At 43.0% G+C, this 144179-nt stretch overlaps 2 protein-coding genes across 2 annotated transcripts; both read right to left on the bottom strand.

The window, feature by feature from the left end:
• Nucleotides 1-845: 845 nt before the first annotated feature.
• On the bottom strand, nt 846-5410 carry SHISA2 (shisa family member 2). The gene is made up of 2 exons (XM_055542521.1): nt 5083-5410; nt 846-2138 (listed from the first exon to the last, which is right to left on the bottom strand). The coding sequence occupies exons 1-2, from the start codon at nt 5396-5398 to the stop codon at nt 1585-1587; spliced, it is 870 nt and encodes a 289-aa protein (XP_055398496.1). The 5' UTR covers nt 5399-5410; the 3' UTR covers nt 846-1584.
• A 28711-nt stretch (nt 5411-34121) lies between these two features.
• On the bottom strand, nt 34122-132955 carry LOC129624223 (phospholipid-transporting ATPase IB-like). The gene is made up of 36 exons (XM_055541894.1): nt 132735-132955; nt 120807-120950; nt 117659-117758; nt 115159-115257; nt 114035-114080; nt 111423-111463; nt 109748-109821; nt 106114-106183; nt 101595-101722; nt 101142-101253; nt 100667-100832; nt 98987-99114; nt 97783-97860; nt 94779-94867; nt 93722-93797; nt 90339-90444; nt 89668-89750; nt 89279-89328; nt 87185-87254; nt 84979-85063; nt 81195-81334; nt 79553-79691; nt 73290-73354; nt 69570-69742; nt 67614-67797; nt 62691-62801; nt 60327-60401; nt 57327-57449; nt 56051-56129; nt 52439-52500; nt 51460-51516; nt 48513-48620; nt 47945-48033; nt 42744-42836; nt 37488-37582; nt 34122-35378 (listed from the first exon to the last, which is right to left on the bottom strand). The coding sequence occupies exons 1-36, from the start codon at nt 132953-132955 to the stop codon at nt 35260-35262; spliced, it is 3678 nt and encodes a 1225-aa protein (XP_055397869.1). The 3' UTR covers nt 34122-35259.
• Nucleotides 132956-144179: the final 11224 nt, after the last annotated feature.

Raw genomic sequence — 144179 nt, 5'->3', positions numbered from 1 at the left:
CCTGCCTTTGGTTATTAAGAGGTTTGATGGAGTATCTTGTTGACACCAATTGCCAACAATGGTTTTACATTATTCAGTCATGAGATAACAGGGAGAGATGTATATAAGCAATCAAACAGGAAGACAGATGATTGATGACAGATAACCACAGATACAGATATAAATATGTAAAAGACCATACCTTATCACCATTTAATTACAAATCTTGGTTTTGCTAGCATTTGGAAATTTACTGGCACACATTTTGACTTATTTCTTATAAGTGAACAATACACAAATAAATTCACTTGAGACTCATAATTCACAATGCTGGTAATGAATACAGTGCTTGCTGAGGACTAAGAGAGAGGAAAACAAGAACCAACTTTGTGGGGAAGAAAGACAATATCTACTTTGAAAAGCTCTTCTCAACTTAACAGTCCCTCTTGCTTGAAAAATAAGACGTTTTGATAACGACAGTATAATAAGCCTATGATTTGCACAGTAAATCATATTTGTGGTTTAAATTTCATCCCAAGACTGGGATTATGGCTGAGAAACGATACTAAGTATCTTTATAAAGCATGTGAGTTTTTATAGGGAAAATAAGAAAATGCTTTATCAGATCTAGGCAGAAGGGCTGATGTTATAACATTTATAACAACAGTAATTACCTGCACTCAGCACCATATGGACATGGAGATCTCAACACCGAACAGAATGAAAGCCAAGCCATACCACACGACAAAATTAAAAAGTAACCTGGAGAAGTAGCAGGTGATACAGTTTATGATTTCAACACAAAAACAATTACTTCTTCTCAGATATCAAGGTAAAGCCAGAAATTTAAAAGATACAATCAAGAAGGGGATGAATGGTTTTATTACTACACCATCCACTACTTCAAGATTAAAATAATCCCAGAGTTCTGAAATGCCATCAGTTAAGAACTATACAATTTCTTTCAGTCTTTTTTTTTAATGTAGAAAATCACTTTGTAATAAGATCTCTACACAAGGTAAAAAAGCACAAAACAGCCCCCCGAAAAAGCACAAAAATAGATAATATATATATCTTTTTACAACAAATTAAGATGTGCCTGGGAAATACTGAGATCAAGGACTAACGTTTGAGTCCAGTTTGGCTTCCTTTTATAAAAACTGTTGTTCTTTGCATCTCCCCTAAAACCTTAGATGCTTATTAGAAACCAGCCCAGGTAATGGGGAGAGAACAGCAATTCTGATCTTGTACAAAAAAAAAAAAGAAGAAGTAATAATAACAAAATAATAAAAACACTTCATCTGTTTACAAAATTCTTTTGACAGCCATACCTTAAGGGCACTTAAAGGCTTACAGGTGTCAAGGAGCCATATCTCCAGAGACTGCTCTTTCCCATCGTAAATCAATCATAAACCAGGATAAACAAATCTAGACATGCTAATTCAGAGAAAGATGTTTTCATACAGCCTGGGGGCAAATGAAGCCATCCAACAGAACTGTGCCATAAGCAACACCGACAGGCACAGACTTCCAGGCTGGAATCCTTCCCAAGCCCACAGCGCCCGCTCACCCCTGTCAGGTCCAGGCCCCCAGCCACCCTCTGAGTTACACGGTCACCGCTGGGTACATCTTCTGTTCGCTGTTAGTGTGAGGGAAGGGGGCCTGGAGCTGCCTGTAGCCCGTCTGCAGTCCATCCAGGAACGGGGGCACCGGGGTCAGGGGCACTGAGTCTGGCTGCACGGTGTACCCCACGAAGGGGGGATGGAGGTACTGCCCCTGATGCGGCACAATCTGGGTGGCCTGCTGGCAGTTGAGCACAGAGAAGTTCGTGGGCATGTTCACGTACACATTGTTCATGGTGCCCTCGGGCAGGCAACAGTTGGTCTGGGACCTGGTCGGGGGTGCCCGGGCCCCCGAGTTGGCGCTGGAGCTGGAGCTGGCGGCTGTGCTGGACTGGCGGGAGGAGGAGCCCCGCGAGGTGCTGGCACTCGGGATCATGGGGATGGTCTCCACCAGGCGGGGCCCTCCCGGGGCCCGGCTCAGCTGCGGCTCCTGCTTGGGCCGGAGGCATCTGCAGCAGCAGGCAGCCACGAGGGACCCCAAGACGATGAAGGCGACAAACACTGACCCGACGATAAGGAAGGGCACGTAGATGGGGACTGAAGAAAAGAAGAAAGATATACCATGATGACTTCCTGGAAGGAAGCAGTAAAAATCAGTGATGGGCAGCAGAGGTGAATAAATGCGCTGTACCAGTACCCAGAATCTCAGAACCGCGGCCGGGCTGGTGTGCGCGCTTGTCGGCAGCGCACAGCACAGGAAGCACCGTCCTTTATCAGGGGCTTAGGAAAAGGGGGTGAGGAATAGGACCTGCCTGTAGACTCGGTGGGGTCGGTTCCCAAAGCAAAGCTGTTAACGATGACAGCTAGACTCACCAATCGCAACACTCTTTAAGGCAGATATCCAATTTAGCAAAAATATGAGTTTTGCAGATTGAGTTTATTCTAAAATTCCTACTGTAACTGCACTGCCCACATTTCAGTCTGCCCTAAAGTTTGTGCAGTCTGCACAGAAATGAGTCGATAGTATTTCAAAGTTTTCTCTTTTCCCCAGAAAGTTATTCGCATTCCTTGCAAACTTCGACCATTTTTTTGCAGGTTCTTGTTTCACAGGCAAATAGATTAAAAATCTAGGTCACATTCTAGTCACAACCATTTCCAAAAAGAGTTTGTAAGGCACAAAGGTCAAAGAAGGGTTTTAAGGGAAAAAAGCCCTCCCATGCACACTTGCCAAGCTGAAGGCTGGTAACTGGGAGGTGGGCCTGCATGGGGGGCGGTGAGGAGGGAGCAGGGGAGCTGTCCAGACAATGCGTCAGCATGAAACAAGGTACCCAGGAGGACAAGTGTCTCCAGGGGCGCAGAGAAGGGCCTAGGCAGGACCAGGTGGTGGAGGAGGAGTCACAGGCCTGGCTTAGGACACTGAATTCTGTGTGGAGAACCACAGGGAAAGCCATAGAACATACAGCAGTGGGCATCGTACCTAGCCAATAAGACTTATTCCAGAAAATAAAACTGTCAAGATAAAAATAAACACTTTCCTAAAATCAGTAGTGAGCTCCATTTTTAGAATCATTTTACTTACAAAGATCTGGGGGGTGCCGTGGGCCTAGCACTATGGGGTTTCAGAAGCTGGACACACGGGCTTGATGGGGACCAAGAACCAGGAGGGAAGGGTCTATGGACCCCACCCTACATGACCAAGAGCCCATGTCTTTTGAGGTGTTCCTTCCCATCTCCCTGACTATCTGATAAGACACGAGGACAAGGACTGGTACCACTGGTCTCGGCCAGTACACGGTCCAGGAAGATGCGCAGCTCCCCAGCACCCGAGGGCAGAGACTCAAAACACCCTCTTATCCTAACTCCGCTAGGGCAGCGGCTGTTCTAACCACACTCCTCTGACAGCACTGATATTTCTGGAGTTGGTGTTTCTAGGACACAGAACCAGACAGCCACAGAGAAAAGATGACTTGTCAGTAAAACATACTTTATTAAGCATGTAACCAAAGGCTGATGATGGAAGATAACATTTTCTAAGATACCAGCCTTATATGTTATTGAGAAGTAAAGGAATTAACAGTTAAGAAAAAGTACCCCAAACGTTATAGTGTAACTAACTGAAAGCAGTCTAAGTCCACATAATGAGTTTTGGGGAGAAATAACTGTTCTCTTTCCAGGATTTTAATCAGAAGCCTAAATAACTATGCAGGGCAGAGAAGGCAGTGCTCCTAGAAGCCCTTGGAGACTGCTTGATTAGACATGCTGTCCTTCTGGACTGCAGAAGCACAGGGTTTTTAGGAAAACAGATCCAAAAGTGCAACTCAGAAGGCATCCGCTCACACGACAGGATCGTGAGAAGCTGGCTGCCCACAGACTAGTCCGCAGTCACCGCGGCGAATGGGAGGCCATCTACAGCCAACTCGGCAGGCCCCTGGAGCCGTGTGCCCTTGGCTCCTCCCTCCAGCTCCAGGTCTGCTCTGCGGCCACACACCCAGCTGCACTGGGCTCGCCTTCCAGGACAGCTCCTCGACTGGAGTCACCTTCCCTTCTTCTCTTCTGAGTCAAGGCAGAGGTCAGGAAGAGTGGCTAACAGAAATGTGCGACAGAAGGACACCGAGAGGAGCTGCCTCTCACAAGCCCAGCCAGTTCTGGGAAGAGGGACCAGCAGAGCGGGGCTCAGGCAGCTGGAACCCAGGGGGCCCGGGGTGCAAAGTCCTCTCCTTCTCAATACCTGCCAAAGAAACAGAGATGCCGCTCTAGGCTACGAGTGCCCTTCCACCTCCATCGGACCATTTCCTCCCTCCCCGGACACATCCTGGGTATGTCTTGAGGTAGGAAGGGGTCTTGGAGACTGGTGACAAGCAGAGGAAGTGGAACCTATCAAATGCTTTCAGGCGTATATTTTTCCAACTCTAACTTGGGCAATTTGAAAAACTATAATAAAAAAAAATCAAAGCCATAAAGAGCAAGCCTGGCAGCGCTCTGATGTCGCACTCACTAGGTAAGGAGACACGGCCGGGGGAGCCGTGTCTTAGGGAGAGCTAGACTCTCCCGGGCTCTGGGGGCGCCGCGTCACCATCACCCCGGGGAAGGCCCCGGAGCTGTCTTCCCTCTGGGGAGCCCTCGGGTGCCACCGCCAGGACAGGACCCTTTCCTGGGACTTGTATTCATGGAGACAGGAGACACCGGGAGGGGCACAGAGACCCCCGGGGAGGAGGAACGTGGGGCGTCTGTGGCCAACCCTTACTTGCATGTTATGATCTTGTTTGTTTCGGGAAAAATCCAAGCCAAGCCACTCTCTAGCTGACAGATGGGGCAACTGAGGCCCAGGGCACTGAACCGGTGTCCGGTTCCGCACACATTAAAGGCCGGGCCAGAGTGCAGACACCGTCCCCCGCCCACCAACCCCCGCCCCAGTCCAGACCCCAGGCCCGCAATCGTAGGCTCATAACTCCCTCCCCCTCTCCAGGCTCGTGGGGCACGCCGGCGAGCCAGCGCCCCTTCCGCCCCTTCCGGCTCGCCCTGCTCGGCCCAGCCCGCCTACCTGCCGAGCCGTCGGGGCCGTCTTTGTCCGCGCGGCCGGGCTCGCCGGGGCCCTGCTGGCGGTCGTTGTCGCAGCCGCCCTGGTCCAGGCGCGCGTCGGCGCTGGAGCAGCAGTAGCGCAGCGCGCAGCTGCCGCAGCAGATGGTGGCATCGCCGCCGTCGAAGCGCTCGGGGCACTGGAAGCCGAGGCGCCAGACGCCCTGCGCGTCCAGCCAGCCGTGGCAGTACTCGCCGCTGGCCAGCGCCCCGGCCGCCAGCAGCGCAGCCAGCAGCAGCCGCAGGAGCGAAGCGGCGTCCGGGTGGCGGCCGGCCCACATGGCACCACCCTGGGCGCGGGCGGCACGTCTTCCGAGGGCGCAGAACCGACTCCGGCGCCCTGGTCCCCGCGGTGCCGAGGCTGGGTCCTCTTCGCCGAGTGTCCGGTCCGCGGGTCACCGCCCCCGCCGCGACGTCCGGGACCTAAGCCATGCCCTCCCTCGGCCGGCGGCGCGGTCCGAGCAGAGGCAGCCTTGGACTCGTGGGCACTCGCCGACCGAGCTCTCCGGGTTACGAGTCAGAGGGTCCCCGGGGCTGCCGTCGCGTAGCCCCCGGAGGCTTCAACCGCGACGGGACCCTGCCCGTGCATCCCCGAGGGGGCGATCAATCTAGTCGGACCACCAGTGGGCGTCCCCGGAGCCAGGGCGCTCCGCAGAGTTTAAGCCCCGGGGTCCCGAGTGCGTCTCTTAGCTTTTATACCCCGCGCGGGCTGTGAGAAGAGCCCAGGAAGCCGGGCAGCGGGCGCAGGGCTCCGGGCAGCAAGTGCAGCGGTCTGCCGCGCCCAGCCTTCTGCGCTCCGAGCTCGGTCCGCATGGCTCCGGCCGCGCCGCCCGGGTAGCGCACCTCCCCACCACCCGGCCGCAGCCCCCACGATCCGCTCCGCTGCCGGACGGTCGGTCCTCCAGACGCTCGCGGGCGTCCGGGACGTAGATGAGGGTCCGGAGCGCCCCGCCGCGGTCCCGGGAGCCGGCCGGGCTGGCGGTGGCAGCGGCTGCTGCTGGGCGCGGATCCAGGCGGGCGGCTCGCCCCGCTCCCCTCCTCTGCTCTCCGGCCGCGGCCAGCTCTGTCCGGCGCTCCTTCTCCCCGGGCGGTGCGCCCTCGCGGGGGGCGGGGGGAGGTGGGTAGGGGGCGCGCACAGCCGGGCGCTTCCCACGGAAGTCTTGACCCCCCGGGGCTGCGGACGAAGCCGAGCGTAGGGACCCCGCGCGGGCGCGCGCGGCTCCGACTCTGGGGCCCGGCGGCAGCGCTGCGCTCTTAAGAGGGGCGGGCGCCGCGGACGCGCATGCGCGCTGGACCACCGCCCCCCTGCTCCGGCCTCCCCGGCCGCCGGCCCTTCACCTTCGGACTCCGGCAGTCGCCGGCGGTGGGCTGCCGGCTGGAAGGCGGGAGGGAGACCCGGGCCGGAGCTGACACAGTAACAGCAGTCTTGGCAATAAGGACAAACTAAACGTGTTTCTGCAGGTCTTAGGCATTCACAGTTCGGTTTGATGCTCAAAACTTCCCAAAGAAGGATGATAACTGCGCTCCACTTGGCAGACACTGAAGTTGTCGCTCAGAATCACTGCCCCACTTAGTTCCAGGCCCATGCTGTCCAGGCTTCGGCCAGCCACGCACGGACTGGGGGCCCCGCGGTGGGCTCGAGGCTCTCCTAGGTGGGACGGAGAATGCCCGAATGGGGCCTCCTTCCGGATGATTTGTGTCGCTTCTTATCTTTCTAAATTTGGGCTGAGCGATTTATTGGATCCAGGCAGAAAGGACCCCCCATTTGGCCCCGGCGGTGTAGACAGCTGTGGGAGGAAGCAAACAAGGCTCCCGACAGACCCGCAGCGCGGCTTTGAGGAGGAGAAATTGATAGTTGCTGACCTGCGGAAGCCGCAGCAACAGGTGCTGATGCTATTAAAGACGCCACGATTATTTTTAAAGGATCTGGTGACCCAGCCAACAAGGTCTGCTAGTCTGCAACCTGAAATCTAGGCCTCATCTGACCAGAAGAAGAACCCTGCACTGTGCTGGGCTCCTGATCTGTAAAGTGGAGCACAGGACCTGCAGGGGTTTCCCAGGAAGCACTAGGGGTAAGGAACCTGCCTGCCAATGCAGGAGACATAAAAAACACGGGTTCAATCCCTGGATTGGGATGAACCCTTGGAGGAGGGCATGGCAAGTCACTCCAGTATTCTTGCCTGGAGAATCCCAGGACAGAGGAACCTGATGGGCTACAGTCCGTGGAGTCACAAAGAGTCAAAGACAACTGAGCAACTTAGCATACACACACGACCTGCAGAGGTCCCTTTCAAGTCCATGACCGTGGAACACAAGGCAGTTTTATTCACAGCAAAGACACTGCTGTTCAGCACCGCCCAGCACTTGTGTCGGCTGGGTCACCTGTCCAACTCAAGTAGGGTGGCTACGCTGCCACCCACCACACAGAATCAAAGGGAAAAACCTACCCTACGCCGTGGAAACAAACATCTTACTCTTCAGTAAACCTCTCTCCAAACACTGCACTTTACTTCATTGCAGTGTGGGGAGGGGTGTATTTTTAGCTTCAGAAAATTGTGCATTTAAATGCACCAGCCAGGAAGTTTTCTAAACCAAGCAAATTAACAAAATTTTAATATCAAATTACTTGTTTCACAACTACATGCTAAGCAGTCACGGTGTACTGTGCTCTGGGTTGGGTACTGGGGGTTCTCCAAAAAGCCAGACATCCTGGCCATCTCCTCCAAACAGAGCTGAAAGTCAATGGAAATTGGACAAAGACACAAAGAACTGACTAAGCAAAGACGGTATTATAAAGCTGAGTGGTGATGTCCAGAGTCAGTTTAAGCACATAACCTGGGGGCGGCGAGGTGGGTGGGAGGGTCAGAAGAATCATCAGAGCAATGGCATTAGTCCAGATGAAGCGGAGGGAAGACTGAGGTGTTAAGGTTGGGTCTTTTTCTTAGAAGATACTATGAGCAAACGTTTATTGAGTGCTTCCTCTATGCTGGACACAGGGCTGAGTTTTACCTGAGTAATCCTCACAGCAACCCCACAAAGAAGACATGATGACTTGCCCCACTTAACTGGTGAGGATAGCCTGCGCAGTCCTTATAAACAGGAAGTGACAGTTTCCTGGACTCCAAAGCCTGCCCATCATGCTGCTGGTCACCAGGCTCCACTGCAGAAAGCCTGGAATGAACTTCAGAGTCTACACCAATCACCAGATGGTTAGGCGGCATTGTTCTCCTATGGCACCGTAAAATAACTAGGGTGGTGTTTAAAGGCTTAATACTTTACCTTGCTTTTTGTCTTGGGGGGAAAAAATGCAAGGGAACTGTCCATTTCTTCAGACAGCACCTGTGTCATAGCTTCCTTCCACTATACATTTATCCACTTCTCCAAAATACCCACCATTTGTCAGTTTACTAATGAAGAAAGCAGTGTTGCTCATTTTCATATGGAAATTGATTTATGACCTGGTAATACCTGAGCCTAAACACAAGAAGTTTTTCCCAAACAGTTCACAATTTAGTCCACAACCAGCAGACTTGGAAGTGCAAAGCTTTGAGCAAATTCATCCTTTTTTTTCCCACCGCTATGTTTGTGTATTCCCTAAGAGTGAAGGAGTGGCCTCTCCTGTGGTTACTCAATGCGGTGGTTGACTGTGTTCAATGCTCACGGAGACTTTATATCACTCTGTTCCTCCCTCTGACTTGATTTTACTTTTTCTTTGTGTATCCAGTATGTTGTACTGAAGTTTTATAAAATAAGCTGTCAGGTACTTACTGGGCATCTCTGTGAGAGGTGCTACCTGAACATAGTAAGGCGGTCGGACTCCTTCCATAAAATATTCCCTGACCATCCTTAACAGACAGCCTTAAACTATTTTACTAGTCTCTTCTGAGCAGCTGTAATTAGTTATCAAAACATGTAGGTAGTGGTAATAATAATTTATTATAATCAAAACTAAATGTCAGGCAGTCTGCCAGTGTAGATTTAAACACCGATGAAGGTGTGCCCTTCCCCCTTTTAAAAAGTTGAGTTCTATAGACACTAACTACAGATTTTCAGTTTGTTTTATCTTTCAGTCTATGCCTATATACAGATATATATGAATAAAATGCAATTATTTAAAAACAAACTTCTGATATATCTTCAAGAGTACAAGTACAGTCATAGAACTACAGAAATGCTTACTTATAACTTTGCTAACTGGACTTGATGCAACTCATATGAGGGTAGTCATATTTCATTTGTCTGGCAGTTCTAAAAATTGCAAGATCTACAGTGATTTTCTATAAATTTCAGGAAGAGCAGAAGGTTGCTACCATCTGCACACCAGTCAGCAGTCTGTTTAGGAAGAATGTCTTTCCCTGGGTTCATTCACTTCTTTCCCTCCTCTTTTATAAATGGGAGTAGTATTGAAAACTCACATTTGGTTTACCAGAATTTCTTTCAAGTTAAAGTGTTTGTGTTAATGAATGAGACCACAAACCCAAACAAATATGCTAATTTACCTTTCTTTTAATTTTGTCTTGTGGTTACCTAACCTCATCTGAAAATAAAAATGGTCATAAAACTCTGAAAAAAAATTCCTGTTGTTTTAAAAGTTTTCATCTTTCATCCTCCTGTTTTTTTCCCTGTAATTAATACACTGACTTTCAGGAAAGTAATTTCCTTATTTAAAATTCTTTTCCTTCTCATCTACTATTCACTTTAAACATTTAGCATACTTCTCTTCCTGCCCCATCCTCACCCCTAACTCCACAGTTTAATGAACCATTTTTATGTTGATTTTTATGTTTACTAGTGGTATATTTTCTTTTTGAAGATATGAAGTTAAACACCAGCCAGGACTTCCAGTAATGCCAGAGTATCTAAAAAGGTGGCATAAATAAAATCAACACAACATCAAAAAGCCTGCGGCAAGTTTTTACAAAGTATATGAGAAGAGTCTAGTATCCAGAGTGTATATACAACTCAAAAACAATCCAATCAGAAAACAAGCAGAGAATTTGAATAGACATTTCTCCAAAGAAGACAGACTGACAAACGCATGAAAAGATGTTCAACATCTTCCCAACCCAGGGATCGAAACAGCCGCCCTCATTGCAGGCAGATTCTATACCGTCAAGAGGAAGACCAGGCACTATCACAATAATACTTCGCACCTACTAGGATGGCAATAGTAGCAATGCTAAAGATAATAATAAACAGAAAATAACAAGTGTTGGAGAGAAACTGGAAACCTTGCACTTTGCTAACTGGGAATACGAACCGCCGTGCGGAGCAACTTGACGGTTCCTCAAGTTACAGAATTGCTCTATGACCCCGCAATTCCACTCCTAGGTGCCCAGACCCAAAAGAGCTGGAAACTTGTGTCCATACAAAAAATTGTACACATAACAGCACTATTTATCATTGTCAAAAAGTAGAAAACAACTCAGTGTCCAGCCACTGATGATCAGATAAACAAAAGGTGGTCAGTCCATACAACTGGGATATTATTTGGCCATAAAAAGGAATGAAGTATTGACATCTGCTACAGAACGGATGAACTTTGAAAAGACGATGGTAAACCAAGGGAGCTAGACACGGTCAGACACTTCTGAGTATAATTCCTACCCTCTACAATGAATGCTGCAAGTTCTCCATTACGGAATTCAGTTATGACCCTCCCCGCCTCCACACCACCACCAAATGCACAGGCTGAAGCCCTAACCCCTCAGTGTGACTCTAAGAGGGCAGAGGACGCTGGGGATGAAAGCCCTGGAAGGCAGGCTCAGAGGGAGGGAACTCCTGCTTGGAGCCTCCCAGGGCCCCGCCTAACAGAATCCTTTTGAGGCTGAAGGTGAGAGTGGCTTTGCAATGAAGGAAGCTGAGAAGAGAAACAAGCTGTTTCCTGGCTGTCACTAGGTGAAACGGGAAAGTTTGCCATCCATAGAACCAGTGCCAGAAGCTTCCATCGTTGGCAGTGTTGTGTGGGGTGGGACATCACCAGGCCTTCCCCAAGCAGAAGCATGGCCACTGGAGCTCTGGGTACCACTGAGACCCAGGGCTGTCCCAGCAGGCTGCCAGCTTCAGTGGGTACCACAAAGGTGAGTCTGAGAAGTTCAGTCACCCAAGGATTCCCCCAATGGAGAGGACTTTCCAGGTGGGGCAGGGCTGGCCCCTGCAGAGCAAGACAACCTGGAGTTATGTCTAATGCTGTGTTGTATGAAAGGATGTCATTTTACACAGAATTCAAATTTCATATTTTTAACTTAATAATTCAGAGGTCACGTTGAGACCATTGGTTCCTTGGGATTTCTTACTCTTAAGATCATTGTTTTTATATGCCCGGGTCATAGGGGAAAAAAATCTCATTCATCCTGGGTGTTTAGATTTGACATAAATGGGAATTTCCTTCATCAAAGCTGCCTTACTAGTCTCCTGGTAAAAACATAAAAAGATAAAAGAACCATTGTGCTGCTTATTTGAGCAGAAACGGGATGATGGAATTTACAATGCAGCCTCACAGCCCTCGTAATTACCCCTGTCCAAACACTTTAACTTTTCCAAACTGAGCCCTCCCCTGTGTTACGGTGTCGACATTTTTTTGGGTACCTTTTGGATTAGTATGAGATTTTCCTTGGCTTTTGCAAGAAGTCAGCCTCTCAGGAAGCAACTGAATTAAACTTCACATTTCTTTAAAAGACCTTGGATAACACCCCACATTTGTGTTTCCTCAAAATGTCTTCACTAAAAGAATATAGGAAGAATGTTCTGTACTGTGTGGTATTCAGATGAGCGGAGAAAGGTTTGATGAGTCTGTGTCCCATGAATCTAAGTTAGCAGCCCAATTATACTTCAGACTCAAGTATTTCAGACCATTCTGCAGCTTTGCAGCATTCAGGGCGCTGCTTGCTTGATATTGTAAGTTCTCAGATAATGTAACTGTTCTCTGGACAGTTTCCAACTGGCTAGCCTTCATTACCTAATTAGAAGAAAGAGTTGTTTTTTTTTTTTTTTAATGTTTTTACATTAGAACATATGCTTGAATAGCTCAAAGACTGAAGCTCCGTCAGCTAATAAGGACCACTGACTATTGAACATCTGGTATGTGCTGGGCATTGTGCTGAATTCTTTGATTATCATTAGAGTGTCTCTCCTAATAAGTTTACTAAGAACGCATTTTAAAAATGTTTCTTCGTCCACTTCTCTAAAATTTCCAAAGAAGTTAAAAAGGAATTTCCAGCCTACACAGAATGTCATCCAATTAATTTTAACACAAGTATCATTCGCATTCCTTTCGCAGTCTTTATGGTCAATGAACCAGTTACTAAGGTAACACAAATGAGATGCCTTAGAAGACGACAGACCACTGGCATTCTCAATCTCGATCACCTTTTGGTGCACAGCAGTTTGATTTTATAAGGTGTACATATTTTTAGTTCTATTTTTAATTCTATTTCTGGAAGTAGGTTGATTGACTTTAGAGATAAGTCCAGAAGAAAATATTTAAAAAGTGGAAAGCTGGAACGTATAGAAAGGCTACAGGTGATGAGCTACTGTGACTGAGGGAAAAAAGATTATGGATTTGCTTCAGAACACCCTTTAACGATGTGGGCTTTAGTCTCCAGGACAGAGAAAGCAGACTAGAGCAAGTGGAATCAAATCACGGAGAGTGATGCTTGCAGCAGTCTGTCTAGCCAGTGTAGATGCAGAAGCAGGAACACGGAGGATGAAAATGGGGGGTGAAACTGCCTAGCCCACACCTTCCTTAAGAGCTTGTGCTTCCCCGATGGCTCAGCGGAAAGAATCTGCCTACAGTGGGAGATGCAGTTTCCTTCCCTGGGTTGGGAAGATCCCCTGGAGGACGAAATGGCTGCCCGCTTCAGTATTCTTGCTGGGAAAACTCCATGGATGGAGGAGCCTGGCGGGCTACAGTCCATGGGCTTGCAAAGAGTCAGACATGACTGAAGTGACTGACGACACAAACTCCAGCCTCAGAAGAGGGAAGGATGTCTTAGAACAGCTGTGCCATAGAGAGGGCCAAGACTAGTTAAACTCTCCAGATTCCTCCAGTAATTCTTGACTCTTACTAAGCAATGTGTAGTGTCAGGCTCATAATAAAGAAAACAAGCACGGTTCATCTTTGTTCCTCTGACATCAGTCAAGCTTCCTGACATCCTTCATCAGAGAAAACATTTTAAAACAAAATGTTGCCTCCATACATGTACCTGGTATCCCATCCCTGTAATAGTTTAATTAAAGTTTTGGAATAATATGCATATTTAACACTTTTGAGGGTGGGGGGAAGAGACAGTAAGAAGGTGACCCCCTGCTTGAGGGCTGTCTTCAGACCTGGTCTCTGTCTGTCTGCAGAAGTAATGTGAGTCTAGTTCCTGTGCATTCAGAAGGCAACCAGAGTGGGTTTCAGATGTAGGCAATTTACATTTATAGACCAGGTCAAGCAAACTGGACAGTTTAAGTGAGCACTGAGTGAAGGGGAACATAAATGTGTTGGAGCCAATAAGTGGCGTATTTATAGAGTGCAGTAAAACCCGTATCTCTCACTCCACGTGGAGAAGCCCTGCCAACTGAACACAGTGGTCCTGATACTGAGCGCTGAAGCCACAGGAGAGGAGAACTCCCAACGTCCACAGCTCTATTTCAGACGTACTTGCATATCCGATATCCTCTTGGTAGAAAATGAACACTAAGTGCTCAGAAACAAAACAAAAAAACACAAGCAAACAAGCAAAAAAAGAAAAGCCCACTTCCCCCTGAACTCATTCATACATTTCCAGAATCTGCACGGGGCTGCCAAACTCAGTCTGATTTTTGAGAAAATATAATCCATATGTTGCCTGATAGGAAGAGAAAGATTAAGACAGACTCCAAGTAATAAAAATATGAGGCACTGCTCCCAGCACAGCCCTTGCTGCTGTTTTCTTCATCATGGTGGGTCCCGTTCTGGTCGTCCTGCAGGTAAAGCTGAAGATCGGGGCTGGTTTACTTTACTTTACTTGGATAGATCTCAACCCCCCGGCCTGGAGGCACAGCCACTTGTGGTTTAGGTGTGAGGAGGAGATGTTCTAGCACAGGCGGGGATTATCCTGGCTGAGTCATGGATGAAGAGTGAGCAAGCTCTCTAAGCTGGAAGATTCTTTTTAAAAGACAAATAAAGAAAGCCAAAACCTAGCTCCTCACCTTTCCCCGTGCCTCTCTGGAAGAATTCAGACACACTGCCACGTCTCTGGTCACTGGAGACTCTACGATTCCTCGGACTGTGAGCACTTGAGATTCAGATCACTGACACGTATCAAATCTTCAAACTCCCTTGATTAATGCTCATGACATATCATTTCACAGTTGGCTGTAGGTTTCCGCCAACTCCCGTATTTGAGTGTCCTTTTCCTACGAAGTAAGCTAAGGGCAGTGTCAGCGCTACTGTTATCCAAATGATAAAATCATGTCATGTCTGACTCTGTAAACTAAGAAACTTGCTTTTTGTTTTTACTTTTTACTTGCAAATAACTTCAAACTTGGAGAAAGAGTTGCATGAATAAGAATGGCATACAGCACGGCTCTGTACCGCTTTTACCGTGGTCAGCAATTGTTCACATTCAGGCAATCTGTCTTATGGCCAAAACAATGAGTCACAGAATAGACTCACCCCGCTCCTTCGAATCTGGGGTGATCTACCATACAGACACGTAGACCATAGCACCAACCTCACCAATTGTACACTGCTTGTTAGAGCAGACCCAAGTCTCATTTTCTCATGCTGGTGATTGATTTATCCGTTTCCTTATTGTCAACAAATTGTTAACTCCCAATCGTATGCTTGTTAAAACACATCATTGGAGGACCCATTCCCGAAGTGAGCTTGGCTAACTTCACATGTATCTGGCTGCTGAACTTTGGGCTCAAGGGCTAATATGAAGAGTATTGACTCCAGGCCTTTCAAAACAGAGGAAAAGAATGAAAGCCGTAACGTGCCAAGATTTCCTATCTTGGCTCTCGAGCACCATCTTCTGGTTAAAAGTTGTCCATAAGACAGTTATTCTTGAATGGGAAATTCCATGCATAGTCTGGCAGCCTGCAGTTCATGGGGTCTCAAAGAGTCCACACAACTGAGCAAGTAACACAATTTCAAGACAGTTAAATTGAACACACCAATTGTTATAATCAATAATGTCAGTTCAGTTCCGTTGCTCAGTCGTGTCCAACTCTTTGCAACCCCACAGACTGCCAAACGCCGGGCTTGGCTTCCCTGTACATCACCAACTCCCGGAGCCTACTCAAACCCATGTTCATCAAGTCAGTGATGCCACTCAACCATCTCATCCTCTGTCGTCCCCTTCTCCTCCCACCTTCAGTCTTTCCCAGCATCAGAGTCTTTTCCAATGAGTCAGTTCTTTGCATTGGGTGGCCAAAGTATTGGAATTTCAGCTTCAGCATCAGTCCTTCCAGTAAATATTCAGGAATGATTCCCTTTAGGATGGACTGGCTGGATCTCCTTGTTGTCCAAAGGACTCTCAAGAGTCTTCTCCAACACCACAGTTCAAAAGCATCAATTCTTCGGCATTCAGCTTTCTTTATTGTCCAACTCTCACATCCATATATGACTACTGGAAAAACCATAGCTTTGACCAGATGGACCTTTGTCGGCAAAGTAATCTGCTTTTTAATATGCTGTCTAGGTTGATCATAACTTTTCTTCCAAGGAGCAAACGTCTTTTAATTTCATGGCTGCAGTCACCAACTGCAGTGATTTTGGAGCCCCCCAGAATAAAGTCTCTCACTATTTCCATTGTTTCCCCATCTATCTGCCATGAAGTGAGGGGACCAGATGCCATGATCTTGGTTTTCTGAATGCTGAGTTTTAAGCCAATTTTTTCACTGTCCTCTTTGCTTTCATCAGGAGGCTCTTTAGTTCTTCTTTGCTTTCTGCCATAAGGGGTGGTGTCATTTACATATCTGAAGTTATTGATATTTCTCCCAGCTGTCAACTAAAAAGATGTACAACTTGAGAGTTGTGAGTTAAGTTTTATTTGGGGCAAAATGAGAACTGCAGCCCAGGAGAAAGCACCTCAGATAGCTCTGGAGACTGCTCCAAAGAGGTAGTAGGGGAAGGTCAATATATAGGATTTTGGTGAAGGGGGGAGTTCAATACCATTAAGCATTCTTTTTACAAAAAGTTTTCTGCTAGTCACAAGGATCTGATGTCACCATGAAGGGATTTATTGCTTTTCTAGATATGAGGAGATGCAAGGATTGAGATCATAAAATCTGTTCCTAAAACATCAATCTAAATACCTGTCTGAACTGTACAAAAAAGATCTTCATGACCAAGATAATCACGATGGTATGATCACTCACCTAGAGCCAGACATCCTGGAATGTGAAGTCAAGTGGGCCTTAGAAAGCATCACTACGAACAAAGCTAGTGGAGGTGATGGAATTCCAGTGGAGCTATTTTAAATCTTGAAAGATGATGCTGTGAAAGTGCTGCACTCAATATGCCAGCAAATTTGGAAAACTCAGCAGTGGCCACAGGACTGGAAAAGGTCAGTTTTCATTCCAATCCCAAAGAAAGGCAATGCCAAAGAATGCTCATACTGCCGCACGATTGCACTCATCTCACACGCTAGTAAAGTAAGGCTCAAAATTCTCCAAGCCAGGCTTCAGCAGTATGTGAACCATGAACTTCCAGATGTTCAAGCTGGTTTTAGAAAAGGCAGAGGAACTAGAGATCAAATTGCCAACATCTGCTGGATCATCAAAAAAGCAAGAGAGTTCCAGAAAAACATCTATTTCTGCTTTATTGACTATGCCAAATCCTTTGTGTGGATCACAATCAACTGTGGAAAATTCTGAAAGAGATGGGAATACCAGACCACCTGAACTGCCTCTTGAGAAACCTGTATGCAGGTCAGGAAGCAACAGTTAGAACTGGACATGGAACAACAGACTGGTTCCAAATAGGAAAAGGAGTACATCAAGGCTGTATATTGTCACCCTGCTTCTTTAACTTCTATGCAGAGTACATCATGAGAAACGCTGGGCTGGAAGAAGCACAAACTAGAATCAAGATTTCCGGGAGAAATATCAATAACCTCACATATGCAGATGACACCACCCTCATGGCAGAAAGTGAACAGGAACTAAAAAGCCTCTTGATGAAAGTGAAAGTGGAGAGTGAAAAAGGTGGCTTAAAGCTCAACATTCAGAAAACTAAGATCATGGCATCTGGTCCCATCACTTCATGGGAAATAGATGGGGAAACAATGGAAACAGTGTCAGACTTTATTTTTCTGGGCTCCAAAATCACTGCAGATGGTGACTGCAGCCATGAAATTAAAAGACGCTTACTCCTTGGAAGGAAAGTTATGACCAACCTAGATAGCATATTCAAAAGCAGAGACATTACTTTGCCAACAAAGTTTCGTCTAGTCAAGGCTATGGTTTTTCCTGTGGTCATGTATGGATGTGAGAGTTGAACTGTGAAGAAGGCTGAGCGCTGAAGAATTGGTGCTTTTGAACTGTGGTGTTGGAGAAGACTCTTGAGAGTCCCTTGGACTGCAAGGAGATCCAAGCAGTCCATTCTGAAGGAGATCAGCCCTGGGATTTCTTTGGAAGGAATGATGCTAAAGCTGAAACTCCAGTACTTTGGCTACCTCATGTGAAGAGTTGACTCATTGGAAAAGACTCTGATGCTGAGAGGGATTGTGGGCAGGAGGAGAAGGGGACGACAGAGGATGAGATGGCTGGATGGCATCACTGACTTGATGGACGTGAGTCTGAGTGAACTCCAGGAGTTGGTGATGGACAGGGAGGCCTGGCGTGCTGCGATTCATGGGGTTGCAAAGAGTCGGACATTACTGAGCGACTGAACTGAACTGAACTGACCAGATTGCCTGGAGCACAGAGTGCCTTACTCCACCCTGAACTCCCTCAGGAGGTGTTAAAGGTCAACAGCTGCAACAATGCAGGGTTTGGTTTCCGCAGAGGCAGATTGCGAATGCCCTTGTTGTACAGTCATTGGCAACAATCTTGGCAAGTGCCAATTTGTAGTTGACACGGCCCCCTTGTGGTCATAAATCCAACCATACTTTGAGGGGCATTTCATGGCCATTTTGTCCTGTGTTGCTGGGGAGGCTCGTTTCCAGTCCTGAAGAAGGTTTTCACTGATAAGCCACTCAATGTGCTATTACTGGACTAGGTCTTCATAGTTAAAGTTCTCCGGACACCTGTCTTCTAGTTATGGTCCAGAAAAGTATTCCCTATCATTGCATCTTCCCATATCTAGGAATGCTTAATGGTAATGAACTCTTCCCCCCACCTCCCCTTCACCAAAATCCTATATATTGACCTTCCCCTACTACCTCTTTGGAGTGGTCTCCAGAGCTATCTGAGGTGCTGCCTCTTAGGCTACAATCATTGATCACAAACAGAGCTATACATTTGATCAACTGCTTCAAGTCTAGTCATCATTAATCTGATTGGAAGCTCGGTCATACACTTGGTAATACAAGAAATAATAATCTTGTAAAACAGGCAAAATACAATAGTATAGTTAATAACATTAGTGGAATTATAAGTAAATATTTTAGCCATGAGCATCCCACACCAAACCAGTATTTTAAAAGATCATCAAGACTAGGGAGTGGGTCACCTAAGGCATAAATCTTATTTTTCATATGGTTCATCAAATGTGTTATATTAGAGGATTCATCAGGTGTAAAAACACAACATTCAGTTTGAATTATGGCACAGGTGCCTCCCTGAGCTGCTGCAAGGATGTCAAGGGCCATGTGGTTTTGTAACACTTCTTTCTCATCGTAGAGACCTCAGAGGTCGACAGGCTAATAGCCTGGTTAGTATCATTTAAAACTTGTTGAGTGAAATCTGTTAAGGTTTCAATATGGGAAATTACATCTTCTAATCCTACTAGAGGCACAAGAATAGCTCCTAAATGATCATACCGGTGGAATACAGACCGTTTGACCCATCAGGCTCACATCAATGGTAGATTGGCTAGAGTTACCTCTAATTTGTTATGTATAAGACCTTGCATCCATGAGAATCCCAGGGTACACTTTCCTATCCATCCCAATGGAAGCCAAGGCCATAAATTAGTACCACAAATCCACTGAGTTCCATTAGGTGCAACCCAGCAAATCTCTGGTCATCTGACCCAGTCAGTTCCATACCAGTCACTCTCTCTAAGGGTAATAATATGTAGGCATTGTTCATAAGGCAACCAGCCTAGTTTCCTGATATTACTAGGTTGATCATCCTTAGTATGATTTAATTGTCCCCAACATAGGGGAGCTTTTAAACTTAAGTGACCACATCCTGGTGTTAACCACATGGATCCATCCCATAATTGTGGAAGTTTTCCTTTTAATAGATGAGAAGTTACAGTTTTTGATTGTGATTTAGCTTGCTGCTCTGAAGGAGCTTGAGTAATCCTAACAGAAAACTTAAATTTATGGCCAGGGTCAGAGCAGATATTATTAATTGGCCAATTGAGAGGATCCCATCTAGTAATATCAGGAGTAGACAAAACAGAGTTGAACTCTCTTTCTTTTAAAATAAATTTCCTAAGAGCTATCCGATCAGAGCCTTGAAGGGGAGACCAAGGCAACCCAGAAGTACTAGCTGCAGGTTAACTGGCCACAAACCGACAATTGGACAGATTTTTAAAATTAGCATAGGATTATGCCCATGCCATGAAAACATTTGATTCGTATGCAAAGGTCCAAGAAGTCAGGAAAGCATTATAAATGATCATGTGGGTCAGGTCCAGCATCTTGGGCAAGCTGTCTACCTCTGATGTCGTCATCTTCTCATCCTGGAGTGAGTGTAGCTCCTCCTCTATTCAAGCATTGTTTTAAAGTGAGTTTGAGATCAGTAGCCCTTTCTATAGTCCAGTCTGGAGCAGGGGCCCCTTTTAAGTGGGAAAAATGAAAGCAAGAGTCAATTCCCTTGAATTTTGCTGCACATGAGTTAGTTAAGAGAACCTGATGAGGGCCTTTCCATCTGGGTTTCAGTGAGTCCTTTATATGATGTCTTTTCCAATACACATGATCTCCTGGTTGCAGATCATGTGATACCTTATCGTCATCCAAAGGTAGATTACTATGATGAGCTTCAGAAACAAGTTTAGAATGTTCCTTTAGGAGTTTGATTAAGCCTTTATGATAATGTAACATATCCCCTTTTGATAATATAGGTTCATACAATCCTGCCTCTAGTCTCATTGGTCTCCCGGTGACAATTTCAAAGAGAGACAAATGATGCTTCCCAAAGGGAGTAGACCTTAGGTTGAGGAGAACAGAAGAGCCTTTGGCCAGGGTAGGGAATAAGCAACTACAATTCTAGCCAACCGAATTTTAATTGTTCCATTTGTACTTTCCACCAGCCCAGAGGACTGGGGATGGTAAGCACAATGGAAATGCTGCATAATTGGCCAGATTTTGCAAATTTCCCTAACAGTTTGTCCGGTGAAATGGGTTTTCTTATCACTATGTATTTCTGCAGGGACTCCCCAAATGGGAGTCACTCTTTCTAAGATTAATTTGCCTACCAACTGCACGGTGGCCCGTCTGCATGGGAATGCCTCAATCCAATGTGAAAACATGCAAACCATGACAAGTACGTATTGGTAATCTTGAGAGGGGGGCATCTGGATAAAATCGATCTGCCAAATTTCAAAAGGGCCAGCTGGTAACAGAAAGTTTCCCTGAGAACTATGTAATGGCTTTCCTGAGTTGTATTTCGGACATATGGAGCACCTAGAATAAACTTTCTGTGCTATAGTGATAGATGGCTTCCAATAATATTGTTTACCCCACAGTACCATCTTATCTGGGTTCCAGTGAGCCAACTCATGAATATATTGTAAAGTGGGGTATTGAGCTCCAAACGGAAGGATAGGCTTTCTGTTTGGGCCTATCCACAGGCCTTTAGTGTTAAGTGTTAGTCACTCAGTCGTGCCCGACTCTTTGCGACCCCATGGACTGCAGCTCACCAGGCTCCTCTGTCCATGAGATTTTCCAGGCAATGATACTGGAGTGGGTTGCTGTTTCCTTCTCCCGGGGATCTTCCCAACCCAGGGATCAAACCCAGGTCCCCTGCACTGCAAGCAGATTCTTTACCAAGTGAGCACAGCCCTTTATTGGAGTCAAACCTTCCTCCTTTTTGTTTCTAAGTATCTTTTTCTCCATTCAGAGCTGTTTCCTGAAAATTTAACAGAGTGTTAATTAGATTACTAGGAAGCTGAAAAGGGAAATAAGTTGTTAATTGATTATTATCATTTTGCAGAGCTGCTGTTTTGGTGGTGTGATCTGCTGAAGAGTTCCCTTTGGCTTCTGCAGTGTCAGCCTTTGAATGACCTGATACCTTAATGATAGCTAATGCACTTGGTAGCAGAATTGTATCCAATAATTCTGCAACTTGTCTCCCATTTTTAATAGGTTGCCCTGCAGATGTTAAAAATCCTCTGTTTCCAAAGCATGCTAAAATCATGTGCCACCACAAATGTGTAGCGGCTGTTGGAATAAATATTAGCAGATTTCTGTTTTGCCAGTTGGCAGGCTCTGGTTAATGCTATTAATTTGGCCTCTTGGGCAGAAGAGACATCAGGTAAGGGGCCATTCTCAAGGATTGATACTGGAGAAACAGCATAACCAGCTTGGTATTTCCCATGAAGTCCTTGCAAATATGACCCATCAGTGAATTATATAAAATCAGGATTATCCATAGGGCTTTCTCAGAGGTCAATCCTGGGGGATAAAAGATTTTCAGTTAAAAACAATACAATCATGTTTTTCATCTTCGATACCTGATTCCTCCAGCAGCAAGGTAGCTGGGTTAAGCTTCTGTGAACAGCTATATTTGGCGAGAGCAAGACAATCTCATGGGAAGTTAGTCTACTTGTTGAGTAATATTGTGTGTGATGAGAATTTAGTAAGGCTTGTGCAGAATGAGAAGCAAAGACAGTGAGGTGACTCATGACTGTCTCTTCTGTGATCTGACATAGCATACCCCAGAGGCAAGGGGGAGGCCTCTGGCTACTGAATCTAGCTGTTGGCTTTAATACCCTATGAGCCAGTAGTAACCACCACGTTGTTGAGTTAGTACTCCTAGTGCAGTTCCCTTATTTTCATGAACCAAGAGGAAGAAGGGTAGATCATAATTTGGATGCCCCAGGGCTGGGGCCTTAGCCAGAAGTTTTTTTAAGGTCTCTGTGGCCTTGGAATGTTCTGCATTCCAGCAAAGTGGTTCAGGTTGGTCCTGTTTGAGTAGGTTATATAATGGTTGAGCAATTAAGGAAAAATTTGGAATCCAGTTTCTACAGTAGCCTGCAAGTCCTAAAAATCCCCTCAGTTGTCTTTTTGGTCTTTGGGGCAGCGAATGCCAGAATGCCCTTCACTCTATCCAGATCAATCAGAAGCCCTTCCTTTAGACAGCCTATGTGTCACGGTCCAGGCGCAGGTTGGAAAAGAATTTCCAGACATGAGACAGAATGAGAGGGAAATAAAGTTTATTGGAGTGGGAGACGCTGTTAGAAGAGCAGGCCAGCCCAAGGGAGAACCAACGTTGAACAGGGATTCCTTAGTCCACTTTTATACCCAGGGTACAAGGAGTGGGATAGGGGTCTTGTGGGTCATTTGCTGATTAGTTGAGGCATGTATACTGGGTGGGGGAAGAGTAGGGCAAATACCTTCTCCCTATGGGGTAGGAGGGGAGACAGCTTATACTGTTCCATTAATAGTTACAACATGGGGGAGGGAAGGACGATAAGGGTCTGGTTTTTCTGTTCCTGCATTCCAAGACCCTCCTTGGTTTCATCTGCTCTTTTGTCCTTCGGTCACCACCCTATGTCCTAAATATTTTACACCAGTCTTACAGAACTGCAATTTTTCTTTCGACACTTTATGTCCCTTTAAGGTTAGTTTCTGGAGTAAATACAAGGTGTCTTGTGGGCTTTTTGTCAAACACTTTGAACACAGCAGCAAAACATCTACATATCATATCAACACGGACTTATGAGGGGAGTTCAGGTCATCTAGATCAGCTTTCAATATCTGGGAGAAGTGAGGCTTTCAGTATATCCTTGTGGCATTACAGCCCACGTATATTGCCATTCATTCCAAGTAAAGGCAAAAAGATACTAATATCAGGGTGTACAGGGATACTAAAAGCTGCACTGCAGAGATCTATCACAGAAAAGAAATTACTGCCTTTAGGAATGCAAGACACTGAAGTATGGGGGTCTGGCACTACAGAATGTCAAGGGATAATAATAGCATAGATAGATGTCAGATCCTGTACAAATCTCCAACCCTGGCCATTTGGTTTTCTAACTGGCAAAATGGGAGTGTTACAAAGACTTGTGCAAGGCACAATGAGCCCTTTCTTGGTGTAAGCTGATATTAAAGGTTTTACTCCTTCTATGGCCTCCTACCTTAATGGATACTGGCGAATATTGGGCAGAGGCTTATCTTTATCTATAGTAATTTTGATGGGGGATGCAGAATGTATTCATCCGTTGTCAGTAGAATCAAGTGCCCATAATTCTTGAGGTACTAAGGCTAGCAACCTATCTTGTTCAGCATCATCCTCATCATGAGTCACAAACATTATATGATGAAGGAAATCTGATTGTCCTTTAGATCTAGAAACATTTCTCCCTTAGGAATAAAGGAAATATGGGCTTTGTAAACTTCTAATAGGTCTCTACCTATCAAGTGAACAGGAGCACTTTCTACCAGAAGAAAGGAATGTCTTCCCTTAAGTTTCCCTAAGTAGAACTCTAAGGGTAATGATTTAGGAGCCTTAACAGGCTCATTAGAAACCCCCACCATCTGTACTGAGGTATCACTCTGAGGGAGAGCACCTTTAATTTTGGTAGGGTTTAAAACTGAAAAGGTGGCCCCTGTGTCTATTAGGGCTTTAACTGTTTCTCCTTTTATAATCATTTCTACTTCTCCCAGAGTATTAGAGAGGAGGAGGGAAAAAGCTCCCCATGTTCCCTAGGAGCAGCAGCCCTATTCCTGTTTAACTTGGAATTCTGGTCTAAAACCCAGTTCTCCCTCTAGCCTTTTTTTTTTTTTTTTTTTTAGCTTACAGTTCATTTTCTGATGTCCTGGTTTCCCACAGTAAAAACAAACTCTTTGTTTTCCTATCAGATGAGAACTAAATGGGGGTTGGTTGACCTTCAGCTGGCTTTGAGTACTTAACTGGCACAGCTGAAGGTTCATGATTTTCGTAGATAATCCTTCTTCTTTCTAATGGTTTTGAAAAGTTGGTCAGCCAGTGTAACGAGACCCTTGGTATACAACGCAGACCAACCTAGACTGTGTCTTTTGACCAAAGTAGCCAAATCCTCATCTAAACCTTCTAAAAAGGTGGAGTTAAGCATGAGATCATTTTGGGGGCTGGAGAATGATTCAGGCGTCAAACCCAAATACTGTTTAAAAGTTTTTTCGAATCTCTCACAATAATCTGGAATTGATTCATCTGGTCTCTGCTTGCACTGTTGAATTTTTGTCCAGTCCTCAGTCTTTGAAAAAAGCTCTGGGATAAGTTTGAGTAATTTCTGAGCCAATTCCTTGCATTCAGTATGAGCCTGTGGACTGTGGGATTCAAAATCCAGTAAGGGGTGTTTCCATCCAGCTTTCTCCATTCCCTTGCTTTACTTTCAGAAACTAATAGCTGTATTAGTTGATATAGATCTGAAAGCCCAGGTTTGTAGGCCTGGATGGCTAATTCAAATTCCTTAGAAAATCCCAATGGATCCTGACTGGGATCAGGAAATTCCTTAGCTAGGGCTCTAAGTTCTGTACTGGTCCAGAATGTGAAGGTAAATACTGAAGATGAGTCACCTCTCCCTGTGATAGGTTTCTCCTTAAAGGGAACGATAATCACTTCTGATTTTTCATCCTCCTTTGCTGGGGAAAGAGGAGCAGCAGGAGGCTGAAGGACAGATAAAGTGTCTGGCAGTTCAGATAGAAAAGGAGCAAAGGGAGAGACAGAGTTAGCAGTAGTGGCTTTTCCTAGTTCTGATATCATATCAAGCAATTTTTTGTTGGTTTCCTACAAAGAAGTTACTCTATTATTTCCTCTTTTAGAAGCTTCTAGATACCAAAGTAAGCATTCCATTCAGTCTGTTTGATCTTACGGCCAGCTTTTTCTAGTTGTGCAAGCAAAAATATCAATTTTGGAATACAGAAAGAACCCCAATTTGGCCATTTTAAGTTAGGGTCTGCTTTAGTATAAGTTCCCCAATTAACTAGGTGCTTGCAAGTATGCACTCTGTACATATTGTACATGAATTTGGCCAGGGTGTAAGTCGGAGGTTGGCTTTCTGACGCTCCTCCTTTTTGATTTTGCGAGATTCTATTTCCCATTTTAAGCTGAATTTGTCAGGGATAAAAAATCACTAGTGAACTTGTGTAGTGGGCCCGTGTGCTGCTTGTGAGCTTAACTCGTAGGAGTCACCCTAGAGTCGTTTCACCCTCTTATGTGTCTCGGGTTCTGCCTCCAGCAATCTAAGACCACCATGGCTGCTCAGGTTGCTAGATGGCCAGTTCTTATGTGCGACCCCTGGACGAGCAAGTATTTTAATTAATGAGTGGGTTTCCCTATGAGACCACTGCATGGTATGAGGACTAGGCCTCCGCCACTCCAGTAAATTTCTCAGTCACCTGAGAAAACCATAACTGGCCAGGAGGAGTCCTGTCCCTTCTCTTCGGAGCAAAGCTCTCATGTACTTTCCTCACTTTTATCCCAACAAATTCTATAAAGACAGCTGAATTGAGGAAGTGTCAGATCAGCCTCTTACCTATGCACTCAGCCAAGATCATCCAATCCCCTACAATGGAGTGACCTCAGTATCTTTTCAACTGAGCCCCGGGTATGCCTCGATTTCTTTCAGTCGAGGCCCCCGACCAGTACCTTTCCACTGGCTGGGTATTCTGCTGGGCTTTTTCGCCCAGCCTCCCACCCGGTATCTTTTGACTGGGTGGGAATTTCTCAGTATCTTCCAACTGAGCCCCACTCAGTGTCGAGACCATGAGTGGGTATGCCCCGGATATTTCATCCGAGTTCCACCCCACCCCCACCAGTATCTTTCCAACTGGGAGGTGGCACAACTTAGGTGGTGGACAACATGCTCCACCACCAAATAAAACTCAGAATCTCAACCAATACGGGAGATTCGAGAACCAGGAGAGATTTACCCAAATTCGTCTGGATTCCCCAAGAAGGCGAATGGGTGCAAGGGGCCACTGCAGGTACCAAATCTCTGGTTCTTCGTGGAGTTCAGGTGAAGGAAGGAAGTCCACTCTGGGTACCTTCATGGTCACCAAAACCGTCGACTAAAAAGATGTACAACTTGAGAGTTGTGAGTTAAGTTTTGCACCTGGATTCCCAGAACATCCTGGGTCTCTGTATACCCTACAACATGCTCACCACCAAAACATTTGTTTCTGTAGTCACCAGACAACTGACCCTCTGGTGTCAGTCACCACGTCTCCCAACAGGCGCTTCTGGTAACCACTGCTCCACTCTCTTCATCTGCTCTGTTCCCCGCAAGCACGTTGCTCTGGGGGAAACAAACTCTCCTGTGAGTAAATATTTGAGTGAAAGAAACTAAACTGATTGGATAGAAAAGAAGTTCTAACAGTGGTTTCCAGTCGCCTGGGAATGGGTCAGAAATGCAGATTCTTGGGCCCATGCAGACAGCAGTCTGGACTGAGGCCCAGCAATATGTACCAAGGAACCCTCCAAGGTTCTGATGCCCCTGGAGGCTGAGCAACATTGGTAGGAGGAGGTGTCTTTCAAGGAGGACTTTGCTCCTGCATACATTTTAAGTCTGGGGCTTGTGCTCAGTTCAGAGGGGGAACTGAGAGCTCTGATCTTCCCAGCACTTCCAGAGACTCTGGGAGGACTTTGGCAGGGGCGGTCCCCATGGCCCCAGCTCTATGCCCCCAGAGGCTCCTGGAGGACTTGGGATCCCCCTGGTGCCTGGCTCAGTTTCTGCACAGTGCAGAGGTCAGGGGAAGGAGCCGAGCCTCCGGTGGTCTCGTCACTTGGCCCTCGCTCCCCCTACTCCTTAAGTTTAACCCTCTGGCTGCCCCAACAAGGTCAAAGCACCTGATGTGTCATGCGAAAAATATTCCCCAGCATCGTGCTTTGCCTCCAGCTGTGAAACTGATTAGTGGCCTTAAAAATTCCCCCAAGAGTCTCTACTGGCAGCTGTAGTTGCTATTTTAAAACAGCAGAAGCACATGTGAGAGAGGAAGGGAATTGTGTGTTATGTACAGGAAAAAGGTAAAAAAACTTTCCTTCCAAGTTAAAGAATGGCACACCCAGTAGAAGAAACGTGCTTTTTGTTGGAACAGCCTAACTTTTAGTTAATTGTGATAAAGCTATTTCTGAAATCAGTATCGAGAAGTTCAGCTGGTTGGTTTTCAAGAGACTGTGGGATTAGAAGACGAGAAGCCGCCGCTACAGATGCGACGGAAGGTGGGCTCCTTGCTGAATGCTCGGCCAGGGCAAGCTGACTACATGCATTCAGGAACTCTGTCTGAAATACAGGATGGAAATCAAAAGTGCCTGATACAATAAAGATAATGGTTCAAGTGATTACTCAGACCTGGATTTTTTTTTTCCCCTCTGCCTTCTATAAGGATGAGTTTTAAAAGTCCAATTGATGGGCCACTCATGGCCAGAGAACCCAAACTAAACCTGCAGAAAAGTTCAGCCCTGGACCTGGCCAGAAGTCTATTTATCCAGCAAGGGTTTACTGAGCATCTACCAAATGGACAACACACGTGCAGCCCTGGAAATGTGAGTAAGGAGACTCTTAGTCCATAGGATGGAGACAAAGTATGTGATGTTAAAACAGGTCCAAGCAGAGCTCAGAGGAGACTGGAGGGAGACACCTCGGTTGGGTGAAGGAAAGAGATGGTGCATTTCAGGCGGGACTGGAGCCTCTGCAAAGACACACAGGTCTGAAAACGGATAGCAGGGCATCTTGACCGGAGGAGCCCGTGGAGAGGTGCTGGAGCCCCAGGCAGGGAGGAGGTCAGGCAGGTGGATTCTGCAGGGGGGTCGGCATGTGGGTAGGTTGGGGCAGGGGGATTCAACCATCTCTGGCAGAGTTGCCAAGGTTACGTCGTTGTGATAACTCTACTAGGATCTGAAGATGGCCTGGAGAGGTGAACTAAAGAGGGCAAGGGGCTTGATCAAAGACAAGAGACGCAAACTAACATTTGTCTCCTGTTAGTCACAGGATACGTCCTTGTTGCGCCCAACATGGAGCTGATTCCTTTCCAACCAAAGCAGGCAGACACCTCTGAATCTCTGAGGTGGGCAAGCATAAAATTCACTGTTTTCAGATCACTGACTACTTGGAAGAGGAAACTAACCATAAAGCAATTATACACCAATAAAAAAATTTTGATAGGAAAAAAACAGAAAAACCACTTCTTTTGAAGTTTCTTTTGATGTTTCTTTTGAAACATCATTCAAGAAGGTACAGGAAAATTATTTTAATCACTGGGTATACAGGGTTAAAAATGTTCAACACTACTGTTTCCAAAGCACTTTTTATAAATTCATTCAGGTAACTTGACAATGAGAAGGCAGTGACAGAGGATGAAAGGAATTTTGAGCAAACGCCAGGAGATGGTGAAGGACAGGGAAGCCTGGTGTGCTGCAGTTCATGGGGTTGCAGTCACACACAACTTAGTGAGTCAACAACTCCTTAACAATTATTGAACACAATATAATGCCTACCACTTGCAATTTGTTTGAATTACTGGCATTTGTTTTCCCAGTCAGTACTTTCTAGGAAATATTTCCTACTCTTACACAAAGGTACCATTTTTTTTCCCCTAAGTTCAGTTCAGTTCAGTTGCTCAGTCGTGTCCAACTCTTTCCCCTAAAACCCTCTTTAAAGTGAAAGTGAAGTCGCTCAGTCGTGTCCGACTCTTTGTGACCCCATGGACTGTAGCCTACCAGGCTCCTCCGTCCATGGGATTTTCCAGGCAAGAATACTGGAGTGGGTTGCCATTTCCTTTTCCGGAAGATCTTCCCGACTCAGGGATTGAACCCAGGTCTTCCGCATTGTAAGCAGATACTTTACCGTCTCAGCCACCAGGGAAGTGGAAAACCCTCTTTGAACACAACCTAATACCTTGAAGTAGAAGGAAGCTGCGTGACCAGGATGGAACGCTCTTCCAGGCCTCAGCTGCTGCTCTGGGAGCAAATCATGTGAAACAAATATTCACTGTCAGCCCAGATGTTTGATTTGCTGTTAATACACAGCCAATTTGATTTTCACCCAGTGCTCGGGGGGAGGGATGAATAGAAAAATATATAAACTGTGGACAAAACAAATGCAGATCTGGTAGGTGGAGAAGCTACAAACGTCAACACTGGACATGTCTTCTTCCTAAATCAGAGAAAGTGCTGCTGACCAGAGGGAAAAGGGTCTCTCCTGCCCCCTGCTGTCTTTCCATCTGACTTGCAGCATTCTAGAATTTTTGAATCACTATTTCAAGGGAAAAGATTTCTGTAGATTTTTCCCTGACTCAGAACAATTTCTAGAACAGTGAATGAATTTTAATTCCCCATCCTTACTTATGAGATATTTTATGAATTAACACACATGAATTTGAGTAAATACCAGGAGACAGAGGAGGACAGAAGAGCCTGGTGGGCTGCAGTCCATGGGGTCATTGACTGAGACACGACTTAGCAACCGAACAACAACAAACGACGGGAGGCTGAGTGTTTGCTGACGGCTGTGTGGAGTTGGGCGTTCTGAATGTTGCTTTAACCTAGTTTAGATCCAAGGCAGTCAAATAAGCAGCTATCAAAACAAACCAACAGAAAGGGGCCATGAAGAAAATAAAACCCCCTTCAGAGAAATAATCAAAATAATGTGATCAGAAGAGTGTAGAGAATGGTCTACATTTATTTGCTGTTACCACTTGCACTAGAAGCTTCAGGAATTTGATGTTTAAAAAGTTCGAATAGCTAAAGAACATGAACAAAACTAAAAGCCAGACAGCAGGCTCTGGGAAAGCATTTTTCATATATGTGATTTTTGGTGAGAGGAGGAAACAGAGCACAGGGCTCAAAGAATCAGTGTCCTTACTTGCCACCTCAAGAACTACATCTCCAGCTCTTCAAGCCTGAGGTCTGAGCACCACGGCAGGTGTGCACGTGACATCCCAGGAAGGGTTTGTTTTTGCACAATTTGGACTGACCCAGGCCAAATGACACAGCATCCAAGAGGTCCCACAGATACAAGACACTGGTCTCCCAGCGACGACACTAAATAATCAACACCACAATTGGCGGGAGGTCAGATCACTTTGAGAAGCTGGCTCCCCCGGTGCTGGGGTGGATTCTGCTGGGATTTACCCACCCAGCCCTCTGGGACACGCCTAGGGGAGCACCTCACTGCCAGTTTCCACCTGCTCCACCCCTCCAGCTTCTCTCTGCCCAAAGTCACAAGACACTGCTTTTCAAAGAAGGATTTGTGTGGCTGCCCAAAACTTTCCTATGGCTTCACAGCCAACAAAACTGTATCTTTCCACGATGAGGTCACCCAGCTGTTTTCGAACAGAATGTATTGAAAGGCAGAAGAAAACTAATAGCGTGCCTTTACTGAATAATACTCCCCCCTTTGACTTAGGTGAACCCAAAGAATCAGAAGGATTTGCTTCCATTGAAGCTAGAAGTTTTAAGTCCTCAACCTCGCGGTTGAGGTTTTCCTGGTCTAGGGAGGACACCCTCACGACCCCAACACTTCTGCCCACTCCATTAGGGGGCAGGTGTAAATAGTAGCCAATCCTTACTTTTCCCAAGTCAAAGGTGGAGGATATGGAGTAAAACAACCTTCAGCTGTGCACATTAACCGCACCACGGAGGAACTGCAAATTGTTTTTGTATCGCCTTGGGAGGATAGCACGCTTCCCACGGTCTAAATCCCCACTGTCTAAATCCAAAGACTTCTTTCCTTGAAGCCCTCGTCTGCTCTGAAAAGCTCAGGGGTTCAGGGTTCCCTTCTGCAAATGCAACCCAGCAGCTTCCAACAGCAGGGCCACCCCAGAGACCCAAGGCACGTACAATGCTCTTTTCGAACTGGGCACCAGGCACTCACCGCTGACACGGTTTTCTGGGTCCTGGCCACTCTCATGAAGCTCAGCCAGACCTGGGCGCCTAAGGGGCCAGGAAACTAAGATCTGCTAGCAGGTGCGTCCGAGGCCCCGCGCGCTCCTCGCGTGCAAAAACCCACAGCTGGGCGCCCGGGCTTTCTCCCCTGCGGGCCGGAGTGCATCGTGCATGTGGGGACTCCAGGTGAACTGGCTGGCTAACTTCCAGACACGTCGGAGAACGCTGAATTTCTAACTCCGCGAGTAGCGGAGTGGGCCGCAAATTTGAGTCTCAAACAAGCCCAGCTGCGCGTCCCCGCGCAGAACAGCCGCTAGCTTGGACCTCGGAAGAGACGGGCCCGGCTCCGGCTGACCCACCCCTGGGTCCGAGGACATGCGATGCCCAACGGGGTGTCGGGGCGCTTCTCCCCTCTAGCGAACTCACAAGCAAGTGCAGCGCACACACCTGTGCACACCCCTGCGCCCACCTCCGTCTCCACTCACCGTAGCCGCCCGCCGAGGACCTGTTCACCTGCGCTGCAAGGGGGTGCGCAGAGGGAGGGAAGGCCTGTCTCGCCCTTCCAGCGCCCAAGTCGCCCCCGCATGGGTTCGAGCCCCGACCCTTTCGAAGCCCGTCACCCCCTCCCGCTCCTAGGCCGGGCCGGCACGGCGTCCCGCACTCAACTGGTGGGGCTGGAGGGACCGAGGTTGGGAAAAAGAGTCCAGGGAGCCACGAACTTAGGTGGCTTTTCAGGAGCTGGGACAGGGTGTGGCTGCCCGGGGAAGCCCCTTGCTTGAAATTTGGGGGCGCCTCGGGAGGCCTGCTTCCTGCCCTCGGGTGTGGCGTTCGCCTCGCGAACTGGAAGGACACGCGGGCCCTGCGTGAACCACCTGGGACTCCACCCCGCGCGCCCTCCACGCTTTCCGAGCGCGCGCCGCTCCTCCCCGCTCGGCCCCGCCCCGCGCCGCACCAGGCGCACCTGCACACGCTCCTTGCGCCTGGATTCCCAGAGCATCCTGGGTCTCTAGCCACCTGCGCAGAAAAGAGGCGCCCTAGAGGTGAATGCGCAGGGAATCCGTGTTCTGCAGAAACAAAATTCTGGAGAAGCGACTTGTCCAAGGGTATCTTACTCAATTTTTGTTTGTTTTTGGTTTTCAGAGTATTGAATGTGGCTGCTGTCTCTGCGCACAGTTCATAAATGTAAAAACTTTAAGATAACTAGACAAAAACGCTAACTTGAGAGGTTGGCATTCAGAGCGTGGGTGTACAATGATTTCCCGGCGAATATTGTGTTTCATTCTATTAATACTAGGTTGTGGATCAGTAGTGGACCAAATGCAGACATCTCCAGAAAGGATCAAATCCCCGAGGCCGCTTGAAGCTGAGGCTGGCCTGTATTTCCAGGAAATGGACAGACCACCTGGTGTCCTAGTTCTTAAGAAACCAATCAAACAGCAACAGTGGATGGAAAGCTTGAGCAACCAGCCTTGGAAAACGCAGGCCGGCAAGAGACCGCACATGTCTTTAATATTAATAAGTTCCTTTCCACAAAGAAGCCTCCCAAAAAGGCTTCCTGCCCAGAAATGAGGCTTTAACAAGGAGCTTTGGAACGAGACATTTTCCCAAATAATTAACAGAGGATAGTCCATCATTGGATTGGTTTTGGGTCAGGAAATCTTTTCTCAGTAAGCCTCACTGGCTGGAGAAAGGATATTTTTCAGGGAACAGGTGAGATGCTGTCAAAGTAAAGTAGGCATGTAATACTTTTTCCTTAGAAAGTGAAGTGAAAGTAAAGTCACTCAGTCGTGTCTGACTCTTTGCGACCCCGTGGACTGTAGCCCACCAGGCTCCTCTGTCCATGGAATTCTCCAGGCAAGAATCCTGGAGTGGGTTGCCATTTCCTTCTCCAGGAGATCTTCCCGACCCAGGGATTGAACCCAGGTCTCCTGCATTGCAAGTAGAAGCTTTAACCTCAGCCACCAGGGAAGCCCTGGTGGCTTTTCTTTCTTTTTTTCTTTTTCCTTAAGCACACTCTAACTTGCATGGTGTCAGGCAACTTGTTTTTCTTGTTTCCTGCTGGTACCTCTAGCAAAGTGTGCAGCTGTACTATCTGCATAATAAACTTTTGCTACAAACACATAAAAGCATGGACCTGGTAGCTTTGAAATTTCTGAGTTTATCACTTTTGAAATAGGTGATTAAAAAACTTCATGGTTTTACTGAGATATAATTCGTATACCAGAAAATCCACCCTTAAGTGCATAGCTCAGTATTTTTAGACTATTGCAGAATTGTGCAACTACCACCACCATCCAAATGTACAACACTTTCATCACCCTCAGAAGACACATTGTGCCCCTGAGCAATCGCCCCACCTTCCATTCAACCCCTCCACCCCCAGCCCTAGGCAACCACTAGTCTACTTTACATCTATAGATTTGCTTATGACTTTCTTGTGAATGGAATCGTGTTGTATGTTGCCCCTTGATGTTGTTTAGTCGCTAAGTTGTGTCTGACTCTTTGCGATCCCACGGACCATAGCCCACCAGGCTCCTCTGTCCATGGGATTTCACAGGCAAGGATACTGGAGAAGGCTGCCAGGCCCTCTTCCAAGGGATCTTCCTGACCCAGGGATTGAATCCATGTTGCCTGCATTGGCAGGTAGATTCTTTACCACTGAGCCACCAGGCAAGTCCATGAGCCCCCTTAGGACTGGCTTTTTTTAACTTAGCATAATGTTTTTAAGGCTTATCCATTTTGTGTGTGTTTTATTCTTATTACAGCTGAATAACATTCCATATTATGGCTATACCACATTTTATATATTTGTGGATAACTTTTTGAGGTATTTATGGGCTTTTCTCCCAGTGTTTTCCTTGTTGTCTTATTTCCATTCAAACAGGTCTCGGGATTTTCTGTTTGTTTCCTCAGAAGAGTCTTTGGCAGCACAGAAAATCGACATAGTTTACAAGAATTCTTGGTCTTCACTTCTAAAAACTGAAGAGGTAGAACAGGGCTTGAGGAAGGGGGCTCTGTGCCTTGGACTGCGGGAGAGATCTGAGAGACATCTCTTTGCCCCCTCAGAGTGCACTGGGCAGACAGTGCACCCCAAGACAGGAATGGTAGACCATGGGCATGGGGGCCCAGCTCCCCAGAGGCTCTGGTGCCCTATCCCTGGCACAGAGGCCTCATAAAACGGCCAGGCCAAAAGAAAGCACGTGTCTTTAATGGTGACCTGTGTGGGCAGATGACAGAAGAATGGAGGAGCCCAGTGCTTTGCAGCGTCTGAAACCCTGGAGAGTTCATACACACCTGAGGCAGAAGCACAAGAATGACTGAGGGTGAAAAAAAACAATGAGGTTGAATTTTCTACTGGCCCTGATGTGTGGGGAAATCAGGGGAGAATGAGATACAGTCGTTCTCACACACCTGGTTTTGAGGTCCAAGATGAGTCTACACTATACTCGTTAGATAAGTTCATTGAAACCAAGAATATGGTGCACATCTCATACTCATCAGATATAACTCCAACACGACAGGACAGGACATTCTACTTAGAAAAATGTTTTATATGCTGCCTGTGCCCCTTAGTCTGTGACTTTTCTGCATGACCCCTTTCCAATGAAGCAAGACAAGCTTATTATGCAACATAACATCCTTGACCTTTTTTCCCCAAAACAACCCGTACCAAAGTTTAAATTTTGGTAAAACATAATACTTTGAATTTTATACTTCAGGCTCAACTGATAAATCATCTCACAGCTACAGGAAAAATAAAGTAAAACATTGAAGACAAATTAAGAAAAAGCATATAGGGCTCCCCATCATTTATACCCAAGGATAGTGATTTAATCAGTATAGAAATAACAAACTGGCCAGAGTCACAGGAGGGAGGAGGAGTCACAGGAGGAGTGTTGAGGAGCATTGGCTCATTGCAGCTGTCCCCAGAACGGACACAAAAGGGTAGGACTCGGGGACCCAGCTCTTATTCCAAGGTGGCAGAAGAAAAAGTCTTCTGGGGTTTGTTTTTGGTGGTGTCGTAAGATCGGACTAGTTCTTCCTGAGAAATCACAGCTCGTTCTACCTGAGAAAACGCATATCCATCTGAAAGAGCAAAGCATGGGGACGCTGTTAGAAGGCAAATATGTACAGTGAACATTCTGGTGACAGAAATCAAAACCCCTCCCCAACTGGGGCACATTGGCCACCTCAGGCAGGGATGGCTGAGGCAGGGAGAGTGGCAAGGTCTGGGGAGGGCTTGGCGATGGAGCAGTTTGCAAACCTAGCTGCATCAGAACCACTGACAAAGCCCTTTCTGCATCCTTCTTTCTGGGGCCGATGGATCTGCATGGCTGGACATCACTGGGTGCTTTTTAAAGTTCTCTCAAGGATTCTGATGTGGTGCCTGATGCTCCCTGAGAGCCATGTCCTGGAGGATGCAGCCTGGCCAAGGGGCCCAGGGGCTCATGCCTGTCTCTATGGGCCTGTGGCCCAGCCCAGTCTGAGCAGCTCAAGACGGGACCCACAGGTCCCTCACTACATTTTCCCACCACCATTCAAGAGAAGGGGCCCTGGAACAGTCTGAGTCTTGAAACTAAAACCTACAACTGGAACCCAGAAAGATAAGTTTTGAAGCTGAAAACATGCTGAGGGACAACATGCAATATTAATATTAAACTTGGTTAAAAAAAAAAGTCCACCATGCTGGAAATGTCTCTGTTTTAAAATTTTAGTGATTTGAACTAAGTATTCAAAGTGGTTTACTTGAGTTGACATGAATAACAGGGTCATGGGTAGAAGTTTCCAGAGGAAATAACTCATGACCAGCACTCTCTCTCTCTCTCTGGGAGAATCAATCCTAGAATCATTTCTGAAAGCGATACCAGCTCTTGTGGGGCAATGAGGAGAGCTGATGAGTATTTCCGCTCTTCTCTAACTTCTGACCTTGACAGATCAGACCTAGAGCAGTCTCACATTTGAACAATATTAATACATTTAGGTTAAAACACGAGCAGAGCGAGCACATGCTGCTTCCACACACTCCCAAGCTTTACTATGGCTCACGGGTGACAGTGGCTTTACTTGTGAGTGGCCATGCTCTTTAGCAGAAGAAAACGTAATTTGTGTCCATGTGTTGTGAACCGGCTTATGTGCTTGTCTGCCGAAGGAGAGAGGGATGTAGTGGTCCACAGCCTTCTCTGCATGGAGAGCCGCCCTGGAGCTGGTAAGAAGCCTGGTACCCCGCACAAAGGCAGGACCAGCGGTTCTCAAACTACAGTGGGCACCACCACCAGACGGCTGATTCAGTGAGTCTGCAGTGGGGCCCAAGAGCCAACAGTTCTAGCAACTTCCCGGGTGACACTTCTGCTCCAGGGTTAAGGACGGTGCATGGAGCACCACTGTTTTGGGCCATTTTCACCACGGTCTTGGACTGGATGCAGGTATCAGTGGCTTCCCATTCCTCGGGATGACCTTCCTCCCACTCGGGATGGATCCACCCAGAATCTCAAGGTGGAATCTGGGTTGGCACTTCTCAGGTGTCACGGATTCTCTGCGTGGCTGTGGGGACAGGAGGGAGTGCCCTGTGGCAGCAAGTCCCTGAGAAGATTTTCTGAGCACAGAGCCCCCCACTCCCCCAAGCACAAGTCCAGGTTTTGTCGGCAATGCAAACTGCCAAAGGTGGAAAAATGACTGTCCTTCACTTTATCTTAATGTTGAGGGCTGTGAAAAATAAAAATATGAAAACAGCCCCACCCTTATAAAATGAAGATGTCTTCGCATTTTAAATGGTCTCCTTGTTCTGCGTTAATGGTTTTAAAAAATTCAGGCAGTCACCTTTTTAAAAATGTGGTTAAATGCATGTAGCATAAAGTTTACCGTCTTAAGGACATGAAGTGTCCAGTTCAGTGGCACTAAGAACAGACACAAGGCTGTGCAGACACCCCCACCCTCCAGCCCTGGAACTCTCTGCCTCCCCAACCTGAGACTCCCCTCGCCCCTCCCCTGGAAACCCTGCTCTCCCTCTGGAAACCCTGCTCTCCCTCTGAGAATCTGACTGCTCCCGGGACCTCATGTCTGTGGGGTCACACAGTACTTGTCCTTTCGTGTCTGGCTTATTTCACTCAGCATGTGCCTTCAAGGAGGAGGACCTCACGTTTAAGCGCCCATCCTTCTGTGAGTCAGTGACATCTCCATGTTGTGCGCGTGACTTACGTGGGGCACCTAGGTCAACAGAGTTGTTCCGGAAGATCACCTGACAGGGCCTGGGACTCGCGGACCTTTGGAGATTCACTTCCTCCTCCTTGGACCTAAATCAAACACAGACTGGCTTTAGTTTGTTGCGTGCTAAGTTGTTTTAGTCGTGTCTGATCCTTTGTGACCCCGTGGACTGTAGCCCACCAGGCTCCTCTGTCCATGGGATTCTCCAGGCCAGGATACTAGAGTGGGTTGCCATTTCCTACTTCAGAGGATCTTCCCAACCCAAGGACTGAACCTGCATCTTTGTGTCTCCTGCATTGGCAGGCAAGTTATTGACCACTAGTGCCACCTGGGAAGCAGATTTAAAGGGATTTGTTGGAGGAAAAAAAGGTTTCAAGGTAAAAGTAAAAAAAAAACTTCCTTACCACTTGGAGAATGTTCTTACATTTAAAATAAAATGGATGTTATCCAGACACTCTCGGCAAGATGCTTCTAAAATAGTATTTTGCTGTGAGCATCTCTTATGTTGTTTAGTCATTAAGTCGTGTCCAACTTTTTGTGACCCCATGGACTGCAGCATGCCGAGCTCCTCAGTCCTTCACTACAGCCCAAATACACATATCCCACTATTACTCAAACTCATGTCCATTGAGTTGATGATGCTATCCAACCATCTCATCCTTTGTCACCTGCTTCTCCTCCTGCCCTCAGTCTTTCCCAGCATCAGGGTCTTTTCCAATGAGTCGGTGCTTCGCATCAGGTAGCCAAAGTATTGGAGCTTCAGCTTCAGCATCGGCCCTTCCAATGAATATTCAGGGTTGATTTCCTTTAGGATGGACTGGTTTGATCTCCTTGTTGTCCAAGGGACTCTCAAGAGTCTTCTCTAGCACCACAATTCGAAAGTATCAATTCTTTGGCACTCAGCCTTGTTTATGGTCGAACTCTCACATCTGTACATGACTGCTTCATGTACAGCCCTCCTGTTTTCTCCAAAGAGCTGAACTCGACAATGAATGTCCTGTTTTTCTCAGGCCTCTGAGAGTACCTTAGAGATCTTATGGCATGTATTTTCAGAATCTCTGCCCCAGTTTCCTTTTCTTACAGCAAAGCCATCATCTAGAGTGGTTCAAGATTCTTTTTCAAATTATTTATATAAGACAGCACTGGGTCTTCATTGCTTTGCACAGGCTTTCTCTGGTTTTGTGAGTGCGGGCTTCTCACTGTGGTGGCTCCTCTTTTTGTGGCGCACGGGCTTTAGAGTAGTTGTAGAGTGTGAGCTTAGTTGCCCTGCGACATGTGGAATCTCCCAGACCAGGGATCAGCATATGGGATCTTAGTTCCCGGACCAGAGATCAAACCTGTTTTTCCCTGCATTGGCAGGCGGATTCTTAACCATTGGACCACCAGGGAAGTCCCAGTCTGAGACTCTTGACACTGTATGTCAAGATAGGTCGGCTCTGGGCATGAAAGCTTCTCCAGATCCCAAGGCTGACTGGGGACCGCGCGGGAATGTCAACAGTGAGAGAACCAAGAATCTTGAACTCCTACAACTTTTTCATTTCTTGCTCTCTTCCTTGGTGAACTGATGATTTTCTATAGTGATAAGCTTGATTCCTCTTTCTTTACTTTTGTGTATTTACTACAAGTTTTTGCTTTGTGGCTACTATGACGCTTACATAAAACAATTTATATTGGTAACAGTCTGTTTTAAGTTGATAAAAACTCAAGTTAGAGTGCATTTTAAAACTTTACACTTTTACCAACATGGGTTTGAACCTGGCATTGGGAAGATCCCCCAGAGAAGGAAATGGCAACCACTCCAGTGTTCTTGCCTGGGAAATCCCATGGACAGAAGAGCCTGGCAGGCTACAGTCCATGGGCCACAAAGAGTTGGAGACAACCTAGCAACTAAAACAAACAACAACAACAGTGCTTTAGGTTACTGATGTTGCAATTTACATATTTTTATCTCGTGTATCCATCAACAAATGATTGTGGTTTTAGTTATTTTTACTACTTTTGTCTTTTAACTTTCACATTAGTGCAGGTTCATAAGTGATTAAACTCACCACCTTCACATCAGATTATTCTGAATCTTACTATTTATTTACCTTTATCATTTAGATTCATACTTTCACATCTTTTCCTTTTACTTCTTAGTGCCCTTTTGTTTTGGCTTAAAGAAGTCCCTTTAACGTTTCTTTCTCTTTCTTTTTTTTGGCTGCACTGGGTCTTCGCTGCTGCATCGGACTTTTCTCTAGTTGTGGCGAGCGGGCTCTGCTCTCTAGCCGCGGTGTGTGGGCCTCTCACTGCCGTGGCTTCTCTTGTGGAGCACGGGCTCTAGGGCACGCGGGCTTCAACAACTGTGCTGTGTGGGCTCAGTAGTTGTGGTGCAGACTTAGTTGCCCTGTAACATGTGGATTCTTCCCGGACCAGGGGTCAAACCCATGTCTCCTGCATTGGCCGATGGATACTTAACCACTGGACCACCAGGGGAGTCCCCCTTTGAAGACCAGTCTAGTGGTGATGAATGCCTTCAGCTTTTGCTTGTCTGGAAAACTCTTTATCTCTTCTCCACTTCTGAAGTATACCTCTGCTGAGTGAAGTATTCTTGGTTGGTACTTTTTTTCTCCTTCAGCATGACACCCTACTCTCTCTCAGCCTGGAAGGTTTCTGCTGAGAAATCCTCTCTTTGCCTCATGGGCATCCCCTTTTGTGTCATTCACTTCTTTTCTTTTGTGGCTTTGAGGAGTCTCTCTTCATCTTTGATTTTTCACAGTTTTACATATATATATCACAGAGTTTCTCTGGTGACTCAGATGGTAAAGAATCTGCCTGCAGTGCAGGAGATCTGCGTTTAATCCCTGGGTTTGGAATATCCTCCGGAGAAGGAAATGGCAACCCATCCCAGTATTCTCTCCTGGAGAATCCCATGGACAGAGGAGCCTGGCAGACTATAATTTGCAAATGAGTCTCAGTGAAATATTTTAGGGGTTGAATCTGATTGAGGCTTTCTTATGGCTTCATGTATCTGAATATGTGGACATATATTTTTATGTCCACATATTTAATTCTCTTGGGTAAATACTTAGAAATGGAGCTGCAGGGTCACAGGATAGGTGTTTGCTTAAATGGATTAGAATGACCAGTTATCCAAACTGATTGTACGAGTCCTAGCCACTCTTCATTCTCATCACACTTAGTACTGATGGTACATCTCAGTTCAGTTCAGTTCAGTTGCTCAGTCGTGTCCGACTCTTTGCGACCCCATGAATCCCAGCATGCCAGGCCTCCCTGTCCATCACCAACTCCCAGAGTTTACCCAAACTCATGTCCATCGAGTCAGTGATGCCATCCAGCCGTCTCATCCTCTGTCATCCCCTTCTCCTCCTGCCCCCAATCCCTCCCAGCATCAGGGTCTTTTCCAATGAGTCAACTCTTTGCATGAGGTGGTCAAAGTATTGGAGTTTCAGCTTCAGCATCAGTACTTCCAATGAACACCCAGGACTGATCTCCTTTAGGATGGACTGGTTGGATCTCCTTACAGTCCAAGGGACTCTCAAGAGTCTTCTCCAACACCACAGTTCAAAAGCATCAATTCTTTGGCACTCAGCTTTCTTCACAGTCCAACTCTCACATCCATACATGACCACAGGAAAAACCATAGCCTTGACTAGATGGACCTTTGTTGGCAAAGTAATGTCTCTGCTTTTGAATATGCTATCTAGGTTGGACATAACTTTCCTTCCAAGGAGTAAGCGTCTTTTAATTTCACGGCTGCAATCACCATCTGCAGTGATTTTGGAGCCTAAAACAATAAAGTCTGACACTGTTTCCCATGAAGTGATGGGACCAGATGCCATGATCTTCGTCTTCTGAATGTTGAGCTTTAAGCCAACTTTTTCACTCTCCTCTTTCACTTTCATCAAGAGGCTTTTTAGTTCCTCTTCATTTTGTGCCGTAAGGGTGGTGTCATCTGCGTATCTGAGGTTCTTGATATTTCTCCCGGCAATCTTGAGTCCAGCTTGTGCTTCTTCCAGTCCAGCATTTCTCATGATGTACTCTGCATATAAGTTAAATAAGCAGGGTGATGATATACAGCCTTGACATACTTCTTTTCCTATTTGGAACCAGTCTGTTGTTCTATGTCCAGTTCTAATTGTTGCTTCCTGACCTGCATACAGGTTTCTCAAGAGGCAGTTCAGTTGGTCTGGTATTCCCATCTCTTTCACAATTTTCCACAGTTTATTGTGATCCACACAGTCAAAGGCTTTGGCATAGTCAATAAAGCAGAAATAGATGTTTTTCTGGAACTCTCTTGCTTTTTCCATGATCCAGCGGATGTTGGCAATTTGATCTCTGGTTCCTCTGCCTTTTCTAAAACCAGCTTGAACATCTGGAAGTTCATGGTTCACGTATTGCTGAAGCCTGGCTTGGAGAATTTTGAGCATTACTTTACTAGCGTGTGAGATGAGTGCAATTGTGCAATAGTTTGAGCATTCTTTGGCATTGCCTTTCTTTGGGATTAGAATAAAAACTGACCTACATACTCAGTAGGTGCCAAATACATGGATATTTGTTATTCACCCCATTCATTTGCTTTAGATTTGCCTGTACTACAATGTTGCTTCCCCCTAGAACTTTTAAATGTGCTTTTGGGTCTCTTTACCCAAGCCACACCATCAGTTGTTTTCCATCCTTTCCTTGAAGCCTAACAAAGCACTTAAATGTAGTAGGTATTCAGCATATTCCAAAGATTGATTCTTTGCCTTAGAACCCCTGCAAAAACACTCCAGATTCAGAGAATGCCAACTGGAAACCAGGTCACGCTCAGGCCTCCAGTGAAAGCCCAGAACAAACGTCTGACATGGTTACTGAGAAGACCCGTGGGCCTTTCACTCAGAACAGCTCCCAGGTTATGTCAAGCAGTTGGAACTGATCTCTCTCTGGAGCTGGTGTGCATGCAGATGTTAAAGTCTTGATGCGAGGAATGGGATTTCCTGACGCCGTGGGCGTGGGATGTGAGGAAGAGGAAGTGAGGGGGGACCTCGGGATTTGGGGCCAAGAAGCCATTGATTGAAAGGAAGACCATGGAGGGGTGCAGCAGAAGAGGGGCCTGCCCTGCTGGGGATTCGATGTTCAAGATGCCGAGAGGACCTGGGAAATGGTGGCGGGTCAATCTCCACACCCCTGGGAGGGAAAGGGCAGGAGGCGGAAAGAACAAGGGAAACAGGTTTTTCACAAAAATCAGGATAAAGGGAATTGCCTCACCTCTGTACAGAGTCTCTGCGAAGTACCTGAACTCCATTGCTTTCCATCTCCCGAACCTCTTCCAGCAAAGTTCTGTGGCAGGTGTTTCTAATCCTGTAAGAGACGGAAAGAGAAAAGGGACATAAGACATGAGCTCTGCACACTGGGAGTAATGGTTTCTCCCCTCCTGGATGACAGCTGGACACTCCTTGGCTACAAGCAGCATGGAGGGATGCAAGGCAGCATGTCCTGTCTGTGTGTGAACAGCAGTGTCTACTTTTCTGGTAACTGAGAGCATTGCTGCTGCTGCTATTGCTCAGTCACTTCAGTCGTGTCTGACTCTGCCGCCCCAGGGGCTATAGCCCGCCAGAATCCTCTGTCCATAGGATTCTCCAGGCATGAATACTGGAGGGTTGCCAAGCCCTCCTCCAGGGCATCTTCCCGACCCAGGGATCAAACTCACATCTCTTATGTCTCCAGCACTGGCAGGTGTATTCTTTACCACTGTGCCAACTGGGAAGCCCTGAGAGCATTCCAGAGGTGGACAATGTGAATTAGCAACCAGCCACTTCAAACACTGCTGACTTTCTGTGAAAGCCTAGATATTTCTGAGTATGGGCTGAGCCTGCACACCACAAATACTGAGCCTGTGTGCCACAACTAAAGAATCCACGTGCCACAACGAAAGATCTCACATGATACATCTAAGATCCTGCGTGCCATAATTAAGACCCAATGCAGCCAATGGCACTCCACTCCAGTACGCTTGCCTGGAAAATCCCATGGATGGTGGAGCCTGGTAGGCTGCAGTCCATGGGGTTGCAAAGAGTCGGATACAACTGAGCGACTTCACTTTCACTTTTCACTTTTCACTTTCATACATTGGAGAAGGAAATGGCAACCCAGTCCCATGTTCTTGCCTGGAGAATCCCAAGGACAGGGGAGCCTGGTGGGCTGCCGTCTATGGGGTCACACAGAGTCGGACACGACTGAAGTGACTTAGCAGCAGTAGTAGCGGCAGCAGCAGCCAGATAAACAAATAAATATTAAAAAAACATTTTTTTTAATTTCATGAGTTCTTTAACATTTAAAGTGAAAGTGAAGTTGCTCAGTCGTGTCCGACTCTTTGCAATCCCATGAACTGTAAGCCTACCAGGCTCCTCCATCCATGGGATTTTCCAGGCAAGAACACTGGACTGGGTTGCCATTTCCTTCTCCATTTACATTTAAAATTACCTTCAATATTGGAGACAGGGATTTGTAACACTGTAGTCTTTTCCCCACCCCCTTTCTGTTAGACTTAGTAAAAAAAAAAAATTCAGATCTTCTAGTAAGACCTTCTAGAACTAACACCAAAAAAAAAAAAAAAAAAAAAAGATGTCCTTTTCATCATAGGGGACTGGAATGCAAAAGGAGGAAGTCAAGAGATACCCAGAGTAACAGGCAAGTTTGGCCTTGGAGTACAAAATGAAGCAGGACAAAGGCTAACAGTGTTTTGCCAAGAGAATGCACTAGTCTAGCAAATACCCTCTTCCAACAACACAAGAGATGACTTGACACATGTACATCACCAGATGGTCAGTACCAAAATCAGATTGATTATATTCTTCACAGCCGAGGATGGAAAGCTCTATACAATCAGCAAAAACAAAACAAGGAGCTGACTGTAACTCAGATCATGAATTCTTTATTGCAAAATTCGGACTTAAATTGAAGAAAGTAGGGAAAGCCACTAGGCTATTCACGTGTGATCTAAATCAAATCCCTTACGATTATACAGTGGAAGTGGCAAATAGATTCAAGGGATTAGATCTGATAGACAGAGTACCTGAAGAACTATGGATGGAGATTTGTGACATTGTATAGGAGGCAGTGATCAACACCACCCCCAAGAAAAAGAAATGCAAAAAGGCAAAATGGTTGTCTGAGGAGGCCTCACAAATAGCTGAGAAAAGAAGAGAAGCAAAAGGCAAAGGAGAAAAGGAAAGATATACCCATCTGAATGCAGAGTTCCAAAAAATAGCAAGGAGAGATAAGAAAGCCTTCCTCAGTGATCAATGCAAAGAAATAGAGGGAAACATTAGAATAGGAAAGATGAGAGATCTCTTCAAGAAAATCAGAGATACTAAGGAAACATCTTATGCAAAGATGGGCACAATGAAGGACAGAAATGGTATGGACATAACAGAAGCAGAGGATACTAAGAGGTGGCAAGAATACACAGAAGAACTATACAAAAAAGATCTTCATAACCCAGATAACCATGATGGTTTGATCTCTCACCTAGAGACAGACACCTAGAGTGTGAAGTCAAGTGGGCCTTAGGAAGCATCACTATGAACAAAGCTAGTGGAGTGATGGAATTCCAACTGAGCTGCTTCAAATCCTTAAAGATGATGTTGTTAAAGTGCTGCATTCAACATGCCAGCAAATATGGGAAACTCAGCAATGGCCACAGGATGGGAAAAGGTCAATGTTCATTCCAGTCCCAATAAAGGGCAATGCCAAAGAATGTTCAAACTACTGCACAATTGCACTCATCTCACAATCTAGTAAAGTAATGCTCAAAATTCTCCAAGCTAGGCTTCAACAGTATGTGAAGTGAGAATTCCCAGATGTTAAGCTATGACAAACCTAGACAGCATATTAAAAAGCAGAGACATTACTTTACCAACAAAGGTCCATATAGTCAAAGCTATGGTTTTTCCAGTAGTCATGTATGAATTTGAGAGTTGGACCATAAAGAAGGCTGAGTGCCAAAGAATTGATGCTTTGAACTGTAGTGTTAGAGAAGACTCTTGACTGTCCCTTGGACTGCAAGGAGATCAAACCAATCAATCCTAAAGGAAATCAGTCCTGAATATATACTGGAAGGACTGATGCTGAAAGTGAAGCTCCAATACTTTGGGCACCTGATATGAAGAACTGACTCATTGGAAAAGACCCTGATGCTGGGAAAGATTGAAGGCAGGACCAGAAGGTAACAACAGAGGATGAGGTGGTTGGATGGGATCACCAACTCCATGGACATGAGTTTGAGCAAGCTCCAGGAGTTGGTGATGGACAGGGAGGCCTGGTGTGCTGCAGTCCACGGGGTCACAAAGAGTCAGACACGACTGAGTGACTGAACTGAACTGAACCGACTGAGATGAACCAGATATCAAACTGAAACATCCACTGGATCATAGAAAAAGCAAGACAATTCCAGAAAAACATCTGAGTGACTGAGTGAGTGAAGTTGCTCAGTCATGTCCAACTCTTAGCAACTCTATCAACTGTAGCCTTCCAGGCTCCTCCATCCATGGGATTTTCCAGGCAAGGATACTGGAATGGGTTGCCATTTCCTTCTCTAGAGGATCTTCCCCACCCAGGGATCAAACCCGCATCTCCTGTGTCTCCTGCATTGCAAACTGATTCTTTGCCCATTGAGCCACTGGGGAAGCCCAGAAAAACATCTACTTCTGCTTTATTGACTACACTAAAGCCTTTGACTCTGTGAATCACAGCAAACTGTTGAAAATTCTTCAAGAGATGGGAATACCAGACACCTTACCTGCCTCCTGTGAAACCTATGTACAGGTCAAAAAGCAACAGTTAGAACTAGACATGGGACAACAAACTGGTTCAAATTGGGAAAGGAGTACATCAAGGCTATATATTGTTACCCTGCTTTCTTAATTTATATGCCGAGTGCATCATGAGAAATGCTGGACTGGATGAAGCAAAGCTGGAATCAAGATTGCCAGAACTACCAACAACTTCAGATATGCAGATGACACCACCTTTATGGCAGAAAGCAAAGAGGAACTAAAGAGCCTCTTGATGAAAGTGAAAGAGGAGGCTGAAAAAACTGGTTTAAATCTCAACATTCAAAAACTAAGATCCTGGCATCTGGTCCCATCACTTCATGGCAAATAGATGGGGAAACAATGGAAACTGTCAGACTTCATTTTCTTGGGCTCCAAAATCACTGCAGATGGTGACTGCAGCCATGAAATTTAAAGATGCTTGCTCCTTGGAAGAAAAGCTATGACCAACCTAGACAACATATTAAAAAGCAGAGACATTACTTTGCAGACAAAGGTCCATTTGGTCAAAGCTATGGTTTTTCCAGTAGTCATATATGGATGTGAGTTGGACCATAAAGAAAGCTGAGTGCAGAAGAATTGATGCTTTTGATCTGTGGTGTTAGAGAAGACTCTTAGTCCTTTGGACAGCAAGGAGATCCAACCAGTCCATCCTAAAGGAAATCAGTCCTGAATGTACACTGGAAGGACTGATGCTGAAACTGAAGCTCCAATACTTTGACCACCTGATGTGAAGTGCCGACTCATTAGAAAAGACCCTGATGCTGGGAAAGATTGAAGCAGGAGGAGAAGGGAACGACAGAGGATGACATTATTGACCAACACTGACACTATGGACATGAGTTTGAGAAAGCTCTGGGAGATGGTGAAAGACAAAGACACCTGGCATGCTATACTACATGGGGTTGTGAAAAGTCAGACATGACTGAGCAACTGAAAAACAACAAATCTAGTAATATTGGCTCAGACAATAAACGAATCTGCCTACCATGCTGGAGACCCAGGTTCGATTCCTGGGTCAGGAAGATCCCCTGGAGAAGGAAATGGCAAACCACTCCAGATTCTTGCCTAGAGAATCCCATGGGCAGAGAAGCCTGGTGGGCTACAGCCCATGGCATTGCAACAGAGTCAGACACGACTGAATGTCTAACACTTTTTCAATCTAATATTTAAATATTCTGGGAGAACTGGATTTGAAAGACTCTTATGCCAAATTTTTTGAAAGTAAAGAATGACTTTCTAATTTCAATATTTCCCTTCTAGTTCTTATTTTATCATTAATTCTTAATCTGTGATCATCTGGTATCACATTTTGTTTCCTGTAAAGTAGATAAGAGTTCCACACTAAAGAGTGAAGAAATGGACCTCTTTTCAGAAAAAAATTATGAACCTTATAATATTTCTACCAAATTTCCCTCTCATACACTTGGTTCCATCTTTTTTTCCTAAATTGATTGCTGGTAAATCTCCAGTGGCAAAAAGCAAAGGGCATTTTCTTCCTTTAAAAGCTCCATGACATTTAATATTCACAGGGTGGCATTAAACTAAGTGTTTAATTTGAGAGCCATAACAATTGTAAAGGATAATTAACTATGATAATATATTCTCTGGTTACCACTTCATTTTTCAACTTACGATTTCCACGCTACATTTTGAATCAGGCACACAATCGGGACTATGAAAAAACCCAGCCAAAAGTGTGGACACACCAGAGCCATACTGCCCTGCAAATAAGCAGAGATAAGGGACATTTCAATAAGAATCTTTTAGTTTGCCAACAATGAGCGCCAAGAGCAGCTTTCAGTTTCTTCCCCGCCACGAAAAAAACAACCCGGAGATGTCAGGAAAGGCATGGATATGAATCCATATGACTGCAGTCCTATGAATCTAGAACTACTAAATCAATTAAATAAACAGGTATATAAAACCTAAATATAGTATTAACTAACTTAATTTAATACCTTCATTGAAACATTCAAAATGCAAAAAGAGAATCTTGAAAGCAGCAAGAGAGAAGTAAATCAGCACATACAAGGATCATCAGTGAGATCACTAGCAGATTTCTCATCAGAAACAGTACGGGCTAGAAGACATTGGGCCCATAAATTCAAAGTGCTAAAAGAAAAATCCTGTCAAACAGAAACCCAGTTTCTGGCAAGACTGTCTTTCGAAAGTGAGAGGGAGAGATTTAGAGCACACTCACCTGTCCTGTCATCTCAGGAGCAACAGGAACAGTGGGCCAGAGGGAGGAGTAAACCGCAAAAAAACCCAGCCAAATCATTATGCTGCCCCAAATGGCGAAATGGGTGAACTGCAGACAGAAGAGCAGCATGGAAATACTTCAGCCTCCTCTATTTAAAAGGACATTTTTTAAAACGCTATTAATCAACTATCAAAATCCATTTGTCCAAACCGTAAGTTCTCATAGGAAGAAGTTGATAACTTTTCAATTTGTTGCTATCTTAGACTTCCTAACATCTTTCTCAGGATACTTGGCTATGAACTCAAGTATCAAAAACAACTGTACCTTGTTCACCCAAGCCAAGTGGTGTTGAGAGTCTTCAGCAAAAAGATCAACTCTCAATAGATGTGGTTCACTACAATTGGTGGGTGATTTAATGAGACTTGGGCTTCTGTCTGTTTATTAATACAAAGTTCTTTACAGTAAAAAAAAAAAAATTTAAATACAAATTGTATTTACAATTTGAATGTATCATACTTGCTCCATGTGAATAACTGTGGAACAATGGCAGTAGTTGTGATCCTTAGACTGACCGGAACTGGTAGGTTTTGTGTACGTATCAGCTGTATATGCCATTCTGGCTAAGACCTCAGCTGAAGGACCACTGTCCAGGCCTAAGTCTGGGAACTGGTACCAGATTCTCCAATGATAGATGCTAAAATAGTAGACCCTTCTGTGATCTGTGATCTGTTGCTTTGAGCAGCTGGTGTTAGCAGGGGAATAGTGAAAAACGACTAGGAGACCCATGCTCTACCCTTGGCCACAGTGGGTACACCACGTAAACTGAGCAGGCCCAAGATGTAATCTACACATAATAAGGCAACTGGCTAGACTAGACCAAATGTTCTCATCCTAAATGTTTTTGTTTAGTTGTCAAGTCATGTTAGACTCTTTGAGACCCTGTATACTGTAGCCCACCAGGTTCTTCTGTCCATGGGATTTCCCAGGCAAGAATACTCCAGTGGGTTGCAATTTCCTGCTCCAGGGGATCTTCCTGTGTCTCCTGAATTGGCGGGAGGATTCTTTACCACTGAGCCACCTGGGAAGCCCTCCTATCCTAATAGGATTTTGGTTCTTTTCCTCAATATTTTTTGTTCAGAGATGACTAAGTATGAGCAGTTGCTCATTACTTAATCATCTCTGAACAAGAACTATGGAGAAAAAACCCCAAGTGTGCTACTTCTCAGAGTATATATTATTTGTTTAGGAGTCATTTTCAAAGGCATTTTTTCCCACTCCTTAAAAATAACCTGTAACCCAAACCATTCTTTCTCCAATTAGAGTAAACAGAACTGGTCTCTTGAGAATTCTGTCTCGTGATAACACAGCTGATGGAGAAGAGGATCAGTTTGAAGCTATGAACTTCAAACTCTTCAGAACTGCAGTGCGTTTTCCTGTAAGAGTTCGCTTAGAGTCGACATCATACATCATATGCAATGTGAGGTATTTCTGGGTGGCTTCGAGAGTATTTTCAGACAAATATCTGTTGGGATCATCACTTTCTGGGGGCTGCCAGCCCCCACTGCTGCTTAGAGCTGTGTTCTGTGTCGCTCTGCTCTTGCTTGCTTTCTGCACCTGATCGGTGACTTCCAGCATCACCCTCCTCCCCAGTGAAGACACTGCCTCCTCGGCCCTCCCCATAGGCAGGGCAGCATCAGCACAAAGGTGAGAAATAGGCCCTTCTCTCTCCTGCCTCCATCCCCACTCCTTCTTAGCCCCCAGGTGAGCTGGAAGGCGGGAGCCCAATCCATCTTAGGCTGGAAGAGACACCGTGTGTAGTTCTAAGTGTGCTTTGGCCTTGAACTATTGCCTTATTCACAAATGAGGTTCAGTATATGCAGATGACAGAAGTGTCTATGCTCCATGAATATGGTATAATACAATTCGATTGCCTTATGATTTGTAATAAAATATTTTTGCTCATAACTCCTTGGTTCCAACTTAGTGTTGGGGTCCAGTAGGGATGGTGGCAGTCAGAACTCTGAATTGATTGCATCAGAAAGGGAATATATCATAGGCTGCATCAACTTAGTTCTTCAAAAGTGACAAACACATAAAAATTCATTTTCTCTCAGAAACTTTTTGAGTACAACTTGAGACACATCTTATTTATAGATGTAAATATGTATAAGCAGGTACACATATAACTTATTTAAACTATTGATGTCATAAAAACTAAAATTCTGCTTAATTTATCAGAAATTACACTTGTAATAGTATCCTGAGGAAATCACTACTCATATCTATAAGTACATCTGTATTGATAACATTATTGATTATATATCATTTACAGTAACTAAAGTTAAAATAATTATTCTAAAAATAATGCAAAATTTTTTAATGAATAAAGTAATGCAAATAACAAGCATCCATGTGCTGAAACATTATTCCATCAATTAATAAGGCATAAAAATTTAAAATTTGGAAAAATATTAAAGATCTGTCATTAAGTGAAAAAAAGCAACTTGTAAAATATTAGGTACATTATAATCTTGTTTTAATACAGGGGTGGGGGGAGACTACATAGAACAAAGACAAAGAGTAGAAGCCAAAATGTCAACATCACTGACACTGAAAGGAAGAAGCAATATGTATTTTCCTTTTTGTCTGTATTTGCTAAATTCTCTCTTATCATTCTGTACTTGGATAATAGTGAATTAAAGGTCTCAATTAATGTCATGATAAATTGAATCTGTTTCAAACGTAAGGCAGGAAAATGAATATTCCACAGCCATTAGATGGCTAGCATGCCTTTCCTCTGGTTTAAATCATCATTCAAACACGTAACACAAGAAGTAAAATGTGGAGACCAGAACAAAAAATGCTTATTACTTTTCTGAAGCTGAAGAAGGACATCAGCGTGCCAACAACCATACTAGATTGAGGAAGTATCTTAACAAATACTCACTTTATTCCAAGACATCGTCTCCAAACCAGCCTTCAGACAAACAGTGACAATAACGTACTGTGTGAGGCGCCGGGTGCAATGGGAAGGGAAAGAGATGGGAGAAAAAGTATTAAAACTTTCCATCAGCATCTGCACCTCCACACCTGCTTCCTGACCCTCACCCCCTGGCTCTCCACCACGTCTGCTGAGCTGTGGTGTCAATAGGTTGCTAAAGGTTTTGCTGCATTTTAGTAATGGAGAAAATGCGACACTTTTCAATAAGTGTTCCTCATTTAGCAGCTCTGTACCATATAATGAAAATCCATGCTTGTGTCTTCAGCTCTTCTATTTATATTCTTTATGAACAGTGTGGAAGATCTGACTCAGATTAAAAGTGGATTGTAATCTCTTGTGACTGTGCTGACCCTCAAAGCAAAAACTGCAAGACGATCATTTTGCTGACTAGATCCGAAAGTGTGACATGATCACGCCCACTGGCCTTGAACTACGGCGGGGAAGCAAATATTTCTATCACTAAATTTCTGCCAACTCTACTGGGGATAAACAGGCAAGGCTTTTCAAGATTCACAATACCTCTGATCCAGAAATTACACTTCTGGAAGATATAGTTACTTCTAAGATATAGTTACTCATGGGCATAAAGGATCATCTTTGCAGCATTGTTCATACTGGCAAAGGATCCCAAACAACCTTCACATCCACTAACTGGAGACTAGTTGAATAAATAATGGTGAGTTATGGTGAAAGGTAGACTTTCAGGGGCTGATTTGAAGCCATCACCACGGCAAGTTACGTAATGACAAGACACAGAAGAGCACCCCCTGTATGAACAACAACGAATGGATATGCATTTCACGTTTCTAGAAACATAAATAATGCAACCATTGTAACAGTGCCTTTGTGAAAAGTCACTACTGTCCTATAATGCTTTGTTTCATTAAACACTAGGAAAAGTGATAATCTACATGGATGACCTTACCGTATATATAAAATTCCCAAGAAACAAATAGTCTGTAGTGTAACCACTTTGCAAGACCATATCTGAAAAGTGAAAAAGTTATTTTTTAATCTTTATAGAGTCTGAAACATAGATTTTTAAAATTTATTTTTATTAAAGGTACCCATACTGGACACCAAAAATATTTATCAATGATTGGTCACATTTCTCAAGTGTTCTGTCGGTGAAAACAATGCTTACTTTGCCTACCACAATTGTGATATTTTTCCCTTTTCTTACTTCCTCCAAAGATAGATTTAGAAACAAATAAATACATTGCAAGGAGCACGTGAATGTGATTATTAAGCCTAGTATCACATGCATCTAAACCATCTAGCAGAATCTATAAATTGAAAGTCCATGGACTTCCCTGGTGGTCCAGTGGCTAAGACTTTGTGCTCCCCATGCACGGGGCCAGGTTCAAGTCCTGGTCAGGGAACTAGATCCCATATGCCACAACTAAGACCCCGTGGAGCCAAATAAATAAATAGATAAGAATAAATATTTTTTAAGAAAAAGGAAGTTTTTTAAACACAATCCAATTAGTGACGCCAAGTAGCAAGATGAGGATTTTAAGGATGTTTGTCATCACATTTTTCACACTATTTCTTCTCCAGGATAACTAAAATAATAAACCTAACAGATAATTTGAAGTTAAAATAGAATTTTCTAAAAAAAATTTCCTACTTTTTAACTATTCTTAAATCTGCTGTAAACTTACAAATTTCATTCTAAAGGGTCAATATTATGTCAAGATTAGGATAATTTCTTAAGATCTTCTTTACACTTTTAAAAATTCTCAATAAATATTGGTGGACGTGGTCCTGGTTGATACAGAAATTTTTAAGTGTAAATCCCTGACCCTAACCCCAATTCAGGTAGCACACCCATATATTTGAGGCTCACTTATTTTCCTGATTTATGTTTTCTCCTGATTTAGAACTCACTAAAAGGTGCAATGCCTACTCAGTCGCTCAGTCATGTTCAACTCTGCGAGCCTTTGGACTGTAGCCTGGGCTCCCCTGGTGGTGCTAGTGGTAAGAACTTGCCTGCCAGTGCAGGAGACGCAGGAGAGGCCAGTTCCATCCCTGGGTCGGGAAGATCCCTTGGAGAAGGAAATGACAACCCTCTCCAGTATTCTTGCCTGGAGAATCCCATGGACGGAGGAGCCTGGCAGGTTGCAGTCAATCAGTGCACAAAAAATCAGACATGCCTGAGGACGCATGCAATGGGTATGAAGTTGTATATCATCATGGTTTCAATTTTTTTGTTTGTTTAAATATTAATGATGTTGAGCATGTATTTATTAGTTATTTGTCTATCTTCTCTGGATAAACATCTATTAAAATCCTTTGTACATTTTAAAAAATTGGATCATTTGTCTTTTTATGTTGAGTTATAAATCTTCTCTAGATACTCTGGATACAAATCTTCTGTTATCTGTAACTTGTGTATCCTTTGCTCCATTTTGTGGATTGCATTTTTACTTTCAACTAATTTGACACTTTCCAGCTATTATTTCCTTGCATATTTTTTTTCCTGCTTCATTGGTTTTCTCCTCTTGTTCTGGTATACCCATCATGCTTCTGTTGGTGTGCTGAAAGGCATCTCACATTCTCTAATGCTCTGTTCATTTTTCTTCACTCATTTATCTCTGGTCTTCAAATTGTGCTGTGCTAAGTCACTTCAGTATTGTCCAACTCTTTGTGACACTATGGACTGTAGCCCAGCAGGCTCCTCTGTCCATGGGATTTCCCAGGCAAGAATACTGGAGTGGATGGACATGCCCTCCTCCAGTGGATCTTCCCAATCCAGGGATTGAACCCACGTCTCTTACATTTCCTGCATGAACAGGTGGGTTCTTTACCACTAGCACTGCCTGGCCCTTATTGTCTATTGGTCTAACTTCAAGATTGCTAATCCTTTTTTCTTCCAGTTCAAATCTACTGTTGAGCCTCTCTAACACATTTTTCGAGTTTTTGGTACTTTGCAACTTCAGGGTTTTCATTCAGTTCTTTATATATCTCTTTCCCTGGTTCTCTCTGGTAAATCAGTTGGCCTATGATTTAGTTTGTTGCTCTTAATGAAGAAGGGCTACTGTTTTTGAGCGTATCCTTAGACTTGAACTTTCCCCCACTTTGTTTTGAATATTCATCTTATTGGGGAAAGAGTTTTGAAGCTCTTTTTTACTACTGGTAAAATCTTGGACCCAGTATTTCTGTGCTAGTGGTCTAGCACAAAGCCACCAGTCTTCTTGGCTTGACTCTCCCAGAAATTCCCTGCCCTACGAGTGAGTTGTGGTGAGAGTGACCAGGGCCCAGGGTTCTTGGCCTGTCGTGCACGGGGTAGAAACTCTGTCCTGTGAATGTTAGTTGCCTGGGGGAAAGGGAGCTCTATCTCGGCCACACCCATCAGAAATCTGGCCTCTTCAATCAGAGTTGGAAGGATGAGAAATGCTGGTGGGCTGCCCTTCCTGTGAGATGGGAACCCTTGACTGAGAGCTGAGAGGAGCAGTAGTCCCATATTTCTGTCCACACCTGCTTGGAGTCAACCTTTTGTCTGGCCAGGCTACCGTGGGGGAAGGGAGGGAGAGGGTCATGGCTCAAGTGATGCAGACTCTTGATGCTCTTACTGAGTTTTAGTAGACTGATCATCTTCCTTGCCTTTTGGATAATTTTCAGAGAATTCACAGAGTTGTGTTTTACAGTTTTGCAGGTTTGGTTTTTTGAGGGTGAGGAGCACATCCAAGGAGCTCTTCACACTACCATTCTGAAAGTGGAACCAACTCTTTGTCAGCATGTTACTTTGCTATATTGTTATCACTTGAAAATTTTGCTCATTTTTTTTGCTCATTTGTTTTATAAGGAATGCCCTTAGCAGTATAATGGCAGATTTATTTTTTTAAATACAAATGGACATAAACACACACAACCAAGGCTCAATTAAACAATATATTCCTAAGATTAGGACATGTTGCTAGTAATAGCTAATAAAAATTAAATCTGGTTAAAGGAAAATAATTGTATTTCCCACCTTAATTTGTGGCTATGAGCCAATTACACATCAGTAACACACTTCATAAATTTATCTCCTACTTCTGGATCTATTTATACACAAACCAGTTTGGCAAAAAAGTTCACACATAATGTTGTTTGGAAAACTGTATGCCCGGAAAAGGAGACCTAGTCCAATAATAAAATATAAGGTTAAATTTCTATATGGCCTGTTGGACTCGTTACAGTTTAAATTGAAGCATAAAGTTTGAGAAATGAAAGCAATAAATATAGTAGACAAAAGTTTCAAACTCACTAACAGAGGGAATCTATGACTCAGTAGAACTGTTGTGCTTTCTATCAGCCCTCCTGTCTCAAACATTTATTAAAAATTAACAATAAAAGTACTAAGTTACAATTTATACATGTTAGAGGCAAGGAGAATGGGCTCTACAGGCCATCTGTTAAATGTTCAAACTACAATCTGTTAACCAGATTATACTATTAGTTTAGGTGAATATATATAAACCTATGTTTTTAATCCTACTTCTGCTTTCTCTATCTGTAGACACACACACACAGAAAACAATGAAGTTACTACCATGCTCCAGCATTTTTGCAGGCAACCAGAAGAGAATGAATGAATGGACAATAGCATTTATACATTGAATCCAAAGCACCTAAAAGAAAGCAAAGCAAGAAAATCAAGATAGTATCCAGGTCTAACTCTAAAAATATGTGATGTTATAAAGTTTATTTGCTGTGTGAAACACAGTTACAAAGCTAAAATGTCTTCCTGGAGACTAAAAATTGCCATATCTTTAGTCTCCTTTTAAAATAAATGACTGTGAAATTATAGGATAATATCATTTGAAAAACATATTTAATAAATATAAATATGTAGAATTCAAAGATAATGTGTTTATTATAAAACCATATAAAAGCTTTAATTATCTAGCAAAAAAGAACTAATTTAAAGAAATAATTTAAAATACTTTCAATCTTTAAATTATAGTACTTAAAATATAATTTAATATCATATTTTATATGATACACCCTGTACTTTTATATCTATACGCTGCCTCTAGTCAAAATAATGTTTAATATACCATATATAGGCATACCTCAGAGATATTGCAGATTTGGTTCCAGACCACCACCATAATGCAAATATCATAATAAAGCAAGTCACGTGATGTTTTTTAGTTTCCCAGTACATATAAAAGTTATGTTTACACTATACGTAGTCTATTAAGTGTGCATTGTCTAAAAATAATGTATACACATCAATGAAAAGGCTAGCCATCATCTGACAACATAGGTTTGCCACTAAACTTCAATTTGTAAAAAAAAAAAAAACAGTATCTGCAAAGCACAATAAAATAAGGTATGCCTGAACAATTTTCTTAAAGGATATCTTAATAATGTAATATCTCTGGGATCAATTAAAGAAGGGTGCACAAGGTTAGGATATGACAGAAAAATAACAAAAACAAGTCTTTGTTCATTCAATTATAAATACACCAGTTTTTTGGGTTTTTTTTTTCATGCTTGCCAGGAAGACTTATAGATAAGGGACTAGAGGAAAAAACAAAAGAGTGTGGAAAAAACATCTTTGACCTGAAACTAAAATTTCCTAGAGTAAGCACACCACAGCACAAAGCAGTTTTTAGGAAAGAAGGTGGTTCAAACACAAAGTTAATGTCAGACTGGAAAACCTAAGGATTCACAGAACCTTAGGTAGAATACAAAGAAATATGGCATAGGGCTGCATTCCTTGTTGTTTTTAAATTATTTTGCCTAAAGCATCAGAAAGGAAAGAGACAAAAGTACCTTTTGGAGGGAAATTGAAAGACCTGCAATAACCTTCTGCTTACCTTTATGTTGAAAATATCACCTGTCTGAGAAATTCTGTAGAGTTGTGGGTACCTGAGCAGGCTCTCCTGACTACAACACCGTTCAAAGATTCCGAGAGTAAAGGGTGGCAGTGACGTGAAAATCTGCATAAGAAACAAGAACCTATTAAAAAGAGCTTGCAGTCTATCTGAGTGAGTGCTGTGCCAATGTCATCTTCCTGGCTCTGATAATGTATTGCAATTACTAAGGTATCATTGTTCAAGAAGCTGGGTGAGACACCTGGTGGTTGTTGTTTAGTCCCTTCTGTTGTGTCCAGCTCTTTAGAAACCCCATGGACTTCAGCCTTCCAGGCTCCTCTGTCCATGGGATTCTCCAGGCAAGAATACTGAAATGAGTTGCTGTGCCCTCCTCCAGGGGATCTTCCCAAACCAGGGGTAGAACCAAAGTCTCTTACATCTCCTGCATTAGCAGGCAGGTTCTTTACCTCTAGAGCAACCTGGGAAGCCCTTATTATGGGACTGCTGCTGCTGCTAAGTCGCTTCAGTTGTGTCCGACTCTGTGCGACCCCATAGATGGCAGCCAGCCAGGCTCCCCCGTCCCTGGGATTCTCCAGGCAAGAACACTGGAGTAGGTTGCCATTTCCTTCTCCAATGTATGAAAGGGAAAGGTGAAAGTGAAGTCGCTCAGTCGTGTCCGACTCTTAGCGACCCCATGGACTGCAGCCTACGAGGTTGCTCCGCCCATGGGATTTTCCAGGCAAGAGTACTGGAGTGGGGTGCCATTGCCTTCTCCGTATTATGGGACTAATTCATCCTTATTGTTAAAAGTGTGACTTATGTAAGGAATTTCCCCAATATCTTGTGTAATCGGTCTTCCCCAACAGACTAATGGGAATACAAACTGTTCCTAGCCCTGAGAGAGCTCCAGAAATCCAGCCCGCTGCTTTCCAGTGGCTTCCCTGGTGGTTCAGACAGTAAAGAGTGTGCCTGCAATGCAAGAGACCTGCGTTTCCCTTAGTTCTGAGTACACTTTTCTCATGCACATACAGATAAATCCTCAACCAGAGGCTCAAGGAAACAGCTACAATTTCCAGAAACACTGTATTTCTCTGTTCTGCAACTCTTTCCCTCTCTCCATTTCTCAGTGCAGTTTGCCTGTCTCTGATATTCTGTCTGGCAAATTTTAGCTTTCTTGGCCCACTGAACTCCACCCTCTGTGTCTTCAGCTCAGTAAAGACAGCCGGGCTCCCCTGTGGGCCCATCTTCCTTCACTTTGGCCTATAAACAGTCCTGCTCTTGGGGATCACACAATGAGCAGCCTAGCATCTAGTGCCTGAAAACTATTGTTTCATACATTTTTTCTGCTATTCTAGTTTTTCTGTACGAGGGTAATTCCTATAGCAGTTAGTCATGCATAAGCAGTAGCAGAAATAATATATAACCTCTAGAAGTAGCATGACAACTCATATAAATTTAGTTATCAAATAAGTAGACAGAGTCCATCTCCAGCATTGCCAGTAACTATTATTTGGAATGTCCTGGTCTTCATTTTTTTTTCACCTGTAAAATATACTTGTAATGGGATGAAAGTTAATAAGTCAACGGATATTTAATAAGCATGTCATCATATTTTATCCTCAATTGTCCATAATTATTTAAATTTTCCACTGGCGTTCCAGTTGGCAAGATTCCATTGGTCAGTAGCTGTGGCTTATGTATTCGTAGGGATTGTTCTCATCCAGAGGAGAGACTCCGCCACTCTCTACTCCTGTCTCTAATGAAACTTCGAAGAAAGTTTATCAAGATTTCCCTTTGTGACCAAGAGCCTGGCAGAGACAACTCTACACAGGACCCAAGCTTCCCTGGTGTAGTGCTCTGACCAAATACACCCAGCCACTGGCACTCACATGACTGTAAATATGCATAGCAGCATTGAGCACCCAATGACTTCTATTCAGTAACTTCAGGCTGTTCTGGAATTTCAGCTCCCAGAAGACAGACCTTTAGGAGTGAGGGCACAGAGCATGCAGAGTATAATGTCACCGCAATAACACAGTGCACGAGAGAGGTCATGGGATATTTGCTGGGAGCCTCATTTTTTTTTATGTTTCCTAACTTCTAACCCTTTGGTGGAATAATAACACAAGAAAAATAAAGCAAAAATTAAAAGGTCATGTGGGTAAAAAGCCACTCAGCTTTACTATTTAATAAACATCTAATTTTTGAATTCAAAATAATTCAAGTAATGGTATGGGATTATTTATTATTAGAAGATTCCATTAAAATGGAAAATTGTATTTACTATAGGCTTGATATAAAAATTCAGCATTTAGTACAAGTGCAGCATGTTCTATTTCCATAAATACAAATTTTCTACCAAGAGGCTCAAGAGGACATTAAATTACACTATAAACACACACACATACACACAGACACATAGAGATAAATGTAAATTATATGTATTAAATGCAATGGGTTTAGGAAGAGTTCAGCAATTTTTACTTGACTTAAAAATACGAAAATGTTGTACAGCCAGAGTTAGAAAGATTCTGAAATATCAATATTATAAAAAATACATTGCGTATAAATGTTGTGTGTATGCTTGCTAAGTCTCTAGTTGTGTCTGACTCTTTGCAACCCATGCACTGTGACCCGCCAGGCTCCTCTATCCATGGAGATTCTCCAGGCAAGAATACTGGAGTGGGTTGCCATTTCCTCCTCCAGGGGATCTTCCCAAGCCAGGGATCAAATCCGTGTCTCTTACATCTCCTGCATTGGCAGGCTGATTCCTTACCACTAGGGCCACCTGGAAAATATCATGTAGTTACTATAAAATGATCTGCAATGATTGAAACCATGTGTGGGGAGTTTGTGCTTCTGCAGGATGTGTGGCAGCAACAGAGGCCCTAAAGATGTATGTGAGCCATGGATGCAGATGAAGGACTTAGCTCTGCATCCCAGACACAAACAGCGCAGCCCCGCATGCCATCAGAGAGAGAAAGAGGGAGAGTGCTTACTCACCACATTGTACAAGCTGATGCACCAACGTTCAAATATAATCTGCCCAGAAAATCCATTAACAATGGCAAACCAAAGCTGAAAGAGAAGGAAGCCAAGTGCACCGCTATGTCAGTGCTGACCTACATACACTCATATAGTAAAGTCACTCTGGAAAACAGTTTGGTATACACTTATCATACAACTCAGCAAATGTACACTTGGACACTCTCCTTAAATAAGTGAAAACTTGTGTTTATACATAAACCTATGCACATGTTCACAGCAGCTTTACTCATGATGGCTCCAAACTGGAACCAACCTAAATGTCCTTCGACAAGTGAATAGTGAACAAGTGATAGCCACCTGTGCCATGGAGTACTACACAGCAGTCAAGAGGAAAAACAATTGCTCGTGCAGCAACTTGGATGGGTCGGAAAGGAGTTATATTGAGGGGGAAAAATCCAGTCTCAAAAGTTACATGGTACATGATTGCACTTTTAGAGAATTCTTGAAAGAACTCCGTTACAGGAAAAGAGAATAGATGAGCTACTGCCAGGGGTCGGAGTGGGTGTGAATATAAAGGGGTAGCACGAGGCAGATTCTGTGGTGATGAGGTGAGTTTGTATCTTTCATTGGAACAGGTCTGTATCTTGATTACTCTGGTAGTTACATGAGTCTACACAGGGATAAAAGGACAAAGAGTGACACGCATGCACACACACACACATGTGCAAAGCTGATGAAAGCTGGATAAGTTCTGAATGAGTCATACCAATATCAGTTTCCTGGTTTCAGATTATCCTGTGGTTTTATATAAGGTGCTATCTTTGGGAGAAACTCGGTGAAGGGTTCACAAGAACTCTGGTAAATATTTTTTATAACTTCTTGTGGATCTATAATTATTTCAAAATAAAATGTTTAAAAATGTGTTTCCACAGCCAAATTTCAAGCTTACACAGATATTTTTAAAGTCAGGATGGTAGTTACAAGATTCACTCCCATATTTTGGCTATTGTAGATAATGTGCCCATCAACAGATGAATAGATAAAGAAGATGTGGTATGTATATACAATGAGATATTACTCAGCCATAAAAAAGAAGGTAATTCTGTCATTTGCAACAACATGGATGGACCTAGAACGTATTATGCTAAATGAAATGTCAGACAGAGAAATACAAATACTCTATGTTATCACTTATGCATGGAATCTAAAAAAGACAACAAACTAGTAAATATAACAAAAAGGAAGCAGACTCACAGATACAGAGAACAAACTAGTGGTTGCCAGTGGGGAGAGGCAAGTCGGGAGGGTTGAGGTAGGGGCATGGGAATAAGAGACACGAACCACCCTGTGTAAAATAAGCGTGTACACTTGAAATGAATATAATATTGTAAATCAACCATTAAAATGAATTTTAATCCATTAAAAACTAATAAATAATCATTTTAAATTCAATAAGTAGCAAAGATATATTGTTTAATACAAGGAAATATAGCCATTATTTTATAACTTTAAGTGTAATATAATCTGTAAAACTACTGAATCACTATGTTGTATACCTGAAACTGTAATATTGTGAATCAATGATACTTTAGTAATAAAAGATTCACCCCAAAGTCCCATTACCCTTACACACGACACACTAGAGAAAACACGCTTTCTCAGAGGCAATAAAGGCATGACAAACACTCAGATTCCATGAAAAATGCAGTTATGGAACTCTTCTTTGGTCCACTTTCAGGAAAAAAAAGGGGCCCTGCTGCCAGGCGCTCTGCCAGTGCAGAGGATGGGAGCCAGGGCGGGTGGAGGGCTGGCTGCAGCGTGGGAGCCACAGCTCCGCAGCCCCCAGCACAGAAGGAGAGCGGGTACAGGTTCTTTCCATGTTATTTTCTTGACATGTGACTTGTTGACTCATGAAAAGTTTTCTTGTTCCCCTTGCTTTAACCACCGGGGCTAAGTACAGCGGAGACAAAAGGAAGGACCTGGTGTTTGGAAGAACAAGGCCCATCCCAGCCCCTAGTGGGATGTTAGGAAGACAACAACAGCCTTGAGACCAGATTTCCAGCATCAGGAGGAAAGCAGTTCAAAAGCCTAGAGATTTCTGATGCCTCTGATCACTAGAAGGATCTGGAGCTGGCAGAGACACTTCGGTTCCAAATAGGACTTGCTTATTTTTTTAAACAACAGATTATGTCAGTAAGTCATCGTGATGTTGTGACATATTTTGCTTACCATTTTTTATTAAATCAATTTTATGTGAGCCACAACTTAAGGCAGCATTATGTAACAGTACTTAGTGAGATAAATAAGGAAAACACTAAACTATCAAGCTCCACATCAAAGACAAGACCTCACACCTCAAGGAAAGAAAGCATTCCTTACCTCAATGATGTATAACACGACATTTTTATAGAAACAATACAGTATGCATTTGGTCACTCGAAAATAATTCCAAGCTCCATGAACCAACAGAAGCTTCTCCAAGTAGCTAAACTAAAAGACAGAAATAACGATCAATGACGTTCAAAGGAACCTACCATTTAGTGACAAACCCCACAAAACATCATTTTCCCAGGGTTCGCACCTCAGCAGTTCCCACTCCCAAGGACAGAGCAGAATGAAACCTACTCCCAGACAACCTGACATGACTGTTCACTATAAAGGAGTTTTTCAGATCTCTGTGAAATTAACTTTTCTTATTATTAAAATAAATAAATAAACATCACTTTTCTACCCAGCAAATCCTGCTTGCATTTTCACTTGTCACATACAAGGCTTAGAATTTGATCTGATCCACGTCTAGGACCTTAATTGTGAGAAGGGACTCAGAATTACTCAATGAAATAAGATCCTGGAAGCAAGAACATCAGTCACTGATTTTTCTGTCTGATCAGGTGCATGTAACAAAGTCTTATAGGAATCAGTTCCCCCCATTTCCTATAGTAAATATATAAAGAGAAAAATTACAGTTAAAAAAGGAGGTAACATGTGATTTCTGCAGCACCCCTCAGCTGCTTTCCCTCATCTGGGTTTTCCTTTTCCATAACACTTAACATCTTCAAACTAAGTGAGCAGGGCTCACTGTTCACCTTGTCCATTGATGGATCCCAAACACCCAGGAACATGCCTAGGGTGTGAAAGGCACTCAATAAACATTTTTTTTTAGGATGAATGAATATTCAGGAGCATTATTCCACAAAACAAGGCAATTTAGTAATTTAGTGACTATGAAAATTAAATACTGACTTTAGAGTGACATAAGTTGGTGTACATGGGGGAAAAAACCCAGCTTTTCAAAAAAGACTGCTCAAGAGTTTGGAACAGGATGGTCAGGATGGGGAGGGACATGATGAGTCATAAAATACATAGCTACACTGAAACAAGTGAATTCAAGAGGGATGGCTTTTGTTTTCACCTAGAACTTGATATGAAAAGTCATTATAGACAACATTCCTATTTTTGGCTTTGCAATGATTTATTTACAGGGAGAAAAAAGGACATTCTAAGCCAAAGTTGTATTTCTTGGGATGGTTTTAAAACATTAAGAAGTTTAGAGAGGAAGAAGGGAAAAATTTACCCTTTTCTGAAAATAAAAAGATCTAGGCTGTGAGCGAAGTGTTACACTGGTCCTCTCTGAGGAAGGGAGAGTCATGTGCTGCAAGAGGTGAAAAGGAAAGACAACAGACCCTCGGCAGCAGCCCATCTAAGGGCGGGGGGATGGGACAGACATAGGAGAATGTCCGCTATGGCGCTGAAGACAACATTCGAGGGAGTATGAAATGGCCCACACCATGGCGGACACCCTCTCCCTCTCTCCAGTCAAAGTTACTCTCAAGGAAAAGTGAGACAGAAAACATCTGATGGGGCTCAAAGTGGTTTCCTTAACCTGAAATAGCCTGTTAATAAAAAGGGGGGCAGAGCATGAGTCAGACCAGTCTCTTGCATCAGTGCCTGGCTTCGTGAGGGGACTTAGGTGGGTGGAAGGGAGAAAAGAAAGCCCTGGGATCCTGCACTTTCTGTCTGATCATGATTGCAGCTGCAATTCTAAACCCCTGCAAGATATGGTATAAAAAGAGAAGTGGCAGAGGAACTAAAGCACCTCTTGATGAAGGTGAAAGAGGAGAATGAAAAAGCCGGCTTGAAACTCAATGTTTTAAAAAACTAAGATCATGGCATCCAGTCCCATCACTTCATGGCAAATAGAAAGGGGAAAAGTGGAAACGGTGACAGATTTTGTTTTCTTGGGCTCCAGAATAACTGTGGATGGTGACTGCAGCCACAAAATTAAAAGATGCTTGCTCCTTGGAAGGAAAGCTATGACAAACCTAGACAGTGTATGCAGAGACATTACTTTGCCAATAAAGGCCCATATAGTCAAAGCTATGATTTTTCCAGTAGTTATGTACATATGTGAGAATTGGACCATAAAGAAGGCTGAGCACCCAAGAAATGATGCTTTCGAACTGTGGTGGTGGAGAAGACTCTTGAGAGTCCCTAGGACAGCAAGGAGATCAAACCAGTCAATCCTATAGGATATCAACCCTGAATATTCATTGGAAGGGCTGATGCTGAAGCTTCAACACTTTGGCCACCTGCTGGGAAAAGCCAACTCATTGGAAAGACCCTGATGCTTGGAAAGACTGAGGGCAAGAGGAGAAGGAGGCAACAGAGGATGAGCTGGTTGAAGGGCATCACTAACTCAGTGGACATGAATCTGAGCAAACTCTGGGAATACTGAAGGACATGGAAGCCTGGCGTGCTTCAGTCCAGGGAATCACAAAGAGTCAGACACGACTTAGCAACTGAACAACAAGTTTAAAAGAAAGGGTTTCCAAGGAGACTCAGTGGTAAAGAATCTGCCTGTAATTCAGGAGAAGCCAGAGACACAGATTTGATCCCTGGGTCAGGAAGATTCCTTGGAGGAGGAAATGGCAACCCACTACAGTATTCTTGCCTGGGAAATCCCATGGATAGAGGACCCTGGTGGGTTACAGTTATGGGGTCGCAAAGAGTCAGACACAACTGAGCACACACACAAGGTAAAACATAGTGTTTAGAGATGTACAATTGGATACATTGTAAAGACATAGAGGGACTTTAAGATGCATGTAACTACGTGAAAGGAGCCAGTGTGAAAAGACTGCTGTGTGATTCTAACTACGACATTATGGAAAAGGCAAAACTATGGAACCAGTAAAAAGATCAGTGGTTTCCAAGAGTTACTGCGAAGGGTGAAGATGAATAGGTGAGGGGTTTAGGGAAATGAGGCTGCTCTGTGTGATACTATAATGTGGATACATGTCATTGTACATTTGTCCAGACCCATAGAATATACAACACAAGGGAAAATCCTAGTGTAAACTATGGGCCTTGGGTAATAATGACCTGTGCTGTAGGTTCATCAGTTATAACACATGAACTGCTCTGGTAAAGGATGTTGTTAACAGGGAAGGCTGAGGGGGCAGGGGCTGGGGGTGTACAGGAAATACCTGTACTTTCTGTTCCATTTGCTGTGAACATAAAACTGCTCTAAATAAACAAAGCTGAATTTTTTTAAATGTCTGCCAAAAGGCAGTAGTATCTCCTTAAGTAAAAGGGTTGGGTGGGGGAGGGGAATAGGGATATTTTAAGTCTTTATCAAGAGATACCACAAAGCAAAGCACATACAGATTGGAGAGACTGGGGACCTGGTTATATGAGCAGAACTACAGAATCTTAGCAGCAGCAGTTTTGAAAACTTCCAAGCTGGAAAGGGAAGGCCTTTACTGCTGCAAGGGCTTCCCAGGTGGCACCAGTGGTAAAGAACCCGCTTGTCAATGCAGGAGACGTAAGAGATGTGGGTTTGATCCCTGGGATGGGAAGAGCCCCTGGAGAAGGGCAAGGTAACCCATTCTAGTACTCTTGCCTCAAGAACCCCATGGACAAAGGAGCCTGGCAGGCTACAGTCTAGAGGGTCCCAAAGAGTCAAACACAACTGAAGCAACTTAGCACATATGCATGCATTACTGCTGCAAAATGCATCAGCACAAAACTAAGGAGATAGGGTAGAACCTCTGCATTCTATTACAAGCTAATCACTAAAGGGATGTTGCCCATAAGTTTAGTTTAGTTAGTTCAGTCGCTCAGATGTGTCCGACTCTTTGCGACCCCATGAATCACAGCACGCCAGGCCTCCCTGTCCATCACCAACTCCCAGAGTTCACTCAGACTCACGTCCATCGAGTCAGTGATGCCATCCAGCCATCTCATCCTCTGTTGTCCCCTTCTCCTGCCCCCAATCCCTCCCAGCATCAGGGTCTTTTCCAATGAGTCAACTCTTTGCATGAGGTGGCCAAAGTACTGGAGTTTCAGCTTTAGCATCATTCCTTCCAAAGAAATCCCAGGGCTGATCTCCTTCAGAATGGACTGCTTGGATCTCCTTGCAGTCCAAGGGACTCTCAAGAGTCTTCTCCAACACCACAGTTTAAAAGCATCAATTCTTCGGCGCTCAGCCTTCTTCACAGTCCAACTCTCACATCCATATATGACCACTGGAAAAACCATAGCCTTGACTAGATGGACCTTTGTTGACAAAGTAATGTCTCTGCTTTTGAATATGCTATCTAGGTTGGTCATAACTTTCCTTCCAAGGAGTAAGCATCTTTTAATTTCATGGCTGCAGTCACCATCTGCAGTGATTTTGAAGCCCCCAAAAATAAAGTCTGACACTGTTTCCACTGTTTCCCCATCTATTTCCCATGAAGTGATGGGACCGGATGCCATGATCTTCGTTTTCTGAATGTTGAGCTTTAAGCCAACTTTTTCACTCTCCTCTTTCACTTTCATCAAGAGGCTTTTTAGTTCCTCTTAGCCCATAAGTTTAAATTACACATAATGGCCCATCTCTAGGAACCTTGCCTCCCAGGGGAAGCTAAAATACCTTTTGGTTCAGCTGACAGCCCACCTGTGAATGGCTGCAGGGAGAAAGAAGTTAATACATCCCCCTCCAGAGGCTGATCAGAACCAGGACTTTATCCCCTCCCCTTTTAGTATAAAATAAGCCTGAATTCTGACTCAGGCAAGATGGTTCTCTGGGACACCAGTCCAGCATGTTCTCAGTCTGCTGACTTTCCCAATAAAGCCACTATTTCTTGCCCTAACAACTCCTCTCTCCATTTATCAGCCTGTTGATCAGTGAGCAGTATAGCCTTTAAAGAGGTGCTGATAGCTTCAAACTGAAAGCAGCTTAGAGACTGGGCCAAACGTTGGGGGTGGACCTGAGGTCTTCAATACTCCCATGCCCAGCTGGCCACCCTCACCACTGACCTGAGCAATGGCATAATCAGAGTTGTTGGTGGCCAGCATGCCTTCATTCCCGCTGATGCCAACACCCACATGGGCCGTCTGGATCATCCCCACATCGTTGGCACCATCCCCAATGGCCAGGGTGATGGCCTTCACCTGTTTCTTCACCACATCCACTATCTCAGCCTTCTGGAGGGGAGATAACCTGAAAAAAAAAAGAAAGAAACAACCATGTTTTCTTGTTTTATTTTGGTTCATTTTATTCATCCTGTTCTAAAAGGCTTTACAAAGGAGTCAGCAATAATCCACATACAGTCACATTTAAATGGCAGTTACTGGTCAATTTTCCAATTCATTCATTAATTTCTTTACAGATATAAGGAAGTCCCTACTCATCACTCATTTATTCACTCAGTCAGCAAGTTAGACACACATTTCTATCAAAAACAATAAGGGCACACAGGGTTTCATATTCCAGTAAGCAAATGACCTCACTTATCATTCTCTTCCTTCAAAACAACTCCTAATAACTAATTTAAATTTAACCTTTTCAAACTTCAGGTGAGATTATTATAAACTGAGCAGATAGAAGGTTTCTTTGATTAGAACATGCTCCAAAATTTAAGGCAGAAACACAGTTGGGAAAAAAAAAAAAAACCTTCGCTTCATAATGAAGAGAATACATTCAGTTAACATCACTACATTATAGGTATAATATAAACATTTTCTGAAGTACAGGAGGTCAGAAACCATTTGTAAGTCTAGTTCTCATCAAGAGACACTGGTTCTTTTACTGGAATACTTGCACTGATAATAGCTTCACCATTTAGTCTGATGATCACTTTCATGTTTAGACTATGATATTTGTAGAGGGAACAAACTAATCAATTTAATTAATCTCAAGTCTGATTCTTCATGTGAGTGCATGCTAAGTCACTTCAGTTGTGTCCAACTCTTTGTAACCCTGTGGAGTGTAGCCCACCAGGCTTTTCTGTCCTTGTATTCTCTAGGAAAGAATACTGGAGTGGGTTGCTGTGTCCTTCTCCAGGGGATCTTGCCAATCCAGGGATTGAACCTACGTCTCTTATATCTCCTGCATTGGCAGGTGAGTTCTTTATCACTAGCATCACCTAAGAAAGCCCCTGACTCTTCATATCTTAATTTAAATCTTAATTCCATCCTCTTGGCACTCAAGTTCTCCACATATCCTCAAATTCTTCACTCACTCCTTAATGCAGTTCTGCACGCTTTACCAAAGCTCCAAGTCAGTTCTGACCAGTTAAGAAGAGAACTGGATGATCACTATTCTGATTTTGGATCTTCTCACTCATGTATGAAAATATAGCCTAAAATAACATTAGTCTTATAATAACTATCTGTTAACTGAGCAACAGTCAATTAACTCAATAACCACTCATAAATTAATTTTCCTCTAGCTCTCAGTGGTTTGGTTTCAAATTTACCCCTCCATGTAAATGACCAGGGCCTTTGTTGTACCTGGACTTCCCTGTGGCTTAGACGGTAAAGCATCTGCCTGCAATGTGGGAGACCCAGGTTCGATCCCTGGGTCAGGAAGATCCCCTGGAGAAGGAAATGGCAACCCACTCCAATACCCTTGCCTGGAAAATCCCATGGATGGAGGAGCCTGATAGGCAACAGTCCATGGGGTTGCAAAGAGTCGGACATGACTCTTTCCTTTCCTTTTGTTGTGCCTGAAAGATTTCTTTCATTTGACCAATACATTAATAAACAACATACCAAAATAATGTGCCACTGAAAAATTATAAACTGCTTTTGAATACATCTTAAACCTGACAAGTAGAATTAAATTCAGATCTTGTATTTCAGTTTGAGTGTATATTTTCCCAATAAGGTAGTTTGTCTATGAAAAAAACTTATATTTCCATGTTTATATTTTCTTTCCATAAAAAATATGAAATATAGCAGGGAAAAAACCAACAGTGAATATATTCTTACCTACAACATAATACTGTTCTGCACGAGAGGGCCAAGTTAAGGAAGCACTTCCTAACTTCAACATGGAGGGCATATTTTAATGTTTTACCATCTATGATTAGGGCCAGGTCATTTTCTTTACCCAACAGTGCTCCAAGATCTTGGCAGTTCTGATTAATCACTTGTTGTGTTGCCTGAAACAAAGAGGGGGAAATTATCTTTTACCATTTTAAATATAAATGAAAAGACCTTGAGACAGGGTGCTCAGGCCAGGTGCACTGGGATGACCCAGAGGGATGGGATGGGGAGGGTGGTGGGAGGGGAGTTCAGGATGCAGAACATATGTAAACCCATGGCTGATTCATATCAGTGTATGGCAAAAATCACAACAACATTGTAAAGTAATTAGCTTCCAACTAAAATAAATAAAATTTTTTAAAAAGATAGTAGCTTAAGGCATATGTGTACCTCCTTGTTCCCTTTGAAAATCTCACAAAAATTAAATTTAAAAGTAGATAAATAACATGAAAGGATGCTTGAGATCATTAGTCATCAGGTAAATGCCAATCAAAACCACAATAAGATACTACCTCATACCCATTAGCATGACTAGAATTTAAAAATCAGATAATAATGTGATGATGAGGATGTGAAGAAATCACCATTCTCATACACTGAAGGTCAGAATGTAAAATGGTGCAGCAACTTGGGAAAATAGTCCAGGAATTCTTCCAAAAACTAAGCACAGAGTCAGTGAATGATCCAGCAATTCCACTTATCAGTGTATATACACTCAAGAGAAATGAAAACATGTCTGCACAAAAATTTGTACATGAATGTACAAGCAGCAGCATTATTCATAATTGCCTAGAAGTGGAAACAAGCTGATGAACTGATAAAGTGTATACATACAATGCAATAGTCCTTAGCTATTAAAAAAAGATATGAAGTACTAATGCCTGGTACAACATGGATGAACCTTGAAAACATTATGGTAAGTTAAAGAAGCCAGTCACAAAAGACTGCCTATTAAATGATTTGATTAACATAAAAGCCCAAAATAAGTAATTCACTGAAACAGAAACTAGAGGAGTGTTGTTTAGGGGTGGGGCAAGGAGGGTCAGGGAGATGACAGCTAAAGGTACAGAGTTTCTTTTGCAGATGATGAAAAGTTTCTAAAATGATTCTGCCATTGATTGCATGTATCTGTAAATACGGGAAAATCCTTTAAATTATATTAAGCAGGTTAATTTTATGCCATGTGAATTACATCTCAATAAAGCTATTTTTGAAAAGGCGTATAAGTAGGAGAATTTTTACTTGGAAAATATGGAAAAGTGCTAATAGCAAAGAGGAAGTTCAGGGAAATTTTGGGAAATTTTTTTAAAGATGGGAACAGAATAATGGGGTGAACTTCCATAAAATTGGGTATCAAGGTTCTAAGAGAGAAGGGAATATGCCCAGAGCATTCTCCATCGCAAAAGCCTAGCCTCTGAGGTTAAAAACTTTACCAGAGCCTTATCCCACCTGGAGGGAAAGTCATTTACCCAACTCCAACCCCATGTGGTCTCCTTGTCCCACCTAAAGGGAGAAAGAAAGCACTAAGAAACACTTAAGACAAAGGGGTACAGTATCTCTTGAAGACTGAGATTTAATGTAAGATTATAGAGCTTCCCTGGTGGCTCAGATTGTAAAGCATCTGCCTACAATGTGGGAGACCTGGGTTCAATCCCTGGGTCGAGAAGATCTCCTGGAAAAGGAAATGGTAACCCACTCTAGTATTCTTGCCTGAAAAATCCCATGGACGGAGGAACCTAGTAGGCTACAGTCCATGCGGTCGCAAAGAGTCGGACACGACTGAGTGACTTCACTTCACTGTAGAACACTTCCCTGCCCACATACCTTAACACCACCCCCAAAGGGCTGTAAAAACACTGTGAAAAACACTGTAACAGAAATGAAAAATATCTTTTATGGACTCAACAGTAGACTAGAAACAGGTGAGGAAAGAATTAATGAACTTGAAGAAATGTCAATAGAAACTTCAATGGCACCCCATTCCAGTACTCTTGCCTGGAAAATCCCATGGATGGAGGAGCCTGGTAGGCTGCAGTCCATGGGGTGGCTAAGACTTGGACACGACTGAGCGACTTCACTTTCACCTTTCACTTTCATGCATTGGAGAAGGAAACGGCAACCCACTCCGGTGTTCTTGCCTGGAGAATCCCAGGGATGGCAGAGCCTGGTGGGCTGCCATCTATGGGGTCACACATAGTCGGACACGACTGAAGCGACTTAGCAGCAGCAGCAGCAAACTGAATCTGGAGAAGGCAATGGCACCCCACTCCAGTACTCTTGCCTGGAAAATCCCATGGACGGAGGAGCCTGGAAAGCTGCAGTCCATGCGGTCGCTGAGGGTCAGACACGACTGAGCAACTTCACTTTCACTTTTCACTTTCATGCACTAGAGAAGGAAATGGCAACCCACTCCAGTGTTCTTGCCTGGAGAATCCCAGGGACGGGGGAGCCTGGTGGGCTGCCATCTCTGGGGTCGCACAGAGTCGGACACGACTGAAGCGACTTAGCAGCAGCAAACTGAAGCTCAAAGAGGAAAAGAAGAGAAAAAAATAGAACAGAATATTCAAGAGTGGTGGGACCATTCTAAAGATCGAACATACAAGCTGTTGGAATACCAGAAGGAAAAGAAATAGAGAACAGAAGGAAAAGTTTGAGTGCTAATAACTGAGAATACTCCAAAATTAATTACAGACACGAAACGAAGACCCAGGAAGTTCAGAAGACACCAAGCAGGGTAAATGCCAAAAATCTACACCCAGGCATGTCATAATAAAACTGCACAAAACCAAAGACAAAGAGGAAATCTTACAAGAATCCAGAGTGGAGGGAACACCTTAACTGTAGAGGAATGAAGATAAATGACAGACTTCTCGGCAGAAAGTTTGCAGCCAAAAAGAGAGTAAAGTAAAATATTTAAAGTATTGAAAGAAGAAGAAATCCCAACCTCAAATTCTATATCCAAGGAAATTATCTTTCAGAGTGAAAGAGAGATAAAAACCTTCTCAAACTAAAACTGAGAAAACTCCTCACTAGCAGATCTGCTCCGTAAGGAATATTTTAAAAGATTTTTCACAGAGAAGAATAATGATCTATGTCGGAAACTCAGAAACTCAGATCTACATTTTTTAAAAAAGCAAGTGTGTCAGAATAGGAATAAATGAAATCTATTTAAAATTATTTTAAAATGAGTCTAAGAAAATTATACAGTAAAAAATACTTCATAAAACTAGCCTTTTAAGGGTAAGGATGTTCAATATTGGATTCCAAATTCCTTTCATTCTTGCAATGTAAATGCATTGATCTTTTCAAACTTTTCATAATGACTGCTATACAGATAAAATTTTTTCTCTTTTTTCCATTGTAAAAATAAAGGGTCTGAGTCCTGGATTTGGTATGACACCAGGGGGGTGGGGGGGTGGGGCGGGTGGTGATTAAAGGACTAGACTAACACAGAGGGAGGAATAATGGGAGCCACAGATGACAAGGAATAGAAAACCAGTAAAAATTTCAGCTTTGTGAAAAGAATCTTGGGACAAACCTAGACTTCCCAATGGACTTGAGTGGGAGTTAATGGCAATCTTATGTAGGTTTTAAGGAGTTGAGTAACCTTCAAGTAACAAGTTGGTTACATTCATATTAAATATATATTTAAAAATTACTTACCTCTAATGAATTTGCATTCAATTGGATACGAGGCATTTGACCTGATAACAGTTTACAGGAATAAGCTACAAAGAAAGAAATAAAGATGTCATATATCTTAAGGCTCCAGTGCCTTACATGAGCTCATTAAAAAAAAAAAAGTCTATTTATATTCTTTCTTTATCATACTTTCTGCCTCATGACTATTTAAAAGCCCAGTGGCTCAGCACAAAAACTGAGCAAGAGGTTGCAGATGGATAAATTTCTGATAATTTTGAAAATTAAATTTCTGTACATCTATAACTGATGATTCTTATGGGACAAATTTTCTAAAATGATTTAAATCTTCATACAAATAAGTTTTATGAGAGTTGGAATTTAATTTAAATATAAATTTATACAATGTCATTTTCATGTTTTCTTTGAAATTTCCTGAAACTTGTGTAGGTTTCAATAACAAAAGTAGCCTCCTGATTTGTATATAATTCAAAATGCCTATATGTATGTATTCCACTGTAGTCAGCACAAATACAAGGAGAAAATAATTTTTCAAGGCTCTTCATTGTTGGTTTATCTGACACTTCCTATGTAAGTGTTCTTTTCCATAGAATATGATTATCATTAAATTCCGATTTTGAAACTTGTAGGTATTCGCTTTGCCTTGCTATATTTTTCAAAACTAGAGATACTAAGCTTTTCAAAGAATTCTAGTGACTTTCTGACATGTTTTATTGTAATGTCCACTTATATTTTGTAATAAGTTACTGGGGAAGTTAACTGCCTGAATGCCGGCAGCTCCTGTCCTACCACTCAGGTTAGAAAGTTAATATTTGTGCAGGTGCTCAGGGACACAAACCAGACATAGACGGGCAAGCCAGCTTCCCGCCAAGGATCCTGCATGAGGAGCCCTCTTCCCTGAAGCCACTGCTGCCCACACTGGCTGAATCCAAACAAAGGCTGAAAAGTTTCCATGTATATATTATGACCAAAATTCAAATCAAATCAGCATGCAAGTTCTGAGTGCTTACTGTCACCCAGCTTTATGCTGGGTGCAAAGGAAGATTTACAACAGAATGTGTGATAAGTCTCTTAAAACCCAAGGAAGCAAAGCTAACACAAAAGAAAAAAAACCATGCACACATTCATTGGTAAACCAAATGTAACAATGCATATGCTGCTGAGGTCAAGAGGCCGCAGATTCATGTCAAATCATGTTATTAGAAAATTTTCAGAAGCGAATAGAACTAGAAGCTGGTCTAGGAAGTATGTTAAAAATGTGTGACAGTAACCTTTGTTTTCATTTCTTGCTGTTGACAAAAAACAATCCTAACATATTTGTTTCTGAAAGTAAGCCTCCTGCTAAATTCTTAGCCAAATTTTGTTTGGAACCGGGGTCTAAGACTGTATGTAGCCTTTTAACTGCACCATTTTAGCCAACTTTAGCTCCTGGAGAGATGATGGTAGTTAAAACTGCCACAATATTCATAAAGGCAGGAGCTAACATCTACGAAGCCCTCACTCTATCCAATATACCAGCTTAGAAAAACCTTCACAGACTCCCTTCCACATAATTATCACAACCAGCAGAGGTATTGCGACTGTTTTAATAATGAGAAAACTGAGGATTAGAAAAGTCCACAAAGGCACGGGCTTATAGAGACAGAAGATTCAGGTTCAAACCTTGGTCTGTATAACTCTGAAGCCTGACTTTTCAACCACCATGCTTGCTATGCATTTCTCTTCAATGATGTTGGCTCTCAGAACCAGCTCTCAATCTTTTTTCTCTTTGAATTATTCCTCAGCCATTCAAACTCATGAAAGGAACACGAAAGCTCTCTAATGAAAGGCTATTGCTTTTCTGGGGGAAAAAGCAAGAGCTCAGAAAGCCTCTAAGAAAACAAATTAGATCAGCATACACTAGGCAAAGTTGACTGATTCTGTCTTTCAACTGGTCTCCTCTGCATGAGTAGCCTCTAAGGGGAGCAGTAAAGTCCAATCTGAGAAGGAAATGGCAACCTACTCCAGGATTCTTCCCTGGAGAATCCTGTGGACAGAGGAGCCTGGTGAGCTGTTGTCCATAGGGTCGCACAGAGTCGGACACAGCTGAACCGACTTAGCATGCATGCATGCATTGGAGAAGGAAATGGCAATCCACTCCAGCATTCTTCCCTGGAGAATCCCAGGGACAGAGGAGCCTGGTGGGCTGCCGTCTATGGGGTCACACAGAGTCGGACACAACTTAAGTGACTTAGCAGCAGCAGCAGCAAAGTCCAATCTAGAACCCAGAACTTAAGGTCGGAGGATAGCAAGCTGCACTCAATCAACAAACATGTATTGTTTTGCCCTTACAACATGTTACACATTAAGCAACGGTTATAAATCAGGATATTTCAAATCAAAGCACAGAATTCTGATTATCTTCTAAGAACTAAAAACCTGTGCCAACAGTGGGTACTCATTTCCAGAAGGCATGGCTGCTCTGGCTGCCCCTCCGGGGGGCCAGGGCTCCCCCGTGGTCTCCCCCTCCAACGTGTGTGTTGCCTTTTCCCCTACACATGTATGATTGTCCTCTGCCCACTACATGTGTGCGTTGCCCTTCACTCTAGTCCTGCTGGTTCTTCCCCGTGTTTTCAATCCCTGCCCTAAAAAACTGGAGACAGTTTCCCTTCTTTTTTCAAAGGCACCATAGTTATGAAACAGTCATTTGAAAATGGGTACAATTCAATAAAGCAGTTACCTAACGCGATCCAGTTATTCTGAGTAAGGGGTCCTTCACGTGAATTGCAGATTTCTGGTAACAAAAATAAGTCTCATTCTATAAGGAGAAAAACTTTGCTCTTAACAGTAACTGCTGGGTCTCATCTAGGTTGAGTTTCAGTCCTGAGCCAAAGAGACTGTTGAAGTTTCAGGTAAAACCAATGGTTTCAGGGAGTGGGCCTGGCAAAGATGCAATTGAGGAAGGTGGTAAGAAAGCAACTGTCCCTTTTTATGGTGCCGGGCCAGCTGAGCCTCTTCACAAGATACGCAGTAAATTACTGTGGTCATTGAGTGCATGGTTCTCAAGGAACATGGCAAGGCACATTAAAGCAGAAACGTGGGAGAGCTGGAAAAAGGAGAGCATGTGGATGGTATGTTTCCAAATGTTTGCCGGATGGATAAGTGACTGCATGGTGGTCGGACCTGCTTTGTGAGTCTTTCATAATTACATTAATATCTAACATTCCCAGAGGACTTGCTAAATGTTTTGCAACAACTTCACGGGAGTTACCTCAAGGCATTCTCACAACAACTCTATCTAGTAAAAACTATTATCATCCCCAATTTGCAGGCAGGAAACTGATGTTTAGAGATGAAATAGCTCTTTCAAAGACAACCAACACTTCATCAATTCTGTTCTCTTCCAGCTACCACCCTAGGTCTCTGCTCCCTTCACAGCAAAACTCTTTGAAACAGTCATCTACTCTCACTGCAGTCATATCAATGAGGGTTGACAGATTAACCCACCAAATGTACCCCAAATTTATACTGGCCCTTGAAAAATGGTGGAGGTAGGCTGCTAGCCCACACACAGAAATCCACATGTACCTTTACAATTGACCCTCCATATCTGTGATTCTTGGGCTGCAAGGAGTCCCTTAGACAGCAAGGAGATCAAACCAGTCAATCCTAAAGGAAATCAACCCTGAATATATATTGGAAGGACTGATGCTGAAGATGAAGCTGCAATATTTTGGCCACATGGTACAAAGAGCCAACTTGTCGGAAAAGACCCTAATGCTGGGAAAGATTGAGAGCAGGAGGAGAGGGAGGCAAAAGAGGACGAGATGGTTGAATAGCATCACTGACTCAATCACCAGTAGTCAGGTATGGATGTTAGAGTTGGACTATGAAGAAAGCTGAGCACCAAAGAATTGATGGTTTTGAACTGTGCTGTTGGAGAAGACTCTTGAGAGTCCCTTGGACTGCAAGGTGATCCAACCAGTCCATCCTGAAGGAAATCAGTCCTGAATATTCATTGGAAAGTCTGATACTGAAGCTAAACTCCAATATTTTGGCCACCTGATGCGAAGAACTGACTCATTGGAAAAGACTCTGATGCTAGGAAAGATTGAAGGCAGGAGGAGAAGGGGAAGAGAAAGGATGGATGAGATGGTTGGATGGCATCACTGACTCAATGGACATGAGTTTGAGCAAGCTCCAGGAGTTGATGATGGACAGGGAAGCCTGGCGTGCTGCAGTCCATGGGATTGCAAAGAGTTGGACACAACTGAACAACTGAACAGCAATCTGTGGTTCTGAATGGTGCAGCACTGTCATACGTGCCATTGGGGGAAAAAATCTGAGTACAGGTGGACCCATGAAGTCCAAATCATGTGATTCAAGGATCAAATGGAGTCCTCCTCAATATTCCCCATTACATCCCAGTACAAATGACTGCCATCTCTTGTATAGACTTCTACAAAGGTGTCCTAAAAATGACCTTCTGCCTTCCATTTAGTCCAGTTTCCACACAACAACAAGAAGATATTTTTTTCTTTTTTTTTAATTTTAGTTTATTTTAAAACTTTACAATATTGTATTGGTTTTGCCAAATATCGAAATGAATCCGCCACAGGTATACATGTGTTCCCCATCCTGAACCCTCCTCCCTTTTAAAACACAAATTATATCACTCTCCTGCTCAAAACCCTACACATTTCTTCCTGTGGCCTGACAAGCTCTCACCTGTGCTTTGCTCCCCATACTCCACCCATGTTGGCCTTTCCATTGCTGCTCAGATAAGACACCAGAGCCATGTGCTCACCATACGTTTGCCTGGAACTTTCCCAGTGATTGCTCCTTCTTCCAATCTGGGTCTCTGCCTCAAATGTCACTTCCCTAATGTGTTTCTGTCTCATTACTCCTCTATCCATGACTATTCCTTGCTTTGTTTTCAGTCTTAACACTTACTGCAATAATATTACAACAGTTGGTGATTTGCTTGTTAATTTTTTGTCTTGTCTTGTAGATGTAAGTTCCTTGAGGACAGAGACTTTATTACTCAATTTTTCATTCCCAGATCCTAGAATTTTCTGGCACATAGCAAGCATTCAATATTTGTTAAATGAATGAATATAGAGTAGACAAATTAGCAGAAACATAGTTTAAAGGGTGTCTGATGAATACAGGGTCATTTCATAATACATGTTAATCTAACCAGAGCTGAATACCATGATGATCATGAAAAAAATAGTAATTTCAATCCCTTCTTATGATCAAAATTTACATATTCATGGCTAAAAGTTGATTTTAAAACTCCTTTTCCTTTTCTAAATATTTATTTATTTGGATGCAATGGGTCTTAGTTGTGACATACAAACTCTTCAGTTGTGGTTGCTGCTGCTGCTGCTAAGTTGCTTCAGTCGTGTCCAACTCTGTGGACCCCATAGACGGCAGCCCACCAGGGTCCCCCGTCCCTGGGATTCTCCAGGCAAGAACACTGGAGTGGGTTGCCATTTCCTTCTCCAATGCATGAAAGTGAAAAGTGAAAGTGAAGACGCTCTGTCATGTCCAACTCTTAGCGACCCCATGGACTGCAGCCTACCAGGCTCCTCCACCCATGGGATTTTCCAGGCAAGAGTACTGGAGTGGGTTGCCACAGGTGGGATCTAATTCCCTGTCCATGGATCAAACCCGAGCCCCCTGCATTGGGAGTGCAGTCCCGGCCACTGGACCACCAGTGGAGTTGCTCAACTCCTTTTCCACACATCTGAACCCTAACATACCATCAAACAGTGAAATAATAATAATAATAAAACTATAAAGTCAAACAAGTGACATCAGAGCTTAGAAAAAAACCACTAACTCAATATTTTAATAATGATTAAAATGTTTATGAATAAACATACAATTCAAACACAGATATTCGGATTCATTTGGGTTTTTCTATAAGATTTTATGGAAAAACCAAGACGAACTTTTTGGCCAACCCAATATATACTTCATTAGAGAAAAAAAATGTCATAACTTCAAGAATCAAAGGAAAAGAACAAGAAATTACATATGACTCGTGGGCATTCTGCAATCTATTGTTTCAAGACAGTGAAGGAAAGATTAAGAGTTTGCTTTGCTTAGTTTGTTTGAATTCTGCACCACGTGATGGCAAGATTTCACTGCTCTGTACTTTCCTGAAGAAATAAAAAACTATTACGTGAAGGCAGCTCAACCATACATTCTTAACTATAGGCCACATTTAGGATACATGTACAACCAGGCTTTTAAAAAACATTCTTTGTGTCTCTTACCTATGTTAATTGCAGTTTCTTGTTTATCTCCTGTCAAGACCCATATTTTTATGTTCGCTTTCAATAGACTTGTTATCGTTTCCGGAACACGTGCTTGAAGGCGATCCTCAATAGCTGTGGCTCCAAGTAGTAGGAACTTCTAGATGTTTTTGGGAAAAGATAGTCATTATTGCTAATTAAAGATAAAAATATATCGTTTCTTGGCCTTTTGGCTAAGATCAAGTGTAAAGATAATATTTTAAGATGGGATAAACAGAGCAAATTTTGATAAAAGACACACCATCTAATAATTGATTATGCAAAGTCCCATATGTGCATACACTCATACATTTTTTCTAGTATCTTCCACTGGTCTATTTGTTTGTCCCTATTTCACTATAGTGCATCCTTCATGGCTCAGTGGTAAAGAACCCACCTGCCAATGCAGGAGACACAGGTTCGATCCCTGGGTTTGGAATTTCCATTGGAGGAGGAAATGGCAATCCACTCCAGTATTCTTGCCTGGAAAATCCCATGGACAGAGGAGCCTGGTGGGCTACAGTCTATGGAGTCGCAAGAGTCGGACACGACTTAGCAACTAAACCACCACCACCTTATAATATATAAACCCTTACACATGTATAAGTCCTTACTTTTGTCTGTAAGACAAATTTCATAATTTTCTCCATAAATCTCTTATCACCAGATGGTTTATTTTATAGTTTTTCTTCCTATTGTGAAATATTGGCCTACCACTGGAGAGAAGTGGTTACAGTGTTACTTGAAAGTGGACTTTTCAAACTCTGACAATCACTAAAAACATTTTTAAAGGAAGTATGATTGATATACTGAAAAAGAGAGCAAGAAAGCAGGTCATGTATAGTGCTCAATTAGAACCAAAGAAAGCAGAAAAAAGTGAAAAAAATAAAAATTAAAAAAGTGGGAACAAATAAAAACAGTTACAAATACAGTATATATTAAACTAATCATCACTATAAACATGGCCTAAATGTTTATAGTGGTCTAAATATACCAATTAAATGAGGGTTAGGTTAGGTTAGGGGCTTCTCAGGTGGCTCAGTGGTAAAGAATCCACCTGCCAATGCAGGAGACATGGGTTCAATCCCTGGGTTGGGAAGATCCCCTGGAGGAGGGTATAGCAACTCATTCCAGTATTCTTGCATGGGGAGTTCCAAGGACAGAGGAGTCTGGTGGGCTACAGTCCATGGGGTCATAAAAAGTCAGACCCAACTGAGCAATTGAGCACACACACACATAAATACATACAATAGAATACTAATATATAAAACACACAGAAGAACAAAGGGAAGAGACTGGAACTCAGTCATTAGCCCAACATTTCAGATGATTATTATATATTATTCTAGCTTATTTTTCTATAATAAACATGTATTTCTTTTCATGTGGGTAAAACTATACAGAGGATAACAAGACTGAAGTGACTCGGATATGATTCAAAACAGGGAGAAATATTTTGAATAGTTTAAAAGACATTTTACGAATTCTCGATACAATAAGACAGATGTATACCTCATAAAAAAAATTTACCTGAGCTTTTAACATGACACCAAGATATAACTACACTGATAAGCTCATTTTCTTCAAATGTGTTGGCATGGACAACACATACAGGGTACATTACCTTTTCAATACTATCATAACAGTCTTCCAGAGTTTTCATTCTGTCTTTTACCACTGTGATGGCTTTCTTATACATGACCAGCCACTGCTTATACTCTATCTCAGTTAAGTCTATGTAGGCAACACAGAGAGTTCTCAGACCTGCAAGAGAGAGATCACCTGGTGAGGCTTCTAGTGATTGGATAGTAGAGAATTTGAAAACAAAATCCAAAAGTATTTCAGAGCCCATGGGACAATAAAGGCGTTCGTGCCACCTGGTCTTCTTACTCATCTTCCCTCCTCCCCTCGTCCTTGCTCACTGTAGTACCCTTGCTGGTCCTTGTGTTCCCCAACATTTGGACTTGCACATCCTATACCCAGAACGCATTCTCCTGAGGGCCTGTCATTCTCCCTTCCTGCAGTCTCTACCTAACTCACCCTACACAGAGAGCACCTCATTGCTCTGTCCCTTTACCCCGTTTATTTCCTCTCCATAGCACTCCTCACCCCATGACCTCATCTATCACTGGCATATTCTCGCAGGACATTAGCTGTCTATGTTTTGTTCACTTCTGCCCTGGAAGCTGAGAACACTGCAGGGCACTATATAGATGCTCAATAACGATTTGTCAAATGAAGGAAAGAATAAGAGGCTTCAGTTTCCAATATCAAAGTAAGCCCAACAAATGCTGAGATAACAGAAAATTAACTTGAATCCCAAGATGTTCAAACTGGATTTAGAAAAGGCAGAGGAACCAGAGATCAAATTGCCAACCTCCTCTGGATCACAGAAAAAGCAAGAGAATTGTGAAAAACATCTATCTCTGCTTCATCAACTATGTTAAAGCTTTTGACTGTGTGGATCACAGCAAACTGTGGAAAATTCTTCAAGAGATGGGAATACCAAACCACTTACCTGCCTCCTGAGAAATCTGTATGCAGAGCAAGAAGCAACAGTTAGAACCAGACATGGAACAATGGACTTGTTCCAAATTGGGAAAGGAGTACATCAAGGCTGTATATAGTCACCCTGCTTATTTAACTTATATGCAGGGTACATCATATGAAATGCCAGACTGGATGAAGCACAAGCTAGAACCAAGATTGTCCGGAGAAATATCAATAACCTCAGATATGCAGATGACACCACCCTTATGGCAGAAAGCAAAGAGGAACTAAAGAGCCTCTTGATGAAAGTGAAAGAGGAGAGTGAAAAAGTTGGCTTAAAAGCTCAACATTCAGAAAACTAATATCATGGCATCTGGTCCCATCACTTCATGGCAAATAGATGAGGGAACAATGGAAACAGTGAGAGACTTTATTTTCTTGGGCTCAAAAATCACTGCAGATGGTGACTGCAGCCATGAAATTAAAAGATGCTTGCTCCTTGGAAGAAAAACTATGACCATCCTCAGTTCAGTTCAGTAGCTCAGTCGTGTCCGACTCTTTGAGACCCCATGAATCGCAGCACGCCAGGCCTCCCTGTCCATCACCAACTCCTGGAATTCACCCAAAATCATGTGCATTGAGTCAGTGATGCCATCCAGCCATCTCATCCTCTGTCCCCTTCTCCTCCTGCCTTCAATCTTTTCTAGCATCAGGGTCTTTTCAAATGAGTCAACTCTTTGCATGAGGTGGCCAAAGTATTGGAGTTTCAGCTTTAGCATCAGTCCTTCCAATGAACACCCAGGACTGATCTCCTTTAAGATGGGCTGGTTGGATCTCCTTGCAGTCCAAAGGACTCTCAAGAGTCTTCTCCAACACCACAGTTCAAAACCATCAATTCTTCGGCGCTCAGCTTGCTTCACAGTCCAACGCTCACATCCATACATGACCACTGGAAAAACCGTAGCCTTGACTAGACGGACTTTTGTTGGCAAAGTAATGTCTCTGCTTTTTAATATGCTATCTAGGTTGGTCATAACTTTCCTTCCAAGGAGTAAGTGTCTTTTAATTTCATGGCTGAAATCACCATCTGCAGTGATTTTGGAGTCCCCAAAAAATAAAGTCTGACACTGTTTCCACTGTTTCCCCATCTATTTCCCATGATGACCATCCTAGATAGCATATTAAAAAGCAGAGACATTACTTTGCCAACAAATGTCTGTCTAGTCAAAGCTATGGTTTTTCCAAGAGTCATGTATGAATGTGAGAGTTGGACCATAAAGAGAGCTGAATGCTGAAGAACCGATGCTTTTAAACTGTGGTGTTAGAGAAGACTCTTGAGAGTCCCTTGGACTTCAAGGAAATCAAACCAGTCAATCCTAAAGGAAATCAGTCCTGAGTTGGAAGGACTGATGTTGAAGCTGAAACTCTAATACTTTGGGTACTGATGCGAAGCACTGACTCATTGGAAAAGACCCTGAGAAAGATTGAAGGCAGGAGGAAAAGGGGACAATAGAGGATGAGATGGTTGGATGGTATCACCAACTTGATGGACATGAGTTTGAGCAAGCTCCAGGAGTTGGTGATGGACAGGGAAGCCTGGCAGGCTGCTGTCCATGGGGTCACAAAAAGTCGGACACGGCTGAGTGACTGAACTGAACTGAACTGCAATGACATGCCTGAAAAAAATTTTAAATCTGATTGTAATATTTTAGGTTAATTCTGGTAAAACATTCAAATACTTGAGAATTTCCTGTTTCTCTGCAGAACAGGCTTCTCAGGTGGCTCAGCGGTAAAGAAGCTGCCTGCCAAGCAGTAGACAAGGATTTGATCCCTGGGTCAAGAAGATCCCCTGGAGGAGGAAATGGCAACCCACTCCAGTATCCCATGGACAGAGGGGCCTGGAGGGCTACAGTCCATGGGGTCCCAAGAGTTGGACATGACTGAGCCACTGAGCACACACACACACAACTCTCTGCAGAAGACCTATAGAAGTTGTGATCAATATAGTTTCCATATGCTTCTACCTATTGTAACCAACCTACAGCACAGGTATATTTTCAGAGACCACTAAAAGATCCAAAATGTAAACTTGCAAAATATCCATACTCTCACATAAGACACACATGTGTCTGTAGGAAGCAGCAGTTTGTAAACTAAAAAGAGAAAGTAGACTATACTTTTCAAGGTAATCTTAATCAGTATTACTCTTTGCTTTTCAAAGCATCTGTAAACCTTTCAATGGATGTTGTTCTTCTTCAAAACTCACTCAAGGAATATATTTCATAAAGAGATGGATGATAAGTCAAAATCAGAAGGATAAAAGAATGCAGGAAAATATCAACTATGCCAGCATTCTGAGTTATACACAAAATGATTAACTTCAAAGCACACAACACAAACCAAAAAAAAAAAAAAAAACCAAAAAACCTCTCTATATTTCCAGTTCAGTTCAGTCACTCAGTCGTGTCTGACTCTTTGGGACCCCATGGACTGCAGCATGCCAGGCTTCCCTGTCCCTCACCAACTCCTGGAGCCTGCTCAAACTCATGTCCATCAAGTCAGTGATGCCATCCAAGCATCTCATCCTCTGCCTAGAAATAGATAATAGACTGAAGACACTGCTTTAGGAATCAAGGAAGAGCCCACAGTAAAAACATAGATTTTAGTGTTTGCAACTAAGCACAAAATACTGTTGGAGGGGAAGAAAGGGAAAATAATAATACTGCCTGGACAGGGCTTGTTTGGGGAACCATTTATTTTTATTTATTTATTTTTCGAACCATTTATTTTTAACCAAACAGAAGGCATACAAAGTCTCACATACCAGCAAGCTCCCCCGAGCACGCATTGAGGTATAATTTCAACAGTTAAGGACAGCATTACAAAAGGGAACTCAATTCTAAATAATTTTCACTTACCTTCTTTAGCAAAATTTTCCAGATGGACTAATGTCTCCTCCACAAAGAGAGAATTTTCTGAAAGTCTCTCATAAATCACTGAATCCTATAGAAAAAAAGCCACACAAACACACACTGTGATTAACATCTTATCTAAGCCTGATCATCTGAATTACGAAAACTTTTATCATTTTTTTGTTATAGCTCATAGAAGTCAAGGAGCTCAAGAAGCTGCAGTGAAGGCACAATTCCAGGAAAAAAAAAGATGTTACATACAGAGGAAGAAAGACGAGGAACAAAGCAAATATCTCATAGGGACAATGCACGTGAGAAGCCAGTAAAGCGAAGTCTGTACAGCACTGAAAGAAAAAAAAAAATGGTCAGCCTAGAAGTCTATACTCAGCAAAAATTTACTTCAAAAGGTTAGAAAAAATAAAGATGAAATAAATATTTTCTTTCTGACTTAGACTGAAAAAATGTATCACCAATAGATCTATGTTGTAAGATATGGTAAAGGAACTCCTTTAGACAAAAGATTATTATGCCAGATGGAAATATGAGTCTGAAAAGCAATGAGCATGGTGTTGGCATGGGCATATATATATATACATTATTTCTCTCATTATCTAGTTCTTTTTATTCTAAGAAATTGGACAAAATGATTAGGTGTAAAGTGTGAAGCTTGTAACATTTGTAAAATTAAAATGTATGACCAGCATAACAGAAGGATTAGGAGAGAGAAATGGAAATATAGAATTGTAAGGTTCTTGCACTATATGTGAAGTAATATAATATCACTTGAAGGAGAAATGTAATAAAGATACCTATTATAAGCCACAAAGCAACTACTAAAATAAAAACTTTAAAACAAGGAAATTGGAAAAAAAAATTCAAGTAATCCAAAAGAAAGTATAAAATAAAAAAGAAATATGGGGGGAAAAGAACAACTGGGACAAAGAGAAAATAAATGGCAAGATGATATATTCAAACCTAGTCATATAGATTACCATACTATATAAATGGGCTAAACATCTGTTAAAAGGCAGAGATTTCCAGAACAGATTTAAAACACTAGAACCAATGGCATGCTTCCTAGAAGAAACACATTTTAAAGACACACGTACACACACAAACAAAAACGAAGATTGAAAAAAAATAAAGAAGACTTCCCTGGTCTTAAGACTTTCTTAACCAGTCGTTAAGAATCTGTGCCAATGCAGGGGACACGGGTTCCATGCCTGGTCCTGGAGGATTCCAGCTACCGTGAAGCAACTAAGCCCGTGCACCACAACAAGAGAAGCCATGGCAATGAGAAACCCACACACCACAGCTAGAGAGTGATCCACAACAATGAACCCAGCACAGCCAAAAATAAATAAATAAAATTTAAAACAGTAAAGAGACTATGATGAACAATTCTTCCACAACTAGGAAAAATTCCACAACTTGGATGAAATAAGTAAGTTTCACAACTTGGATGAAATAGAAAAGTTCTATAAAAACCACAAATCAAAGCTAACTAGCTAATTAGAAAAAATGTTCTGAAGAGCTCTATATTATTAAAGAAATTGAATTTGAAGTTATGAATAATATTTCCACCTCAGGTCCATGACTGAGGTGGAAACCTCAGGTCCATGACTATGTGCTAAGTCCCATGAATCCTTTTAGAGACTCACTGAAAGCATAGCAGTAGTCTTGGGAACCCTCATCACAGATGACAAAGACATGGAAAGACGTTTGCTATCATCAGTCATCATGGAAATGTAAATTAAACTCACAGTGAGATACACACCTATCAGAACAGCAAAATTAAAAAGACTAACCAGGCCAAATGTTGGTAACAACTGCTGGTAAGAATGTAAATTCAACTTGGTGGTTTCTTAAGAAGTTGATATATAGCTCCCACGTGATCCAATAATTTTACTCCTTGATATTTACCAGTGAGAGATAAAACTATATGTCCATAGACAGAGTTGCAAACAAATGGTCACAAGAGCATTACTTGTAGTAGCCAAAACTGCAAATCATTGGTTGTCAAAAAAATAACTGAGTGACGGCACGTTTTCACTGACATCAAAGTTTAATAAAATTCTGGTGGCATTTCAGTGGGTTTGACGGCCTTGAGATGGACTTTCCAATCTAATGCTGTCAACCACCAGTGATAACAGCACATACAAAGTAACGACATTTTAAAATTCATTACATAATAATGAATCCCAGTACTTACGGCCCCTTTGCAGTAGAGCCGGAGCCGTCCTTCAGGAGTTCGGACAATTATAGACATCCTCTTTCTATTACTAAAACAATGTCGAAAGCTTTGTTAGTTTCTGCTTTCCTCAGTATGTGGAGCTACCACTCAAGCAAAAACTCAAAGTCAAAAGAACTCTAATTGTTAGAATCCTCAGCTGCCTATGGCTGAAAAGGCTGGCACGTTTATTGCCAGCCTCCTCTTCTTCCTTCTTTATAGACTTCCTTTAACTGAGATTCTGATTATAAATCTCCACCTTTGTCTACTACTATTCTTTTCTTCCGTGGGAATTTACTGACACAAGTATATACAATAGATTATATTAGGATATATTAGATTAATATGTACTATTATAATATAGCACATGATGTATATATAATGTAACGTCTTTATGTATTATGTATACACATGTACAGGCTGCTGTCTATGGGGTCGCACAGAGTCGGACACGACTGACGCAACTTAGCAGCAGCAGCATTCTACAACGCGTATATTACTTAAAATACACAAACTTTATATACAGGTAATGCATTTAATATAATGATTAAAAACTGATGAGAGGAGGTGAAAGCAGGCCTGGTCCTGTGTGTTTTTCAGTCCTCACACCATCCTCATCAACTAGACCTTTCTGGCCTGGTTTTTCTGCACAGAGATGTTAAATTGCTGGCTCGGTAGATGCCAGAATGAAGATCTCCTCTCACCTCTGTCCTCCACACACGGTCACGGTAAACTGGCCAAGACAGTCCTTCCCCCTCACCAGGTCATTCGCCCACTCTTAACTCTCCTTCCACCGTTCAGTCACCAGCCCAAACCCCACCTCCCGGCACAGGCTCCCAGGCCCCTCAGAGGTAAACCCCCACCTCCCGGAGCACCACAGTCCCCATCAAGTCATACTGTTCAATATTCTTTATTGCCCTCAACATGACTGGGGCAGAGGCCGCACAAACAGGCGGTCATCAAGGCCACCTTACTCCTTGAACAGTGTTCTAGAAAAATATTTTTAGCTTTATACATTGCAATGCACGCCATGGAGATGAAAATACATTTTTTAAAAAATTCTTTAACTTTTCTTTGAATTTAAGCAAACTCCAGGAGATAGTGAAGGAGAGTGAACCCAGCTGTGCTGCAGTCCCTGGGGTCATAACAAGTTGGATACAGCTTAACGACTAAACAGCAACTTTTCTTTCACCTCTGGAGGCACAGATTGGTTGACAGTACCAAGGACTTTGGAACCAGTAGACCTGAATTTCAAACCTGATTCTGCCACATATTTGCTTAGAGACATTGGGAAGGTCATTTAAACTGAGCCCCAACTGCAAGTCTTCCACGTGGTATGGTCACCGTGGGCCTCAGAGGACAGTTCTGAACATGTCCCACAGACCAGCTGGGCTCTCAGTCATTATTCCTCCATGTTTTCAAGCTCTTTCAAAAAAAGAACTTTATTTTCCCTCAGGAATAATACTGATCAAGAAAAAGATGTCCAAGATTGGAAGAGAAGTAAGAGGTTCATAGAAATGATGGCCAAAAAAGAGGAGGAGGATATCCTTCAGGGAGAAGAAAATCCTGGTAAAATTGAAACGCTTAAGCCTCAGAGATGGAGAAGGCAATGGCACCCCACTCCAGTATTCTTGCCTGGAAAACCCCATGGATGGTGGAGCCTGGTAGGCTGTAGTCCATGGGGTCGCTAAGAGTCGGACATGACTGAGCGACTTCCCTTTCACTTTTCACTTTCATGCATTGGAGAAGGAAATGGCAACCCACTCCAGTGTTCTTGCCTGGAGAATCCCAGGGACGGGGGAGCCTGGTGGGCTTCCGTCTATGGGGTCGCACAGAGTCGGACACAACTGAAGCGACTTAGCAGCAGCAGCAAGCCTCGGAGAAGAGTATTCCAATTAAAACAATTATTATAATGAGGCCTAGAGAAGCAAGAACTGAACTGAGATGCAAGGGTGTATAGAAGCTAACTAGAATTTCAGGATTCTGTTTTTAGGTTTTCATTTACAGCCAAATCTCAGTTGAATAGTCAAAGAAGAGCCCTGGAAAATGCACATACAGATCAAAAAGATAGCTTACCTAGAAAATTCCAGTACATTAAGAATTTCAAATGTGAGTTCTTCTCCCATCTATAGGAAAATAAGACAACATATTCTTACCTTAGGAAAAAAGTATTTGTCTCACAAAGTCACTCACTCTCCCAATCATGAACAAGTTTCACCCTCCAAATACCTATCTTTTTCAAAATACAGCTTTCCTGCAAGTCTGATGAGATGACAGTGCCCTCCTCTGGTAGGAATATTGTTTGCAACCTGGACAGTATTAACAAAAGTGCTTCCTATAGCGACAGATTAAGACTGAAACACTTCTCCAATCTCAAATCAGCATGATTAGAAAAATTGTACACGTGTGTCTCTGGATGAGCAGGTGCATGTAAACCGCTAGAAAGTATATCAAGTATTACTCACAGCTTCTATGGTGACCGAGTTCGGCATCCTTGTAGTGAAAACAAAGCCAAGTTTCTTGGCTCCTTTCACTAAAGCTGCTTCATCTGTCAATAAAAGGCCTGTATTAATGGAGATTGAGCAAGTGTATTAACATTATATTTAATTTAATTTAATACAGATTTCTCCAGCAGTAAAATATCATGTCATTCTTTAGAACTTGGGGTTTTCTAGCCAAATGCATTTATCAGTGCTTCTAGGTAACAGAGTGTTGACAGTAGAGGAAATCTGGTTAAGTAGGGCCTCGGTCAGTGGGACTAATCCACCAGCCTGGAATTGAAACACTTTCCTCCTGCTCACTGAGGTCTTCTCTGTTCTCTACAACATTAGTAGCACTTCCATAAAATGTTGCATAGCCTTAACCTGCCCTGTGCCTGCTTACTGACTGTAACCTGCTTCTAACCCCTGCTCCAAGACCACGCCCTGCCAGCCTTCTGGGCACTTTGGGGGTGTATGGGGCATGTGGAGAGTGGGAGTCCCAGAGCTTCAGAGTGGCTCAGAGCTGTGTATGAATGCCCCAAACAGGTAAGAATTTCAGGGAAGGAGAAAGGCAGGCACAACTGGGGATCCGTGATGGCTCCCCTTCCTCTGTGGGCTCATCACCTGCCAGGCGTTCACAGGCACACGGCACCTACCTGGAGAGGAGGCCTGGTAGCTTATGTTGTTTCCCTCTCTCTCTGGAACAACAGTGTGGCACACACACAACAGGGTAAGAAATTCCTTTATATACTCTTTCGTGGGCTGTAAGAAAGGAACACAGCTAATGAGTCTCTTCCAACCTGCCCCTCAACTCAAAAGTCCTATATAATCTGCATATAGTACCAAGTGAGATTTCGCTTCAGGTCCATACAGAGTAAGGCACTGGCTAGAAACCATACCACACATTCAGAATGTGTTTGTGGAGTGGAGGCTGAGTCAGGGGGAGAGGCGGGGGCTGGGGCGACCACAGGGAACAGGAAGACCCTGCTGTCTAGGGATGTTTGTTCTCCTTGGGGACACAGGTGTTCACAAAGCTGGAAGAAACAAGGAGGGGGTGTGATAGGCAAGTCAGGGGCCTATTTTAGGGAGGTGATGCCGAGTACACCATGCGAAATGCTGGGCTGGATGAAGCACAAGCTGGAATCAAGATTGCCGGGAGAAATAACAACAACAGATATGCAGATGACACCACCCTTATGGCAGAAAGCAAAGAAGAACTAAAGACTCCTTGATGAAAGTGAAAGAAGAGAGTGAAAAGCTGGCTTAAAACTCAACATTCAGAAAACTAAGATAATGGCATCTGGTCCCATCACTTCATGGCAAATAGATGGGAAAACAATGGAAACAGTGAGAGACTTTATTTTTGGGGGCTCCAAAATCACTGCAGATGGTGACTGCAGCCATGAAATTAAAAGATGCTTGCTCCTGGGAAGAAAAGCTATGATCAACCTAGACAGCATATTAAAAAGCAGAATTTGCTTTGCAGACATTACTTTGCCAGCAAAGGTCCGTCTAGTCAAAGCTATGGTTTTTCCAATAGTCATGTATGGATGTGACAGTTGGACTATAAAGAAAGCTGGGCACCAAAATACTGATGCTTTTGAACTGTGGTGTTGGAGAAGATTCTTGAGAGTCCCTTGGACTACAAGGAGATCAAACCAGTCAATCCTAAAGGAAATCGGTCCTGAATATTCACCAGAAGGACTGATGCTGAAGCTGACACTCCAATACTTTGGCCACCAGATGCAAAGAACTAACTCATTGGAAAGGACCCTGATGCTGGAAAAGATTGAAGGTGGGAGGAGAAGGGGACGAGAGAGGATGAGATGGTTGGATGGCATCACCAACTCAATGTACATGAGTTTGAGTAAGCTCTGGGAGTTGGTGACGGTCAGGGAAGCCTGGCATGTTGCTGTCCATGGGGTTGTAGAGTCGGACACAACTGAATTACTAAACTGAACTGAACTGATAAAGGGAAAAAAGCATATTTAGATGTTTAAATTAAGACCTAAATGGAAAGGTTAGTTGTGGGTCTGTGTTCACAGGTGTGGTGGCACACACCAAAGTTTATAGCACTTTCCCAGGACCCAAAATCAGGACACAGATTCATCATTAGTGGAGCTTCAAGATAAATGTGGCTCCTGCATCTTGAGTGTAGGGGTCAGTGACACAGAATGAGGTTGGAAACAGAGAGAGGACCACAGTAGTAAGTCAGGATTCTATCTTAAATGTGGTACCAGTCCTCAGAAGGGTCTTAAGCAGAGGAAGAACATGTACAGGTTTTACATTTTAAAGATCACTTTTATTTATTTTAATTTTTGGCTGCTCCCCAAGGCATTTGGGATTTTAATTCCCTGACCAGGGGTTGAACCCATGCTCCCTGTGTTGGAAGGCAGAATCTTAACCACTAGTCTACTGGGGAAGTCCCAAAGATCACTTTTATTTTTAAGAAGATCAAAATTTCGTTTTAAAGTCTATTTTATCTGATATGAGTATTGCTACTCCTGCTTTCTTTTGGTCCCTATTTGCATGGAAAATCTTTTTCCAGCCCTTCACTTTCAGTCTGTATGTGTCCCCTGTTTTGAGGTGGGTCTCTTGTAGACAACATATGTAGGGGTCTTGTTTTTTTATCCATTCATCCAGTCTTTGTCTTATGGTGGGGGCATTCAACCCATTTACATTTAAGGTAATTACTGATAAGTATGATCCCGTTGCCATTTACTTGATTGTTTTGGGTTCGAATTTATAATCCAGCAATCCCACTGCTGGGCATACACACTGAGGAAACCAGAAGGGAAAGAGACACGTGTACCCCAATGTTCATTGCAGCACTGTTTATAATAGCCAGGACATGGAAGCAACCTAGACGTCCATCAGCAGATGAATGGATAAGAAAGCTGTGGTACATATACATAATGGAGTATTACTCAGCCATTAAAAAGAATACATTTGAATCAGTTCTAATGAGGTGGATGAAACTGGAGCCTATTATACAGAGTGAAGTAAGCCAGAAAGAAAAACACCAATACAGTATACTAACGCATATATATGGAATTTAGAAAGATGGTAACAATAACCCTGTGTACGAGACAGCAAAAGAGACACTGATGTATAGAACAGTCTTATAGACTCCGTAGGAGAGGGAGAGGGTGGGAAGATTTGGGAGAATGGCATTGAAACATGTATAATATCATGTATGAAACGAGTTGCCAGTCCAGGTTCGATGCACGATACTGGATGCTTGGGGCTGGTGCACTGGGATGACCCAGAGGGATGGTAGGGGGAGGAAGGAGGGTTCAGGATGGGGAACACATGTATACCTGTGGCGGATTCATTTCGATATTTGGCAAAACTAATACAATTTTGTAAAGTTTAAAAATAAAATAAAATTTAAAAAAATAAAATAAAATAGAAAAAAAAAAAAGAAGATCAAGATTTCCCATCAGCTAGATCAATATCTTAAAATAGATAAGTGAAGATATTGATTGCATGCTATAGAACCAAAAGAGTTTAAAAGCAGATAGAGATAGGATTTTACAGATTGCTACATAGTATAATATTCCTATATAATGTCTGAATTCATTCACACTCAAGTCAAGGCATGCTGCTGCTGCTAAGTTGCTTCAGTCATGTCTGACTCTGTGCGACCCTATAGACGGCAGCCCACCAGCTCCACCATCCCTGGGATTCTCCAGGCAAGAATACTGGAGTGGGTTGCCATTTCCTTCTCCAATGCATGAAGGTGAAAAGTGAAAGTGAAGTCACTCAATCCTGTCCGGCTCTGAGCAACCCCATGGACTGTAGCCTACCAGGCTCCTCTGTCCATGGGATTTTCCAGGCAAGAGTACTGGAGTGGGGTGCCATCGCCTTCTCCAAAGTCAAGGCATAGCTCATACTTATCATGTTAAATCCCTTGCTTACTATTTTAATACCAAGAACTTTTCAAGACTCTCTCTCTTTTCCTTTTAGGAAAATATATGTATGTTTGAAAGTTATATCGCAATACCCTGTCAACATAGAGGGAAAATAGCAGACTCACATGATCATTCTCAAAGTTCTGCAATAATGCTGGGTCATTGAATTCGTAGGCGTCTGAGATGAAGCAAGGAGACTGACTGAAGAAGAACAGAGAAGATTCATTTTAACTATAAGTTCCTGGTAGTACCAGTCAGCAATCACACTGACCCAATGAAATATAGCCCCATCTTCTGTTTTCCCTAAATCACACTTACAACTAGTAAATATTTAGTGTTCTGTCAAATTATAATTCCCCGGTGGCTCAATGGTAAAAGAAACGGCCTGCTAATGCAGGAGATTCAGGAGACATGGGTAGATCCTTGGGTTGGGAAGATCCCCTGGAGAAGGGAATGGCAACCCACTCCAGTAATTCTTGCCTGGAAAACTGCCATGGACAGAGGAACCTGGTGGGGCTACTGTCCAGGGGTCACACAGAGTCAGACCTGACTGAACACACAGGGCCCCATCAAATTATACAACTTCCCAGACCTCACGCTGCGTTAGAAAACACTTAAACTTGTGTTGAAAATGGTATAGGTATATAGATTTTGAGGCAGAGGAATTTGCCACCAACACAGTAAAGTGAAGAATAGACCTGAGTTCTCTGAAACATGGGAAAGATCCATACAACGGGGCTTCCTGAGAACTGCCACTGGGGGTCTGAACAATGGGGGCTGTGTGATTGCATGTCAGTGTTCCAGCATGATAAAACGTCCGGGGGAAAAGGAACACCGGCAAAGGAGGAGAGAACGTTGTCTAGTCACCTTAAGCCTTTCGCACCATCATCACTTTTGCTCGACAGATCTCTAAGAGAAAGTGAGGGAGGAGATATGATGAACAGGGTATAAATATAAACCTCTTTAGGAATTCTAATCATATTTAAAAGTAGATGTAAACCATATTTTAGAAAATAAAAACACTCCATGTTTTCATTTAAGGTATGTTAAGTTGCAACCTCATTCAGATATAGCTATAGAACTAGAAGTTCAGATAAGTGTTAGAGCAAATGAAGGCTACTTAATTTTGTTAAGAAAAAAGAATGGGAACTTTCAACAGAGGATGGCAATAAAAACACTTACCCATACGTTATACCCGCAATGCTGCACTTCTTAAATGTCATAACATTGCAAGTGAGGGTTCCTGTCTTATCAGAGAATAAGTATTCCACCTACACAAAGAAGAAATACATTTTAAATTGAACTAAATGAAGAAAAACTTAACATAATAAATGGCATCCCACTCCAGTATTCTTGCCTGGAAAGTCCCATGGATGGCGGAGCCTGGTAGGCTACTGTCCATGGGGTTGCAAAGAGTCAGACACGACTGAGTGACTTCACTTCACTTCACTTCAAATGAAGAAAAACTTAGCATAATAAATGACATAACCTAAAATGTATTTAGAGAGCAAAGATGGCATTCTTTCTCTTTAAATCCTCAAATTATATGAATTTTTAGAAAACAAGGATTTCAATCTATAAGAATTTTATCTTTAATATTTACTTCTTTCAGAAGCCATACTCTTCTCTTTGTTTTACACTGGAGATGAAATTCTACAGCAATATGCAAAGTAAACTTCAAGTTGTCAAACCTAAGAAATTCAGAAGTCCAAGTTCATTTTCCTGACATAAGAAATCTCATTAAAAGTACCTAGAAAACATTAAGTAGGTAGATTGGTATTGATATACCAATATATGTATACCTCAGATGAAAAAGAAAACCAGACTCAAAACCTTTTTAATCATGATCATGAATATAATGCTCATTTTAAAGACAAATGGAAATTTTGTAGGTGATCATTTCTGTCCAATGAATACTGCAAAGCAATGTGGATTTATTTGGATAGACAAGATGGATGCCAGCTATTTGTAAGTAAAGTCCCCAAAAATGATAATAAAAGGCAGAAATATTCACTTTTGCTTTCAGAAACATTTGTTTTTATTTTTAGAAACAACTTATTTCTGTATATTGGTTTTGTATCATGCAACTTTCCTGGGTTATTTTTTTATTATTGCTTACAGGTTTTTGGTGCAGTCTTTAGGGTTTTCTATACATAACAGTGGACTTCCCTGGTGGCTCAGAAGGTAAAGCATCTGTCTACAATGCAAGAGACCTGGGTTCGATCCCTGAGTTGGGAAGATTCCCTGGAGAAGGAAATGGCAACCCACTCCAGTACTCTTGCCTTGAAAATCCCATGGACGGAGGAGCTTGGTGCAGGCTACTGTCCATGGGGTTGCAGAGAGTCGGGCGCGACTGAGTGACTTCATTCATACATAACATGTCATATGTCAAAAGAGACAGCTTTAATTCTGATTTGGATGCCTTTTATTTATTTTTCTTGCCTAACTGCCATGGCTAGGATTTACAATACTAAGTTGAATAAAAGCAGCATTTTTTTAATGCTACCCTAATAAGCGGAGGCATCCTTGTTTTATTTTTGATCTTAGAGGAAAACCTTTTCATTTTTCACTGAGTATACTTTTAACTGTGAGCTTGTTGTACACACCCTTTATTCTGTTGAAATATGTTCCCTCGGTAGTCCCTTTATTGAGACGTTTATGATACATGGATGTTGAATTCTGTCAAATGCTTTTTCTGCATCTATTGCATACATTTCTTATCTTTCATTTTGTTAAAAGGGTGTATCACATTGGTTGATTTGTGCATACTGAACCAGTCTTGCATTCCTAGAATAAATAATCATGATGCATGGTCCTTTATTAATGTTGAATTTGATCTGCTAATATTTTGTTGATGATTTTTGCATCTGAGTTTATAAGGGATATTGACCTGTAATTTTCTTTTCTTGTGGTGCCTATGCATCCATGCATGCTCAGTCATGTCCGACTCTTCACGACCCCATGGATTTTTGTAGCCCACAGGCTCTTCTGTCCATGGGATTTCCCATGCAAGAATACTGGAGTAGCTTGCTATTTCCCTCTCCAGAGGTATCTTTGTCTATGCTGGTAAATGATGAAACCAGGATTCACATTCAGGATGTTTAACTTCAAAATTCTGCCTTTTACCATGGTTTATATGTGGCCTTTACTTAACTGAAAGGTAGAAAATCATAATCTAGTAAATACATATATAGAGACAGAACAAAAAATAGATAGAAAAAAGTAACAATTACAAGTCTTTCTTCCTTCAAGTTCTATACAACTGTGAGAGTTGTTGCTTTCTTTTCAGCTTCATTATATTAATAGTATAATTGACAAATAATCTTGGGAGTTTTTAAGACTGCATTTAAACTTGTGAAGATGCCATTGTCATCTAAAAGGCAACCAACAACTGTCTGTTGGTAACTGGGCATCATTCCCGCCTGTCTATTCTAAGGCAGGGTCTAGAGGCCCTAGGCTACATTTCTCTGGCCTGAAGATTAGATTCCACCATTGAAAGACATTTTCAGTGAAGATCCAGAAGCTCTACTGCTTCCCTTCTGGGAGCTGTGGGCAGATGCATGGATTTGGCCCATGTGAAATTTCACAGCAGCCTGTGGATGCTCCCCTATGAGTCACCTGCCTTAAAGAAGCAGAAACCCGGCCATCCCCCAGATTCCAGGGTCCCTGTGGCTCCCTGGAAGCTGCCTGAAGCCCTGGGAGTCCCCAGCAGCTTTTCCTACCTGCCCCCCAGCTCTTTCTTTATTATAAGCACATAATAACCTGTATCAGGTGTGTTCTACTTGTAACCCATTAGGCAATATTATGAATAATTGGAACAAATTATATTTCTAAAACTTCACAAGGGTGTCACATTATCTATGTGCATGCTCAGTCACTTCAGTCATGTCCGACTCTTTGCGACCCCAAGGACTATAACCCTCCAGACTCCTCTAACCATGGGATTTCCCAGGCAAGAATACTGGAGTGGGTTGCCATGCCCTCCTGCAGGGGGTCTTCCCGACCCAGATATTGAACCTAGGTCTCTTACATTGCAGGCATATTCTTTACCACTAAGACACTGGGGAAGCCCCATATTACCTCTAGCCCATGGCTAAATCTGGCCTTTCAGCTTTGCACATGCTCTCCCTAGACCCACCTCCTGCGGCGCTCCTGTCACACTGCCCAGCCCTGGAGGGGCCCTCACCTGCCCAAGCTCTTCATTAAGATTGGATGTTCTGGCCATGGCATAGACATTACTTCCCTTAAAATGCATATCTTCATCCTGCAGGAAACAAACAAAATAGCCAAGCCACACAGACAGAACTAGGCTCAAAACTTCTTCAGGAAGCCCATACTGCCACTGATCTTCTCATGTGCTTGACATTTATAAAGAATTCACAGTGGAGAGTCCAGAATACTTGGTTTGGGACACATATATGCTAGTTTTACACACGGGTTGGCAGAGTCGATTCAGGAGAAACAAAGCCATAGACGCGGCTTTCAATCCTGGCTGTGCCTTAGGCACACTGTGTGGCCTTAAGTGTGTCTCAGTTACTACGTCTATCAGATAAGGGTAGTAACAGGGACCTCCCTCCCGGCACTACTCAGAGCTACTGCAAAGATCAGATGAGAACATATGTGAGGGCACTTTGTCTAATTTTGTGGTTGCTAAAATAATACTCCCGTTGAAATGATGGTAGTTCATCAACATATGGGGAGGATCCTGTTAAGGTGACATCCAGAAACAATTTTATTTCAAAGAAGAAACCAACACAACATTGTAAAGCAATTGTCCTCCAGTTAAAAAAATAATAATAATAAAGATCAGCAAATGCAAACTACTATGAATTACTGTGTGCCATATGCCTGAAACTAACACAATATTATAAATCAACTATACTCCAATAAAAAAAGAACAATATGAAGACAAAAAAAAAAAAACCTAAAAGTGACAACCCTACACACAGATTTGAAAATCTGTTCAGTCACAGCTGACAAAGTATCAACTTCAATCAATACATGGTTGTCACCTAAAAAATATTTTTCTTAATTTGAAGGAATGCTGAAATGCCATTGTTTCTGTCATGCTTGCCAAGCTCTGTAAATCTATTGTAAGTCTATTGGACTCTCCTTTGTGAGTATCTTAAGTTTTAACGGTGGACTGTTTCTCTACACTTGCTACTAAGCCTCTATCTCTTAAATATTTCTGATTGTCTGGAAATATATACATATAGGGAAAATGTGTCCTCAAGAGCGAGTCAAAGGCATCCAGGCACTGCTGAGTCAGCCTTGGCTCTTGGCCTGTCAGCTGCCCTGGCCCCACCACAAGGACTCAGTCACACTGATTCTTGAAACCAAAGCCATAACCCAAGACAGAACTGTCTTAATTTCCTGAATTTACTACTCACCCAGTTTATAAACAGGGCCTGAATGTACTTCACAACTTCCAGAGTGACCAGCAGACTAATAGGGATGAGATTGTGGTACAAGATGATGAACACCAAAAGGTCAAACCCAAAGCTGTGATAGTGATAATCTGCGGAAGAAAAATCAGAGGAACCACGTTGCAGCTTCAGGTGATATCTTTATTCATCTGTGTTCTCATTATTACTTTTTAAAATTGTGGAATTTTTCTCCATTGAAATTATTATTAAGAGTATAATTAAGTGGACACAGATATAAAATAGTTTTAAAAATATTAGCTAAGTACCAATCAACCATGTAACAGGGTGCATAGAAGCATGGGGATACAAGTTCTAACAAGACTTAGATCCTGCCCTCAGAGAACTTCAGATGTAGCTTGAGAAAGTGGGAGGAGTCAGGAACTACAGTGGGACGAGCTCTGTGAGGTGTGTAGCAGCAAAAACACAAAGTTGGAGGCACAGAAATGGGTCTTAGAAAAGGTGCTAAGCAAAGCATTGAAGAGAGGACGTTGCTAAACACAGGAGATACAGAGGGGCTGATGAGGAGGACTTTTTAATCTAATGTAACAGTAGGTTTGAGGGCTTCCCTGGTGGCTTAGTGGTAAAGGACCTGCCTGCCAATACAAGAGACCCAGGTTTGATCCCTGGGGCAGGAAGATTCCCCTGGAGAAGTAAATGACAACCCTTTCCAGTATTCTTGCGTGGGAAATCCCATGGACAGAGGAGCCTGGTGGGCTATATAGTCCATGGAGTTGCAAAAGAGTCGGACATGCCTTAGGGACTAAAGTAACAACAACTGTAGATTTGAAGCTAAAGAGATAATTATTATAATGATTTTTTTTAAACCCAGGGAAAGAAGTAAAAGATATTTTACTTAAAAATATCTAGAAATTGTTCAGAGGATCTATATGCACTGCCTTATATATGTCTTCCTGACAACTTGCATCTCAGACTTACACATTAAATTTACATAGTTGAATTATGGGAGGAAGGAGTTCTAACTAAACACAAAGGAAGTTGTAAAATGCTCGCAAACAGGTCCTCTCAGGGGAAGTTAGAGCAACACAGAATCCTCAGGTGACAGATTAGAAAAGGTGGAAAGCTGTAAGATGGTTTACCCTGAAAACACAGAAAGACAGAACCAAAACTGCTGAACTTTTCATGCCAAATCCCTTTAAGTTCACCTTTAAACCTCTTACTGACAGAAGGCCACTCTGGCCGCTGAGTCCCCTCGGAGCTCCTTGTCACCACTCACTGTACACGGAGCCCTGCAGTGACCGAAGGAGGCAGCTACTGTCCCCTTTCAAACGAGGAAAGCAATGCTCAGGGAAGTGAACACCTTGTCCGAGCCCTTCTGGTGACTGCAGGACAGGTGCAAGGGTGTGGGCCTCCTCCATCTGACTCCGTCTCATGCCTCTGTCTGCCCCCTCTCTCTGCTTCATTCCAGAATACCAGGATTACATGACACTGGCAGCACAATCTTTCCCGAAAAATCTTAAGAAGGAAATGTCCTATCTCTAAAACTCATTAACCTTCAGTTTCTGAAAACAAACAAATAAAGCAAAAGGACCAACCTCCAGTTAGAACGAGAGCTGTCCCTTTTAAATGAAAACGTGAGAAGTAACTTACAAAAATGGCGTTTTCCTCCCATGCTCTGACACTTACCGCTCTTCCCGATGTACCAGGGCTCTGCTCTGTATCTGTCTTTCCAGTATATGGCTCCCACACAGCTCACCAAGGACATGACCAAGAGCAGCAGGAACAACACCAGGATCTGCATGTTGGTCACCTTCTCCACCTTGGATCTCTTGAGGGGTGACTTGACCGCATTCTGCATGATAGCAGGCAACCACACACCAAAAAGGACCAAAAACAAGCAAGACAGGTGAATTACAGTTTGATGGTGAAGGACGTCAAAAACTGCAATGGTTAAAAAGTACAACATCTTTTGCCACATCACGGATGGACTGAAAGTGTGCCCATGGTTTTCCACCTCGCTTCTTGGAGCATCAGCCTCTAGATCACAGGAAACATATCCACATAGCAGATCTATCATCTCAAAATCCAAAGTCCTAGGGTTCCTAAAAACACAAAATGTTGTGACTTGGGGCAATGCTATTTGTCACCATAGATTATTTACCTGCATGAATTTCGTTTCAAATCCAGTGTAAACGACTATGCCCAGGATCCACTCAGTATTTTTAAGCTGTGTGCCTCTCAGCAAGACCTGGTCAGGCCCAATTGAAATAGGGCTAAAAAAAATAAAAAGAGTATTAGTAAATCACCACAGAACTTTTTCTTTTCACAAGGTAAAACAAACCTAGACTTTCACCATATATATCAATTTCTTTTGTCAAGTTCAACTTTCTGGACAAATAGCAATAAAAACAAATGTGTCTTCAAAGAAAGTATCTATTTCTAAAACAGCACAGGAAAAAATTGCTTTGTTATCCATTTCTCACCATTCCAAAGATATGTAGGTTAAAAATTTTAGAGAGTAAAACATTCTTTATACTTAGAGTGACTATAAAACTAATTGTCAGGGAAGATTAAGTGGACAAAAAAATGTTTGAGAAGGAAAAAAAAATGATACCTTTTCTCATTTAGGTATAAAGTTCCTACAAAACTGTTGAAATGAAAATTAGGCTCTTCACATTTTATTTTTCCAGATAGGTTTGACAATTGCTTTTCTGTTTTCATGGTAGCTGTTTCTGATAAAGCCTACAAAATAAAATCACAGGAAAAAATGAAAACAGAATTTTCATGGCAAAGTTCAATGTCTCGTTGTTGTTCTGTCGCTCAGTCATGTCCAACTCTTTGCGATGCTATGGACGGTACCCCACCAGGCTCCTCTGTCCATAGGATTTCCCAGGCAAGAATACTGGAGAGGGTTGCCATAATGGCGAATAAAAGAATATTATGAAAGTCAGTGTCTGAAAATGTATTGCACTTACCAAACAAAAAAAATTTATATCAAACACTAACATAAACTTTGCTAGAAGGCTTTGCCATACCAACATTTTGCAAATAATTTTAATGAGATCAAAAGAAGTATGAAAGTTTAGTTTCCATCGCCTTGAAGTGAAATTATAATTGTCACAATCAAACACCATATAGTATTTGATAGATTTATGCTACAACTGGTGATGCTCAACTGTGGCTCACACTCTGACTAGCAAGGATCTAGAACAATGATGCCAACTTCCGTGTGCATCAGACTCACCTGGAGTCATGTTAAAGTACAGACTGCAGGGCTGTGCCCCCAGAGTTTTTGTTCAGTGGGTCTAGGCTAAGGCACCAAAACTTGCATTTCTAACAACTCTAACAGGATGGTGACGCTGCTGGTCCAAGGATCACACTTTGAGAATCACTCATCGAGAAAATGCCTCATTCCAATGAGATGATCTCAGCCTTCCAGAGAGAAAAGGCAGATCACCTCCAAAAGAATTTGGAATCAAATTGTCATTAGTCTAACAATAGGAAATACTTAAAGACAGAGGATTTTATTTTTAAGTACTTAATTAAGAAACCTTTGAATCTAGAATGTTACAACTTTCTAATTTCAAATAAATGTGAAAGTTTAGTACAAATATTCTCAGGCATGCATACAAAGTCTTAAACGTTTTGACACTCAGGGACCTACATTGAAACAGTTTGGGATGAACTTCCGTTCAACAAAAGGTACCGTAAATAAAGTCTGAAAGCAAGTTACCAACTTGAAGAAGACATTTGCAACACATACAACTGAAATACCTATTCTTATGTACTGAAAGTGCATGAAGAAATTCTTTAAATCAGAAAGACAACAGAATGAAAAGTGTAATAAAAGTGTTAGTCACTCAGTTGTGTTCAACTCTTTGTGACCCCATGGACTGTAGCCCACCAGGTTCCTCTGTCTTTGGAATTCTCCAGGCAAGAATACTGGAGTGGGTAGCCATCCCTTCTCGAGGGGATCTTTCCCAACCAGGGACTGAGTCAGGTCTCCTGCATTGCAGCAGATTCTTCACTGTATGAGCCACTAGGAAAGCCCCCAACAAGAACAAATACATCTCTGTTCTTTTTTTTTTTTTCCATCTACTTTCTTTGTTGTTTAAATTGGGTAGTTTCTATTGTGCCATCTTTCAATTCACAGATTCTTTTCTCCAGCCCTTATATTCTGCTGTTGAGCCCAACCCCTGAGCTTTTTTCATTTGGTTGGTGGGTTGCTTTGGGGGTTGCTTTGTGTGTGTTTGTGGGGGAAGGGGGGTTAGTTATTGTATTTTTAAGTTTTTAAAAATTTCCAAATTTCCTTGCTGAGACTGTTTCTTTGCTGAGACTTTTGTTTCAAGTATTTTTGTCATTGCTCATGAAAGCCTTTTTTCTAATGTCCCCTGTAGTGTCTCTGTCAGATAATGCTTACATTTTTTGTTATTTTGGTGTTAGCATCATGGGTTATCATTTTTCATTGAGTTTGAGATCCTTCTGGTTTGGGGTATGGTGAATAAATTTTGACTGAAACCAGACAGCTTGCCTGTTACATGTATTATGTTACGAGATACTGCTGCTGCTGCTAAGTCACTGCAGTCGTGTCCGACTCTGTGTGATCCCATAGATGGCAGCCCACCAGGCTCCCCTGTCCCTGGGATTCTCCAGGCAAGAACACTGGAGTGGGTTGCCATTTCCTTCTCCAATGCAGGAAAGTGAAAAGTGAAAGTGAAGTCACTCAGTCGTATCCGACTCGTAGCAACCCCATGGACTGCAGCCTACCAGGCTCCTCTGTCCATGGGATTTTCCAGGCAGGAGTACTGGAGTGGGGTGCCATTGCCCTCTCCGAGATACTAGACATCATTTAAACCTTAGCTGACTTCCTCTGGCACCTCTCTGACAGGGGATGAAAGTGCTGTCTCCTTACTATATGATGGGGGATAAGCATACAAGTTGCAAACTTTCCTCTTTTGATGTCCAAGTTGGGGTAGGGTGGTGGTCAGTTATAGCTGGGCAAGGGTGAGAGCCCTGATCACCCTGTAGACCTTCAACAACACCTTCCTGGCTTAAATGGGTTGCAATGCCTTGTTACTACTGTCCACATGGTCTCCTAATCCTAAAGGAAATGAACCCTGAATATTCATTGGAAGGAATATCTTTCCTATCTCCTGGAGTTTGCTCAAATTCATGTCTATTGAGTTGGTGGTGCTATCTAACCACCTCATCCTATGCCACCCTCTTCTCCTTTTGCCTTCAATCTTTCCCAGCATCAGCGTCTTTTCCAATGAGTCAGCTCTTTGCATCAGGTGGCCAAAGTATTGAAGCTTCAGCATCTGTCCTTCCAATGAATATTCAGGGTTCATTTCCTTTAAGATTGACTGGTTTGATCTCCTTGCTGTCCAAGGGACTCTCAACATTCTTCTCTAACACCATAGTTCAAAAGCATCAATTCTTCAGTGCTCAACTTTCATTATTATCCAACCGTCACATCCGTGTGTGACTACTGGGAAAACCACAGCTTTGACTATGTGGACCCTGAGATAAATGAGGCCAAAGAAAGAACAGGGAATTCGCCATCACATTGTTCCCAGAGTCGCAAGGTCCTGCTATCTGGCTTCTTCTCTCAGTTTCTCAGAGTCTTATGTTTGTTTTTTATATAAAAGCCAAAGTCTTTAGTTGTACTTGGCAGGAAAAACTAGGTAAAACAATGTCTACTCCATCTTCCCAGAAACAGAAGTCTGTAATTGAATTTTTAAAAAATCAGGTAGGTACCAAACTATTACTATGATTAGCACTGAAGACAAAGGTGAGATTTGGAAAGTGATGGAGGCAAAATAAACTCATTTTCTCAATTACTTTTACAAAGATGATAGATTTAACAAATTCTAAACCCGTTTTCTATTTTCAAATCAAATTAAAGTTTGCAGTAAAGATAGCAACAGACATGCAAATAATCAAATATAAAACCAGGGACTTCCTTACTTAAGCAAACTAACAGAGCAAAGATCAATGCCCTTTTTTCCATTACTGAAAAGATAATTGAACACTGCTTCTGCCCACTCATGCTACTGCTGCTGCTGCTAAGTCTCTTCAGTCGTGTCCGACTCTGTGCGACCCCATAGACAGAGGCCCACCAGATTCCCCCATCCCTGGGATTCTCCAGGCAAGAACACTGGAGTGGGTTGCCATTTCCTTCTCCAATGTATGAAAGTGAAAAGTGAAAGGGAAGTCACTCAGTCGTGTCCGACTCTTTGCGACCCCATGGACTGCAGCCCACCAGGCTCCTCCATCCATGGGGTTTTCCAGGCAAGAGTACTGGAGTGGGGTGCCATTGCCTTCTCCTGCCCACTCATAATCACATGCTAATCTAAAGTTCAAATAGTAGTTTTAAAAGCAATGGTATATAAGATCACCCAGTGTTCATTTATATTCCCTTTTAATCTGGTTATGGACAACTTCCCTGGTGGCTTAGCCAGTAAAGAATCTGCCTGCAATGCAGGAGACCTGGGTTCAGTCCCTGGGTTGGGAAGATCCCCTGGAGAAGGGAATTGCTTACCCACTCCAGTATTCTTGCCTGGAGAATTCCATGGACAGAGGACCCTGGTGGGCTACAGTCCACAGGGTGCCAAACAGTTGGACATGACTGAGCGAGAAACACACTTTGATCTAGTTATATTTAGTCAGGACACTTTTATCATCAAATCACCAGCAGAAATATCAAACTCAAAACAAAATGCATAAAGGTGTGTCATCCTTTATGACCTGAATTTTATACACTATGATTTTTCTTGCAGTAGTGAGTGACACATTCATGTAGTTCTTGCTTATTCTTTTGAAAGTACCTTCTAAATATCTCATGAGGATAAATTACATCCATTTATTAGCGGTGAGACCATTTTCATCATGAAAAAAAAAGTAAGTTTTGTACATCGCAAAACTTGACACTGTGGACTCAAGTATAAAGTTAGGAATTAGAAAGACATCTCAGGACTTCCCTGGTGGTCCAGTGTCTGAGACTCTGGGCTCCCAATGCAGGGGGCACAGGTTCCATCCCTGGTCAGAGAACTATTCCATGTGCCGCAACTAAGAGTTCAGGTGCTGCAACTTGGACCAGGTGCAGCCAAATAGGTAAATAAAGGTGTCTTTACCTGCCGTATTTTTAGATTCGTCTCTCCATCCAGATTAGATGTTGCAACAAAACATGTTGCCTGAGGTTCACTAAAAAAAAATAAAACGAATGATATTGAATCAACATCTCTCAAACAAATTAATTTCCCAATAACTGTAACCATGAAATATGGTCTACATCAGTAAGGATTCTTCAGAACAGAAAGGACCACAACTACCACCTTGCCAGTGGATTTCAGCAGTCTGATCCTACAAGCCCAAGAGTCCTAATCACTGGGCCATCAGGGAATTCCCTACAGTTGGTTTCTGTGTAGAAAGGAATTTCACTTTTTGCTATGTGGGTAACCAGTTCCAAAACATTATTATTTAACAGCCCGTCCTGTTACCACTGACTTCCCTGGTGGCTCAGATGGTAAATAATCTGCCTGCAGTGCAGGAGACCTGGGTTCGATCCCTGAGTTGGGAAGATCCCCTGGAGGAGGGCATGACAACCCATTCCAGTACTACTGTCTGGAGAATTCCATGGACAGAGGAGCCTGGCAGGCTACAGTCCATGGGGTCACAAAAGAGTCAGACATGACTGAGCAACTAACTCTAACTCCTGTTTCCACTGAAGCAGAGTGCCACCACTATCGCACGTCAAAGCTCCAACACGGAGATGTGTTTCTGGATTCTCTATTACCTCCCACGATTCTAGATTTTGTGTTCCTGTGCCAATATTAACCCATCTAAACTGCTACAAATTGAAAATCATCTCTTTAAATGAAGTCAAACAACTACCCTCAAATTCTTCTTTTCTCAATTTATTTTTAATTGGAGGATAATTGCTTTACAATGTTGCATTGATTTCTGCCATACATCAACATGCATCTGCCACAGGCATACACATGTCCCCTCCCTCTTGAACCTGCCTCCCACCAACCCATCTCACCCCTTTTAGGTTGTCACAGAGCACCAAGCTGAGCTCCCTGTGTTACAGAGCAACTTCCCATTACCTATCGATTTTACACATGTGTGCTAAGTTGCTTCAGTCATGTCTGACTCTTTGTAACCCTATGGACTGTAGCCTGCCAGGTTCCTCTGTCTATGGCATTCTCCAGGCAAGAACACTGGAGTGGGTTGCCATTTCCTTCTCCAAGGGATCTTCCTGACACAGGGAACAAACCCACATCTCTTATGTCTCCTGCATTGGCAGGTGGGTTCTTTACTGCTAATGCCACCTGGGAAGCCCCATGGTAAAGTATATATTTCAAGCTCCTCTCTCAATTTATCCTACCCTCTTCTTCCCCTGCTTTGAGTTTGCTCTCTCCATCTGAGTCTTTATTCCTATTCATAAGTGCCTTGACAGTTCTCAGCCCTTTGCTCTTCCAAATACATTTCTATTAACATTGTCTTTTACTTTCTGTATCTTATGATGTCTTGACATCTTACAAATCATGTTGGCTGGAGAGAGACTGCAACTCTCAAGGGCAATTGATCCTTAGAGACAGAGTAGGGCTCTACCAAGAGTGTGCCATCACGTGCAAACCAACCAATCCTGAGTCTGTGCTCCCTAAACACCTACTTTATCTAACTTTCACACACTTGTGCCCTAAATCATCCCAGGGCCTGGTACTCGGAAACAGGAGACCTATAGCCCAGAGCCCAGCAGAATAAGCCAAGACTGTTGTTGCTGTTCAGTCGTTAAGTCCAGTCCAACTTTTCATGACTCCATGGACTACAGCAGGCCAGGCTTCCCTGTCCTTCACTATTTTCTGGAGTTTGCTCAAACTCATGTCCATTGAGTCGATGATGCCATCCAACCAGCTCATCCTCTGTTGACCCCTTCTCATCCTGCCCTCAATCTTTCCCAGCATCAGGGTCTTTTCCAATGAGTTGGCTCTTAGCATCAAGTGGCCAAAGTATTAGAGCTTCAGTTCAGTTCAGTTGCTCAGTCGTGTCCGACTCTTTGCGACCCCATGAATTGCAGCACGCCAGGCCTCCCTGTCCATCACCAACTCCTGGAGTTCACCCAGACTCATGTCCATCGAGTCCATGATCCCATCCAGCCATCTCATCCTCTGTCGTCCCCTTCTCCTCCTGCCCCCAATCCCTCCCAGCATCAGAGTCTTTTCCAATGAATCAACTCTTCAAATGAGGTGGCCAAAGTACTGGAGTTTCAGCTTTAGCATCATTCCTTCCAAAGAAATCCCAGGACTGATCTCCTTCAGAATGGACTGGTTGGATCTCCTTGCAGTCCAAGGGACTCTCAAGAGTCTTCTCTAACACCACAGTTCAAAAGCATCAATTCTTCAGCGCTCAGCTTTCTTCACAGTCTTCACATCCATGCATGACCACTAGAAAAACCATAGCCTTGACTAGACGGACCTTTGTTAACCAAGTAATATCTCTTCTTTTCAATATGCTATCTAGTTTGGTCATAACTTTCCTTCCAAGGAGTAAGCGTCTTTTAATTTCATGGCTGCAGTCACCATCTGCAGTGGTTTTGGAGCCCCCAAAAATAAAGTCTGACACTGTTTCCACTGTTTCCCCATTTATTTCCCATAAAGTGGTGGGACCAGAGGCCATGATCTTCATTTTCTGAATGTTGAGTTTTAAGCCAACTTTTTTACTTTCCTCTTTCACCTTCATCAAGAGGTTTTTTAGTTCCTCTTCACTTTCTGCCATAAGAGCTTAAGCGATCCTAAAGGGTTCACTCTGTCCTGCCCTGACTTTCCTCCAGAAATCTCACTAAAGGCTCTGACCTTGGCTTCCTCTCTCTCTCGTTTCTGCCTCCTGACCAAATGCAATGCCTCCCCTTTGACCCTGCATGGCAGGACATCTTGCCCTCTCTTGGGAAGTATAATGACTCTTCTCTCAATGGCATTGAAAGTCATCATTCAATCACCTGCACAAGCTCAAATCCCACAGGTACAAATTAGGTATTTATAATCAGCTCATCGATTCCCATTAAAATATGTTTGAGATTTTGGTTGGAATGGCAGTAAGCTTTTAGATCAGTCTGGCAGGAACTGACATCTTTATAATATTGAATCTTCCTATCCAAGAACATGATATATTTCTCCATACATTTAAGTCTTCCATTAAGCACTTGCATATGTTTTCTCAGATCTGTTCTTAAGTACCCTATCATTTTTGTTTCTATTGTAAAATATATCCTTTTATTACATGAGAATAAAACAAGATAATAAGTGTAAAATATTTTAGATTTGTTGAATATCTATAGAAACTGTAGAAGAAATAGAATTAACCTAAGAATCAGAATAAAAGAAAATATGTCCAGGGAAATGAAAGAAAAGATCATAAAAGTATAGAATATTAATCATCAATCTATGACCCAAATGCTAAACCTGGCCCCTGCTTATTTTCATAAATAAAGTTTTACTGGGACACAATTATTCTATTTGTTTACACTTTGCCTTTGGTTGTTTCTGATAGTACAGAAAAAGAGCTGAGTAGCTACAACAGAGATTGCACGGCCCACAAAGCTGAAGATATTTGCTATGTGTCCTTTTACAGAAAATGTTTGCAATCACTGGTCTCCAGTATAAAGAGATGGTGAAAGGAGTGAAAGAAGAAAAGGCCTTTGGTTTTTTTTTGTTTAATTTCTATTTCATAACAAAAGTTCCTTAAATGCCCACTAACATAACTAACCTGGAAGAAATCAGGACCATGTCTGCAGGAAGGAACTGCCCATTGGTGGCCTTCACAATGTCACCAACATTAACCTTTTAAACCAGGAGAGAAAACACAGAAACATGAATTTTAAAAATCACAATTAAAAGCAAAATCTGTCATATATTCTCAAGAAAAAGTATAAGATGAAAATCCTGAGTCCATGCTAATAAATTCACCTACATTAGAACAACTGAATCTCCTGATGCTTTCATTGCTCAGTGATATCCTCCATATAAATGCTGTCTTGTACCCACAGCAACAGGCTGTGAACCATTGACTTTAAGTCAACAACAAAGCCTTTGACTGTGTGGATCATAACAGTCTGAAAAATTCTTAAAGAGATGGGAATACCAGACCACCTTACCTGCCTCCTGAGAAATCTGTATGCAGGTCAAGAAGCAACAGTTAGAATTGGACATGGAACAACAGACTGGTTCCAAATTGGGAAAGGAGTACATCAAGGTTGTATATGGTCACCCTGCTTATTTAACTTACAGGTAGAGTACATCATGCGAAATGCTGGGGTGGATGAAGCACAAGCTGGAATCAAGATTGCTGGAGAAATATCAATAACCTCAGATATGCAAATGACACCACCTTTATGGAAGAAAGAGAAGAGGAACTAAAGAGCCTCTTGATGAAAGTGAAAGAGGAGAGTGAAAAAGCTGGCTTAAAACTCAACATTCAAAAAACAAAGATCATGACATCCAGTCCCATCACTTTGTGGCAAATAGATGGGAAAACAATGGAAACAGTGAGAGACTTTATTGGGGGGGGGGGCTCCAAAATCACTGCAGATGGTGACTGCAGCCATGAAATTAAAAGATACTTGTTCCTTGGAAGAAAAGCTATGACCAACCTAGACAGCATATTAAAAAGCAGAGATATTACTTTGCCAACAAATGTCCGTCTAGTCAAAGCTATGGTTTTTCCAGTAGTCATGTACGGATGTGAGAGTTGGACCATAAAGAAGGCTGAGCACCAAAGAATTTATGCTTTTGAACTGTGGTGTTGGAGAAGACTCCTGACAGTCCCTTGGACAGCAATAAGATCCAACCAGTCTTCCTAAAAGAAATCAGTCCTGAATATTCATTGGAAGGACTGATGCTGAAGCTGAAACTCCAATGCTTTTGTCACCTGATGTGAAGAACTGACTCATTAGAAAAGACCCTAATGCTGGGAAAGATTGAAGACAGGAAGAGGTGACCACAGAGGATGAGATGGTTGGATGGCATCACCGACTCAATGGACATGAGTTTGAGTAAACTCTGGGAGTTGGTGATGGACAGGAAGCCTAGTGTGCTTCAGTCAATGGGGTCGCAAAGAGTAGGACAAGACTGGGTGACTGAACTGAACTGAACTGAACTGACTTTAAATGGTCCATGCCGCAACATGGAGGTAACACCCAGGCACAGTGGAGGTGTGTAGACCTCTAGCCAGGCCAATTTAAGTTCAGATCCATTTCAGTCCTTCCTGGCCACATAACTTTGAACAAGAGGCTAGTTCTCTTTGATTCTCTATGTCCTCATAAACAACAACAACAAATGGGCAATATGATGATTTTGAAAGACATGCTTCACAGATAAAAATCTGTTAGCTTTAAATATGGTAGGTGCTTATGACTAAGTTAAGCATTAAAATACATTCTTACCTCTTTCCACAGAATCATTTGCCATGCATTCTGTCTTAACACTGAAAAAGAAACAGCTATGTATTCAGTGTAATAAAGACACATTTTCCCAAACACTACAGGCATTTCTTTATATTCTCTTTGTTAATTTAACTTTTATATAAACTGAAAGATTAATATGCACTTTACCAAAAAGAGCAATATACATAACATAACATGACAGGACAATGATATATATAAGATAATATAAATAGACAGGCAGATAGAGGCTGTGTTAAGTCACTTCCAATCCCAAGGGAAAACAGTTTGCTGTTGTATGCTAAAATACTGGCTGTAGCCTGAAGAGCAGCATTTTTCCAATCAAATACAGAGACAGCACATATCAAAACTAGGACTGAGAGAATATGTAACACCCAGATCTCTTTTACAGACATAAGAATTGTTAAAAAACAAAAAAGAATTGTTCGTATCCTGAATACTCTACCCTTCCCCATCTTTTATCTTTCCTTTTATTCTAGTTGATGTATTTACATAATTCTAACATATGGAAATATAGTTTCCTTCCGGTTTTTGTTACTTATTTCTATATTTCTTTAAATATCAACATGTTATAAAACATATTACAAGTATCTACTTGAATAGAAAGAGAAATTAAGGAAACAATTCCATTCACCTTTGCAATGAAAAGAATAAAATACTTAGGAATATATCTACCTAAAGAAACTAAAGACCTATATATAGAAAACTATAAAACACTGGTGAAAGAAATCAAAGAGGACACTAACAGATGGAGAAATATACCATGTTCATGGATTGGAAGAATCAATATAGTGAAAATGAGTATACTACCCAAAGCAATTTATAGATTCAATGCAATCCCTATCAAGCTACCAACGGTATTCTTCACAGAGCTAGAACAAATAATTTCACAATTTGTATGGAAATACAAAAAACCTCCAATAGCCAAAGCAATCTTGAGAAAGAAGAATGGAACTGGAGGAATCAACCTGCCTGACTTCAGGCTCTACTACAAAGCCACAGTCATCAAGACAGTATGGTACTGGCACAAAGACAGAAATATTGATCAATGGAACAAAATAGAAAGCCCAGAGATAAATCCATGCACCTATGGACACCTTATCTTTGACAAAGGAGGCAAGAATATACAATGGATCAAAGACAATCTCTTCAACAAGTGGTGCTGGGAAAACTGGTCAACCACTTGTAAAAGAATGAAACTTGACCACTTTCTAACACCATACACAAAAATAAACTCAAAATGGATTAAAGATCTAAACGTAAGACCAGAAACTATAAAACTCCTAGAGGAGAACATAGGCAAAACACTCTCTGACATACATCACAGCAGGATCCTCTATGACCCACCTCCCAGAATATTGGAAATAAAAGCAAAAATAAACAAATGGGACCTAATTAAACTTTAAAGCTTCTGCACAACAAAGGAAACTATAAGCAAGGTGAAAAGACAGCCTTCAGAATGGGAGAAAATAATAGCAAATGAAGCAATTGACAAACAACTAATCTCAAAAATATACAAGCAACTCCTACAGCTCAATTCCAGAAAAATAAATGACCCAATCAAAAAATGGGCCAAAGAACTAAATAGACATTTCTCCAAAGAAGACATACAGATGGCTAACAAACACATGAAAAGATGCTCAACATCACTCATCATCAGAGAAATGCAAATCAAAACCACTATGAGGTACTATTTCATGCCAGTCAGAATGGCTGCGATCCAAAAGTCTACAAGCAATAAATGCTGGAGAGGGTGTGGAGAAAAGGGAACCCTCTTACACTGTTGGTGGGAATGCAAACTAGTACAGCCACTATGGAGAACAGTGTGGAGATTCCTTAAAAAACTGGAAATAGAACTGCCTTATGACCCAGCAATCCCACTGCTGGGCATACACACTGAGGAAACCAGAATTGAAAGAGAGACGTGTACCCCAATGTTCATCGCAGCACTGTTTATAATAGCCAGGACATGGAAGCAACCTAGATGCCCATCAGCAGATGAATGGATAAGAAAGCTGTGGTACATATACACAATGGAGTATTACTCAGCCATTAAAAAGAATACATTTGAATCAGTTCTAATGAGGTGGATGAAACTGGAGCCTATTATACAGAGTGAAGTAAGCCAGAAAGACAAACACCAATACAGTATACTAACGCATATATATGGAATTTAGAAAGATGGTAACAATAACCCTGTATATGAGACAGCAGAAGAGACACTGATGTATAGAACAGTCTTTTGGACTCTGTGGGAGAGGGAGAGGGTGGGATGATTTGGGAGAATGGCATTGAAACATGTATAATATCATATATGAAACAAGTCGCCAGTCCAGGTTCGAGGCACGATACTGGATACTTGGGGCTGGTACACTGGGATGACCCAGAGGGAGGGTATGGGGAGGGAGGAGGGAGGAGGGTTCAGAATGGGGAACACATGTATACCTGTGGCAGATTCATTTTGATATATGGCAAAACCAATACAATATTGTAAAGTTAAAAAATAAAATAAAAATTAAAAAAAAGTATCTACTTGATGAATTTGAATATTTTCTTAGAGTGAAATAGGGTAGAAGCTAAATCTAATATCTTACCTATTGTGTTCTTTGAGTTAACTAATTTGTCTGCCATATGTCGTTTCTGTTACAGGAAAAAAAATAGCCATGATATCAAAAGTTTGAAATGAATCATTCAAATCACAATACAAGACACAGTGGGTTTAAAAAGAATAGAAGTAGTAAACCTAACTATAAAGCAGGTTTTTGGCTATAACCGATTTCACTCTCCTTTCACCTTTACATTACTTCCTAAACTGAGGTGTGCACTAAGGGAGGCCGACCACCAACGTGGTCAAGTGTGGGACCTCTAGAACCAGCTTGCCCTGGCTGATGTCCCAACTCTGCCCCTGACTATGACAGCCTCATCAGGTCACTGACTTGTCTGTGCCTCAGTTTAAATGAATTCACACACACACACACAGATATTGATACACAGCACAGTGCCTGCTGCATAGTAAAGTGCTTCCTTGAAATGTTAACATTTCATGTGATGTTTGTAATGATTATTTGGCAAAACACATAATTGGCTATGCTGAATATTGCCCCAATTTAACCAAAAGCTTTTAAGTTTGAAAAATTCTTTCGTACTATAAACCAGTTGAAAGGCCTAACAGATTTAACTGATGACAGAACAAGCTGGCAGGAGTAAGGCAGAAATGTACAAATGACCACCACTGGCTATTTTAGAAACGAGCATTAGGACTGTAGGTGAGGAGGAGACAACTCTAGAGCGACCCCTGCAGCAGCAAAAGAAAACACTGTTAGCTATCTGTCTTATTTTCCTACTGAAATCTGCAGGCGCCTGTAAAATCACTCCTCCGCCAAGGTTATAGGAGTAACGAAGTAAGAGCACAATTTGTGTGCACATCCTTCTCTGCCATCTAGGATTCTCTCCTCTGGCTGGATTGTGTCCCCACAGATACTATCACAGTTCTCAGAACTGATATGAAGTCCTGCTGGCCTCTCAAATACACATACAATTAAAAAAAGAAACCTCAAAACTTTAATTCACTCTTCATATCAACTACGGATTTAAACAACCATACAGTTCCAACCAGTAGCCTGAAATTTAAAAAAAAAAAAAAAAAAAGCAGAGCAAGAAATACACCTCTTACATTCAAGGCAGTGGTTTTGAGAGCATTTACTAACAGCAAACTTACATAATCTTCTACAATCTCTTTAATGCCTGAAATTACAAGAATAACTAGCAGAGGCACCAGAGTTGTGTATTTTCCCGTTGGAGATACGTCTGGAATTTGCTGCAAAATAGAGTTACACTATTAATTTCATAAGTCCTTATTATATTTTGCATACACTGCAAGTTACACTGCTAATGGCATGATCCAGGACGTGACAACAAGACACATTAAATATAACGGAAAAGGATTCAGGATACCAAAATCACCCCAGAGTGTGACACTACATACTCAAAGTCAAAAAGTCAGTGTTAGTCACTCAGCTGTGTCCAGCTCTGTGAGACCCCATAGACTATACAGGCTGCCAGGCTCCTCTGTCCATGGAATTCTCCAGGAAAGAATACTGGAGTGGGTTGCCATTCCCTTCTCCAGGGGATCTTCCTGACACAGGGTTTGAAAACTGGTCTCCCACGTTTGCGGGCAGATTCTTTACTATCTGAGCCACAAGGGAAGCCCAGACACTAAATGTTATACACTACGGATAAGTCCCCAGAGCAACTGCTTAATAACATTTCAGTCATTGTGTTACCTTTCTAATAGACACTTTATTATGCTTTGGTTGAAACAGCTCAAAACCTCAATGTTTAAAATAACATCTTTGGGGGAAATTCCTTGGCAGTCCAGCGGTTAGGATTCCACACTTTCATTGCCAAAGGCTTGGGTTCAATCCCTGGTCAAGGAACTAAGATTCCACAAGCCCCACAGCCAAAAATTAAATTTTAAAATAATAAAGAAAACAGCATCTTTTCAAAATAGCTAAATCCAAATGGTCAGCTATCTTAATCTTACTTCTTTTTGAGGAAGAGGAGAAATTTTTTGGAGGCCCAGAAGAATAATGTTTCCTGGGTACAAGTTACCTGTGGACAGTGCTCTAGGGCTACCCCCTACTGTCTAAATTGTGAAAAATAAAGCAATTGAAACTGAGGTTGTAGTTGCTTTCTGATGGATGCAAGGGTAGGTGAGGTCTGGGGTCTGACCCTTTAGTTTTCCAGATTTAGACAAGTTCTCGTTCAGTCCCTCAGTCGGGTCTGACTCTCTGCAACTTCATGGACTGCAGCACACTAGGATCCACTATCTCTGGGCATTTGCTCAAATTCATGTCCATTGAGTCAGTGTTGCTATCCAACCATCTCATCCTCTGCCATCCACTTCGCCTTTTACCTTTGATCCTTCCTAGCTTCAGCGTCTCTTCCAGGGAGTCAACTCTTTGCATCACATGGCCAGAGTATTGGCACATCAGCTTCAGCATCAATCCTGCCAGTGAATGCTCGGGGTTGATTTCCTTTAGGATTGTCTGGTTTGATCTCCTTGCAGTCCAAGGGACTCTAAAGAGTCTTCTCCAGCATCACAGTTCAAAAGCATCAGTTCTTCAGCACTGGGCCTTCTTTATGGTCCAATTCTCACATAATTGCTGGAAATACCATAGCTTTGAGTATATGGACCTTTGTCAGCAAAGTAATGTCTCTGCTTTTTGATATGCTGTGTAGGTTTGCCATAGCCTTACTTCCAGGGAGCAAGCGTTTTTTAATTTCATGGCTGTGGTCACCATCTGCAGTGATTTTGGAGCCCAAGAAAATAAAATCTGCCACTGCTTCCATGTTTTCTTCTTCTGTTTTCCAGGAAGTGATGGGACTAGATGCCACGACCTTTGTTTTTTTAATGTTGAGTTTTAAGTCAGTATTTAGACTATATTTCCAGACGTGGACCTAGGTGCACTCTCTATGCTGTCTTAGTACTTTTGCTTGCTTATTATTTCTGTGTATAATAGTACATACACCTAGTTCAGCCTTAAAAGACGGAAATTTTGTCATATGTGCAGCGTGGATGACCCTTGAGAAAATTATGGAAGTGATAAAAGCCCGTCACAGAAGGACAATCCTATGACTCCGCTGATATGAGGTATCTAAAACAGTCAAACTAACAGAATTATCAAGGAGAACAGTGGGTGCCAGAGGCTGGCGATGGTGGGGGGTGGGGGTGGGGGGGACCTGTTACTCAGTGAGTAGAAAGCTTCAGTTATGCAGGATGAAGACGTTCTAGAGATCTGCTGGGCAGCAAAGGTCCTGCAGTACTAGCACTTTATTGGAGATTGGAGACTTAAAAGTTTGTTAAGGTGCTAGACCTCATGTTAAGTGTTCTTATTATCGGCAGGGGAGATGTTATTTTAAACTAACATGAAAGAGTGAATTATATCTTTCAAAACACAGTAAAATCATCTTGTTATGGAGGTAGCACAAATGACAAAAGTCACTTCAAATATATCTCATTAATTCATCTACTGTTCACCAACATGTCTTTCAGCCCAGAAATGGAGTTTAGTGTCTCACTGAGTAAGTTAAATATTTGAAGAAGAGAGTTCTCTCTTTATAGTGCTTAAACTTATTCTCTGTGTCACACTCATGAGATTGTTGTACCTTTTGTACTTCTTAGAAATCTGAATCTAACAACATGTTCAAAACATCACCTGCAATATAGTGATGAACAGGAAGAAGGCGTTGGCAGTTTTGCTAAACTGCAGATACAAATATCGAGGGAGAAATGACCACATGCTGTATTTGGCTGTGCTGTGGGTAGAAAGGTAGAAAGTTAACCTTCTGAATAAAAACAATGGAAAACACAAAATTTGGTTACAACTCAGAAGTGGATAAAACATTGTTTTAAATTGCTGTGACTTTTCTAAAGATATTGTCTTTTTTCACAGCATTCATTGTTACCTTTAAAAAAACCCAAGGTAGAAGAAGAATTTCCCCATTTCATGAAGTACTGTGAATACATAGGCAGATGTGGAGAACCAAGGATCTGAAAGCAGAGAGCAGCATGCTATCTAGACGTATGCATGACTGGATCCCTTTGCTGTTCAACTAAAACTATCACAAAATTGTTAATCAGCTATACTCCAATACATAGCAAAAAATTCAAAAGAAAAAAAATAAACACATGCAAATGAGAAGGTAATAAGGAACACAACCTGGTAATGAGCAAAATTTTGATATATAAAAATATAAGTTCTGTTCAGAAAGAAAGCACTATAAGACTGAAAAATGATAACCAACTAGGAAAAATATATTTGTAGCACATAGGAAAAAGAGGCTAATATCTCTAGTATACAGTGAGTCTTTAAAAACCATTAAGCAAACAACATTTACCATAATATAAAAATGGATCTAAAGCATAAACAAGTAATTATCAAAAGAATAAATACAAGTGGCCAGTAAACATAAAGCAAGCAAATAGACTTTTAATAATCAAAGGAATAAAAACAAAGAGAGGCTTTCACATCTCACACCGATGACTGAGTGACTGAGCAATCCCAGCATTATTAGCAAGGACACAAGGAAATATGAGCTCTCAAACTGATGATGTAGGTGTAAACCGGCATCATCGCTGGTGAAGGCTATTTAACACGTATAAAAGCATAGACAGTGTGTCTTTTGGTCTAGGATAGCGTCTAGTCTATTTGAGCTGCTGTAACAAACATACCATAAACTGGGTGCTTATAAACAACCAACATTTATTTCTCACAGTTCCAGAGTCTGGGGGGTCTGAGATCATGGCACCAGCAAATTCAGTGTCTGGTGGGTGTCCACTTCACCACCGACATTCTCAGTGTAACCTCACATTGTGGAAGGGGCAAGGCAGTTCTCTGGGGCCCTTTTATAAGGTCGCAAGTCCACTAATGAGGACTCTGCCCGAATGACCCCATCATTTCCCAAGGGCTCCACCTCCTAAAACATCACATTGGAGGGCTAGGATTTCAACATATGAACTTTGGGGGAATTCAGACCATGACAGAGAGATGATAGGTAGATATGACTGGTTTAAAAATTTTAGCTCTGCTGCTGCTGCTGCAAAGTCAACCTCAGTCGTGTCTGACTCTGTGCGACCCCTTAGATGGCGGCCCGCCAGGCTCAGCCATCCCTGGGATTCTCCAGGCAAGAACACTGGAATGGGTTGCCATTTCCTTCTCCAGTGCATGAAAGTGAAAGGCAAAAGTGAAGTCGTTCAGTCGTGTCTGACTCTTAGCGACCCCATGGATTGCAGCCTACCAGGCTCCTCCGTCCATGGGATTTTCCAAGCAAGAGTACTATAAATCCAAAAATATAAAGAATCAAATTCTTCAAATATCTTTGGAAAATCTATTGAAGTATGGTTAATTTAAAAAAATGTGTTCTGGGTACCTCATTTATCTTTAATACTTTCCTCTTTTCATATACTCCTTATATTCTTTATTATGTTTGGATTTGCCAGATATTATGCAAGTTATTTTACCAAACTTTTGGAGTTTTTAGATAGGAAATTTAATATTTCTTCTTTTAATTCATCCTCATCGAATTTGAAGAATTCCCTAGGCAGGATGTTTTTGAAAGACTCATGAACTATATAGAATTAATAATTAGCAACCCAAAACTGTTCTTCAAGTTCATTACATTTAATAACTTTTAAGACTATTGATATATAAAATAATTTTATAAATATTAAAGCCAAAGCCAAATTTAAAAGAAGTTAAGTTTCTTCATCATGTGTCTTTTAAAAATCAGATGTTTTATTCTCCCTTCATTTAGGAGGTTATCCTCCAAAGACCCAGTATTACGGTGGTGGGTTTCCAATTCTGTTTTCCACCAGGTGTAGCCTTAGGTTTGAGTTCCCTCCTCCCACTGAGCATGAAATCTGAAGCCCTAAGTCACCAGAACTGGGCAGGTGTCCTCAGAAACCAGCCACATCAGCATCCTTGACCTCTTTGGGTTCCTGCTTTGCCTTCATTTTTGGCTTCAGAGATATCCTCTTTCTCTTGCCAAGTCAGTGATGTACATTTTTGAGCTCTTTGATTAGTTAGTTAATAGTGAAAAAGCTTACTGACTACTGAGCTCATGTATCCAACCTCTGGCCTTAGAGCCTGGTTTTAAAAAAATAAAGAATATATGTATATGTGTGTGTGTGTGTGTGTGTATATGTATAAACACATATATATGTGTGTGTGCGTATGTGTGTTAGTTCCTCAGTCATGTCCAACTCTTTGCGACCCCATGGACTATAGACCACCAGGTTCCTCTGTCCATGGAAGTCTCCAGAATACTGGAGTGGGTAGCCATTTCCTTCTCCAGGGGATCTTCCTGACCCAGGGATAGAACCCAGGTCTCCTGCATTGCAGGTGGATTCTTTACCATCTGAACCACCAGGGAAGTTATAAACATATATATGGAAAAAGTCCCTTTTAGGCTTTCATCTAAACTGCCTCTGCAGAGTTTCAGTACTCAGCTCAGTGAATTCCTCAGGAAGCAGAACTCTTCCTAGCTAATGCTCATTCCCCAGTGGGTGATGTTGGTGGGTGGCTCCCCTGGCGAGGGCTTTCCCCCCGCTCCCTAGCAAGTGGTTTTGCTAGAGCACTCTCAGCTGGTGGGTGGGTGCCTGTGAATGGGGACAAGTCAGAGCAGAGAGCGACTTCAAGAAGCCTCGAAGGGGAGGTGGAGACAAATCCTATTCTCTGCAGTGAGTTCCTGCAGGTCCAAGAATGCTGTTCTAGCCTGGAGCATCCACACACAGTGTTGTTTATTGCGGAGAAGACCACAGCCTCCTTCCTCCTTCCTCTCCTCCTACCTCCACAGTCTTCTCACCTGATGGAGTTTTCGCAGAAAGCGTTCCTAAGGGGTTCGTTGAGGTAAATGGTGCGGCCCATTGGCACGTCTGCTCCTTGCAGAGATTGCCTCCAGCCCATCTTTTCCTCCACCTCTGACAGCCCCCAGAGAAGCGAACGGGTCCTGTGACAAGAAGGCACCAAGATATTACATGGAAACTCAGGTGAAGGCAGGCTCCAGGGAGGGCAGCAGGGACTCTGTGTGTGTGTGTCTGTGTGTGTGTGGAAGGGTCACACACAGCCTCTCCTGAGTTCCCTGGGGAGGACAGCATTCTTTGTCCCCAGGGATCATGACCTGGGCCAAGAGAGATAGGGCAGCCTTCCCCTGCTGCCCTGCATGGAGGGGACAGCCGGACTCCTCCACAGCTCACATACCCCACCCCTCCCCTGCCCTAAGGCTCTGGGTGGGCACAGGGCCCAAGAAAGGGGTGAGGGACCATGAATTAGGACCCAGCGGCTGGACCCAGAAAGAGGTGGAGGCAAGAGACAGAAGAAATGGAAGCAGAGGGGGGTATGGGATGGGTGCCCCCTCTGAAGAGTGTCTTGGCTAAGGAGCAATGGCTCCCAGATCAGAAACCTGAACCCTGAACAAGATGACCTTCATCTAGACTAAAGTCCAAACAGGTGTCTTTCTGCCTGCAGGCCCTTGAAGTCACTTTTCTTTTTTCTAAAGTATTCTGTTTAGATAACCTGTAATTGTAACTAAACTTACTCTAAGCCCTTTTAAATGAATGTAAATCTCAAAAGACCTTTACCAACTTTAAGATTCAGGGAATCTTTCTCAAGGACCTGGGATATCTCCGAAAAGCAATCACCCAGGACCATAGCCTCCTGACTTCAGCTGACGCCCTGCTCAAAGCTGGAAAACTCCCTCCTATTGTGAAAGGGGAGAAGCTGTGCTTTTCCTTTGGGTAAAGTGAATGTTCAAACCCTGGATTGCCCATGATCCCCCTCTTCCCCACCTCAGCTCTTAAAAATCTCTCTCCAGTCCTTTGTGTCAGCTGAGTTGAGTTCTGTCTCCCTTCTTTCTGCAAGAGTCTTAAATAGTCTTCCTTGCCTATGTAGCTTTCCTACTCGGACATCTACCAACTGAAGAAGAAGGAAGGCTTTTGACCAAAGGGCCAAAGGTAGCTTTGTTTGTGGTGAGAAGGAGAGGCCAGCTAGGGGAGGGGCTCTGGCCTGTGCACCATCCACACGGAGAAAGTAATTGTGTATCTGTCCATAGCCCACATTGCCCAGATTTGTCAAAATTCTTTCAGCTCAGGATTAAAGTAGATGTTCAGATTCTCTGCGTCAGGGATTGGACCCTCATGGCATCACTGACTCGATGGACGTGAGTCTCAGTGAACTCCAGGAGTTGGTGATGGACAGGGAGGCCTGGCGTGCTGCGATTCATGGGGTCGCAAAGAGTTGGACACAACTGAGCGACTGATCTGATCTGATCTGATCTGAATTGTAGCTTAGTCTAGGTATTTTTCTTCCCACATTTCACTAACAAAGTATCCATGAGTGAGGGGAAGATACAAGAGAAACACAAGAAAAGAGGTGACTGACAGCTAAGCTGCTGCTGATGGAAGTAAACAAAGCTCTGGGTCTTCACCCAACCAGAGACCTGTGTCATCAGGGCTACCTCTTAAAGCCTGCTGACCTGCAACCTAAGGGAAGGTTGCCAGTGGCCGACTGTTCCCACTGGGAAGGGCCAAGCCTAAGGCGATGCCCCTGCTCACCTCCTTCCTCAGCAGGTACCTGGGCTGGAGAGTGGCCCAGGAAACTGAGCAGCAGGAAAAAGTGATCCAGCACAGGATCCATGCAAAGCATGCAGCCTTTTGCCCAAAATATGACAAAGTCAAAGGAACAAAAGACAAAGGGAATTGTGGTTTGCATATCAAAAGAATTAAGTAACAAAACACATAGAAAATGCATCTGCTTTAAAAGAAATTAAATACAGCCATGATGAAACAAGAGCTCAAAACAAATCATTTTTTAAAGTGATAATAGAGACTTCCCTGGGGGTACAGTGGTTAAGACTTTGCCTTCCAATACAAGGGGTGAAGGTTCAATTCCTGGTATGGGAGCTAAGATCCCACAATGCCTTCTGGCCAAAAAACCAAAGCATAAAACAGAAGAAATATTGTAATAAATTCAATACAGACTTTAATAATGGTTCACATTAAAAAAATCTTCAAAAAGTAAAGTGATAATAAAACTTCAGAAGAATTTTCAACTGACCTGAAAGAGCTCAAGGAAGAAATGAAAGAGCAAAATACCTTAAGAAAATGAAAAGCTACATTGAAGCAACTCAAATAATAACTGAAGAGAGGGGTGTGCTGCACATATTACAGAAAACTAAGCAAGATGAAATTTGAAAGAGCGCAGAGGATAAAGAATTGGAGAAAAATTATAAATTTAGGACAAAGTATATCCAATGTGTGTATATTTGTTGTCCTTGAGAAAGAAACAAAAAATGTGAAAAAATTAGCTAAGCAGTTACTAATGCAAATAAAAATATTCAAAGCCATGGTAGAATAAGCTTGTTATTAAAGACTTTTAAGGGGCATGACATGATTAAGGAAAATCTGATACAAAACAATCAATGCTCAATGCCAAGACACTTCCTGACAAAGTTTGCTGGACTTTAAGAATAATGAAAAACAGATCATTATTCTTTTTTTTTAAATCATTATTCTCAATCAAAAGCTAGTTTATTCAATGCATTTATTTGCCTGTGTGGGGTCTTGGTTGCAGTACTGGGGGTCCTCCCTGTGTCTTGTGTTGTGCAGGCTGCAGACCGCCAGGGCTCAGTTGTTACAGCAGACAGGTTTAGTTGCCGTGGCATGCGGGATCTTAGTTCTAAGAATAGGGATCAAACCCACATCCTTGCATTGCAAGGCAGATTCTTAACCACCGGACCACCAGGGAAGTCCCCTAAAACCAATTTAATCACCTACAAAGTTTGGAAGGAAAGGAAATCCTGGGGCCACACTTATACTCTACCACTGAAACATTCAAGCCAGAGACAGAAGATTGAATATCCCACCAAGAAATGAATGAAAAACTTTGGTAATCAAGACTAGTAGTTAAGCAGTGATTTATTTAGACACAAAAGTAAGGCTTTAGATAATGGTGGGCAATCTTATTGTGACCAAACTCTCTACTGAAACATTTTAAAATGCTAAAAAAGAAAAAAAATTGTTTTAAGTTTTTTGAATGCATTGAATAGTCAAGATGAGAGCTATTATTGGGCAAAAATTCAGTCAAAAGCAAAAAGTCCAGAAAAATAGGTGAAAAAAATAAAAAAGCACTTTTTCCAAGAAGAAATTTGCAAAGTCCTACTAAAGTTAACTATAGAGAAATAGAGGGTATATAAGTCAAGGCTCAGGTCCTGAAAGGCTTAGGGAATCTGAAAGAACCCTGTGATCACACAGATTCATCTCCTGAGGAAGGAGAGAGAAAAAGGGAAGAGGGAAAGAGAAAGGAAGGGAGGGAGTGAGGGAGGGAGTAAGGAAGGAAGGAGACAGAGAACACATCCTGGGAGGCTATAACTTCTGGTGGGCTGGCTGTCTAGCAAAATAACCCAAACTGGCACCACCAGAGTTGAAAGAAACCTCAAGCTTCATTTAAAAGGGTTCAGCACTGGTAGGGCTAGAAATGACTGAAACGAATAGGAGTCCACTCCAAAGAAAAATACCATCATCCTAAGCCTCAAAAAAATCCCCACAAATTACTTATGGAGGGGAAGGAGTAATATACAGCCAAAAAAGGAAGCAAAGCATCATAAATAATCAGCATTATAAATAAAAGATGGCAGAAACTACCCACTAAAGATTTCAAATGCTTGAGTTAGAAGGTACAGATTTCTTTAGAAAGAAAATAACCATATAAAAAAAAGCACAAGCTTTAACATACCTATATGGAGAGAAACTATGAGAAGTAACCCAACAAGTGTGAAAAAGAATCAGACAAAACCTCTATAAATGAGGAAAGTCATAGTCAAACTTAAAAATTCAGTGGACAAATTTGGTAGCAGATAGGCTACTGCTGAAAGTGAAAATAATAAGATGAAATAGAGATCTGAGAAATTATGAAAAATACAGCTTGGGGAAGGGAATAGATGGAATATACATAAAGAAATTCAAGTCAATAAAGTAAAATGATCTAACAAAAATTTAATTGGAGTCTCACAGGGAAAAGAGAGGAGAAAAAAAAATGGAGCAGAAGCAACATGTGAAGAACCAATGGCTATGACTCTTCCATAAAAGCAAGAAAACCAACAAATATTTATAAGATAAATAAAAACAAAATCATACTTACACATGTAGTAAATACAGAAAACAAAAGTCAAAGGGAAAATCTTAAAGTTAGCCACAGAAAAATAAGAGGGGAAGCAGGAACTCTTCCCGAAATATTTTATGAAGCCACATTACAGTGATACCAAAACCAAAGTCATTACAAGAAAAAAATGGTACAAAATACTTTATAAACAGGGACACAACAATCTTTAGCAAAGTATTTAAAATCTACCACTATGCAAAATGATTATACATCATAATTTTTATAGGTGGAATTGTGTTTCCCCACCAAAGGAAACATTAATATATTGACATCCTGAACTTGGAGTAGTACCTCAATGTGATCATATTCGGAAATATATTGTCTAGATCTGATTGGGCCACTATAATAGAATACCACAGATAGGGTAGTTTATAAACAACAGAAATCTGTTTCTCACAATTTTGGAAGCTGAGAAGTTCGAGATCAAGACACCAGCATGATCACGTTCTGATAAGGACCATCCACCTGATTCATAACTGGAGCATTCTGTGTTCTCACCTGGAAGAGGGTCTATGGTGCCTCTGGACCCTCTTTTATGAGGCAATAATCCCATTGATGAGAGCGCCACTTTCATGACTAAGCTCCTTCCGAAGGCCCCACCTACAAATACCATCACCTTTGGGGGGTTAGGATTTCAACATATGAATGGGAGGCAGGACACAAACTTGAAAACCATAGCATAAGTTGTTCACAGATTTAACTAAATTAAGATGATGTCATTAGGATGAACCCGAATCCAATGTAACTAGTGTCCTTATAAAAGAGAGAAATTTGGGCTCAGAGGCAGACACACAAATAGAGGGAAGATGTGCAGAGACAGAGCATGTCACATGAAGATGGACGTAAAGAATGGAATTCTGTTGACACAGGCCAGAAACCGAAAGAATGAATGATCCTTCTCTACAGGCTTCAGATCTAGCATGGGCTGATGACACCGTGATTTCAGATTTCTATCCTCAAGAAACATGAGAGTAAATCTCTGCTGTCCTAAATCAGCAATTTTGTGGTAATTTCCTGTGTCAGGAAACTAATGATGACCATGTGGGGACTGATTCAAAATTGGGAAGGGAGTACATCAAGGCTCTATATTGTCACCCTGCTTTCTTAACTTACACTCAGAGTACATCAGGCAAAATGCTGGGGTGGATGAAGCACAAGCTGGAATAAAGATTGCTGGAGAAATATCAATAACCTCAGATATGCAGATGACACCACCCTTATGGCAGAAAGGGAAGAGGAGCTAAAGAGCCTCTTGATGGTGAAAGAGGAAAGTGAAAAATCTGGCTTAAAACTTAACATTCAAAAAACTAAGATCATGGCATCCGGTCCCATCACTTTATGGCAAACAGATGGGGAAACAATAAAAACAGTGAAAGACATTGTTTTCTGAGATTCCAAAATCACTGCGGATGGTGACTGCAGCCATGAAATTAAAAGATGCTTGCTCCTTGGAAGAAAACCTATGACATACCTAGACAGCATATTAAAAAGCAAAGACATTACTTTGCCGACAAAGGTCCAAATAGTCAAAGCTTTGGTTTTTCCAGTAGTCATGTATGGATGTGAGCGTTGGACCATAAAGAAGGCTGAGCACGGAAGAACTGACGCTTTTGAACTGTGGTGTTGGAGAAGACTCTTGAAAGTTCCTTGGACTGCAAGGAGATCAAACCAGTCAATCCTAAAGGAAATCAGTCCTGAATTGGAAGGACTCATGTTGAAGCTGAAACTCCCAATACTTTGGATACTAATGAGAAGAACTGACTCATTAGAAAAGACCCTGATGCTGGGAAAGATTGACGACAGGAGGAGAAGGGGATAATAGAGGATGAGATGGTTGGATGTCATCACCAACTCAATGGACATGAGTTTGAGCAAGCTCCAAGAGATGGTGATGGACAGACAAACCTGGCATGCTGCAGTCCATGGGGTCGCAAAGCATCAGACATGACTGAGTGACTGAACAACACATGGGGTTAGGGTTAGGGTTAGAAAGCAAAGTTGAATCATTTGAAACCAAAATAATGAAACTTGTCAAAAGACTGAAAAGCCCGGTGATAATGTCAGTAGATATAGAAGAACTATTTGACAAAATTTAACATTAATCAATAAAACCTCTCAGCAAACCAAGAAAAGAAGGAAATTTCCTCAACCTTACAAAGGATTTCTATGAAAAACCTGCAGCAAATATCATACTTAATTGCCAGAGACTGAATGCTTTCTCTGTAAGACTGCAGACAATACGAGACTGTCCTTTCTCACAGAGTCTACGCAGTGTTGTACTGGAGGCTTTAGTCAGTACAAGAAGGTAAGAAAAACAAGTGAAAAGGAAAAAATAGAACTGTATTAGAAAACAACATGATGGCCTCTACAGAATATTCTCAAAGAGCCTACTTTACAAGTTGTTCTGGTGCGACGTGTAAAGAATTTGGGAGTCAAGACTTTTATCCTTACAAATTAAAAAAAAGCTAAACAAATTGAAAAACAGCTCTTCTTATATCCATAGATAGATAATCTCAAAAACCTAAGAATGATGTGAAAATGATACGTTACTGTTGTTCAGTTGCTCAGTCATGTCCAACTCTTTGTGACCCCATGGACTGTAGCCTGCCAGGTTCCTCTGTCCATGGGATTCTCCAGGCAAGAATACTGGAGTGGGTAGCCATTCCCTTCTCCAAGGGATCTTCCCAACCCAGGGATCAAACCTGGGTCTCCTGCATTGTAGGCAGACTCTTTACCACTGAGCCACCTGAGAAGCCCATGAAAATGATACATCAGATCAGATCAGATCAGATTAGTCACTCAGTCGTGTCCGACTCTTTGCGACCCCATGAATCACAGCACGCCAGGCCTCCCTGTCCATCACCAACTCATTAAATCATTTATGTAAGTTTTAAAATACATAACTACAATATTAAGTCTTGTTTATGAATCTATAGTTATAAATGTGATTTTAAAAATTAAAAAAGGACTAAAATCATGTAACAGAGCACATCCCTTAGCACGCACCCATTGCTGGGCATCATTACTCAGCACCCTGTTACCAGGCAACAGGTCCTCCTCAGCCATTGGTCAGATCCTTGGTGGGCCCCATCCACAAGCAACCAACTGTCAATGAGGAGCCATTAGAGAAGTGACTCAGTCAACAGTTGGTGGTGCTGTGGTCCTCAGGTAGAGAATGAGGTAAGAGGCAGATCCCTGCCTTCTCCCTGAGACCCTCCAGCTTGCCTAGCCTTGGGCCAGAGGGTGAGCTGGGGGGAGAGGGAGCGGCAGCGAACAGGCTGGGGGCTGTGTCTTGCAGGGCTCCAGAGCCCTTGCCAGGGCCATCCATTGGCCAGGACTAGGCCTTGAGGCAGCAGTGAACCTCTCTCTCATTCCTGTCTCTGTGACCTCAGTGGTTGCGGCTGTCTGCCTGGGTCACAGTCTGTGGGAACTGCCCCACCTTGTGGGAGGCCTGAGGGGTCCAAGGGCCAGTTGAGTTGGGTGCCTGTCTCCCTCAGGGATGACAACTGGGCAGGGTCTGGGGACCTGGCCCTAAGGGTGCTGCCAGCTGAGCTCTGCCTCCTCTCAGCCAGGACCAGGACCTGGGAGGGCAACAGCTGTGCTTGGGACCTGGCTCTTTCTTGTCAGGACAGAGAATAACATTTGTTTGGTAGAGGTTTACCGGAACATCGTCACCTGACCATGAACTGGCCTCAAAAACAAGGATCTGAACTCTGCAGCAACTGACAAGGCCCCTCCCTCACGTTTCCGAGAAAAGGGCTTTACTGAAAGCCTTCAATAACTTTGGGGTTCTTAGTGCATGAGCCACCCATCTCCTTGTGTGGCCCTGTAACAAACCTTTCTCTGTTCCAGACTCCAATGTTTTAGTATTGATTGGCCTCACTATGCCTTGGGCACATGGATTTGCATTTTTGGTAACAATCATGCAAAGTACACTTATAATAATCATTGCTTTGGGTGGGAGGTGGGAAAGGGGGGACAGGAGGAATGAGCCTAGAGGTAATGGTTAAAGGTGGCTTTTACTTTGGTTTATCCTAACGATTCTTTTTTTTGAAAGAATGTAAAGAGAAAATCCTGGAAGCAAATGTGACAAAATGATAAAGGTTGTTTATTCTATAGTGTGAAAATAGAGTGATGAACTTTGTACACACATCGTCACATATCTCATAGCGCTGGCGTCCACTGAACAGTGACAGGTCACACACTAGAGTATGTTTAAGCAATATGTAAATTACAATTGAATCCATCATCTCAGTTGATTATTTCTCTGGCCATTCACACAGGACCCTGACTGAGCTTCTCATCACCTGCCCCATGATACCTGGAGGGCAAGAACCTGGGGTGAAAGGGGAGCAGTGGCAGACTGCCAGAGCAGAGCAACCAGGCCTGACTGTTCAGTTACTGTAACTGCTGCAGGACAGCGGCCAGGCTTAAAGGGGCAGCAAGCTGAAGGAAGGCACTGCAGAGTTATTTACCAGCCTCAGGCCGCGGAGACCACTTAGGACCAGAATTGCTGATCCTTTCAAGAAAGATCTTGAATGTACGTTGTAGCTCAGCACAAACAGCTCTAATCCCAGACTGGCCCCTGGCCTTCGCCGGGACTGATGAAACCTCCCCAGGGGGCCTCTGGGAGTTCTGACAATTGAGGGCTCAGCGCCTTCCCTCCATGCTGCACTTCTGAGATGGGGTGGCCAAGCTTCTCATCCTTACTCACTCACAGACTGAAAAGGAGGCCTTCGACACTTAGAAGCCAGTTCACCTTTCTCCTAAGTGGTGAAAAAATACATAATATACCTTATCGATGAGTGAATGCATCAGGGTAAGACAATACCTCACTTAACATGACATAAAGTAAATTTGATAATTGATGATTTTTGCCAGTATTGGTGTAGCCTAAATCATTGTTTCTCAAACTGGAAGATCTCAGGAACTCTTCATATGCAAAGAACCCAAGAAGCTTTTGTTTATGTGGCTTCTATCAATCAGTCTTTACCATATTAGAATCTACACAGGTACTGAAATGGAACAGGCCCTACAGTCCTGTTGCAGTGAAAAGGAAAAAAATTAAAAAGAGAGAAATGAGTTTTTCTCTTTCCCTTTCTGAGAACGAAGAAAATAAAGAGAACAGTTAGCAGACCTGAACTCACGGAAAGTGTTTTACTTTAAGTGCTCCTAAGTCCGCATGCCTGCAACTAAGTTTGCTTTTCTGCCCCTGACTCAGCAGGAGCTACACTTCTCATCTATTTTCCTTTGGTTCTACATGCTAAATACATCCTGTATCTGGTGTTGACCCTTACAACCCTTCCCCCTATAGTTACATCAGAAAGAAGGCCGCAGAGGCATCAAACCGCCAGACCCAATTACTGGGTTACTGATACCAGCCTATGACTGTCTTTGAAACAATGCAAGAGGAAGAAATCAAGATCCAAACACTTTTGTTCCTCATCATGACCCCTGACTTTGAACCCTCATCTTATATAAGCCCCTAGACTCCTCATGGTTGGGAGGCACAGTTCTTGAAGCTTGAGCCTACTGTGTTGCCCTCTCCGCTGGCTGAGAATCAAGCCATCTTTCTATTTCCTCCAAACTCTCTCTGTGTATTTTTTATTTTGCTTTGGTGGGCAGAGAAAGCCAAGCCAGGTTCTCTAACCACCTTTTGTCTGTGGAAAAGCTTTAGCCAAAGAATAGGTTTAATCAGAGAAGTGAGAACATGCAGAAACAAAGGGAAATAGTCACAGCAGACCAAATAACACTTTATTCATTAAGCATAGTTAAGGACCTTTAGTTCCTCCTCAAGGGCTATAATGTTCTGAGCCATAATATATGAGCTATCTTAGAGAATGAAACCCCCACCAGGTAGAAGAAGTTAACTACAATATGACCAGACTATAACCATGATATAAGCTGCCACAATTCTGAGAACTGGCTTCAAAAAATGGAACCAAACCAACCCTGGAACTAAAACCTAACAGTTCTTAAAACAAGATGACACTGGTCAGACCACTGCATGACTAATTTCAAGATGACTGTCAGAACTGACTGCTATTTCTGCATGTAGCCCCATCCCTCAGCCTATAAAATTTCTTGCCCCATGATTGTCAGAGGGGAGTTAGCCTTTGGACAAGGATCCACCCTCCCTCCATCCCCAGGTTGCAAGCATCCAAAATAAAGCAAACTTTTATTAATTCCACCAACCTGGCCTCTTTAATGGCTTTTGAATGGCAAGCAGTGGGTCCTGGGTTCAGTAAACAGTACCACAATTCCTGAGAGCAAGTCAGCTCTACTTACTGAAGCTGAATATGCATATACCCCCAAATCCCAGCCACTCAACTCTAGGACATACTTACCAAAGAAACCACAGGGTAGGTTCATAAGGAGACATGCACAGATCTGTAGAAGTGGGAGCAGCTGGGAACAACGAAAGTGTCGATGATGAAAGGAAGAGATAAGCTATGGCGCATGACTGCTGCAGAATCATACATGCCAGTCAGAAGCATGTTATACCAAGTAACACAAATAGTTCTCAAAAAAAGCCAACATTTTATGAAACTTAGAAGCTAGTTGAGATGTATATCACAAAGTAATTTATACAAAAATTTTAAACTTTAAATATTATTATATACTTTTTTAAGAAAATATGTTCAAAATATAGAAGACGGCTTGGGAGGAACCTTAAAGACATTAGGGAATGAGGGATATGGAACTGCAGGAAAGAGATGAAGAAAACAACCAAAGGAAAATGAAAGAGAAAAGTGTAGCCTTTCTGGACCAATGATGTTGTGTCATGAATAAAGAGTCTGATGATGACTAACTCGATTCTCAGTATCTGAGGTCCTTAAAACACACAAGAGTCATTTCACATGAGCAGAAAAGACTGTTAAGACTCACTGGGACTTCCCTGGAGGTCCAGTGATTACAACTCTATGCTTCCATGGCAGCGGGCATGGGTTCAATCCCTGATCATGGAACTAAGATCCCACATGCCACTCAGTGCAGTTTAAAAAAAAAAAAAAAAGACTTGCTGAGATTATGTAAACATTTCTTTACATGTGACAACTACTTATGGGACGTGATATAGTAAGTGCCCCCACAGGATTCATGAGTTAGCTGACCAGTTTATTCTCCCAAGTAAAATGAGATTAAAAAAAACTGTATAATATGAAAGGGCATTTCAAGACAATGCTGAAGACATAAAATTTCTTGTGTTGAACTAATACCCTGTTTTTCTAAGTTACTTTGTATCAGCAAAATAATTTTAATATACATTTTGGGCAAAGGAACAAGTAAACAAATTTTCATTCTAATTAGGTATGTGTGAGTCTGAAATTTTTTGCAGGATGTAAGAAGCTAGAGAAAACATGGAAAATTTTATAAGTCATACAACTTCCATATCATCTTACTTTTGATTATTCTTGACATTACAGAGATGATATTCCATCCATACAGATTTATATTATATATTAAGTAACCTCCTCTGCTCTGTTTAACTACCCTATGTCCTAAGGGAGAACTGGAGAGAGAGAAACCAGAGCAGATCACAAGGGCACCTGAAAGTTCTCACTCAATCAACACATACTTATTGAGCACCTGGAACATGAGAGCCACTGGCTTAGACTTGATCACAGGTGATAAACGTGACAGCTTCAGTGGAGCTTTCTGTCTAAGGTGGGAGGAGAGCTTCTCAGGCCACTTCCCGGAGCCTCTTAGCTGAGCAGTTCCCCGCGACTCACCAGCAGACGGCCTGGACTTTGCCAATCTTTCACTCTCTTCCATGCTGGCTTCCAGCGCCAACCACATGTCTGGATAGTAACCCCTGAGCATAGGTTACAAGGGATGAGAAACCTATCTCATGGACAGGTTACAATCCATGAGAAAGGATGAGAAAGAAAGGGTCCTGAACGCTATGGTCCTCCGACCACCATGGTTCGAGAGCACTGCCCACAAAAAGACCCCAAATCTTGAAATAAATACATTAAAATGCATTCACCTTACATTTCATTAAGGAAATATATCACAATAAGTAGTAAAAATTCATAGATATATTCATCAAGCTGTTAATATTTTATAAAGTACAAAAAAAAAGACACCTTTACATTTTAACTCTAGGTGAGTTGACTACTAGAAAGTCAAAATCAGTGATTGTATAGAAGTAATAGCACAGGTTTTCTGACACATATAAAATTGTATGACTGAAGTAACTAAAGAAACAGACACAACACATCCTAAGTGCTGAGTGTCCAGAGTGCTATCAAGTCCCCCAAGCTTTGGTGGGCGCACAAGTGCTGAGGGGCTGTCGAGCCTTCTGCACCAAGCTGGCAGCTCTCTGCACCTCCTAAAGCAGGACAGGCACCTTCCTCCTCTCCACAATAATGGTGATACAAGGTTATCTTGTGGGATAGGCTTTGCCGAGGGCTCAGGACTAATAAGGGCTTCCTTGGTGGCTCAGATGGTAAAGAATCTGCCTGCAATGCAGGTAGACAGAGGGTCGATCCCTGGGTTGGGAAGACCTGCTCCCCCACCCCCGCCCCCTGCAGAGGAGGCAATGGCTACCCACTCGTCTTCTTTCCTGGAGAATCCCAGTCCATGGGGTCGCAAAGTCAGATACAACAGAGCAAATAGCACTTTCGCTTTTTCAGGACAATAAAGGGAAATTAGAGCAGAGTGAGGAACAACTTGAAACTCATTTGTAGAGATGTGGATGGACCTAGAGACTGTCATACAGAGTGAAGTAAGTCAGGAAGAGAAAAACAAGCATCATATATTAACGTATATGTATATAAAATCTAGAAAATGGTACTGATGAACCTATTTGCAGGGCAGGAATAGAGGTGCAGACAAAGAGAAGAGACTTGTGGACAGAGAGGGGAAAGAAGAGGATGGGACAGACTGAGAGAGCACCACCGACATATACACACTCCCATGTGTGAAACAGCTGGCAGGAAGCTGCTGTGCAGCACAGGGAGCTCAGCTCGGTGCTGCGGGATGACCCAGAGGAGTGGGATGGTGGGTGGGAGGGAGGCTCGAGAGGAAGGGCATGTGTGTATACATATAGCTGATTCACATTGTTGCAGAGCAGAAACTAACACAACATTGCAAGGCAATCACACACCAATTTAAAACATGCGCACACACAGCTGCTTGGATGGTGCTCTATCCACAGCTTCGCCCCAGATCTGCCTGGATGTCTCTCTTAGCCCTGACCTGGAACACCACTATTGAGAACCCTTATCTCCCCAAGATTGAGGGGGGGGAGTCGTTGAGTCCTGTCCTTTATCCTCAAGTTCTGGACCCTGGCCCCTTTTCTGGACCTGCCAAGAAAAAAAAAAAAAGAAAGAAACACAAATAAGCAAGAGTAAGTTACTAGTTCAGCAGAGTTCAGCCCAAGGCATAGGAGACAGCAGCAGCCAACTATCTATTCTCGACACTATTTTGTCTTCCCCAGGTTCTGTGGAAATAACTGAAGACCAGCTTCCCTCATAGCTCAGTTGGTAAACAATTCGCCTGCAATGCAGGAGACCCCGGTTCCATCCATGGTCGGGAAGATCCCCTGGAGAAAGGATAGGCTACCTACTCCAGTATTCTGGCCTGGAGAATTCCATGGGGTTGCAAAGACTGAGCAACTTTCACAACCAGATGAGAACAAACAAAGGCCACTTATGCTGAACTTGCTCCTGGAGGGGAGTAAGCCAGCATCGCTGGCATTTTTGCTGAGACTGAAAGGCAGGCAGAGGAGTGGAAAAGCTTCATAGAAGAAAAATGAGAAGGCTTCAGGTCCACCTAACTGGAGGCTCTTGGCACTGAGAAGCTGCAGATGTGTGCAAGAAGCAGGGCTTCATATGTGGTTGGTTATGAATGTATATTTGACTTTCTCTGCTGCTGCTGCTAAGTCACTTCAGTCGTGTCCGACTCTGCGTGACCCCATAGACGGCAGCCTACCAGGCTCCCCCATCCCTGGGATTTTCCAGGCAAGAACATGGGAGTGGGTTGCCATTTCCTTCTCCAATGCATGAAAGTGAAAAGTGAAAGTGAAGTTGCTCAGTCGTGTCCAACTCAGCAACCCCGTGGACTGCAGCCTACCAAGCTCCTCCATCCATGGGATTTTCCAGGCAAGAGTACTGGAGTGGGTCGCCATTGCCTTCTCCGTGACTTTCTCTGCTGCTGCTGCTGCTGCTAAGTCGCTTCAGTCGTGTCCGACTCTGTGCGACCCCAGAGACGGCAGCCCACCAGGCTCCCCTGTCCCTGGGATTCTCCAGGCAAGAACACTGGAGTGGGTTGCCATTTCCTTCTCCAACGCAGGAAAGTGAAAAGTGAAAGTGAAGTCTCTCGGTTGTGTCCGACCCTCAGCGACCCCATGGACTGCAGCCTTCCAGGCTCCTCCATCCATGGGATTTTCCAGTTAAGAGTGACTTTCTCTAGTTGGTCCTAAATTGGGAGTGGAGACAAAAATTAGAGAAGCTGTCAGTTAGGAATCAAGTCCTGGTCTGCTGCTGCTGCTGCTGCTAAGTCGCTTCAGTCGTGTCGGACTCTGTGCGACCCCATGTGGGGGCGATTGTTACAGAGGTTATTGTTTGGTTTCCTGGAGGATTACTAGAGATGGAGGTCTGACTTCTTCAGAGTCTGATTTGTAGCTAGCAGACTGGCTTCCTGGGATGGTTACTGTACATAATACATTGATTTCTGGGCTGGTGGCTACAGACTATGGTGGGAGTTCTGTCTTTACATATGGGTCTGGCCATGTCGGTTTGTATATTTAAACTCTCAGTTCAAAACTTCACCCTATGAAGGGGTCTGTTGTGTCAAGGACAGAATCTTTAACAATATATATGACCCTTCACCAACTGGCCCCTTATCTGCTTTTCTCTCCTGTCACTTCATCTTTTCACATGAGTATTGTCAACTAAAAAAATGTACAACGTGAGAGCTGGTTTTATCCAGGGCAACATGAGAACTGCAGCCTGGGAGACAGCACCTTAGATAGATCTGAGAAACTGTTCCAAAGACATAGCAGGGAAAGACAGTATGTATGTGATTTTGGTAAAAGGGGGAGTACATGCAACCAAGCACATATTTTTTCTGCAGAAAGTCTCTGCTGGTCTCGTGAAGCTTCTGATAGTCATGAGAAACAGTCGTCATCGTGAAGGATTTTAGTGCTTTTCTAGATATGAGATGATACAAAGAATTGGACTCACAAAATGAGCTCCTGAGAATATCTAACTATCTGAAGACATTTCCTGCCAGCTTCCTGGAACACAGAGCACCTCATTCCTGCTCCCCACCCTGAACTCCTTCAGGGGGTGTTGGAGGAAAGCAGCTGCCATGGCACATGAGGTAATCCTTGTACAGGCAGAAGACAAGCACCCACTGCAGTGCCAGTTTGTGGTGGACAGAATCCAAAAGCTGGACCCATCAGCATCCCTGAAGCACACAGAGCCCCTCCACACCCGACACCTTTCCATGCACAGGCCACCTTGTCTAATGCTGCCCTCCCTTGGCAAACTCCTGCTCAGATGTCCCCTCTTCCCTGTGGCCTTCTATGACCCTCTGGCCATCCTGTATGGTTCTCTCCTACCTGGCACCTTACCTTGACATATTAGTGTTCCCAGTGGAGGGATTTTTCACCAGGTCAGACCTTGGCTTCCTCAAGGGCAAGAATCATGCCTTAAGATTTGTTTCTGCATCTAGCAAGTATTAGAAGGAGCTCAATAAATCCCTGTGGAATTAATGAACAAACAAGCACAACTAGTACTGATATAGACCTTGTGTGGCTCAAGAGAGGGAGAGACCACATCAGTGATGGGGATCTCTGTAAAGCTGTCTGCTGCAGAGGGACAGAAGACTTTGATAGCTGTTTTACCCCCTCCCCCACAAAAGTTATTTTTGTCCTACCCTTCCTGTCCCTCTTGACTCCTAGGCAAACTAGGAGTGCACACACACTTTTAATTTCTTCCTGTAATCACAAAAGACTTTTCCCACTGCCAGGTATCAGGCTCTTTGAGAATTAGAATATCGGGTGGAGTGACGTTAGTGCTCCAAGTGCTATGACAAGGCTGGCTTCTGATTCCCTGTAATCACCTCAACTAAGAAAGTTTTGTATCCCTGGATGAATCTTAAAAGGGAATGTTTCATGTGCATGCATGATAAGTCACTTCAGTCATGTCTGACTCTTTGCGACCCCATGAACGATAGCCCACCAGGCTTCTCTGTCCATGGGATTCTACAGGCAAGAATACTGGAGTGCGTTGCTGTGCCCCACTCCAGGGCATCTTCCCAACCTAGGGGTTGAATCTGCATCTCTTATTTTCCCACTTTGGCACGAGGGTTCTTTACTACTAAGTTCCACCTGGGAACCCCCAGTGTTCCATGGGTTTGTTGCAAATAGGAAATCAGCACTTCCTGGAATGAAGAGTCAGCTTCCCTCCCCGAAATTTGTAAAGTCGTACATCACAGGGAGCACACGTGCTAAGTGGACCCAGTGCAACAGAAGCTCAGGGGTCAGAAGGCAACCTCTGGAGCCCAGGGGTGGAGAGAACACGAGGCTGTGCCTCCACCCCATGCCCAGCCTGCACCCCCAGCCAGCCCTCCAGGATGTGCTGCCACCTGGTGGGAACAGTGCAGGACGATCCTAGGGCCAGCCAGCTTCCAGACAGTCCTCCGGGAGGCTTACGGATACCCTTCCTATGTGAGTTGGAAGGGCTGCCATAATAAAAGGCCATAGACTGCATGACCTGAGTGATTAAAGTGTACTTCTCACAGCTCTGGAGGCTCACAGTGCACAATCCAGGTGCCAGCAGATGAGGATTCTTCGGAAGCCTCTCTCCTTGGCGCACAGACAGCCATCTTCTCACTGTGTCCTCACGTGGTTCTTCCTCTTGGACATGCATTCCAGGGGTCTCTCTGTGGGTTCTGACCCCACCAGTCGCAGTGGATTAAGGCCCCCGCTAGAGGCCTCGTTTTAACTTAATTGCCTCTTTAAGTTCAGTTCAGTTCAGTCGCTCAGTCATGTCGGACTCTTTGCAACCCCATGAATCGCAGCACGCCAGGCCTCCCTGTCCATCACCAACTCCCAGAGTTCACTCAGACTCATGTCCATCAAGTCAGTGATCCCATCCAGCCATCTCATCCTCTGTCGTCCCCTTCTCCTCCTGCCCCCAATCCCTCCCAGCATCAGAGTCTTTTCCAATGAGTCAACTCTTCGCATGAGGTGGCCAAAGTATTGGAGTTTCAGCTTTAGCATCATTCCTTCCAAAGAAATCCCAGGGCTGATCTCCTTCAGAATGGACTGCTTGGATCTCCTTGAAGTCCAAGGGACTCTCAAGAGTCTTGTCCAACACCACAGTTCAAAGGCATCAATTCTTCGGCGCTCAGCCTTCTTCACAGTCCAACTCTCACATTCATACATGACCACAGGAAAAACCATAGCCTTGACTAGACGAACCTTTGTTGGCAAAGTAATGTCTCTGCTTTTCCATATGCTATCTAGGTTGGTCATAACTTCTTCCAAGGAGTAAGCGTCTTTTAATTTCATGGCTGCAGTCACCATCTGCAGTGATTTTGGAGCCCCAAAAAATAAAGTCTGACACTGTTTCCACTGTTTCCCCATCTATTTGCCATGAAGTGATGGGACCGGATGCCATGATCTTCGTTTCCTGAATGTTGAGCTTTAAGCCAACTTTTCCACTCTCCACTTTCACTTTCATCAAAAGGCTTTTTAGTTCCTCTTCACTTTCTGCCATAAGGGTGGTGTCATCTGCATATCTGAGGTTATTGATATTCCTCCCGGCAATCTTGATTCCAGCTTGTGTTTCTTCCAGCCCAGCGTTTCTCATGATGTACTCTGCATATAAGTTAAATAAGCAGGGTGACAATATACAGTCTTGACGTACTCCTTTTCCTATTTGGAACCAGTCTGTTGTTCCATGTCCAGTTCTAACTGTTGCTTCCTGACCTGCATACAGGTTTCTCAAGAGGCAGATCAGGTGGTCCGCCTCTTTAAAGGTATCTCCAAATACAGTTGAATTCTGGGGTACTGGGAAGTGGGACTTGGGGGGCAGACAATTTAGCCTGTACAATTTCCAAAGATTCTTGCTAGCAGTCAAGGAGTTCACTACCAACCAAGGTGCTCATCTCTGAGTCAGGTGCTTTGTTGTTTGTTTTGGGGGTTTTGCTTGTTTGTTTCACTTTTGGGCCTCATGGAGTGGCATGTGAGAATCTCAGTTTCCTGGCTGGGGATAGAACCCATGGCCCCTGCAGTGGAAGCGGGGAGTTCCAACCACTGGACCACCAGGTAAGTCCATCAAGTGTGTTTTAAGAGAACACTCTGACCCAAAGAATAGTGACTTCCCTCTCCAACCCCCATGTACCCAGGCACACTCAACACTCCTCTCTGAGGGCCTATCACATTGCCCTCTCTAAGATGAAGCTTGGCTTACTTGTCTTCGGTGCCCTGGTTACTACCACAGCTAGAGGCATCCTAAGGAATTTATTCCAGACACACCTTGTTGCAGACCAAGAGCCGCCTGAAAGCAAGGAAAACTGGGCAGTGAGGAAGAAGCAGCAGAGGGTACCAAGAGGGAGTGAGAGAGGGTAGACAATTTCCTCACGCTCCTAGTGACTCCTGGGGCAGCAGCATATGCCTCCGGGTTATACCAGGATGAAGGGCAATTTCCAACTGGAAGATGTGTAAGGAAGACAATAAAAATGGCTGCTTTTTTACAATTTTCTCAGACTCATATAGAATTCAAGATTCTCAAGGCAGAGTGTGTGTGTGTGTGCACGCGTGTGTGCACATGCGTGCACATGCACATGTATGTGTGTTTGAGAAGAAAATGATAGGAACACACATTTCATGGAAAGCCAGCAGTGGACATGCTCTGGACGTACCTAACTGTCAGCCTCGGGACATAAAGTTGTCCACATCAACGCCTTAGAAGTGAATCTTAAAGACATGGCCAAGAGGAGGCGAAACCTGCTAAATAGGCAGTGGTGGTTGTCTGAGGTGTGAGGTCCAATGGAACTGTTGAAGAGGATTGAAGATGGGAAGAGGGGTTGGCTGGTCACTCTCTGAACTGAAACTCCACCTTCTAGTCCAAACCAGACATTTTCATGTGGGGAAGCTTGTCTTCAGGGTTCTCTAGTCTCTACTTTTCCTATCACTTTAAGCATGCTCTCCCAGTCTCCCCTTTAAAGACTGTTATGGATTCAATTGTGTCCCCCAAATACATATTGATGTCCTAACCCCTGGAACCTGAGGATGTGACAGCATTAGGAAACAAGGTCTTTGCAGATGTAACCAAGTTAAGATACGATGATTAGGGTAGAACATAATCCAACATGACTCGTGTCCTTACAAGAGGAAAATGTCATGTAAAGACAGTACCGTGTGATGATGGAGAGAAGAACTGGTTGTGTCTACAAGCCAATGCACACCAAGGATTGGTGGTTACCACCAGAAACTAACAAGAGGCAAAACAGGATTCTACCCAGAACCTCAGGTGGAGCATAGTCCTGCTGACTCTTCGATCTCAGACTTCTAGCCTCCAGAACTGTAAGAGAATACATTCCTGTAGTTTTGAGCTACCTAGTTTGTTGTAGGGTGTGGATATCTTTGGGGGGCACTTTTCAGCCTATCATCATGGCCCACACTTCCTGAAGCATAACTCGATACTCCATCCAAAGGTCTTATTTCTAACGTGTAAGATAGGCCCCTCTAATGCACAAACGTGCATTCTTTACCATGATTTAACAGGAAATGCCTGAAAACCCAACCATGACCCCTAAAAAGTCTAATATTTGCTGCCACAGCTCTTCATGCAACAATGCTGGCTGTCTGGCAAATTGCCCTCTGTCTAACCATTTTCCATTTCCCTGAGGAGTCTTCTCACATACACCCAACTGATTAACTTCATTTCCTCTAGCGTAGAAATTAGTGAAAGGAATACATTATAGGAATATATTGAGCTTTGTGACAGGAGAGAGGGCTTCCCAGGTGGCTCAGGGGTAAAGAATCTGCCTGCCAATACAGGAGACCAGGGTTCAATCCCTGAGTTGAGAAGGTCCCCCTGGAGGAGGAAATGGCAACCCACTCCAGTATTCTTGCCTGGGGAAATCCCAAGAACAGAAGAGTATGGCAGGCTACAATCCACAGGGTCACAAAGACTCAACTACGACTGAGTACACATGCTCAGTGCTGCTGGGAAAGTGGTACTGGGAAAGACATGTGGTCTTAAGAAGAAATGTTTTTGAAATGCGTAGCTTCAAAGAACAGAGCAAATCTCATAAACGACTGACCTCTGTAAGTAAAGCTTCTATGAGATGTGCAACCAGCCTCCTAGGGGAAATAATATCTGGGTCCCTTCAGTTTCACCAGCAACTACAGCTACAATTTCCTTCAGGTGAATGGTGACCCAGTGGACCACAGAAAGTTTGAGTCCTGTGAGTTTTGTGGTTGCCTTCTGTGATCATGTGTATTTTGACTTCAGATGTCATTTATATTTAAGAAATTCAGGAAGCCGGATTCTGCCATAGGTCAAGTTGAAAAACATGCACAGGAATGTCAATACCCTGTGAGCCACTGCATGTTTACGATCCATGTAGGACGGAAAGGTCATAGACGTCCTCTGAAGTGATTATTTCCTAAATTAAAAGAACAAAAAAATAGAAAAGGCATGTAAAATCTGCTTCTTGGTGCCGGCTAACTGTTGTGACTAAGAAGAGCACAGAAACTGGAGGTCAAATGCCTTGCTTCACATTTCAGCCAGCACTTTGCACAGGGAACCAGTCAATATCCTGTGATAAATCAGAATGGAAAAGAATTTTTTAAAAGAATATACACACACACACACACATACATATTAACAGAATCACTTTGCTGTTTAGCTGAAATTAACACGATTGTAAATTAGCTGTACTTCAATTTTTAAAAATCTTAAAAAAAAAAAAAAAATCGCAGCCAGCAGTGCGGCTCCCTGGTCTGTGACCTTGGGCAAAGGAGTCACTCTCACAGATGAAGGGCAAGGGCCTTGAGAGGTTAAGATATTAAGCCAGGAATGTGACGCTTTTAGATGCCAGGCGCTCTCCTCAGCACTCTTAAAATAATTCCTTAATATTCATTCGACCCACACGTGGATTAGACCGTCCTTCACTCGTCTTCAACGTGGAACTGAAGACTGAGATGGAGCGTCACGCGAGCGGTGAGCTGTCTCCACGGGAAGCAAGGCCGTCCCGAGGGTCCCCAGTCCAACTCCCAGCACCAGCGGCCGCGGGGACGGGGTGCGCGGGCGGCTTTCCCACGGGGGGACCCGGGGACCCAGGGATACAACCTGCGGGCCGCGCCTTTTTCCTGTCACCCTTTTCTTCAGGCGCACCGGCCACGTGTCCGACGCTGTTCCTTCACGGCCCGCTGGAGGCAGGGTCACAAAGGAGGAAACTAAGGCACGGAGCGGCCCGGCTCGGCTTCCCCCGTGCGTCCTGCACGCTCCTCCGCGGGTCTGCGGCTGTTGCTCCGGCAGCCTCCCACACCCCGAGCTCCTCAGGATGAGCTGTCAAGCGAGAGCAGTAGCCCCAGAAGCTTGACAGAGCGCCGCGCGTCAGCCCAGCTCTGCGCCTGCGCAGTCGGCGCCAGGGGCGCCTCGGCGGCGCGCCCTCTGCTGGCACCTAGGGGCACCGCCCAGCTGCCAGGAGCTCCAGGGAACGAGACCAGGGGGCTTCAGAAGCAGGTCCCAGCATCATCACCCAGCACCTAGTGTGGTTCCGTCCTTTCACCCAGACGGGGCCACAACCCCAGGAGGGAAGAGCCACGTCGCGGGCCTGCCTGGGGCTAGAGGAGGCCAGCCAGGGCGCAGAACTGTTGCTGATGATCAACTGATCATCTAGTTTAGAGTGTCCTCTGAATCTCTCCATCGTAATGGCACCTTTTTTCCAAATATAACTAATCAGTAAGCTACTCTTCGGAGAAGGCAATGGCAACCCACTCCAGTACTCTTGCCTGGCAAATCCCATGGGCGGAGGAGCCTGGTAAGCTGCAGTCCATGGATGGGGTCGCTACGAGTCGTACACGACTGAGCGACTTCACTTTCACTTTTCAGTTTTCATGCATTGGAGAAGGAAATGGCAACCCACTCCAGTGTTCTTGCCTGGAGAATCCCAGGGACGGGGAAGCCTGGTGGGCTGCCATCTATGGGGTCGCACAGAGTCGGACACGACTGGAGGGACTTAGCAGCAGCAAGCTACTCTTGGATAACACGCAACTCGGTATGCCACAGGACCCGAGTATAGTTCCGAAAAAGAATTCCTTTGGTGACCTTAAATAGGGAAAGTGATGGGAGCGTTAGGTGGGGATGTAGTCTTTGACAAAGGAATTCTGAGAGATGTGTTCCCTTCGGAGACTGCGGTTGGACCATGGGCTGCCCGCATAATATTCCTGCCTGACATGTGGCCTGCAAGTGAAGTAGAGACATACAAGGTACAGTGAAGGAAGCTTCTATCAGGTGTGAGAAGCTCACGGTCAGTGGAATATCCAAAGCAATTCTACCTTGTCTTTCTCCTCTCCTTTCCCTACCCTACCTAGGCATTTTGGGGCATTTGTGTATATTTGCTAGTGTTTGTTTTTTGGGAATCAGGGTGAGGGATCAGGACTCTTACGAGCTTCAGTTCAGTTCAGTCACTCAATCGTGTCCGACTCTTTGCGACCCCATGAATTGCAGCACGCCAGGCCTCCCTGTCCATCACCAACTCCCGGAGTTCACTCAGACTCACGTCCATCGAGTCAGTGATCCCATCCAGCCATCTCATCCTCTGTCGTCCCCTTCTCCTCCTGCCCCCAATCCCTCCCAGCATCACAGTCCTTTCCAATGAGTCAACTCTTCGCATGAGGTGGCCAAAGTACTGGAGTTTCAGCTTTAGCATCATTCCTTCCAAAGAAATCCCAGGGCTGATCTCCTTCAGAATGGACTGGTTGGATCTCCTTGCAGTCCAAGGGACTCTCAAGAGTCTTCTCCAACACCACAGTTCAAAAGCATCAATT

This window comes from Bubalus kerabau, chromosome 12, assembly GCF_029407905.1.
Source record: "Bubalus kerabau isolate K-KA32 ecotype Philippines breed swamp buffalo chromosome 12, PCC_UOA_SB_1v2, whole genome shotgun sequence".
NCBI classification, from domain to species: Eukaryota; Metazoa; Chordata; class Mammalia; order Artiodactyla; family Bovidae; genus Bubalus; species Bubalus kerabau.
This window is presented reverse-complemented; position numbering and strand designations above follow the sequence as displayed.

Coding starts and splice junctions, on each gene's coding strand:
- LOC129624223 (XM_055541894.1), bottom strand. CDS start 132,955: ATGTGGTTGGCGCTGGAAGCCAGCATGGAAGAGAGTGAAAGATTGGCA. Junction 115,258..117,658: donor TGTTCATCACTATATTGCAG/GTGATGTTTTGA, acceptor TCTATTTTGCAG/CAAATTCCAGACGTATCTCC. Junction 106,184..109,747: donor ATGGTCCTGATTTCTTCCAG/GTTAGTTATGTT, acceptor ATTTTTTTTTAG/TGAACCTCAGGCAACATGTT.
- SHISA2 (XM_055542521.1), bottom strand. CDS start 5,398: ATGTGGGCCGGCCGCCACCCGGACGCCGCTTCGCTCCTGCGGCTGCTG. Junction 2,139..5,082: donor CGGCCCCGACGGCTCGGCAG/GTAGGCGGGCTG, acceptor TCTTTTCTTCAG/TCCCCATCTACGTGCCCTTC.